This window comes from Pseudophryne corroboree, chromosome 1 (genome assembly GCF_028390025.1).
Source record: "Pseudophryne corroboree isolate aPseCor3 chromosome 1, aPseCor3.hap2, whole genome shotgun sequence".
NCBI classification, from domain to species: Eukaryota; Metazoa; Chordata; class Amphibia; order Anura; family Myobatrachidae; genus Pseudophryne; species Pseudophryne corroboree.
In genome coordinates, this window is record NC_086444.1 from 437443399 (window position 1) to 437587392 (window position 143994).

At 44.9% G+C, this 143994-nt stretch overlaps 1 protein-coding gene across 1 annotated transcript; it reads right to left on the minus strand.

The window, feature by feature from the left end:
* Nucleotides 1-13563: 13563 nt before the first annotated feature.
* Nucleotides 13564-102692, minus strand: LOC134970883 (ovarian cancer G-protein coupled receptor 1-like). Its single transcript, XM_063946492.1, has 3 exons — nt 102357-102692; nt 81777-81825; nt 13564-14508 (listed from the first exon to the last, which is right to left on the minus strand). The coding sequence occupies exons 2-3, from the start codon at nt 81777-81779 to the stop codon at nt 13564-13566; spliced, it is 948 nt and encodes a 315-aa protein (XP_063802562.1). The 5' UTR covers nt 81780-81825; nt 102357-102692.
* Between the last annotated feature and the right edge of the window lie 41302 nt (nt 102693-143994).

Sequence of the window (143994 nt, forward strand, 5' to 3'; positions counted from 1 at the left end):
GTGGGAGGGAGGGGAGAGACAGGGGGGGAGAGATATATTCACCTGCAACAAGCCAGCATATGTTTTCTCTGTCCTCTTCCTGCCCTGCACTGCGCTCTGCTGGCTTCTGTTCCCCTACTTGAGGCGCTGTGGGGGGTGGACATGGGAAGCACACTCTCTCCGTGCAGGGAGGTGACAGAGCCAGAGCCTGCGGACGTGCAGCTGCAGGCTCTGCGCTGCCCAGTGTCATGTAGATAACTACATGATGTGCGCCACGGGAAGCGCTCAGCGGGACATGAGGTAGTGAGTGGGCCTAGCTTTGGCTGCCCACTCACACTAACAAGAGCTACAGCCAGAGAGGGGGACCAGGGAGGGAGCAGAGCCTACAGACACTCTGGAAGCGGGGGTATTATAGTTGCCAGCTTCTGTTTCCCTCCTGGAGGTGCCATGATTGGGGGGCACGGGAAGCACATTCTCTCAGTGCAGGGAGGTGGGGGAGCCAGAGCGTGCAGACGGGAAGCTGCAGCGCTGCCCGGTGTCAAAGTAGGACTGCAGCAAAGAAGGCTAATAAGATATTAGCGTGCATAAAACGGGGTATTGATGCTAGGGACGAGAGTATTATACTCCCGTTATATAAATCACTAGTGAGGCCACACCTTGAATACTGTGTACAATTCTGGGCACCGTACTACAAAAAGGATATCCTGGAGCTTGAAAAGGTACAGAGGAGGGCGACCAAACTAATTAAGGGCATGGAGACGATCGAATACAAGGAAAGGCTTGAAAGACTAGGCATGTTTACATTGGAAAAGCGGAGACTAAGAGGGGATATGATCAACATCTACAAATATATAAGGAGACAATGGCCCTCATTCCGAGTTGTTCGCTCGCAAGGCGAATGTAGCAGAGTTACACACGCTAAGCCGCCGCCTACTGGGAGTGAATCTTAGCTTCTTAAAATTGCGACCGACGTACGCGCAATATTGCGATTACAAACGAGTTAGCAGTTTCAGAGTAGCTCCAGACTTACTCTGCCTGTGCGATCATTTCAGTGCTTGTCGTTCCTGGTTGTCGTCACAAACACACCCAGCGTTCGCCCAGGCACTCCCACCGTTTCCCCGGCCACTCCTGCGTTTTTTCCGGAAACGGTAGCGTTTTCAGCCACACGCCCCTGAAACGCTGTGTATCCGCCCAGTAACACCCATTTCCTGTCAATCACATTACGATCGCCGGAGCGAAGAAAAAGCCGTGAGTAAAAATACTTTCTTCATAGTAAAGTTACTTGGCGCAGTCGCAGTGCGAACATTGCGCATGCGTACTAAGCGGATTTTCACTGCGATGCGATGAAAAATACCGAGCGAACAACTCGGAATGAGGGCCAATATACAGATCTTGCACAGGACCTGTTTTTGGTTAGATCAACACAGAGAACTCGTGGACAGTCGCTCAGGTTAGAGGAGAGGAGATTCCGCACAATATGGCGTAAAGGCTTTTTTACGGTAAGGACGATACGTGTTTGGAATTCCCTGCCTGAGGGAGTTGTAATGGCCGACTCAGTCAACACCTTTAAGAATGGGTTAGATAAATTCCTAATGGATAAGGATATCCAGGGTCACACACTATGGTTATTATAAAAAAGAGGGATAAAACGTAACGGCAGTCATCAACTTCAGTCAAAATTTGATACAAAATAATCTTGCATAGGAGACCACAAATAGGTTGAACTCGATGGACAATTGTCTTTTTTCAACCTTAGATACTATGTTACTATGTAGATAACTACATGATGTGCGCTACAGGAAACGCTCAGCTAGCGGCAGAAGTTTTGGAGCTGCCTTAGATAGTAGCGGCCCTGCGGGTTGTGCCGGCGGTCCTGCGCTCACAGTGCACATGCGCTGTGTGCCAGGCACTGCTGGCACACACCTAGTTAGGGCACTGTTATAAGCACTGGTGACATTGGGCCTGGGCAAGAAAGGTTAAATCCCACATGTTGCTTTGCCTGACAGGAAATATTGCTAAACTAAAAAGTGAACCCACAGTTTTTTAGCAGGATAAGTAGGAACTGTTTCACAATTCCAATTTATAGGTTAATGCTATTTTATCTATAAACACTTTGTAAGTGTACATTTCAATATTGGCGGCAACCCTCAATTAAACCCACTAATTAGCAGTGCTATGACCAATATTTTGTATATGTTTACAGTATTTTTCTTCAGCAAATTACATGTGTGCAGCAACAGGCACACATGTGTGAAAGAAAGAGCTCTGTCAGTTCTTTTGGATTCCACCTCTGATTATAAAAGAAACATATCGGAAAATGGATTGCAGTGATTTTATGAGTATACCCAAGTATCTAAATCATTGGTTCTCAAACTGTGTACCGTGGCACCCTGAGGTGCCATGGGACACGTATAGGGGTTCCTTGAATTGGTGGTCCAGGACCAATTAAAATTATTTGTTGTCAATGTAATAGGCAAAACTAGTGCTTACGGTTTCAATGATAAAATATGTGGACAAACAGAAGAAAACAAATGCAAAGAACCAATCTGTGCGCAAAAGGATCACAATTAACATATAATTTATTAAATTAATAATCCAATATTGGAAGAATTAAAGATAATAAAATCTTTAGGAGTGACCACATAAATATAATAGTATACTAAATCTCACTATTACATTAAGAGACCATCTAGATCTCATAAATTAAAACAAAAAGAAGTATCACAATCTTTCAAAGATGTACCTATCCCAAACTGATAATATTGTAACAATACAGAATGTATTCTCAGATCGTAGTCTCACTTCAGTGCACCGACTCAGTACTTTTATATAAAGTCCACTCTGGCTGGCCAGCCTGTATTTAAATGAGATGTATATTAGCTCACTGGAATTCATCCAAAGAATGCGTTAATTGGTATGTGGAGTGTCTGTGACACAATTCCAGAGCTTAGATATTGAAAGGAAAGTCACCCTGCAGTTAGAACCGCTTATATACCGTCCCAGCCAGGGAGCGTAGATGATTGGAAAGTGTCCCGTCCAGCTAAGCGGCACCTGACCTCCCGTGCCGCTGAAGTAGATAGCTGTTCACTGGAGGGTATTGGTATCAGTCGACCGTTGCTGTCTGAGCAGCGCTCTGGGCTCGTGCTGGGATGCGGCTCCGTCTCTCGCCTTCTCCCTCTGTGGTGTGGAGGTTGTTTGACTGCCACTCCGGTTCCCGCTCCCGGCACCTTCAGCTGGCAGGGTCTCGCCCAAACTACACTTGCCGCCGGGTCCTCTCTTGACCTGGTGCGGCACCCGCTGCCTCAGTTCTCACAGCAGCGCATTTCTTTCCGGGCACAGCCGCGAGTCTATTGCCGCCTGGAGCTCTCCCTCTCCACTGCTGTACACTGCTCCGTCTGTCGCCTGAGAGGAGATGTGCGCTGTATTCAAGCAGACACAGCTGCCGGAGCTGCTCAATTAAAAAAGAAAAAGCTAATATAGGTCAGCTTCACTGATATATCGGTGGGCAGGGGGGGTTTCTGGGTCTTCGGAAACCCCCCCTGCGTGCGCGTATGCACACGCGCGCACACACACACACACACACACATGCCTTTCACTTACACACATGCCTATTTCAATTACGTACAAACACACACCTCTTTCAATTACACACAGTTACACACCCACAATTACACACACACACATGCCTCTTTCACTTAAACAGACACACACATGCCTCTTTCAACTACACACACAATTACACACACACACACCACGCCTCATTTAATTACACACACAAATTACACACACAATTACACACACAAATTGCACACACAATTACACACACACACACACATCTCTTTCACTTAAACACACAACTTTCGTTAAAAAACAGACACACACACCTCCCTTAAAAACATCAACACACATAAACACAGTCAGTGCTGCCAATATTTATTAAAGATATCCCCAGTAATCACCCCCCATACACACACATACACCACACACACCACACATACACAGTCCAGCAGCATGAGGCAGGTGGTGCCAGTGCCTACCTGCGGCTAGCAGCAGGACGGGGGAAGAGAGATCTTCATCCGGCCAGCTCTATTTGAAGTGCTGGAAGCAGCTGTGTGCTGGAGCTCCCCCTAGCTGCAGCCAGCTGCCAGCACGTATCTGTGGATACGAGGAGGCAGCTGCTGCAGCCGTGTCACTCACGACACTGACACCGCTCCTCCATCCACATTCGGCGCAGCGGCGATGGACTGTCGGGCAGTGGGAGGCAATGGAGGACAGGAGCCCCCTTGAGGTCTGACTCCACTGCCTCCCACAGTTCCGCCACTGTTTTGCGCACAGATTGGTTGTTTGCATTTGTTTCTGTTTTTAGGGGTTAGCAACTCCCCTCTTTCTTTCTGAATTGTGCAGCATTAGGAAGTTCTCATAGGTTATAGGGCTACGGGCGCCCTTCTTGTTGTGTGGTTATAAACAGAAGAAAATCCTATCCCTCACCACGTAATTGAACCTAAGGATGACATAGAAGCATAATTTACTTAATTTCATTTTTTTTTCTCTCTAAATTTCTGAATAAGAAACATTTGGCCTAGGGGTGCCGTTACTCTAGGGTGCCGTGATTCAAACAAATTTGGGAACCACTGATCTAAATGATTCATATGCATTGAATTTAATTTGTCACATTATTTTCCCATTGTACATCTTCGAATCGTACTTGCCTACTTTTACTACATTGTGTTCAGGGTATCTGGAGGTGAGATGGGTCATTACAGATTTTACACCTAATATTTTCCTGATTCACATTCAGTAGGTGATCATTAAGCTCCACCCAAAAACACAGAATGATCATGTGGTTCTGCCATCATTCCACAGGCTTGCTGAGGTGGCACTATTTAATGCCTGACCCCGCTCAGGTAGTAGTATCTCACTACTTTCTGGGACAGGGCTGGCTCCAGGTCTACTAGCACCCTGAGCGAGAAAATTTCGAAGTGCCCCCCCCCCCCCCCCCCCCCCCATGCGCGCGCTCCTGGAAAAGTGGGCATGGCCTTGCAACTTCGTATTATCAAACTATAAATTAATATATTTTCACCCCCCCTCTACACACACACACACACACACACACACACACACACAATTAGCAGCCTTACACAAAACATATACACATAATGACCCCAGTCCAGCAGTGCCAGATACACATGATATGTCCCCCAGCAGTGCCAGATACACATGATATGCCCCCCAGCAGTGCCAGATACACATGATATGCCCCCAGCAGTGCCAGATACACATGATATGTCCCCCAGCAGTGCCAGATACACATGATATGCCCCCAGCAGTGCCAGATACACATGATATGTCCCCCAGCAGTGCCAGATACACATGATATGCCTCGCAGCAGTGCCAGATACACATGATATGCCTCGCAGCAGTGCCAGATACACATCACAGCATTATGGATTTCAGATTTCAAAAGTATCATAATACATTGAATTATACAGCAAATGTCCTATATTTGGCTAAAATAAAGGTAGATAACAGTAAAGTGTAAGATGACAATATACAGCCAGCTGTATAGTAAGTTTCTGTATTCCACTATGGTGACTTTATTCACTTACAATTCCCTGGCTGCCTGGAATTCTGCTGTGCTAGTGCTAATGTTGCTACACTCCATTCTGACTCCGCTGATCACAAAGTTTGCAGGTGTCTGTGCACTCTGGATACAGGATCACTATTATCAGTGCGGTAACGCTCCCCTGTCCACTATCTGCTGCTGTTACTTTCTCCCCTTTCTGCTCTCTTCTGCTATCAGTGCTGTCACTCTCTCCCCTTTCTGCTCTATTCTGTTATCAGTGCTGTCCCTTTTTCTACATTTTAATCTCTGCTGCTGTCATTACTGTCACCTACTCCTGTCAACTCACTGCCGTCAAAGTTGTCACTTTCCCCTGTGCATTCTGCTACGGTCACTTTGGGGGTCATTCCGAGTTGATCGCTCGCTAGCTAGTTATAGCAGCCGTGCAAACGCTATGCCGCCGCCCACTGGGAGTGTATTGTAGCTTAGCAGGTTGTATCGCAGAGCGCCTGCAAAAACATTTTGTGTAGTTTCAGAGTAGCTCAAAACCTACTCAGCACTTGCGATAACTTCAGACTATTCAGTTCCGGATTTGACGTCACACACCCGCCCAGCGTTTGGCCAGCCACGCCTGCATTTTTCATGGCACGCCTGCGTTTTTCCGCACACTCCCTGAAAACATGCCAGTTGCCACCAAGAAAAGCTCACTTCATGTCAATCACTCTGCGGCAAGCAGTGCGACTGAAATGCATCGCTAGACCCTGTGCAAAACTTCATCGTTCGTTGTGCCCGTACGTCATGCGTGTGCATTGCACCGCATATGCATGCGCAGAACTGACATTTTTTAGCCTGATCACAGACTTGCAGCCGGGAGGTCACAGCAGCGGCACCTGATGCCCACTATAGGACTAAAGCTAAACTACTCTGTGCGCGCTGTGCAGCTCCGGCATCTGACATCAGATGCCGGCACAGCACAGTGTGAACTGAGTAGATTAGCTTTGTCCAGAGGCCCTCCCACAGCACTTCCCCTCCCTTGTTGTCACACACAGACACTGACACTGCTAGGAGGCGAGCCGGGATGGACGCTGCTGACTGTGCTGCTGCAGCCTGCAGGACCTGGCTCCAATATGGCAGCACCAGCGTGTGGCGTCCACTAAGGGTGGCGCTCTGCGCGCCCGCTGTATTGGAACATGCCTGCAGCCAGCCCTGCCATCCACATGGACTACGATTAGGAATAGTAACCTTGCCCGAAGCATGGCGAGCGAAGCGAGCCATGCGAGGGGACACGGTGCACTAATTGGGGTTCTCCGTCATTTTCCAAAGAAAACAACACCAAAAAAAGTAAAAACAAAAACAAAAAACTTGTCGACCTTATTCCATGTCGACCTTGTTCATGTCAATCTAATGACTATGTCAACCTAGTGACCATGTCGACCTAATGCATGTCGACCAACAGTGGTCGACCTAATGACTGTCGACCTAAGTGTGGTCGACCTAATGACCCATACCTGGAGCAATACGGGGAAGAATAGAGGAGACTGTAGGAATAGAGGAAAATGGGAGTAAAAAGTGGAAGATGGGAGGAATACAGGGAAGAATAGGGAGAGGTGTGAGGAAAGGTGGAAGAATAGGGGGTGATGGGAGAATATGGGGAGATGGGAGGAATAGAGGAAAAGAGATAGGAATGTAGAGGAAGAGAGAGAGAGAAAACCTGCACAATAACTAGTAATAATATTATAATCCAAAGAACAACCAATACACCATTTGGTAGGGGCAAATCTAAATAACGTGTTTATGAATTGGTTACCTGTGCATCTCTATGGTTTCTCTCATAGATGTAAATTATCCCACATTTTTATCCTACCTCATTACTCGTTCTGTAATCAATGCAGCTGCAACATAGGCATCCCTTCCACAGTCCCCAGCTCCCAATTCATCTACTTCTTTCACATCCTGCTATAGAGCTGCTACCAGGAAGGAGTTGCAGAATCTCCATCAGAGTATGGCCTCCAATGTATGCTGTTAAGCATCTGAGTCCACAACCTCTCCTGCCACATGCCTGTGAGGGTTCACTACGATATGCTGGCGGTCGGGCTCCCGGCGACCAGCATACCGGCGCCGGGAGCCCGACCGCCAGCTTACCGACAGTGTGGCGAGCGCAAATGAGCCCCTTGTGGGCTCGCTGCGCTCGCCACGCTACGCGTGCCACACTATTTTATTCTCCCTCCAGGGGGGTCGTGGACCCCCACGAGGGAGAATAATTGTCGGTATGCCGGCTGTCGGGATCCCGGCGCCGGTATACTGTGCGCCGGGATCCCGTCAGTCGGCATACTGAAGACCACCCGCCTGTGACACTTCCATACATGCCCATAAGTTGGAATATATTTGTGCATCTGCAAAGTCATTTCCCAGTGACCGCCCAGGAATGTCCAATACATCCCAGAGTCCAAGAGCTATGTAGGTACTTTGGCCCTCATTCTGAGTTGATCGCATGAAGCAACTTTTTGCTGCTCGTGTGGTCAACTAGACGCTGCCTATGGGGGAGTGTATTTTAGCATAGCAGGGCTGCAATAGCTTGTGCAGCCCTGCTATGCTAAAAAAGTTTCCTGCAAAACAAGACCAGGGACTTATTTACCCTGTGCGACGGATACAGCGATGAAGGTCCCGGGATTGACGTCAGACATCCGCCCTCCAAACGCCTAGACATGCCTGCATTCAGATCTCCACACCCGCAAAACGGTAATTATCCGCCCCGGAATGCCTCCCCGCTGTCAATCCTATTGCAATCGCGCTAGCGATCGCTTTCTTCTCTCTTTTGGTCATTGCCCGGCAACGGCTGTCGCTGGGCAATGACGCACATGCGCATTGTGGGTGCCGCGCATGCACAGACCCCTTAGACGCATGCACAGACCCAAACACATCACCAATTTACTTGAACATCAGAATTGCAGCCACTTATATTTATACCATATATCGAACAAATAAACATGTCCAAAAAAACGAAACTGTTTCGCCATCATGCTAGTTTTTATTTATTTTCTAACTGTAATGCAAAACATAGGTTTCTGCATTATTAGGGGTTGTCCAATTTGAAATAAACCCCTCAATGTAATTGGTCAACCACCTCCTCCACCAGGTAGCAAATACAGTAGGGTATGCAAAAACCCTGGGGCACAAAATTCCTTTTCTGCCCCCACAGGATTGAGTCAATTATGCAACTTCTGGTCTCATGTGAAAGGGGAGATTCTGGGGTGGTCATTCGCTACATGGAGGAGAGTAGTAGATTCTATTATGGAAGGGCATTCATATATTTCTATGTAAATATCATGCAAGAAAATAATTACACACACAAATGCAACTTTATTTCATATGTCCCCAGTGTTTTATATTGCCACGGACTGATTTATGATAGAAAACGGGGGTGATAGAGATCAGGGGGAAACCATGGAGTCAACATGAAAGTTCAAAATACAAGATCAGAGTACATAAGATAATTCTGGCTATATTGGTGCTGAAAATGCACTTTGCTCTGCTATACAAAAGCAGCCAGTATGTTATCTTCACTCTCAGCATCTAATATGTATTGATTACCTTATTTTCTTTGTAAATTCTGCTCCCTATTTCAACATGAACAGAATCTCCAGTCGATAGCAGTAGTTTTATCCAATCTTTACTGCCCATGGCTACGCCCCACAGATGATTTAACAATAATGTAATAAAACCTCAAATAGGGGGTGATTCAGATCTCATCGCTGGGCTGCATTCAGATAGTCACCGCCTCAGGGGAAGTGTATATTCGCCGTGCAAGTGTGCGTTCCTATGTGTATGCCGAGCTGCTAAAATTCACTTTTTGCAGTCTGTGCACAGCCCAGGGCTTCCTCCTACAGTGCAATAGAATCAGCTGATCGGGGCCGACGCCCCCCTAAAAATGCTTCAGCACGCCTGCGTTTTTCCGGACACTCCCTGTAAACGGTCAGTTGCCACCCACAAACAGCCTCTTCCTGTCAATCACTGCGCAGTTAGGACCTGATCACCCGCTGTGGGAAGATGCACAGTAGTGATCAGATCTGAATGACCTCCATAGTCAACTCTTGAAACCTGACATTACTGGTAAGGCCTCAGTCATGCACACGCTGGCTCTACTTTCAATAACAGGCAGTACAGGACCACACATTTTACAAATCTAGCAGTGGAAATGTAATATTTATTTCACTGAATTGTATACAGGTGTTGGCACATTCAGTACAAATTCTTTATACAAATAAGCAAAAAGTCTGTGTGAGTGTGTGCAATTGTTCCTGGTGAGTCACCAGCAAAATCAGACTACTGTAGGTCTGGGTCTCATGTGCCACGATCACATTGCGCATGCGCCAAGGCACTCTTGCAATGCCACTCACAATCAGGAATGAAAATATAGTTGTATGGATTGTTTGAGGGAGGTGGGCACCAAACCGATATCTTGCCTAGGCGCCCATGAGGTCATAAAATCCAGCTCTGACTGTGCACCTTGTTTTGGCTACATTAACGTTGGACTCTTTGGAGTTATTGGATTGGCAATAAATATACAGTACTTTTATATCTGCACAAACCTTGCAGGTGCACACTTTACATTTGGACTTTGTACTTTGTTTTTAAAGGGATCTCTATGCATTTTCCATGTACCAATTTTGCTAGATTTATATATATATATATATATATATATATATGTTGCCCCACTCCCAGGAGTAATTTATTAATTGTATTATTGGACTTACTTTGTGTTTAATTTGATGAATATCTAGTATTATTTTACTATTCTTTTTTGTGTGCAATTTTGGGAGAGAGTTGGCATATCTCTATAGGTGAGGTACTGTCTATTAAGATCTTTGTAGAGTGAGTGTCTCCCTTTGGTTATAGGATTATTTCCAGGCTTAACATATGCTGTAGGGTAGCATAACAATATCACTGGTCCAGGAGAACTGGCCGTGATCCTGGACAAGAATAGCAATCCCCAACCTTAGCTCATGAAGTTGAGTGAATTTATTTGCTATTGCACAAGTGTGAAAAACCCTAAACCTTCATATGGTTCATGTATTACACTGGCTTGTTATGGGAGTGCCGTGGGTGTGACCCTGAAGTGGCTGCATACACAGACGCTTAATGGCTCACATTGGAGGCCATACTCAGATGGAATACAGTATCTGCACCTGTCATAGGGCTGGTGAAAATTTTAGCGGTATGATCAATTGTGGCGTCTAAAGACTCACCAAGTGGTATTGCAACAGGAAACAGGTTGGGCACAGTGAACACAGTAAGTATTTACTTGGAAGATGGATACCAGGGGGCATACTAATCATTGCTGATCCCAGTATACCTTATTTGATACAAGTGCCACTAGAAAGTTATTAAGTAAATGTCACATTTTGGCATTGATTCTAAGTGGCTGGTTTTGCGAGAAGCCAAGGAAGCCTGATTTACTACCCAATACTAAAATGAGTTGCCAAAGGGCTAATGCGAGGATCGGTGTGGCTTCAAGACACAGCAGCTGTCATCTTCATTAGTACTGGCATGTGCACCAGCCACATATTAGGTGCAGCAAATCTTTGTGACACAGGCTACTTTTCCCTAAATACTGTAGCATGGAACTCAAGCTACATGCCCATGAAACGCCCATGACATGCCCACAAGAAACAACAGCTCCTGTGCACTCGCATTGTCCCCATCTAGATCCCACCCCAAGTGCCCAGTTCATAGAAAGACTTCCTCCCAAGTTCCACCTAATTCCACTGCAAGTTCTATCTGTAACTTTGCATCTGCAAATGCGTTGTGTGATAAAACTCACTATCTACATCCATAACAGTAACAGAATTAAGGGGGGTACACACGGAGAGATCCGTGCTTAAAATCTAAGCAACCTGACTAGACTGCTTAGAAATTAAGCACGGATCTCTCGTGTGTATGCCCCGCGCATCGCTATCGCCGGTGCTAGATTGAGCCTGCATGCAGGCTCAATCTAGCAGGTCGCTCACTTCAGCGCTGGGTGAAGTGAGCGCCCCCCCTTGCTCAGCACACATCACGCTGACTGCTGAGCTGGGGGAGAGATGTGTGCTGAGCGGTCTGTGATAGATCGCTCAGCGCACATCTCTAGCTGTGTACCCCCCTTTAGGCTTATTTTCAGTAAAGGACTTTGCTAGTTAAGGCCCTCATTCCGAGTTGTTCGCTCGCAAGCGGATTTTAGCAGATTTGCTCATGCTAAGCCGCCGCCTACTGGGAGTGAATCTTAGCATCTTAAAATTGCGAACGATGTATTCGCAATATTGCGATTACACACCTCATAGCAGTTTCTGAGTAGCTTCAGACTTACTCGGCATCTGCGATCATTTCACTGCTTGTCGTTCCTAGTTTGACGTCACAAACACACCCAGCGTTCGCCCAGACACTCCTCCGTTTCTCCGGCCACTCCTGCGTTTTTTCCGGAAACTGTAGCGTTTTTTCCCACACGCCCATAAAACGGCCTGTTTCCGCCCAGTAACACCCATTTCCTGTCAATCACATTACGATCGCCAGAACGATGAAAAAGCCGTGAGTAAAATTACTAAGTGCATAGCAAATTTACTTGGCGCAGTCGCAGTGCGAACATTGCGCATGCGCATTAAGCGGAAAATCGCTGCGATGCGAAGATTTTTACCGAGCGAACAACTCGGAATGAGGGCCTAAGTGATTTTGAGCTAGATGCATCATCGCTTGGAGAGTGATAAAATGGGAAGTGATAAACTACCAGCCAACCAGCTCCTAACTGTAATTTTTCAAACAGAACCTGTGTCATGTTGTCTGCAGAAATATTAAGTATTGATTTTCTCTTCACATTTATTCTGGAATCATATTTCCCTAAATGCAATATGAAAATAATTCATCTTAAATTGAGCAATTTAGCAGAAGAGAAATGCAGATAGTGTGCGTGCCTGCAGAAAGGAAGTGGGGCCACAGGAAACACAACATGGCTGTCATTTCTCTCTTCATCTGCTCACACACCACAATGACTCATGCCGTGGTGAGTGGTAGGAAATGCATTAATGATATGTAACTTGTCTGACCGAACCTAGTTCTAATGTATTTCAGTTACAGTACAGCTTCATTATTGTAGATATTAGGCTCTAACTGCCTTGTATAGGTATTTCCAGGACGTAACAATTAACATTAGAAAGGAGTTCTAATATACCTTAGTTTGTACATGTTCTGTACATACAGTACCTTACAGTAAGCTGTTTTTTCAGCTCTCCATCTAGCTGTTAGTTAGCACATGCATAAGGAGGTTCTCACTGCACAGCAGAAACACAGAGGAGTTACTCTCTGAATGCAGTTAGACCATCATGGCTGCTCTTCTCCATAAACTGCTTTCCACACTGTTACTCAACTTTCTGATAGCCAAGACGCAACTGTGGCAATGGGGGTCATTCCGAGTTGATCGTAGCTTTGCAAAATTTAGTACAGCTACGATCATTCACACTGACATGCGGGAGGACGTCCAGCACAGGGCTAGTCCGCCCCGCATGTCAGTGCCCCCCCCCCCCCCTTCCCCACAGAAGTGCAAAGGCATTGCACAGCGGCGATGCCTTTGCACTTCAAGAGTAGCTCCCGACCAGCGCAGCTTTAGCATGCTGGCCGGGAGCTACTCGTCACTCCCCAGCCTGCAGCGGCAGCAGCAGCCACGGCCTGCACCCCCAACAGTCCGGCCACGCCTGCATTGTCCGGACCGCACCCCCTAAACAGCGGCTTAACGCCGCTGTCCAGCCCCCTCCCACCCAGCGACCGCCTCTGCCTCAGAGGCGATCGCTAGGCAACGACGGCTGGTATGCGCCGGCGCACTGTGACACCGGTGCATGCTCATTTCCGACCCAATCGCTGCACTGCGAGAAACTGCTGCGAGCAATCGGGTCGGAATGACCCCCAATAATCCAATCTGACAGTCACGGGGCGCCAAAACCAGGGTATGTGTCCCTTATGTCCTTATCAGAATATGAGTCTTTGGTAATTATCTAGGCTTTTTATCTATGCTTGAAAAGTCCCTTAAGTCTCTTCTTAATTGCACTAGAACTGAAGACATAGAAAAAAGGGACAATCACCACACTAAGACTATTAAGAGCAAACATTAGATGATAATGAAAAATGAATGTTTGTTTTGCCTGCCATATGGATTGGCCAAGTAAGACGAGAATACTTTGATATTCTAGAACTATATGCATTGGGCAAAATAGAATCCCAAACATAACCACAGCTAGAAAAAGTAGCCTGCTGATCCTTTTATGTTGTTTCCTGGGAACAGATGGAGAGTTCTTCAAGGTACAGGAGATAAGGTATCCACAAGTACAAAGATGGATCAAAGGTACGTGGCTAAATAGTACTGACAAGATCAAATCAATCAAAGCCCATTCTAGTATAATTCTGTAACCTGGAAAACATATATTAGAATTGTCAATGGCAAGTGCTTGTTCAGTGACTGAAATGGCTGTTACTGTCAACCACAGAGAAATACTGACTGATGCACATACCCTGCCAGAACAAAATGTTGCATACTTTAATGGGTGAGTCACTGCTACGTATCTCAAAACAAAAATCCACATCACAAACGTTGTTGCCGTCCTTTGGGCAATTTTGGGCATGAGACTAAGAACATGGCAGCCCAAGGAACCCACTTCCAAGCTGTCTGAAAGGTAGGCCACTCCAAATGGTAATGTCAGGCATTCCAAAAGTGCAGCACAAAGGAGACTGATAACGTACGTGGGTAGCCCATGGGACCTCTTGACTTCTGGCCATATTGCCCACAGAACCAATATGTTGAGTGTCAGTCCCAGCATAGTGTTCATGGTGTAGAGACAGGAAAGAAAAGTCACTGTATAGTGTGAGATATTGCTGCATGACAATACATCCCCAGAGTCCTGTGTGAGAAAGGGACAGCGACTGGAGTTCATATCCATCTTATCTTCAGGTGTCTGTAAGAAGAAAATGTAATTATATTTTATCCTGCAATGTTTTATACCAAAATAAGATAAGTATTATAATAGAATGCTTCTTAAACTTAATGCCATATCAATAATATCAATCATATGGATGATGTATAATATATTTGCCTTCAACTTAGTGCTAAGGTGATGAAGCTCTAGTGACTGCATTTTACTTACCAGACAACGTTCTACTGTCCACTTTATGACTGCTTTATATTATGTACTGCCTGTCACCGTAACTGTAAAGTAGGGGTATTACCTGGGCACTTCAGTGGGGTGGTCTTCAGTATGCCGGCGGTCGGGCTCCCGGCGACCAGCATACCGGCGCCGGGAGCCCGACAGCCGGCATACCGACACTTATTCTCACTCGTGGGGATCCACGACCCCCCTGGAGGGAGAATAAAATAGTGTGGCGCACATAGCGCGCCACCGTGCCCGTAGCGTGGCGAGCACAGCGAGCCCGCAAGGGGCTCATTTGCGCTCGCCACACTGTTGGTAAGCCGGCGGTCGGGCTCCCGGCGCCGGTATGCTGGTTGCCGGGAGCCCGACCGCCGGCATATCGTAGTGAACCCCTTCAGTGTTATGCCTCTGGGAGACACTTAAAGAAATCAGTCATCCACCCGGAATGACCCAATGAGCAGAGTTGGCCAATGAAGAAAAGAGGGTGGATGACCAGTTGCACCTTTCCCAGATTATGCCTTCTAATTACTTTAAATCACAAACAATAACACTTTTTCATTCACACCTATAATCCACATAAATCACATCCTGATCTGGTAGCACAAAGAGGGCTACGTTTTTTTCACGTTTTTTCATTGACCACAACATCTTTCCATTGTACCAGGTGGTACTAACTAAAATTTTCAGAAGGTAGAGTATACTTCACATTTTAATCTTTAATCCCATGTGCTGCTTCTATAGTGGTGGCCCCAGCTCATACAGTACAATGTGTTTATGAAATAAATTCACTCAGGAAATATACGGTGTATCACAGGGCTAAGGTGAGTTCTATCCCTAACTATATGAGTGAAGTTTGTATGTTCTTCCTGTGTTTGAGTGAGTTTTCTCTGTGTACTCTATTTTTCTCTCACAAAAAACATACTGGTATTTTAATTTGATGCTGCATGTGTGTGTGTATTAGGTCATTCGTACTGTAAATTCTTATGGGACAGAGATTGATGTGAATGACAAATATTCTCTGCTCAAGGTTGTGCAAATGTGTGGTGCTGCATAAATGAATTATAATAACAACAAATGATGTAAAACCCCACTGTGTTAGTTATTATGCTGACATTGTTCTTCATGCTACAGCACATATATACTGTATGTAATTTCAGACAGCCCACAATTCCTAGCAGCTTCTGAAGCTGCTCAGGAGGACAGGTGCACATCACATGACCGGTGCCAGGTGGTACAGTGTGACAGTTGATAGTGTGCGGCAGTTGGAGCGGACATCTAGGGTGAGAGGATGGAGAGGGGATGCAGCTCCTCCCTTAGAGATGGGTAGTGAGCAGCCCACAGAGAAGCAGGCTCTCCCCTCCACAATGAGAAGTTATCCGGCAGCCTCCACAGGGGACAGAAAAACAGAGGTAACCTCAGGAGCAGCAATTTCTACAGGACAGCTGAGCAGTGCACAGGAAGAGCACTGTAGAATATCAACAAGCATAACCCTGCATCACACTCATGCATTACAGCTGCAGCAATAATTAACTCCTCAGCCTTAGAGGACAGTGAGAACTATAATTAATAGGTACAGAGATGTTGGCTGACCCATGCACATAGGGTGAGATACAGTACTTCTGCATTGCCTTACAGATTGGATGCTGCAGCCTGGAGCAGCTTAGACATTTTCAGCAGCCTAAATACTATATAACAGTAGTTTAAATTAGCAGCCACTTTCTCCAAATAGACAACTCATCCAAGGGCATGCAGCTTCTAAATGAAAGGAGCGGAGCTTACATCGTACAGGATAACCTTTAGCTGGCTATTGTTAGACATCCCACTGAACTGTGACATTATTTTGATATTAATCGGAAAAGATACAAAGTTACTAAAGATTATTGATGATATACAGCCAAGGAAATACTGATATACTGTAAAGTTACCAAAAGGAGAGAATTACAAAAACCTAGACAGGACAAGCTACAGTGTTAGTTAATAGCCCCCCAGCAGTTAAGTTCACCTTAGATTGAATGACTGTTTCAGGAGATAAACTTTAAAGTAGAGATATCTTTTTGGGGTTTGTGTTTTGGTTTGGATCTGGATCTCCATTCGTGTTTTACATTTGGATTGGTTTTGCCAAAACCACCCGTTCAGGGTTTTATACATGAAAACCTAACTGATGAGTACAATTTTTTTTAAATACTTACAGATGAAATAGTTAGCAATAAGCATAGCTCTAATCTGCCTGCTCCCTATTTATTGCATAATCTGTTGGGGAGTGGTTTACTTAATGCACGATTATGCAATAAATGACAGCAGAACACAATATCGAACACATTTCTCAAATGATATAATAATATGTCTTCCAAATAATGATTTTTAAATAAACCAAAGGTGCATTCTGTCATGGGTTGGGTGGCTACGTGACTCTTTATACTTATGCTCAGCAGGAGTTTGTGCGTTTGACAATGGAGTCAGAAGCCAGGAGCAACAGCCATAGCCTAAAAAACCTTTTTTGGAGGAAGGGGAACAAATTAAAACAATATAGTAACAATTACTATTAGCTGCTTTATTAGTACATACTGGTATCTTACACAACAACCATCCCTCTGGCATTTATCCCACAAGAATTTTTACAGACAGGGATGAATTGCTGAGGATGTAGGCATCATGGGAAAAACCAGGATAGCCAGTTACAAGACTCATGAATTTAAAATTCATTATATCATCCAGCCAAATTGCCCAATATTGTGCCCTGGTGCTATCTATTGCACATTCATAGAATAAGTATGACGTCTATAAGTATAAATATGTGCACTATTCAACTCATGAAGCTGCTGATGGTGGTCTGATTGATCCTCCAAGGTTATCTCAGTCAGGTGATGATTTGCACTGTACAGGTAGGTGTACAATACACCGTAACCATGGACATCCATTATTACTACTTTCACACTGCCCTACATGCTTTTGGGTACTTAAAAAGTCATCACTATCACCATTAGAATGGTGTTTAGAAGCCAAAATCAAATGCCTAACATCATTCTAAATGTCTAACATCATAATAAACATTTGGGGATTGAAAGGAGGCAATAATGTTGTGCCTTTGGGTGGCTTGACCCCTAATTCTGCCTCTGCATAGAATGTGTAATTCATTTTTATGAACAGCAAGTTTTCCAATTTATATGGAAGTAGCCTCCTACGGCAATCGCTCACAAGGTTCCCAGCTGTGTTAAATACTCTTCCCGTGTACACACTTGAGTGTGGGCAGCTTATGTATAACAAATCAAGTTTGTACAAGGGGCTCTTTTCTTCATCACAGTATTCAAAGGGACTGTTTGGCATGATAATTTGTACATTTGTCTTAAAAATAATTCTCCATCATTCTAGTGAGGCTTAATTTTATCAGATTGAGTCATAGTAGAGGTATAAATAATTTTGGGTAATTCTATTAAGCCTGACTAGATGTCATAATGTTGTTTCACTGTGGCGCTCTGAGTTAACTGGTCATCAACATTGGGTCTCTTGAAAAAAGTCAGCAGCATTTGCAGGAGAAGCTGAAGAAGACTTTGTCATGTCATATGCCACTTGGGATGATAACTTGCTATCAAGGAGCTCTTGACACCTCTTAAAATCTGTGTCATTTGGAAATAAAGATGTTGCATAGGGCTAAAACCTAGGATCTAGCATGGTTGCCAAAATGTATTTATTTAATGTCAAGATGATGCAAACCCTTATATCCTGGAAAAGAGAAAGAAAAACTTTAGCTACAAGTCAAACATACTTAGCGGAACAACAAAAACCAGGTTGCGCTTGACAATCAAAAAAATATGAATATTTATTGTAATAAAAGTATTTACAACAATTCTCCCGGGAGTATGATAAAAACAATTCAATATGACATAATGATCTGCTCAAATAGAATACCCCTGAGCTTTGATAATTAATTAATTAAAAGGTACTTTCTATGCAAAGAATGCCTAATGCTGTTTGATGCGAACTACAAATGGTTAAAAAAGAATTTGTAACATTGATGGTGAACTAAAAAATAAACTGCAGATCTGTATACAGAAAAATGAAACTCACTTAATCCGTGAAAACAAAGTCCCAAGAAAAGTCTTACATCTATAGCAGCACGTGACAGTTTCAATGATCTTTAAATGATGTGGAATCTTAAATGAATAAACAATGTCCGAGTGATATAGAAATAAACTGTGCAGATACACAATTACCCACTGTGATGATGGCAGCAGAGAGAGCCCGGAGTGATGTCGTCTCGGTCAGCCGCTATGCCCCTACATGGGGACGGGAGAGCAGGGTCCGCACTGAGCCGCCGGGCCAAGATGGAATGCAGCCCTGCACGCTGGCGGCTGATGCTGGTACTTCCCGGGCGGCTAAGCTGTTACCTGTGCAGCCCGATGCCAGCGGGCTCTCACCAATAGCGGCACGACGGGACTCCCACGGGCAGCTCAGAAGGAGCCTCTCTGTTGTTCACCTATGCAAAGGTGAGATGATGATGGAGTCAGAGGGTGTCTGCAGTGTTTGTAGACTGCAGTCAAACACACTGGTAGTGATGGTGTGGTAACTGAATTATCACACAGAGCTCCAGGTGGGCTTGCTGAGAAGCACAGCTGCCGTGATGAAATGACTCCAATAGCCGGTGTCTGGCTGTAAGCTGAATAATGAACAGCCGCCGTGGCCGTGCTCGTGCTGCAGCTAATCCTTTGTGATAGAATAGTCTCAGGGGTATACAGGAATGAGGGAGAATAACCTGTATCCTTAACGCGTTTCAACGCCAGCAGGGCGTCTTTTTCCAAAAGGCAGGAACTTAGCGGAACACTTGGTTTCATCTCTTCATTCAGCTTCTCTAGCTGCTTTTCCAGTGGTTTAATTACGGGAATTACCTGACTCAGGTTGGCAATATATGAACTCACTTCATTGATTACAAGTTCAAATGGTTTCAGTAGCTTGTGAAAAGCTGAGAGTATTCTCCATTGTACTGGATTAAGGAAACATGGCCCACTTTTCTCTATCTCATGCCCTAATATGTACACCTGTGTGGCTTGTTGTGGTTTCTCCAGTTGCTGAATCATATAAAAGTAGAAATTTCACCTGGTTCCTAACTCTTGCTTCAGTTGGTGGCATGGCAAATGGAACTATTCTTGCAGCCGCTGCAATCTTCAACATGTGGGTGATAAATGCTGAAAATATCCAGAAATTTTTCAGCCCACAGTCAGCATGTCCTGCAAGCAATGGTCATTATTTAGGAAACTATGAACCACCAAGTTTATTGTCTGTGCAAAACATGGTATGTGTTGAAATTCACCCACTCATAATTATTGTACAATGTTACTTGCATTATCAGAAATAACAAGTCCTGAGGAGAGTCTTAGCAGGGTCAGCCATTTGCTATCATATCCCTGATATTTGTCCAAGAGTGGTATGCCACTTAGTGAAGTCAGTGATACAGCAAGTAACCTACCTGTAAATGAGCTAGCATTGAGTATTATGTACTGCGATTTGTCTAAGAGTGGTATGCCACTTAGTGAAGTCAGAGATACAGAAAGTAACCTACCTGTAAATGAGCTAGCATTGAGTATTATGTATTGCTGAAGGTGATACACCCACTCAGTGGGCTGTTATAGTCATACAATTTTGAGTTTGACCACTACCACTTGTCCACATACAGTATCTGTAGTTAAATAGACAGTTGGTACAATAGCATTTTGTAGGCAATGAATAACTTTTTGTTTAACTTCCAGGCAAAGGCAATTGCTGTTCTGGTAAAATGTAATCAAATTAGAATTTGATAGCGGGAACAAATTACCTCATCTAATTGTCTAAAACCAGATGAATTGATGGTATATATTGGATGCAGATCTAATGCTGACATAGCAATCCTGGCTTCAGTGATCCACTGTGCAACAGGATGGTGGCTGTCATATTTGGCTCCTCTTGCAAATGCTTGTTTCACAGTCAATTAATGTTTGAAACCACAGATGGAGCCATCTTTATCTTGGCTTTTAATTGGATTAATTGAGCCAGGGCAATCGGACTTAATCCCCTGCTGTAATGACTTAATCCCCTGATGTATTGTTCTCTGTATTGTATTGCAGCTGAGAACAATAGATGAAGGGTTTATGCTAATAAACCATGGTGTGCCTAGGTGCAGCAGAGAAGCCAAGATGATCGTGGCTCTGTCTGTACTATTCTTCTTGGTCTCCTTCTGTAACCCCAGTAGCAGCCCTATATGCAAGGATTCTCCTAGGGAATCTTGAATAGGGAAGGAGTCAGTTAGCCTTTGAAAATTGGATGCAGGAGGACTACCTCTGATCATTAATGAGGAGGTTGATGATGAAGGTGCTGGCGGTGGAGACTGCATATGCTGGGATCTATCCATGCTGCTGGTAACTGATGATGCACTGCTTGTTATTATTTTACAGGACATTTGACATTTTTATATATATTACTTGCATGAACTCACTGCAAATGAAATGACAGGGAGGATGTGCCTAGATACTAAATGGCTCTACCGCTACTTACATTGGCTCCACAAATGGTTCAGATCCCTTGACAAATGTTGTCAGTATTTGGGAAAATGATTCCACATTGAAAGAGGTGGATTTTTTTTGGTCCTACTTATGGGCGTAGCAGAGAGTGCAGCTGCTATGGAGCCCAGAGCTAAGAGAGACCTACCTTCCCTGTCAAATTTACATGTGTTATATACATTTTTCACAATTGGATGGTTCATACTGTAGTACGAACTGGGGCACTGTAAAGTGGCACAATATGAAGTGGAGGCACTATAGTGGGGCATTATTTGAACTGGGGGCATTGTTATGTGACTTAAGAAGTGGGGATACTATATGTCATAATGTGAATTTGGGGTTTGTTGCACAGTGTGTACTCCTAACCCTACAGTGTGACATAACATGAACTAGAGAACTATAATGGTTTATAAAATAAACTAGGGCACTACTATGGAGCATAACATTGACTTAGGCACTATTATGGTTCAGAAAATTAACTAGGGCACTATTATAGTGAACAATTATACATAAAGGTGTCTCGCTAGAAGAATCGGGACAAAGGCCTCTTTAAAAAGTTGCTAAGGGGCCCACAAAGTTCTGTCTACACCTATGGTCCTACTGCATGTCCAGGCATGATAATAACCTTCTTATCAATGGTAATAATTTCTTATCCAACACAAACAAAAACCAAATTGCGCTCAACAGTCAAAATATATGTATTTATTATAAAATATATAAAATACAGCAATTCTCCCGGGAGTGCAATAATTATAAATGAATAATCATAAAATGTATACGGTACAGAATCACTGTGTCCTGATATGTTACTAATTAGCAGATATTATGAAATAATTGCAACAATATGGCCACAAACAATATGATGTATTGAGCAGTGATGGTAATAATAATACTCTTTTATACACCATATAGGTCTGTATGCTGGTAACAACTAACTTGTTGTATAAAGGTCCCCAGACAGTCCTTGTTCCGTGCAAGCATCTATTGGTTTGCAAAAAGGTTACCTTGTAAAGGATTATTATGGATGGGCACTCAAGTGCATGTAACGGTGAAAGGATGAATTGTGTCCACTGAACAAAGTTCGCTGTGGCGGTGTTTTGGCAGGGAGAGCCCGGAGTAATGTTTCTATAGCCAGCCGTTTTACCCCCGCACGGGGGAGGGGAGAACGGTGTCTGAGAAAGCCGTCGGGTTTGGAATGGAATGTAGCCGTGCACAGGCTGTGAAACCCAGATGGCTAGATGTACTCTGTGACACGGTGTACTTGCGTTCTCACCCACAAAAGGCTGTGCTTACCTCCCACGGGCAGCTCCGACTGAGCCTCCCTCCGATTCACCTGATGTAGACACGGGACTGTTGGAGCCACAGATATGTTCCCCTGGCCGTATGTGCGAAGTTGCCACACTCTAGATGGTGTTATCGGAGTTGCGTCTCCTGGCTCAGCTTCAATACGGACTCGCTTAGGTAATCCACCGGCTGTGTCAGAAAGGCACCGGAGCCCCGGCGCTTGATCGTCAGTACGGTGATGTAGCTGTGCAGTGTAGCGGCCGTCAGGAACCAAACTCCTGTGTGGGCTGATATTGTCTGGACTTCAATGAATGAAGGGTACTTGCATGAACTCACTGCAAATGAAATGACAGGGAGGATGTGCCTAGATACTAAATGGCTCTACCGCTACTTACATTGGCTCCACAAATGGTTCAGATCCCTTGACAAATGTTGTCAGTATTTGGGAAAATGATTCCACATTGAAAGAGGTGGATTTTTTTTGGTCCTACTTATGGGCGTAGCAGAGAGTGCAGCTGCTATGGAGCCCAGAGCTAAGAGAGACCTACCTTCCCTGTCAAATTTACATGTGTTATATAAATTTTTCACAATTGGATGGTTCATACTGTAGTACGAACTGGGGCACTGTAAAGTGGCACAATATGAAGTGGAGGCACTATAGTGGGGCATTATTTGAACTGGGGGCATTGTTATGTGACTTAAGAAGTGGGGATACTGTATGTCATAATGTGAATTTGGGGTTTGTTGCACAGTGTGTACTCCTAACCCTACAGTGTGACATAACATGAACTAGAGAACTATAATGGTTTATAAAATAAACTAGGGCACTACTATGGAGCATAACATTGACTTAGGCACTATTATGGTTCAGAAAATTAACTAGGGCACTATTATAGTGAACAATTATACATAAAGGTGTCTCGCTAGAAGAATCGGGACAAAGGCCTCTTTAAAAAGTTGCTAAGGGGCCCACAAAGTTCTGTCTACACCTATGGTCCTACTGCATGTCCAGGCATGATAATAACCTTCTTATCAATGGTAATAATTTCTTATCCAACACATTCATCATCAATCTTCTCATTAGGTGATACAAAAATATCCAGTCATCCTTTTCCACTTCCACAGTAGTATCCTCAATTTCCAGGTCTAAATCATCGCCATTCAAAATTGTACTGCTACTCATCCTCACATGTGAAGATGGTTCAGAAATGGTGGAATGAGGCTTCTCAAGGATTACACTGTCCGAATCAGAAATATCAGACTCAGACATACTGTAGCACTCATGGACACCCTTATACTATCCTTAGGGATTTGTAAAGATTGTGCATATTTTTTTTGCACACTTATTTGCCTGTTTTAAAGGAGACATGTCTAGAATCAGAGCAAGATGGTGACTTTTGCAATAGGTATTCTAATGCATGAAGTAGCAAGACCACAGTAGCAAACAAAGGCCACTGTGTGTGCTGTTGGCATGTTGGCAATTTTTGTTTTTTTGCCAGCAAATTTTCCTTTCATAGTAAGAGGTTATGTTTTCTTTACCATTGTCAAATACTGTTTAGATTGAGGTGCCCATTTCCTACTCTGGCTTTCCCTTTGACAATCTTTAGTAGATGTTGGAGAAGTACTACAACTGGCAGTAGCTGTAGCAATTGTACTGGGTTGTTCCTGCTCTTCTATTGACTGATCCATGATTGGTTTAATTTTTAAAACCAGACAGGAGTAAAGCTACTGTCGTTGAACTTAACTGTCACAACACCAAGTGAACGCGCAATGACATAGGAAAAGGAGAGATGACTGTTACCTTTACCATGCAGTTTTATTAAAAGACTGGAGAATTTCCACTTAATACTTTATTTGGGTGCAGATGATGGCTACCACTGCACATAGTTCATGATACTGGTCAGCGATGGAACTAGCGGCGATACAGTTGGTGCATTGCAACAGGGCCCACTGCAGTGAAGGGGCCCTCAGCCACTGGCATTACAATGAGTTACAATGACTCATTATATGCCGCTGCCCAAAACTGCTCCGCACTATGGACTGCCAGTAAAATACAGTGAGTGAGCAGCAGCCAGTGCAGTAGGCTGATTCTCCAGAAAGTGAACATGAAGTCCCATGCATCACATGCTTTTAATTTTTTCTTTCCTTTAAACTGGTCTAAGAAATTGTTGTTATATGAAAACTTAATTGCTTAGTAGCAATGCCTTACACTATAACTTAAGATCCACTAAAATCTTGTATTTTGGAGAAGTATGTGGTTTGAATGAGTTTGGTTCAGGTGACCAGCGTTTGGGATCCCGTCGGTCAGCATACCAACGCTGGGATCCTGGCTGTCAGGTTGCCGGTGGGTAGGGCGAGCGCAATGAAGCCCCTTGCAGGCTCAGGGGCTCGCCACAGTTTTTTTCCAACTCTGTGGGTGTCATAGATACCAACAAGTGGGAATAGTCCCTGTTAGTTGGCATGCTGACTGTCAGAATTTCCAGTGGTTGGGATTCCGGTATCGGTATACTGACTGACGGGATCCCGTCTGCCAGTAACATGATTACATCTGGTTTGAGTTTGTGTAGCTGTCCCGTGCATCACAGAGAATCGCCCAGTACGGTCCAGCTAGAGGAAGAGGAGGAGTCAAAATCCCCTCTCCTTCCAGCTCCTCCCCTCTCCTCTCAATGCTCCGACCACAGCTTCCTTCAGCTCCTCTCTACTGGCCTGAGGCTGTCCTTGCTGCCAGTGCCAGGGATCATGTTACTATCCCCCGCGTAATAACCCATGGAGGAGTTGTCTTCCACAATTTGTAGTTCTAGGTCCGGGTAAGTAAAATGTTATGTATTTGCCACTTGTCTCTGTCACCCACTATTGGCCTTTGTAACCCTCTCCCTGTCATCCACTTCTGGTCTGTCACCCTCTCCATGGTGTCACCCACTGTCTCTCTTTGGCACCCGCTTCCTGTCACCCACTACTTGTCTCCATCACCCTCTCCCTGTCACCCTTTACCTGGTGTCACCTACTATTTGTCTCTGTCACCCTTTCTCTATTACCCTCTCCCTGTCACCCACTACTTGTCTCTGTCACTCTCTTTCTGTCACCCTCTCCCTGTCGTCTCCCAAAATTTGTCTCCATCACCCTCTCCCTGTCATCCTCTCCCCATCACCCACTGCCTCTCCCTGTCATCCTCTCCTGTCACCCACTGCCTCTCCCTGTCAACCTCTCCTTGTCACCCACTGCCTCTCCCTGTCACCCACTGTCACCCACTGCCTCTTCCTGGCATCACCCACTGTCTGTCTATGTCACCTACTGCCTCTCTCTGTCACCCTCTGCTGTTGGGCATGTTATGAATTTACAGTGGAGGGGGGAGCAGAGAATATTTTTGCACCTGGGCACACCACTCACAAGTTCCGCCACTGGCCCATAGCAACCAATAAGATTACACTTATCAATTATCTAGCAATTTCTAGAAAATAGCAGCTGGAGTCTGATTGGTTGCTATGGGCAAAATCTCCACTTTTGTAAACCCACACAGAGTAAATATAACCCTAGATGCCTGCTTCAGTCATATTAACATTGTCTCTAAGATCACAACTATAGAGTTACCAGCATAGCAGAGCCAGGCAGGCTTGGACTGGCCCATAGGGGTACAAGGGAACCCCTCGGTGGGCCTCACTGCCTGAGGGCCCGCCCTCTCAATTATACATTATGCATATGTTACATTACACTGCACAGGACTATGTTGTATTTTCTACAGTGTATTGCTGTTATTAATCTAGTACTTTATCATGCAGGCACTAGCAGTATTTACTATATATATTATTTATCAAGGGGCCCTTAATGGTTAGCAAAGACTCTTAGAATGGGCCCCTACCACTGCAATTCCCCGGTGGGCCTTTCATGCCCCAGTCCGATACTGGAGCCGGGATACCGACAACTATTCTCCCTCTTCGGGAGTCCATGACACCCCTGGCGGGAGAATAAATAGCGTGGAACACGTAGTGCGCCACCGTGCCCGCAAGGTGCTCTTTTGCACTCGCCCCATTGCTGGCATTCCGGTGGTTGGGATCCCGGCGCCGGGATCCCGACAGCCGTGATATCGACACCAACCCCTATGGATTCCCTCTAGTGGTTACAAACATTTTAACTATGTAAAAAAAAATTAAAATGCACCAAAAGGTACATGTTTCTGGGATGGATCCAAAACCAATTCAGTGTTGTCCAAATTATAATATTTATTTGAGTTAAATAATTTGTTCAAAACTTCTGTATTCATAGCACAAATTATTCAACAGCATCCCAGAGGTTAATTGTAAATATTTCCACTTACTTACAAAGAGGGAAAGAATGAGCAATGGTAGTTTCACATACGTCTCAGAACTGGGGATGAGGAAGTAACTTCATGGAAGAAGTGTTGCGGCACAGGATGGGAGGTGAACAATTTGTAAGAAAGGAGAAGAGATTATTTTATTTCATGATTGGACTATAGGGATACATACTGTAATAACAAAACAAAATGAGAAAGGCATAATTTGGTTCCAGCCAGTGGCATATCTATAATGGGTGCAGGGTGTGTGGTGTGGTCATTAACTCTACCTACCTCTCCAGAGCATTCTTGCCTACTGTCCCGAAATGGCCAGGAGGCTCCCAAAAATTGGGTGACCCTCCCGGCCCCCCAGAAGAGCAGGCAAGTCTCCCGATTTCAGGGGACCCCCCTGCCCGGCCGCCCACTTAGCGAGTAAAGTGGGTGGTCCGGGCAGACGATAACCCGATTTTTGTTGAATCGCGTCATCATAGCTATGCCCCCTGCTGTATAATGCCGGTAATAGCAGCATTACACAGCGGGGGCATGGCTTACATGACGCAATCCCACAGCCACGCCCCGTTCCACCTCTGATCCTCCCCCCTCTGCATGGCACGTCGCAGCCCACCCCCCTGCTGAGCCGACCTGGCTGCTCTCTCCCGGAGAGAGCAGCCAAAACGTCGGCAAGTATGCTCCAGAGTCCTGCATTGGCACTGCACAAGTCAGGGCCCAAATGTTCCCAGAGATTTGTGCATGTGCAATACAGAAATTCCAGGGAACATGGTGGGGGCGCCATGTTCCCAGTGACCCGCAAATGAGCAGTAGACTCTGGCATACCTCCCAACTGTCCCAATTTTCACAGGACAGTCACGTTTTTTGGGACTGTCCCGCTGTCCAACCCACGGCAGCAGTGAATAGATGCTGTTTGCATGCGCACTGCGTCTATTCAGTGGATAGAAAAGAAGAGGGGGCATGCCAGCAGCTCATAGTGATGAAAATGGGGGCGTGGCTCGTAATTGTGGGCCCTGCCACGAAGCCACGCCCCATTTCCATAGGCCACACCCCTTTTGGACGGGCGCGCACAGATGTCCCTTCTTGCCCGGCCATAAAGTTGGGAGGTATGTTCTGGCACAATACCACAGAGATTAGAGGGTCCACGTGGAGGCTGCACATGGCCCCTTCTTCTCTTAATATGCGCTTAAGTCCAGAGATGTCATTGTAGCCTCCCATGCCCCTGGTCTGCTGTCTCTCTACTAAGCATGCACGGTGTGGCACTGATTATAAATGGTTTAATTCTTTTTTTCTTGGGAGGCAGGTAGAGAATGCTGCTTGATGCTCTGAATGGGAATTACAAACAGAGTGGCCAGGCAACATTCTCTACCTGCCTCCCAGCCGGCAGCTAGATACTAAATGGCTGTGAGCATGCTGATTTGTGAATGGCTGGAGCTATCCACTAATCAGAGTGCTGACAGCCATTTATTGTATGGAAGCATGTGACAGATAGCGCGGGACCGCAGGAGGGGTACGCATTCTGCAGGAGACTCCCGTTTCACTGTGGGGTCTCCCGCTGCCCCGGAAAATGAAATAACCCCTCCGGATTCCGCACTTCCCAGTTGGGTATTCGAACTGTGCATGCGCAAGTCCCGGGGGCGGGGCATGTATGAGGGGACGCCAAGTGACGTTGTGATACTTGCAGGTCACCGGCACGGAGTTCTTGTGTGACTTGCCTTCCTGCCTTCCCGGCCTCTTTCCAGCCACAATTTCAGAGAGGTGGAGAAGCAGAGGGGCCGGAGGTGGACTCCAGTACTAAGGCACAGCCTCACACTCTTTCACACTATGCGAGATACGACTGACACAGCCTACAGTGAGACTCCAGCCCACACGCAGCAAGCTGACAGCAGTGACTCTCTCGCATTCAGAACGTCCATGACCTGCATTCTACAGAATGTAGATCTCCCGTTATTGGGTTCCGGTATGAATGGTCGACCATGTTATGGTCGACAGTCATTAGGTCGACCACTATTGGTCGACATTGACATGGTCGACAACATGGTCGACCATGTGAACGGATACCCCGTTATTGCCGGTGTCCCACTCCCCTCTCCCTCCAACTTTCTCTCATGGACTTGTCCCTGACTGTTTATCCTCCCTCACCCCTATCCTTTTATCTGGTGCAAAGTCTCATGTCATTGTTACACACCCTAGCTGGGTGTCATTTAGATTTAGTGCAGCTGCAGGCTTGTCCTGCTGGAGAAAGAATTGATGTAAAATTTGATGAACTGAGACAGACACTTAACCCCCTGATGCACATCACAATGGACTAGCTGATTTCCTAACAGGTTCATACTTATTACAGGTGAAAAAGTATTGATCTGTAATAAGTTTTTCAGGCACTTTAATGCAGGGGCGTCACTTACCTTGTCAACACCCGGTGCGTCACCGGCAAAAAGGGGTGTGGCTTCCGGAAGTGGGCGTGGTTTCATGCAAGGGGAGGGGCTTCACGTTCCGACTCCGTTTTCCGTCACTTGGGGGGTTCGGAAGGTGCGGTCTGCCTCCCACAAAGTGCTGTTTTGGCAGTGGCGACTCCTACATAGTGACAGGAGCCGAGTGCTGCACATAATGTAACAGTGCAGCACTCAGCTCCTGTCACTGAGCAGAAGCCGGCATTTTGGTGACACCCGGATGCGGGCTGCAAACCCCCGCACCTCCCTTGTGACGCCACTGCTTTAATGTAAGCTCCTCTATAAAACTGGCAAATGCACCACAGCGAGGGCTATGTAACAGAAGCATAATGCAATTGCGACCATGTCCAACAGAGGGGTCCAGACTGCAACCCAAAATGTAAGCTGCCCACCTGTGACTGCACCTGTCACCTCCACTGTAGCATACTGCAGCACCTCTACCCAGGACCCTTTCCTCTACTTTGTCTTCTGTCACTGTAAAGTCCCATACACACTGGGTGATATTGAGCTGAAAGCAGGTCACTTTTGGAGTTTTGAGCTGCTTTCAGCTAAAAACCGCCCAGTGTGTATGCCCGGCGATGAGCGCTGATGTGTGCTCCCGCTTCATCGCTGGCAGCCGCCGTTCATCTATTGGTATTACCAGCAGATGAACATCAGGGTGGACAGTTTCCATAGCGTCCTGCTATAGAAAGCCGCTCACCCCTGACATCGCTTGCCAACCCTCCCGCCGCTCCCATGTTGTTAACCAGTCTCTTGCAGCCTCGCAAACTTTATTAAATATCCCAGATTCTCCTAGCGTCCTCTTATATTTGGAATAAGCATGTACAAATCCGCTGTACACGGGGGCTGACAGGGAAGGGTACAGCCGCTGTCAACCTGGCCCCACAGTGTCTGCATTGTTCTGTCTCCCCTCTGTCCGTGACTCTGCAGCCTCTCTGCTGTCTGCTCCATTCTGCTCCCTAGTCTGCCCTGCCTCCCCTCTGTCTAGGGCCCTGCTGTGCAGGGTGGTAAGGGTGCATATATGTGCCCATCATATTTTACCATGTTTTTGTGTGGCCGGACAGTGATATTCAGTGCAGAGATGATGTGCCCAGCGGCCAGCCCCTCCCCATGTCATTGCTGTATCTCGTACAATGGAGGAGAGCTGCAGAGTGATATAATAGGTATATAGTAAGGCGGGTACGCAGGGTAATATAATAGGTATATAGTGCGTAGGGTATGCAGGGTGATATCATAGGTATATAGTATGTAGGCTACAGAGAGTATATACAATATATACATATTATAACACCCTCTGTACCCTACTCACTATATACATATTTTATAACCCTTTGTGGTATGTTGCTCTTTGTACTATAATTTTCACATGCCACTGCCGGACACACTCCTTAGTAGAAATAGATATGCCCATGGGTGGGGCTAGACACACCCCTTTGGCTGGAACATGACACGCCCCCTCAACGACACTCCTACAATCTCCCTGAAACTACTTTTCAAAAGTAGCCAAGTATGGGTAAACTATGTTGTTTTTTTTATTTATTCCCAGTGCATTGCTTTGCCCAGGACCTACAATGCTGTTAAGATGGCCCTGGTTGTGTGCAAGAGCATAGAACAGAGTGCATGGACCAGGGCACACTGGGTATAGACCTTATCAGGAAGATTCTTGGGTGCCAACATGAATGTGAGGCCTGTTTTGTTAGTTGACAATACATGTGGCCCCACCCTGACACATGACAGACAGCCTGCCAACGCTCTTTATACTCACACACGACATTGATTCTGTTATTCTATGTCTATGTATTGTCTGCAGTACAACCATTCATCATCTCACATCACATCAGTGTATATACAACATCAATATGCCTCACATTAGTGTATATACAGCAACTATATGCCTCACAACAGTGTATATACAGCATCTATATGCCTCACATCAGTGTTTATATAGCATCTATAGAGTATAGAGTGTATAAACAGCATCTGTATGCCTCACATTAGTGTATATACAGAAACTTTATGCCTCACATCAGTGTATATACAGCATCTATATGCCTCACATCAGTGTTTATATAGCATCTATAGAGTATAGAGTGTATAAACAGCATCTGTATGCTTCACATTAGTGTATATACAGAAACTTTATGCCTCACATCAGTGTATATACAGCATCTATATGCCTCACATCAGTGTTTATATAGCATCTATAGAGTGTATAAACAGCATATGTATGCCTCACATCAGTGTTTATATAGCATCTATAGAGTGTATAAACAGCATCTGTATGCCTCACATTAGTGTATATACAGAAACTTTATGCCTCACATCAGTGTATATACAGCATCTGTATGCCTCACATCAGTGTATATACAGCACCTGTCAGTACTTTCCCTCACTACAAGTTTACCCACTCACTGCAAGAACGTTACTACTATGGTTATGATTATGGCAAATATATATTTCAAACATATATGTTCTTCTGATTTATAATGCTTGCTGTGTGCTGGGCACTGTGGCAAATTACTTTGCCACTTAGACTTTGTGATTATGGATGATCTACTATTTTGTGCAGTCTTCTCTTGTGTTATCTGTAAAACTAAAGTTATTGCCTTTCCCACTGCCGAAGTCCTCTCTCCTCCACTCCTCTCCATAGACCCTGTCACACTGTTTGATTGTAACTAGAAGTAAGCTGTTTTATTCTATTTTAGTATGCATATTTTTTTGCCTATGATTGATGGAAAATACAATGGGCCTAATTCAGACTTGATCGTAGCCGTGCAAAATTTTGCACGGCTACTATCAGTTACTCAGACATGCAGGGGGATGCCCAGCACAAGGCTAGGCCGCCCCTCATGTCTGGCTCTGCCCCGCCACACAAGTACAAAAGCATCGCACAGCGGTGATGCTTTTGTACTTGACGAGTAGCTCCCTACCAGCGCAGCTCCTGCGCACTGGCAGTGAGCTACTCATTGCTGTCCGGGTTGCAGTGGCTGCGTGTGATGTCACGCAGCCGCTGCGGCCCACCCCCAGCACTGTCCGGGCATGCATGTGTTGCCTGGACCGTTCCTCTAAAACGGCGGCCAAATGCCGCTGGCCTGCCCCTTCCTACCCAGCGACCGCCTCTGACTGTCAATCAGGAAGAGGCGATCCCAGGGCTGAGTTGGCCGTCGGCGCCGGCGCATGCACGGTTTAGACCTGATTGGCTGCTGTGTGAAAACGCACAGCGGCGATCAGGTTTCAGTTAAGGCCATTGTCCGGGATGTACTGGGAGCTGAGTTTGAGCCAAGTTTGTGAAATGTCTGATTTTGCAGCCAAAGTCAGACATTTTGCAAACTCAGCCAATGTAACAGCATCCGAGTACATGAAAAGTTGGATGTTTTCTGCTCTGAACAAGAGCACCCGGTAAAAAGTCGGATCCAGATGTTTTCCCCTTGTTAAACATACAACGCGATGTAGTTTGAAAATTTCACACAATACAGCTCTATAAAGTCGGACATAAATAGAGCTGTTCTTTTGGGTGAGTTGTATTTGTCAATGTTAAAAAATAAATTCCAAATACACAATTACAGCACATTTACAACAAATAAACATTTTTTATTTTATTTCTAATTAGTGATGAGCGGGTTCGGTTCCTCGGGATCCGAACCCCTCCCCGAACTTCACCCATTAAACATGGTTACGAGGCAGACTCGAATCTTCCCGCCTTGCTCGGTTAACTCGAGCGCGCCCGAACGGCATCATCCCGCTGTCAGATTCTCGCGAGATTCATATTCTATATAAGGAGCCGCGCGTCGCCGCGCGTCGCCGCCATTTTCACTTGTGCTTTGGAGATGATAGCGAATGGACGTGGCTGCGTTCTCTCAGTTTCTGTGTTCAGTGTGCTGCCAATATCTGTGCTCAGTGTGCTGCAAATATCTGTGCTCAGTGTGCAGCAAATATCTGTGCTCAGTGTGCTGAAAATATCTCTGCTTAGTGTGCTGAAAATATCTACGTTCTCTGCCTGAAAAACACTCCATATCTGTGCTGCATTGTAGTATATAGTAGGAGGACAGTGCAGAATTTTGCTGTGACCACCAGTATATATATAGCAGTACGGTACAGTAGTCCATTGCTCTACCTCTGTGTCGTCAAGTATACTATGCATCCATACCTGTGCTACATTTTAGTTGTGCGCAGTATATAGTAGGATGACAGTGCAGAATTTTGCTGACCATCAATATATATACAGCAGTACGGTACAGTAGTCCACTGCTCTACCTCTGTGTCGTCAAGTATACTATGCATCCATACCTGTGCTGCATTTTAGTTGTGTGCAGTATATAGTAGGAGGACAGTGCAGAATTTTGCTGACCACCAGTATATATATAGCAGTACGGTACAGTAGTCCACTGCTCTACCTCTGTGTCATCAAGTAAACTACAAAAGTTCAGTAAAATGACCCAAAAATCTAAATTAAAAGCGTCTGATGAGAAGCGTAAACTTGCCAATATGCCATTTACGACACGGAGTGGCAATGAACGGCTGAGGCACTGGCCTATGTTCATGGCTAGTGGTTTAGATTCACATGAGGATGGAAGCAATCATCCTCTCGCTAGAAAACTGCAGTGCCACTCCTAGATGAGCCAGGTGTTTGTGTCGGCCACTTGGGTCGCTTAGCTTAGTCACACAGCTACCTCATTGCACCTCTTTTTTTCTTTGCATCATGTGCTGTTTGGGGAATATTTTTTAAATCTGCCATCTTGTCTGACGCTGCAGTGCCACTCCTAGATGGGCCAGGTGTTTGTGTCGGCCACTTGGGTCGCTTAGCTTAGCCATCTAGCGACCTTGGTGCACCTCTTTTTTTCTTTGCATCATGGGCTGTTTGGGGACTCTTTTTTAAATCTGCCATCCTGTCTGACACTGCAGTGCCACTCCTAGATGAGCTAGGTGTTTGTGTCGGCCACTTGGGTCGCTTAGCTTAGTCACACAGCTACCTCTTTGCACCTCTTTTTTTCTTTGCATCATGTGCTGTTTCGGGACTATTTTTTAAATCTGCTATCCTGTCTGACACTGCAGTGCCACTCCTAGATGGGCCAGGTGTTTGTGTCGGCCACTTGGGTCGCTTAGCTTAGTCACACAGCTACCTCATTGCACCTCTTTTTTTCTTTGCATCATGGGCTGTTTGGGGACTATTTTTTAAATCTGCCATCCTGTCTGACACTGCAGTGCCACTCCTAGATGGGCCAGGTGTTTGTGTCGGCCACTTGGGTCGCTTAGTTTAGCCATCCAGCGACCTTGGTGCACCTCTTTTTTTCTTTGCATCATGTGCTGTTTGGGGACTATTTTTTTAAATCTGCCATCCTGTCTGACACTGCAGCGCCACTCCTAGATGGGCCAGGGCCAGGTGTTTGTGTCGGGCACTTGGGTCGCTTAGTTTAGCCATCCAGCGACTTTGGTGCACCTCTTTTTTTCTTTGCATCATGTGCTGTTTGGGGACTATTTTTTAAATCTGCCATCCTGTCTGACAATGCAGTGCCACTCCTAGATGGGCCAGGTGTTTGTGTCGCCCACTTGGGTCGCTTAGCTTAGACATCCAGCGACCTTGTTGCAACTCTTTTTTTCTTTGCATCATGTGCTGTTTGGGGACTATTTTTTAAATCTGCCATCCTGTCTGACACTGCAGTGCCACTCCTAGATGGGCCAGGTGTTTGTGTCAGCCACTTGGGTCGCTTAGCTTAGTCACACAGCTACCTCATTGCACCTCTTTTTTTCTTTGCATCATGTGCTGTTTGGGGACTATTTTTTAAATCTGCCATCCTGTCTGACACTGCAGTGCCACTCCTAGATGGGCCAGGTGTTTGTGTCGGCCAATTGGGTTGCTAGCTTAGTCACACAGATACCTCATTGCACCTCTTTTTTTCTTTGCATCATGAGCTGTTTGGGGACTATTTTTTAAATCTGCCATCCTGTCTGACGCTGCAGTGCCACTCCTAGATGGGCCAGGTGTTTGTGTCGGCCACTTGGGTCGCTTAGCTTAGCCATCTAGCAACCTTGGTGCACCTCTTTTTTTCTTTGCATCATGGGCTGTTTGGGGACTATTTTTTAAATCTGCCATCCTGTCTGACACTGCAGTGCCACTCCTAGATGAGCTAGGTGTTTGTGTCGGCCACTTGGGTCGCTTAGCTTAGTCACACAGCTCATCTTTGCACCTCTTTTTTTCTTTGCATCATGTGCTGTTTCGGGACTATTTTTTAAATCTGCTATCCTGTCTGACACTGCAGTGCCACTCCTAGATGGGCCAGGGCCAGGTGTTTGTGTCGGCCACTTGGGTCGCTTAGTTTAGCCATCCAGCGACCTTGGTGCACCTCTTTTTTCTTTGCATCATGTGCTGTTTGGGGACTATTTTTTAAATCTGCCATCCTGTCTGACAATGCAGTGCCACTCCTAGATGGGCCAGGTGTTTGTGTCGGCCAATTGGGTCGCTTAGCTTAGTCACACAGATACCTCATTGCACCTCTTTTTTTCTTTGCATCATGAGCTGTTTGGGGACTATTTTTTAAATCTGCCATCCTGTCTGACGCTGCAGTGCCACTCCTAGATGGGCCAGGTGTTTGTGTCGGCCACTTGGGTCGCTTAGCTTAGCCATCTAGCGACCTTGGTGCACCTCTTTTTTTTTTGCATCATGGGCTGTTTGGGGACTATTTTTTAAATCTGCCATCCTGTCTGACACTGCAGTGCCACTCCTAGATGAGCTAGGTGTTTGTGTCGGCCACTTGGGTCGCTTAGCTTAGTCACACAGCTCATCTTTGCACCTCTTTTTTTCTTTGCATCATGTGCTGTTTCGGGACTATTTTTTAAATCTGCCATCCTGTCTGACACTGCAGTGCCACTCCTAGATGGGCCAGGGCCAGGTGTTTGTGTCGGCCACTTGGGTCGCTTAGTTTAGCCATCCAGCGACCTTGGTGCACCTCTTTTTTTCTTTGCATCATGGGCTGTTTGGGGACTATTTTTTAAATCTGCCATCCTGTCTGACACTGCAGTGCCACTCCTAGATGAGCTAGGTGTTTGTGTCGGCCACTTGGGTCGCTTAGCTTAGTCACACAGCTCATCTTTGCACCTCTTTTTTTCTTTGCATCATGTGCTGTTTCGGGACTATTTTTAAATCTGCTATCCTGTCTGACACTGCAGTGCCACTCCTAGATGGGCCAGGTGTTTGTGTCGGCCACTTGGGTCGCTTAGCTTAGTCACACAGCTACCTCATTGCACCTCTTTTTTTCTTTGCATCATGTGCTGTTTGGGGACTATTTATTAAATCTGCCATCCTGTCTGACACTGCAGTGCCACTCCTAGATGGGCCAGGTGTTTGTGTCGGCCACTTGGGTCGCTTAGCTTAGCCATCCAGCGACCTTGGTGCACCTCTTTTTTTCTTTGCATCATGTGCTGTTTGGGGACTATTTTTTTAAATCTGCCATCCTGTCTGACACTGCAGCGCCACTCCTAGATGGGCCAGGGCCAGGTGTTTGTGTCGGCCACTTGGGTCGCTTAGTTTAGCCATCCAGCGACTTTGGTGCACCTCTTTTTTTCTTTGCATCATGTGCTGTTTGGGGACTATTTTTTAAATCTGCCATCCTGTCTGACAATGCAGTGCCACTCCTAGATGGGCCAGGTGTTTGTGTCGCCCACTTGGGTCGCTTAGCTTAGACATCCAGCGACCTTGTTGCAACTCTTTTTTTCTTTGCATCATGTGCTGTTTGGGGACTATTTTTTAAATCTGCCATCCTGTCTGACACTGCAGTGCCACTCCTAGATGGGCCAGGTGTTTGTGTCGCCCACTTGGGTCGCTTAGCTTAGTCACACAGCTACCTCATTGCACCTCTTTTTTTCTTTGCATCATGTGCTGTTTGGGGACTATTTTTTAAATCTGCCATCCTGTCTGACACTGCAGTGCCACTCCTAGATGGGCCAGGTGTTTGTGTCGGCCAATTGGGTTGCTAGCTTAGTCACACAGATACCTCATTGCACCTCTTTTTTTCTTTGCATCATGAGCTGTTTGGGGACTATTTTTTAAATCTGCCATCCTGTCTGACGCTGCAGTGCCACTCCTAGATGGGCCAGGTGTTTGTGTCGGCCACTTGGGTCGCTTAGCTTAGCCATCTAGCAACCTTGGTGCACCTCTTTTTTTCTTTGCATCATGGGCTGTTTGGGGACTATTTTTTAAATCTGCCATCCTGTCTGACACTGCAGTGCCACTCCTAGATGAGCTAGGTGTTTGTGTCGGCCACTTGGGTCGCTTAGCTTAGTCACACAGCTCATCTTTGCACCTCTTTTTTTCTTTGCATCATGTGCTGTTTCGGGACTATTTTTTAAATCTGCTATCCTGTCTGACACTGCAGTGCCACTCCTAGATGGGCCAGGGCCAGGTGTTTGTGTCGGCCACTTGGGTCGCTTAGTTTAGCCATCCAGCGACCTTGGTGCACCTCTTTTTTCTTTGCATCATGTGCTGTTTGGGGACTATTTTTTAAATCTGCCATCCTGTCTGACAATGCAGTGCCACTCCTAGATGGGCCAGGTGTTTGTGTCGGCCAATTGGGTTGCTAGCTTAGTCACACAGATACCTCATTGCACCTCTTTTTTTCTTTGCATCATGAGCTGTTTGGGGACTATTTTTTAAATCTGCCATCCTGTCTGACGCTGCAGTGCCACTCCTAGATGGGCCAGGTGTTTGTGTCGGCCACTTGGGTCGCTTAGCTTAGCCATCTAGCGACCTTGGTGCACCTCTTTTTTTTTTTGCATCATGGGCTGTTTGGGGACTATTTTTTAAATCTGCCATCCTGTCTGACACTGCAGTGCCACTCCTAGATGAGCTAGGTGTTTGTGTCTGCCACTTGGGTCGCTTAGCTTAGTCACACAGCTCATCTTTGCACCTCTTTTTTTCTTTGCATCATGTGCTGTTTCGGGACTATTTTTTAAATCTGCTATCCTGTCTGACACTGCAGTGCCACTCCTAGATGGGCCAGGGCCAGGTGTTTGTGTCGGCCACTTGGGTCGCTTAGTTTAGCCATCCAGCGACCTTGGTGCACCTCTTTTTTTCTTTGCATCATGGGCTGTTTGGGGACTATTTTTTAAATCTGCCATCCTGTCTGACACTGCAGTGCCACTCCTAGATGAGCTAGGTGTTTGTGTCGGCCACTTGGGTCGCTTAGCTTAGTCACACAGCTCATCTTTGCACCTCTTTTTTTCTTTGCATCATGTGCTGTTTCGGGACTATTTTTTAAATCTGCTATCCTGTCTGACACTGCAGTGCCACTCCTAGATGGGCCAGGGCCAGGTGTTTGTGTTGGCCACTTGGGTCGCTTAGTTTAGCCATCCAGCTACCTTGGTGCACCTCTTTTTTTCTTTGCATCATGTGCTGTTTGGGGACTATTTTTTAAATCTGCCATCCTGTCTGACAATGCAGTGCCACTCCTAGATGGGCCAGGTGTTTGTGTCGGCCAATTGGGTTGCTAGCTTAGTCACACAGATACCTCATTGCACCTCTTTTTTTCTTTGCATCATGAGCTGTTTGGGGACTATTTTTTAAATCTGCCATCCTGTCTGATGCTGCAGTGCCACTCCTAGATGGGCCAGGTGTTTGTGTCGGCCACTTGGGTCGCTTAGCTTAGCCATCTAGCGACCTTGGTGCACCTCTTTTTTCTTTGCATCATGGGCTGTTTGGGGACTATTTTTTAAATCTGCCATCCTGTCTGACACTGCAGTGCCACTCCTAGATGAGCTAGGTGTTTGTGTCGGCCACTTGGGTCGCTTAGCTTAGTCACACAGCTCATCTTTGCACCTCTTTTTTTTCTTTGCATCATGTGCTGTTTCGGGACTATTTTTTAAATCTGCTATCCTGTCTGACACTGCAGTGCCACTCCTAGATGGGCCAGGGCCAGGTGTTTGTGTCGGCCACTTGGGTCGCTTAGTTTAGCCATCCAGCGACTTTGGTGCACCTCTTTTTTTCTTTGCATCATGTGCTGTTTGGGGACTATTTTTTAAATCTGCCATCCTGTCTGACAATGCAGTGCCACTCCTAGATGGGCCAGGTGTTTATGTCGCCCACTTGGGTCGCTTAGCTTAGACATCCAGCGACCTTGTTGCAACTCTTTTTTTCTTTGCATCATGTGCTGTTTGGGGACTATTTTTTAAATCTGCCATCCTGTCTGACACTGCAGTGCCACTCCTAGATGGGCCAGGTGTTTGTGTCAGCCACTTGGGTCGCTTAGCTTAGTCACACAGCTACCTCATTGCACCTCTTTTTTTCTTTGCATCATGTGCTGTTTGGGGACTATTTTTTAAATCTGCCATCCTGTCTGACACTGCAGTGCCACTCCTAGATGGGCCAGGTGTTTGTGTCGGCCAATTGGGTTGCTAGCTTAGTCACACAGATACCTCATTGCACCTCTTTTTTTCTTTGCATCATGAGCTGTTTGGGGACTATTTTTTAAATCTGCCATCCTGTCTGACACTGCAGTGCCTCTCCTAGATGCAGAGGTGTATCTAGGGTTCCTGGCGCCCCTGGCAAAGTAAGGTACTTGCGCCCCCCTCATATTCTAAATAGGGATGGCTCATGTGCAAAAAAGGGGCATGATGTTGTGGGAAAGGGACATGGTCGCACAATATTACTCCCAATTATGTTACACAGTAGTTACCCCTTATACACATTATGTCACACACTAGTGCCCCTTACACATCATGCCCATAGAGTAATCCTTGTCACAGTGTGGAGAAATAAGCAGTGCCTGGCGCATCAAAGGTAGGGCACCACCCGGCGATGCCATCCGCGACCAGGGGTATAATGAAATATTAATGGCAGTGAAAAGGTATTTATGTGCACTACAAATTTCTAAACAAAAATGGAGCCTCACCACTGCGCAAAAAATGGCTGCTAATGTGTAAAATGGAAGGAGTGTCACCCACACCCCAAACAGATAAATACAATATGGAAAAAAGATACCACCACACAAAAAGCGCACAAATTCTTCTGTATATATATCGACAGGGACTGTGTCTTTTTCTTTCAAGAGTCACATGAATCCGTAGTCCTCAATACCTCAAAATAGAAACACATGTGGACATAGTGTAATATTGTATGAATACAGTCAATAAATGTATTTTTAGGTGATTATCCGTACCCCTTCCGATGGTCTACTTTACGTAGACAAATCAAGCTTTTAGGGAGCGGATGGCACCGTCCGGACAAATCAAATCTCCTTTCAAACAGACTCCTTTTAACAATGGTTTCTCTTCCACAAACATAAAATCAAGAAGAAAAAACCTCCATAGTGTAAAACCTTTAGGATAATTTATTAAAAATGCAAGTGGGACAATTACTTGAACCCACACGATAGATATCAGTAAAACATAAGCCAAATACAGAAGCTGGGCCTCCTACCAGATGGTAATGTCCACTTGAAATAGTAGACAATAAAGCATGGATGGGGAGAATAGGCAGGCGTCCCTGGATCTTAATCTCCGAATCCTTAGGTAGGGGGTCCCTCTGTCTGGTACACCTTCCTTGCCAACGCGTTTCGATACCAAGTATCTTCCTCAGAGCATAAGGATGGTGTATAACTGGTGGGCAATTTATACCCCCAGGATGTTGGTATAACTATTCCCTAAAGCTAGACATGGATCAACTAACACTGGATTCCTATATACATTCAACCAAGAAAATTCCCCCAATCCAATCCATTGCATGTATTATCAAAGTCCCATTCAGATAACGAGTCCGCCACAATCAGTATGTGTCATTATAGAGCGCCTTACGCGCGGCCGTATTCGTCATCTCCGTCTGTCATCCCGGAAATGGTAATCGCCGTGTCATCGTGGTTTACGTCGCGACCGGAAGTTTCGTCATCCTCCTCTCCATCGTAACCGGAAGTTCCGTCCTTCATATCAGTTCTCCTCATTCGTTCTTAGACGTACCAAGTTTCATGGAAAACATGAACTGGAGTTCGCGGAACTGAAATTTCATTCATAGGTGACCTGATTCATATATAGCGGTGGATTGGGAGGATTTACAAACGGATCATATAAAGTTCCCCATCAAGAGTACCTTAATAAAAACACATATGTTAGTTTCCTCATAAACATATTATAAAAACCATTTTAACTCAAAGTCTTTATTGATACCTTCCGGTGTTAATGTTTTAAAAGAGTAGATCATATTCATTTCAGTTTTAGCCAACCTCTTGCTAATATCATTATGTCTTGTGTCTCCACATATCTTTTTTAAACCATAAAAGTTAATAACATGTTTTACATCACAACTATGTTTTTCTTTAAAATGTGCAGATAGTGATGGGTTTCAACACCTTTTTTAATGTTACGTAGGTGTTCACTAATGCAAATTTTTAGTGGCCTACTTTTCCTTCCAATGTAGAATAATTGACAAGAACATTCTACACCGTAGACAACATTGTTCGTATTACAGGTTATAAATTCTTGGATCTTACATATCCGACCATTTATATCTACATTCTCTTTCTTGTTTCCGAATATATTTTTCACATTTTTACACCCCACACAGTCTCCGCACCTATAAAAGCCTTTAGATGTTATCATGGGAATACTTGAGGGTGTCGGACATAAACTTTTCACCAACTGCGATCTAAGGTTTGGTGCTCTCCTGAAAATACATATTGGCTTTTCAGGAATCTCATCTCCGATAACAGGGTCCCTTTTTAATAGGCTCCAATGTTTTTTCAATACACCCTCTACTTGTTTGTGCTGCGAGGTAAACTGAGTAGTGAATGCCCATTTAAACCTTTCATCATCCTTCTTTGTTTCTCGTTCTTTGCATATTAAATCTTTCCTATTAATGTTTAGGGCAATTTCAAATGAGTTACACACTGTTTTTTTATCATATCCACAGGTTAAAAAGTTTTCTTTCATCTCACTCGCCTGTTCATTAAATATATATGTCTCCGTACAGTTACGTCGTAACCTTTTAAACTGCCCTATTGGCACAGACTTTAACCAATTATCATGGTGACAGCTGTCCCTTTGGATGTATGCCCTTGAGTCGGTGGCTTTGATAAAGTTTTTTGTTTTTAAAACCCCCTCCTCTATATGTATGCTTAAATCCAAAAAATCTACCTGGTGTTTGTCAATTTTGAAAGTTAATTCTATATTTCTATCATTAGAATTAAGATATAGACAGAAGGAGTTTAATTCTTCTCTGCTTCCCTTCCAGACGAAGATAATATCGTCTATATATCTTCGCCAGGACACCAGGTTCGCCCCATGTGGGTTGTTTTTCCACACTACCTCATCCTCCCATACGCCCATGAAAATATTGGCGTAACTAGGGGCGAACCTGGTGCCCATGGTATAAATTGCCCACCAGTTATACACCATCCTTATGCTCTGAGGAAGATACTTGGTATCGAAACGCGTTGGCAAGGAAGGTGTACCAGACAGAGGGACCCCCTACCTAAGGATTCGGAGGTTAAGATCCAGGGACGCCTGCCTATTCTCCCCATCCATGCTTTATTGTCTACTATTTCAAGTGGACATTACCATCTGGTAGGAGGCCCAGCTTCTGTATTTGGCTTATGTTTTACTGATATCTATCGTGTGGGTTCAAGTAATTGTCCCACTTGCATTTTTAATAAATTATCCTAAAGGTTTTACACTATGGAGGTTTTTTCTTCTTGATTTTATGTTTGTGGAAGAGAAACCATTGTTAAAAGGAGTCTGTTTGAAAGGAGATTTGATTTGTCCGGACGGTGCCATCCGCTCCCTAAAAGCTTGATTTGTCTACGTAAAGTAGACCATCGGAAGGGGTACGGATAATCACCTAAAAATACATTTATTGACTGTATTCATACAATATTACACTATGTCCACATGTGTTTCTATTTTGAGGTATTGAGGACTACGGATTCATGTGACTCTTGAAAGAAAAAGACACAGTCCCTGTCGATATATATACAGAAGAATTTGTGCGCTTTTTGTGTGGTGGTATCTTTTTTTTCCATATTGTATTTATGTGCACTACCTAGTAGTGGTGATGTAGTGATATATTTAGAAAAGCATTCTAGTAGTTTATTTTGAGTTTCTTCACTGTGGGGCATTGCGGTGCCAAACACCAGCGCCAACTCCTGGCTGCTGTGCGACCCACCAGCCCATGCACTGCCACTACTAAGTGATTCCAGTCAGTACTTTGCAGAGCCACCTTTTGCAGCAATTACAGCTGCAAGTCGCTTTGGGTAAGTCTCTATGAGCTTGCCACATCTTGCCACTGGGATTTTTGCCCATTCCTCAAGGCAAAACTGCTCCAGCTCCTTCATGTTGGATGGTTTTCGCTTGTGAATAGCAATCTTCAAGTCTGACCACAGATTCTCAATTGGATTGAGATATGGGCTTTGACAAGGCCATTCCAACACATTTAAATGTTTCCCCTTAAACCACTCGAGTGTTGCTTTAGCAGTATGTCATTGTCCTGCTGGAAGGTGAACCTCGCTCCCAGTCTCAAATCACAAGCAGACTGAAACAGGTTTTGCTCAAGAATATCCCTGTATTTAGCACCATCCAGTGGCGTAACTACTGCCCCCACAGCCCTCACGGTGGCTTGGAGGCACAGGGCTGCGGGGGGCGCCGCCACTGATTTAGCACAAAGCAGATTGACATGCGGACGAGCCGTCCGCATGTCAATATGCTGTCTCACTGCTTCCCTCCGCTTGCGCCCTAGCCGCTGCTGTGAAGGAGGGACACGGAGGGCACAGCGCGCGCCTCTCCTGTGTCCCTCCTGCGTCTCCGGCGGGTCTATTAAATGAAGTGCCTGTTCGTGAGCTCTGATTGGCTCACGAACTGACACTTCATTTAACAGACACGCCGGAGACGCAGGAGGGACACTGGAGAGGCGCGCACTGTGCCCTCCGTGTCCCTCCTTCACAAAACAGTGGGGGAGCGGGGGGGAATTGTAACTGGCACTGGGGGAGCATATTTGGCACTGGGGGAGGGGGAGCATATTTGGCACTTGAGGGGGCATATGTGGCACTGGGGGGTATATGTATACCTGGCACTTGGGGGGGGGGGCATCTTTACATTGGGGGCATGTGTGTACCTGGCAATGTGGGGGAATATCTGACACTGGGGGCATATGTGGCACTGGGAGCACAGCCCTAGCAACAAGCATTACCCCCTAGCAACGAGCATGACACTCAGTGCATGAAACCCCTGGCAACGAGCATGACACCCAGTGCATGAAACCCCTGGCAATGAGCACGACACCCTGAGCATGAAAACCCCTGGCACCGTGCATGGAACCAAGAGCATGAAACCCCTGGCAACGAGCATGACACCCAGTGCATGAAACCCCTGGTAACGAGCATGACACCCTGAGCATGAAAACTCCTGTCACCGTGCATGGAACCAAGAGCATGAAACCCCTGGCAACGAGCAGGTAATTTAAAAGTAATTAGAAGCCTTACTGTAGAACTTAATGTGTAATGGGTCTTGCGGTGTGTGGCATAATGTATCACGGACATTGCGGTGTGTGTCATAATGTGTCACAGGCATTACGGTGTGTGGCATACTATATAACGGGCATTGTGGTATGTGGTATAATGTCTCAGGGGCATTTCAGTGTGGCATAATGTATAACGGACATTGCGGTGTGTGGCATAGTGTATAACGGGCATTGTGGTATGTGTCACAGGAATTACGGTGTGTGGTATACTATATCACGGGCATTGTGGTATGTGGTATAATGTCTAAGGGTCACTGCAGTGTGTGGCATAATGTATCACGGACATTGCGGTGTGTGTCATAATGTGTCAGGCATTACGGTGTGTGGTATACTATATCACGGGCATTGTGGTATGTGGTATAATGTCTCAGGGTCATTGCAGTGTGTGTCATAATGTGTCACAGGCATTGTTGTGTCGGGGGCATTATGGTGTGTGCATATTGTGTCATGTGCATTATTGTGTGTGGCATAATGTCTAAGGGCCATTGCAGTATGTGGCATAATGTATACTGGGCATTACTATAAGGAGGAAAAATGACAAATAATGTAAGGGGCATGAATCAGGATTATTTTTCTTCCCTGTGGTGGCCAACGTCTGGGCATGCAGGTTGCAAAACTGGGGTATAAGGTAGTCTTTTCCTGCAATACCACGCCCCTTTATGCAAAGCCATGGCCATTTCTATAAAGCCACGCCCCTTTTTCGGCACGCGCAATTCATCGCTTTACTAGTGCCAATTATGGGGGGGGGGGGCAGAGAATTTTTTGGCTTGGGGGAGAAAAATTTCTAGTTATGCCACTGGCACCAGCGTAGGGTTTCTTATAAAACCTGGTCGGTTCCCCTCCGGTAAGCCACCGGTACACCTGGTTATCCTCATAATCCTGGATCACTTTTACTCGTTTTAATTTTTTAACCAATAATAATGGGAATTTAATTACATCAGTGTTTAACAAAAGCACTGATTGCAATGCGCTGTTGAAATATTCAAGTCATCATCCAGTTGCATTAAAAACGGGCTTACCATACTCGCAGATGTTGTGAGTGGCGAGGATTAACATTGATAGGCAATTACTTGACATACAACTTGATGACATGATAAGCAAATTCATTCAGTGTGGATACCCGGAGAAGCTTTTGTTACAACACAAGCGTAGGGTCCTAAGTATCCCTCGGGAACAACTACTCATCAGCAAAGATAGAAAACGTGATAAAGCAGACCGAATTATCTGGACGACTAATTACACCACAAGCAGTAACATTGTACAAAAAGCCACTAAGGCATTATGGCCAATTGTCAGCACGGACACGGACTTAAAGGCATTTAAAAACAAAACACCTATGGCGAGTTATAAACGTGGAAGAAACATTAAAAATTTTGTGATGCGAACGGACATTACGAACTTTAAGGATAGACCTGAAAGAAGTGTCACACAACAACGCAAAGGGTGCTATAGGTGCATCCACTATGCTACGTGTAATCATATGGATATGGGTAAAGTGTTTCGACACCCACATAGTGGAAAATACATTACCATTAGACATCCAGTAACATGCACCACACCATATGTTATTTATATTATATGGTGCCCATGCGGACACTATTACGTGGGCAAGACAATACGCCCATTCAAAGAGAGAGCAACGCAGCATCGATCAGCCATTAGAGCGGCCATAACCAGTGGTACAAGCGATCAACCTGTGGCAAAGCACTTTGCGGAATGTGGGCACCCATTGGCCAGTTTGAAATATATGATCATTGATCATCTACCGTTGAATAGGCGAGGAGGTGATAGAAAGTTAGAATCAAACAGCTTTTGATATTGGAAGCGAAGTGGATTTCCAGACTGGACACTGTGGCACCACGTGGCCTCAATGAAAAAATATGTTGGAATAGCCTTATTTAGTGCAATTCTAGTATGATGTTCCACGGGGCATTTGTGATTTAAGTACAGTATAGAGGTGTTTTACAACATAGCTATTTTTGTTAATAGCAGTAATTGAGTAATAGTTATTAATTCTTAGTGTTGTAGTAATATGGAATTAACACATTGTTTAGTAATATGTGGGCCCATCTCCAGTGAAATATATGTAATTTTAATACTTTGTTTTTTAATAGACACAAGCTGCTGGCGACTGCGGGGGTACACACGGACATACACAGTACTGGGAGTGTGAGCAGGAGGGCCTTAGTGACGCACCAGCGTCCATGGTAACCGAGACCCCGCGCCAGTAAACAGTGTGGCTACGGGAAGCGCTACTTGAGGGCGCTGCCGGCTGTTGTGGACATCACCATGGCAACGGGATGACGTCACTGATGTGCGCCCCGTACAGCAATCCGGAGTCCCGCGCAACGCACAGCTGTAGGATGTAATGGTGAATGTGAAGGGCACATAAGGAGGGTAAGTTGTTGGTGATTTTGATATATGTGTTATTTTGTTTTTCTGCATGATTACATGTCTTGACGACGGTGCATGCTGGCACCGAAACGTTGACAGAAGTATGTAACTTTTCCCTGCATGTTTTAATACAATTTTTTCAAGTTTGAAAAGACCTCTGAGTGCCGTCCCATACTTTTCCTTATATCTGGCGGACACACCGCATTGGACCAGGACACCGGGGCAATTGGTTTATGTACATTGAGTGCCGGAATTATTGCTTATATATATATATATATATATATATATATAGATATAGATATATATATATATATATATATATAGATATAGATATACACATATATATGGGAGCAGCTTTGTTTCAGAGAAATTCAACAGAACCAAATTATGGGGTACCGAGTCAAATCAATGCATTGCTTGCTTCCTCCTGCCTAAATGTGATTTTCCTGGAAATCTCAGATTTCATGTGTTTTGGATTGCATATAAGTCCTTGCCTTGTGATTTCTGGCATCATTTTAGATGAGAGTGCATGGAGATGGCTCTTGCCTGTTGCTGAGCTGCAATAGAGGCCACTGGAGAAATATCTAGATGGTTGGAGTGGGTGGAAAAGAAGATATCTTTAATCTGTGTGTCTGTGAGGATCAGACACTATAGCAAACAATTTGCAATACAGGCTCCTCCAGTGTATGTTTGAAAGTGAACTGCACTTACAATTGTTTTCATAAGGGTATCTATCTACAGTATACCGTATATGTTGTATGAGTGCAGAGACAGTACTACTGTAGCTATTGATAATTAGCTCATGTAATTATGATATGTGGCCAGAAAGAAGGGATTTTGTATTTGAGAGGCAATGTATATCTGCCCAGGAAGGGTTAAATTATTCCTACTGATTGTTGTGACTCCATCAGCAGTACCCAGGGGCGTAACTATGCCAACTGGGGCCACACAGCAAAATTTCCATTCCCACCCACCCCCCTTTCCGCCAGCACACTATGAAAAGATCCCTACCACAACTACTTAAAGACCCCCCCTCCTCCAGTGGACTACCCACAGAGGGTGGGCACTCACCATTTTGGCCCCATTTGCAGCTTTTTTTACCTGTTAGTAGTGTGCTGCTGCACTTCAGTCACATCTGCTGCCCCGGCCGGCTCTGTCTAATCTCTCCTCACAGAAACTGGGAGGAGACATAGCCGTGCTCTGGGGATGTCCCTGCAGACTCAGCTATGCCTTCTGCCAGCATTAGTTAGGAATCAGGAGAGGCGGAACAAGCCGGGTGATCAGGTGTGACTGCAGTGCAGCAGCACACTTCTAAGGGGTAAAAGCAGCCAGCGGGGCTCAGCAACTAAATGCAGGGGAAGGTCCAGGCTCCAAAGACAGCCCGAGCCCCATTGCAGCTGTATCCCCTGCACCTATTGTAGCCAGAGCAGCCATCGGGGGGGGGGGGGACAGTGGGGACTAGTGTCCCGGGCCCTTACAGAGAGGGGGGCCCACCCCTTGGCTGCTACCGCCAATACCTGTAGAGCTGCACCACTCCATGAATCAACAGCAGGCTGATGCGCAAGGAAGACTTCTTAAATCAAGCCTTCCCTGTGCATCAGCTCTCTGCAATCTGTTCCTGTAGGTCCGCAACACTCCACCTACATGTAACGTTACAATGTATGACATCACATAGGGGTGAAGCAGTGTGGCAGAATATTTTTTGGGGGGAGGGGCCCCGTCTATTTTGACAGGGTCGGGCCCCATCATTTCTGATGACAACCCTGATTTTAGCTATACCCTTGGCAGCACCTCCAAATAATAAGGGCTGGAACAATACATATTTTTGTGGTATAAAAGCAACCTTAAGTCTCTTAATTCAAATTAGATATTTTGAGAAAATATTGGATGTGTATTTGAGAGGCATTGTACACTACTGTACTTGCTGGATGTTTTGGCTCCTTCAGCTGCAACATCATAAAACCATAAAGAATACATTTTTTCTGGTTTAACATAATTCTGAGGTCTATTCATTAAACTTTATAATATATATTTTCAGGGAAGATTGTGTGTGTCTGAGTGACGGTGGATATCTGCCAGCGAGCTATGTAATACTGTACTTACTGGATTTTGTGGCTCCGTCAGCCACACCCTAAAAAAATTAGAGCTGAAAGAAGACTTTTTTTTCAGGTTCAAGAGAAATGTTAAAATATTTCAATAAAACTTCATGGTAAAGGTAACAGTCATTGTACATTCACTTGGTGTGGGGTCAATTACAAGTTTAAATACAGTAGCTATACTCCTGTCCTGTTTAATTTAAATCAATCATGAATTTGTCTATAGAAGAACAGGAGCATCCCAGTACTAGTGCATTGTAGTACTTCTTCATATACTTTTAAAAAGGTCAAGGGGTAAGAAGAAGGTGTAAGAAAGAGCACTCCAAATCTAAAAAGTGTTAGACATTCTTTAAGAAAATGTCAACGTAATGAAGGGAAAAGTTACTATTGAAAAATGTATGTATGATGCCATACACCACATGCAGGGCAAGAATAGGCCTGGAGCATGGATTTATTTACAAGTTGTGTTCCTGCTACTACTCTTTCATAAACTAGAATGCCTATCATGAAAGCCAGGATCCAATACAATCGAGCATCTTCTGTAATCTCACCTGCACCACCTTCTCACTGTCTAGATATGTCAATTCTAAAATAGGCAAATCAGTGCACATATAGGCTGAAGACTATGTCTTCAGGCTGTGTGTGCCCAAACATCAGCACAAAAATCCCTGTGGAGAGCCTAAGGGTGTCCATGAGTGCTATGTCTAAGTCTGACATTTCTGATCCTGACACTGTAATCCTAGAGAAGCCTTCTTCCACCATTTCTAAGCCCTCTGTAAATGTGAGTAAAAGTAAGAATTGGGATGGATTAGACATGGAAATTGATGAGACTAGTTTGTAAGTTGTATATGAGGGGAATAATTGTTAGACGGTATCCAGATGATAGATCAAAAACATAATGTACAGTACACTCAATAGGTCAACACCATATGGTAGACATGCGTTAGGTCAACATGTACAAAAGGTCGACATGACAATGGTTGACACACAAATAGCAACGCATGTTTTGGAAGGTTTTCACGTTTCTCCAGAACTGCAATGCCTCACCTGTACAAGGATAGTAAACAAAAAGCCTAGAAGGTGTACTGAGTATCCAATTAACTACAGATATGTGGACAAGCAGTACTGGTAAAACTATAGATTACATTACATGATTGTACAGTCCACTGGGTTGGTGCATCGCCATCAGCAGCAGTATCTAACACATAATGATCACTACTTACTTCAACTAATCAAGAAACCAACTAGGTACAATGCAATCTTAGACTTGGTATTAACAAACAATATGGAATTGATATCAAATATTATAGTAGGGGAGCCCATGGGAAACAGTGACCGCGATATGGTCACATTCAATATCATTTTTCACAAGCAGCCCTATACAGGCTCAACTAAGACTCTAAACTTTAGCAATGTCAACTTTGACATGATGAGGGAAGTTCTAATTGACATTGACTGGGGAATTATGTTTCAAGGCAAGAATACTACAGAGAAATGGGATGTATTAAAAACGTTGCTCGCTAGTTATACTCGTAAATTCATTCCCATGGGTAGCAAGCGAAGGAGTAATAATTCCAAACAAATGTGGCTTAACAAAAAGATTAAGGAACTAATGGCCAAAAAGAGGTGTGCATTCAAAAAGTATAAATCAGGCGGGAAGGCAGAGTCATTCCAGTACTATAAGGATTGTAACAAAATATGCAAAAAAGAAATCAGAGCATCTAAAATAGAAACCGAAAAGATAATAGCAAAGGAAAGTAAATTAAACCCCCAAAAGTTTTTTTAAACACATCAACAGCAAAAGATTAAAGAAGGAGAGTATAGGCCCTTTAAAAGGCAAGTTGGGTGTCCTAATCAAAGACGAAAATGACATAGCGGAAAAATGAAACAAGTTTTTCTCATCTGTATTCACAAGAGAGGACCAGATGGCAGGATTAATGCATAACCTCAGTGTCAAAGTCAAAAATATTACATAGAGAGACCATATAAACTGCACACATATAAGCCGCTATACTTGCAAATATGCGCAGCGAGCACAGCAAACACCAGACATCATGGAGATATAGAATTGGCTGATGAATTAATGTCATGGATGTGTATCATTCGAACCGAACCAGATAAACACATCATGTTTGGTATTGAAGCAAGCAGAATGAGGTGTGGGTTAGTTTGAGGCCTGTTGTGTTGTTGTGGGACATTGCAGCAGATAGATATGATTATATGTATAAAAGCTAAGATCATATTGTTAGAACAATGGATGCTCAAGACAACCTTTTACTAAGTTTTCAGGGCTGAACCTGATTAGCATATACAAAGAGAATAGTGACTCAATACAAAGGAGAAAGAAAGACCCCTCCCCCAGGTTACCTACTGGTCAAACAGGAAGGTAGTGGTCAGGTGTGGCCTCAGAGAACAGATGTAATGTAGCTACACTCACACACACACACACACACACACACAGCTACCTGGCACCCAGCAGCATGGCGGCTAAATCCCCAGGACATCCTCCAAACTAAAGGCTAAGTATTGAATTTCACATGGCTAGATAAGGAAACAGACAGATTGCTTTCTGGTTTAAATAGGATATTGTAACTTGGTTGTGTGATTGTTGGGTGTTTGTGGATACTCTGTGAAGTCTGTGATAAATTGGAACAGTATACCATCTGTAGCATAGTATTTGTGGTATTTGTTTGCCTATGGAGATTTAAAATAGATTGTGCTGGTTAGTTATAATATATATATCCTGTTAATCATAAATACCACCATGCAGTTACGTTTGTGTTAATTACATTGTGATCTGGTCTTGTGATGAATATGCTCTGGTTATTGAGATACTGAAGTTGTTTGGGATGTGAAATTATGAGATGGTTCTAGGAAGTTGGATTACATTGTGAAAGGTGATTTAGATGGTTTGGAATTGTAAAATCAGAACATATGCATTGTTTTGAGGCTTGGACATTTTGGAATAACATGGAGTCTTGTGTCTCCTGCTATGTGATTGTGGTGTAGTTGAGAGTGCCATGTGTTTGGACCTGCAAATCTAAAATGGCTGCTGCTGGATGTTTTCCCCTCCCCCTTTCAGCCATGTGGTGCAGTCTTTGGAATTATGGGAGTTTTCTCAAAATGGAGTCTAGCTTCCATCCCATGCTGTATTCAGCATTGACTAACTGCGCAGCGATTGTCTCTCACATGTGTAGTTTTATCTGCAATCATGTTGTCTTACTGTGAGCCATTTCTCTCATATCTCTCTCTCTCTCTCTCTCTCTCCCTTCTCTTTTCTCCCATATCTCCCCTTTGACTAGTATTGTATTGTATTGTATTAGATTGGTATTGTATTGTATTTCTAGTGTAGCTATTTTGGTTAGGAAGTATCTGTTATATTGTAGTGTATCATTTGTACTGTTATTCCCTTTTACAAGTATATTAGATATAATACAGTTAATAGGCTTTGGACCCTAAACCAGTATCTGTGTATTTTCTATAGTTTTAAGTGTTCACTTGAGCGTCGGTAACGCTCAAGCAGCTTTGTAGCTAGTCAGGTTACACAAGGTTGCACTTACACCCTGTATTCACATTAATGTATTCTGTGTATTTCATTTGATAAGGTTTAGACATAAAGGTATAGCGTTGTGAGCGCCTGCGCCGCTGGTGATCTCCTCGTGGTCTCGAGCGTCCGCTACGCCATAGCGAATCATTACTCTAGTCATAGCCAATAACGTGCTGTCCTGTGATCTCTGGGCCGTGAGCGAATGTGACGCTTGAGCGTCTCGCCTACGGCTGAGCGATCGTTACGCAACTAGTGTACCCATACGGTACTTCTTAAGTAAACAGCGTACAGTGTTCTTAGACTTCATAAAGGGTTGTTTATACGACAAAAGAATTTAGCATTGTCAATTGGGGGACTCGTCCTGTCCCTCACATGTCTCTGCTAGGTAATATCAGCAGACATTATCCATCAGCAAAGGGCGGGATCATATTCCTTGCAGTGCTGATTGGATAAGCGTCTGTTTCGCTTAGTAAAGGGTGCTGAGGGAATCCGGGACCGGAGGTAAGAACAGTACGCTATTGTCTTTGAAAATCTGGTTTTTATTTCAATTTGGTGCCAACTACACACTCAGGCCTAGAATAACTTTAGGAGTTTTGAATGATGACTTTCTTTGTGACAAGAGGCCGCATGGTCTGTCCACCATTTTGTGTGACCCTCATGGAGGTGGAAGGGGGAGGAGCAGCGGCCATTTTGGGAAGGTCAAATTTTTATTTTTTTTTCTGAGCGGCTGGTTTTCAGTTGACTCAGGAAACAATCAGCCATCCACTGTCAAAAAGAAATCATCATTTAATGAGTTTTTTTTTATGCATTTATTTAATCTATATCATAGTCAATCATAAGTAATAGTGATTGGTACTTATATGTAATATCTATATGCGTGTGCTTACATCAATGTATGTTATTAGATTAAATTTAGAATTGCATTTTCATCTGTGTAAGTTTCACATCTCACCTTCCTGTTTGCCATTAGCATTGATAACGTGCTGAGAAAATTTGCTGCTATAAAAAAAAAAAAAAGGTAAGGGAGTAACTGGAAAAAAAAAAAAACAAGCACACAGCATAGAAGATACTGTGTGGTGTTTGGTAAGCGTTTATATAGTGAAATATCGCTTATAGTAAGGCGATACAGAAGCCACAAGACAATAGCACACATTTGTTCAGTTTCCAAAATTTAGTTTAAATACCTTACTTTACTGTAACGCCTCTGGGGAGAGCTATCAGACTACGGGAAATGATTTTTCTGATCAGAAAACTATAAGAATGATAGTGGGTTGAAAACGGTATGAGTGTATTGAATCCCGCTTTGTGGACTTTGTGATCTATGTGATAAAACGGTATTGAATTCCGCTTTGTGGACTTTGTGATCTGTGTGATCTATGTGGAACGTGATGAGCACGATCTGAGTGAAAACGTGCAACAGAGTGTGATAAAGTTTTCGTTGTATTACGCTCTGGCTGTTTTGGAGCACAGTAGGGAGACTCCAATGATCCTACCATTTATGGGCAACAAGTGTCTATAAGTGGTACGATTGGACCGCACGGTTGTATGTGTGACCAATAACGCAACGTGATATGAGGTCGTATATCCATGCGTAAATCTTGCCCTCATACGTGTTGTAGGGAGCACATGCAAGCGTGATTTGTGTAAAAGAAAAAGGAAGGGAATTTTCTCAGGAAAATCTCTAGAGATAGGGCCTGCAACGGCTACACGTGTCTGCTAGAAGGCGGAACGGGGATACCCGGAGCAGAAGAAGTTCAGTGGAAGAGCTTTAAGGATTTCCAGCGAAGTTCTGTGTTTGGTGCATTTTAGGAAGTTTTTCTGTGTTAAAAAGGTCCACAATGGCAGCCAAGTGCACAACACAGAGACGGTCGGAGGTCAGGATTCAGACTCCAGAGGCTTGTAGACCCCGAGGGTCTGCTCGGTTAGTAATGTGGAGGAGGTATGGTCCCCACACTGAGACCTTTTGTGATGAATGGACACGAATGACTGCAGGGGATAAGGCACCATTTCCCGGGATAGGTAGTTTTGACTTAGAGGTGTTGCATAATTTAAGGCAAAGGATCAGTCTCATAAAATCCTGGAAACAACGAGTTAAACATGATGATTGTTTGCAGTTATGGCAACAGGAAAGTGAAATGCAAAGAAATGTAACTTACATATCTAACTTTCATCTTGAGAGGAGAGACATGGCATTGAAGAGGATTATGGTTGCAGAGAAATGGCACAATGTTGTACGATAAAAATGCACTTAGTAACTGTATTAAGAATGAAAGTGTTAAATGTAATAATGTTTATGAAAATGAAAGTGTAAAAATTACAAATGTTAACCTGTGCAAGTCGCACCCCATGTTAAACTTCCCTCAGGATTACCAACAAGAAAGTGAGCCCAGAACGATGTCGGCACCTCTTCCAGAAGCCATCCTACAAGACATCCAGGTGGACGCGACCAAATTGGTAAAGGCAATAATCAAACCCCCTAACGGAGGGTCAGGTGAGGTCGTGTCCACAGGTACGTACAATGTTTTATATCACGCACAAACAAATGTACCCCATATTATAAGACCAAAACAAGGTGATGTAATTGAGTTTAGTCCTGTCAGGGTGATCACAGTCCCCAATGGGAAGACTGATGATCAGGGAACCATTCCCGTCAAGGACAGTGCAATGCGCCATCCCTGGTCCCGGACAGAATTGAGATCAATCATATCTGATTACCCAGATCCTAGGAAAGATCTAACTGTATGATCAAAGATTCACAGAAGGTATATCAACTCCCTAGACAACGACATAATCATGGTATCCAAGGAATCAGGTAGGTACAGGGAAAGCGGTTGATGGTGATGAGCATCCAAGCGTTTGAGGAGGCATCAAATCAACCAAAACCCCAGGCCATTGGCACATGGAGGAACTTAAGGATTTGTGATCTGTGCAAAAGAGCATTATGCCAGTAACTGCAACAGCCCACATAAAATCAGACCCCCTAGACATGAAAATGAGCAAAAGTTATGACACACCAAATTATAATCAGGGATCATATAGGAAGAATTTTGGGCCACACGCATAATATATAGTCAGGAAAGGTGATCATTAGGACTGATGGTAAGCCTGAGGTAACGGTTAATAAATTGGGAGGTCATTCCCTGAAGACACAGGAATGACCAGGTGAAACGTTGTAAATGTATCAGTGAAATGTTTTTTTTTCTCTCTCTCTCGCTATCCCCATCTCTGACGATTATTGGTAAGAATTCAAACATTGCATATCCACTTGGTCCTTGCAGAAGTCTACCAAACCCCAGCATGACCTCCGCCACAATGTATTTCTGGCCAGATACAGACAGTGGAGTAATGCAGGTGCTGGTGGGGAGGGACTGCTCAAGGAGACCATTAGACACGTAGATATGACAGCCTGATAATCTGACAATGTTTTTCTAATGCTAACAATGTTTTCTTAATGTTGACAATGTTTTAAAAATGCTTTGTTTCTCTTTTCCTATTGATGGTTAATGTCGAGTTATGTAATATATATATGCATATGAATTGTTCTCTATCTCTTGTTTTTTTTTTTGTTTTCTCTCTCTTCTCACTCATGTTTTCATGGTTTAAAGATGGTATGTCACCCCTCAGTTGGACCAATGGTAATGCCAGATTTTTTCTCCTTACAGAAAGATCGCCGGTTAGGAAGGAATATTGCATCACCAGAATGTTCGTTTGGAAGACTGAGAGACAGCACCTTTGAGAGGACAGCAGAACAAGAAGAACAACAAGACGAGAGAACTTATTATCGTAACAAGTTCTCTCCCCCTCAAACTGTTTTCTTATGCCCCCTTTACAAATTTCTTCTTTTCTCCTCCTGTAAGATGGACTTGCCCCAAGAGACTGTGATATGGATTTTCCCGTTAACCATGATGTTGACCAGAGCAGTCTGTTTCGGTGAGAGTACCAGTGAGGTCGAGAAAGGATCCAGAAAGGTCCTGATGACTGAGACGGAGGTGTAAATTTCCAATAGCAACCCAATCACCAAGCAAAGGCGAGTACCGGGCACGATCTAACAACCATGTTATCTGAAAACATTTTCTTTGAAGGATTGTTAGTTCAAAAAGAAAAACTGTATCTGTAGGCTCTGTGACAATGGTTGAAGATGGATGCATAAAGAAATGCCAATCCAGTCTTAATATCCATATGGACCAGCATCCATTGAGTGACCATCACTCCTTAGTGGGTAACGTGTTAAATAAAACAGATTGTTGGGTATGCTCTCAAGTACCTCAGGGTCATAGTAAATCAGGGCTAGTACCATTTCCTTTAACGGTAGGGGAGGTACTTGAGCTAAAGGGTGGGAGACCGGTGGACCGGAGGTTTAATATCTCCAGCCCTCCTAGTTTGAAGCTCCACCAATACCATGTGGATAGGTCCCTATTATGTTTTAACATCTCCAATCCCCGAAAGCCGGGAAATTGGGAAGTGTCATGGAGCAACCTTACCATGACCTTTTCACACAGAGCAGATAGAATGCCTACAGATACAGAGCTTGTACGCCACATAGCCAGTAGAGGAAAATCTTTCCGGTATCGATATACCTTAGGAAATAGGATTACTAGAGTTGGAGAAGTATCACCAGGATACTGTGCACATATCGTACAAACTGATACGTGCCTTAAACAGATGGAAGAATTAGGGTCAGGAGATTTCACCTGGAAGGTCTGTAACATGGTCATGTCCTTCTCCGTCCCATATGTTCTCCCCGATGACGCATATTTCATATGCGGGAGAAAGGCGTACAAGTGGCTTGCCCCAAACTCTGAAGGATTGTGTTATATTGGAAAAGTATTGCCTGAAGTGATGACTGTTACACATGACAAAATGAAGGACATACACCGTGGTGCCCAAGCTCCTTATACTCACACTCATTACGAGCACCGAGTTAAAAGACAACTGTCAGAAAGGTTAGAGCATCCGGCCTCTGATCTTATCCATGAATCCACCGGGATTCAGGTTCTGGTAGCGTTAGATTTCACTCGCACCGCTCGAGGAGTGATGAATTATAGATACATTTCCGCACTCGCCAATTTGTTAGATAATATCACTGAAATGTATGATGACACGTTTAGATACACTGGAAGAGAACTTCAAGCTTATAAAACAGAACTAGTTCAGCATAGGATGGTTCTTAATTATCTTACAGCAGTAACAGGCGGATATTGTGTTACATTGGCAACACAGTACGGCATAAAGTGTTGCACGTATATCACAAATAGCACCGAGGATCCGGTAGAGGTCATAGACCAAAAGATGGACGACATTCTCCAATTGAAGTGGGAATTTCGCCGAAAACACAATCTCACCCTTGCTGCTGTAGGTAATGAGCTGACTGGTTGGGTGTCATGGTTGAACCCGCGAAATTGGTTCTCCGGTTTAGGAGACTGGGCTCAAGGAGTCATAATGGATGTTGGAAAGTTTCTACTATGTATCTTGGGTGTCGTTATATCGATTGGATTGATATTTAGATGCGGGCAGGCTTTAATGAAGTGCAAACAAAGTACAAGAGTGATGAGTTTGAGGAGCGAGGAAACTGTAATTAACCTGGATTTGGTATATGACCCAATGATAGAAACCATGATGTGATGAAAATGCGATTATACGGTCCGTTTCTTTCACCTGTTTTTCTGCTTTTCTCCAAGATACAAAGACCCCTTGGACGAGGAAGTTGACGAGACGCTATACAGACAACAGACAAGCACCAAAGATGAAGTTTTGACAACCTATGATATGGACACTTGATGAACTTTGCCATGGATCCCCAGTTTCCCTAGTATTTTTAAACTCACGCTAGCCCAACATTTTTTGTAAATCTGATGGCACTGACAAAGCTTGTTGCTCATGCCTAAGGAGCAAAACAGCGCAAAGAAGACGACTTTCAACTGATACCGAACAAAACTTCGACGACAGATGTACATTTACCTGACATAGAATATCATTGCATTTTCCATAAGTGTTCTTCATCTTCATCTCTACAACCCTCAGGTAATAACACACATAGTATAGGGAATACAGGCACAGATATCAGCAATCACATATTCCCCCATTCATGTATCATCAACTAAAATGTGCTCCCCATTTTGTTCAAAAAAAAATCCGAAAAGAGCTCGGTAAAGTTTGACAGCCCATCCACAGACCTGTACCACAGGATAAGAAGGAATTCAAATGTATACTTCGCAATACCTCGAAGCTTGATGTACAACACGTACGGCACGATGATACATGACCCCCCAAACATGGATTCATACACACATGCTTCTGCTATCTCACTAGGTCATACCCTCTTCACACCTTCTCCTCTCTCCTCCCTTACCCAACCATGGAAATGTATTAACCCCTGACATATATTTTTCTCTTTTTGAAATGTTTTAGGAAGTGGCAGTTATTGGTGACTGCCAAAGGGTGGACTGTCAAAGTCAAAAATATTACATAGAGAGACCATATAAACTGCACACATATAAGCCGCTATACTTGCAAATATGCGCAGCGAGCACAGCAAACACCAGACATCATGGAGATATAGAATTGGCTGATGAATTAATGTCATGGATGTGTATCATTCGAACCGAACCAGATAAACACATCATGTTTGGTATTGAAGCAAGCAGAATGAGGTGTGGGTTAGTTTGAGGCCTGTTGTGTTGTTGTGGGACATTGCAGCAGATAGATATGATTATATGTATAAAAGCTAAGATCATATTGTTAGAACAATGGATGCTCAAGACAACCTTTTACTAAGTTTTCAGGGCTGAACCTGATTAGCATATACAAAGAGAATAGTGACTCAATACAAAGGAGAAAGAAAGACCCCTCCCCCAGGTACTGGTCAAACAGGAAGGTAGTGGTCAGGTGTGGCCTCAGAGAACAGATGTAATGTAGCTACACTCACACACACACACACACAGCTACCTGGCACCCAGCAGCATGGCGGCTAAATCCCCAGGACATCCTCCAAACTAAAGGCTAAGTATTGAATTTCACATGGCTAGATAAGGAAACAGACAGATTGCTTTCTGGTTTAAATAGGATATTGTAACTTGGTTGTGTGATTGTTGGGTGTTTGTGGATACTCTGTGAAGTCTGTGATAAATTGGAACAGTATACCATCTGTAGCATAGTATTTGTGGTATTTGTTTGCCTATGGAGATTTAAAATAGATTGTGCTGGTTAGTTATAATATATATATCCTGTTAATCATAAATACCACCATGCAGTTACGTTTGTGTTAATTACATTGTGATCTGGTCTTGTGATGAATATGCTCTGGTTATTGAGATACTGAAGTTGTTTGGGATGTGAAATTATGAGATGGTTCTAGGAAGTTGGATTACATTGTGAAAGGTGATTTAGATGGTTTGGAATTGTAAAATCAGAACATATGCATTGTTTTGAGGCTTGGACATTTTGGAATAACATGGAGTCTTGTGTCTCCTGCTATGTGATTGTGGTGTAGTTGAGAGTGCCATGTGTTTGGACCTGCAAATCTAAAATGGCTGCTGCTGGATGTTTTCCCCTCCCCCTTTCAGCCATGTGGTGCAGTCTTTGGAATTATGGGAGTTTTCTCAAAATGGAGTCTAGCTTCCATCCCATGCTGTATTCAGCATTGACTAACTGCGCAGCGATTGTCTCTCACATGTGTAGTTTTATCTGCAATCATGTTGTCTTACTGTGAGCCATTTCTCTCATATCTCTCTCTCTCTCTCTCTCTCTCTCTCCCTTCTCTTTTCTCCCATATCTCCCCTTTGACTAGTATTGTATTGTATTGTATTAGATTGGTATTGTATTGTATTTCTAGTGTAGCTATTTTGGTTAGGAAGTATCTGTTATATTGTAGTGTATCATTTGTACTGTTATTCCCTTTTACAAGTATATTAGATATAATACAGTTAATAGGCTTTGGACCCTAAACCAGTATCTGTGTATTTTCTATAGTTTTAAGTGTTCACTTGAGCGTCGGTAACGCTCAAGCAGCTTTGTAGCTAGTCAGGTTACACAAGGTTGCACTTACACCCTGTATTCACATTAATGTATTCTGTGTATTTCATTTGATAAGGTTTAGACATAAAGGTATAGCGTTGTGAGCGCCTGCGCCGCTGGTGATCTCCTCGTGGTCTCGAGCGTCCGCTACGCCATAGCGAATCATTACTCTAGTCATAGCCAATAACGTGCTGTCCTGTGATCTCTGGGCCGTGAGCGAATGTGACGCTTGAGCGTCTCGCCTACGGCTGAGCGATCGTTACGCAACTAGTGTACCCATACGGTACTTCTTAAGTAAACAGCGTACAGTGTTCTTAGACTTCATAAAGGGTTGTTTATACGACAAAAGAATTTAGCATTGTCATCAGCAATAATAATGTCCCACTGCTAAATGCTTATTTAAGTGAGGAAGTAGTCAGTGACCAATTAAAAAAAATTAACAGTAATAAATCACCTGGTCCTGACGGAATTCATCCAAGGGTTCTCATGGAGCTACACTCCGAACTAGCAAGACCCCTATATTTGATTTTCAATGACTCACTTACATCAGGCATGGTTCCGGCAGACTGGTGTATTACGTAAGTAGTGCTGATATTTAGAAAGGGAAGTAAATCTGAACCGGGTAATTATAGACCAATAAGTCTTACATCTATAGTGGGGAAAGTACTGGAAGGTATTCTAAGGGATGGAGTACAGGAGTTCCTTGAAGCCAAAAAGGTTTTTAATAGGAACCAACATGGACTTGTCATGTCAAACTAACTTAAGTTGCTTTTATGAAATAGTTAGTGTGGACCTAGATCAGGGTAAAGAAGTGGATGTAATCTTTTTAGACTTTGATAAAGCTTTCGATACAGTACCTCACATTATACTTATCTACAAATTAAGAGAACTTGGGTTACGGACCACAATATGCACTTGGGTTAGAATTTGGTTGGATAATAGGGAGCAGCGAGTGGTGGTAAATTGAACTTTTTCAAAATGGACTAGTTCTAGGTGGTGTGCCACAAGGGTCTGTACTTGGACCACTACTATCCAACATTTTCATAAATAATCTAGAAGTAAGTCTAGAGAGCATGGTGTCAATTTTTGCAGATGATACCAAACTGTGTAGGGTTATAAATTCGGAGGGGGATGCAGAGTCACTTCAGAATGACTTATTTAAACTGGAAGCATGGACAGCATAATGGAGAATGAGGTTCAATATAGACAAATGTAAAGTAATGCACTTTGGTAGCAAGAACAAATATACTAGCTACATATTAAATGGGGAAAAACTAGGGGATTCGGTACTGGAATAAGATTTAGGTGTTCACATACTGTAGATAACAAATTTAGCAGTAGTACCCAAAGTAGGAATGCAGCAAATAAGGCAAACAAGGTATTAGCATGCATTAAGTGGGGAATTGATGCAAGGGATGAGAGTGTTATACTTTCATTATATAAATCACTAGTGAGGCCACATCTTGTATACTGTGTAAAATTATGGGCACAATACTAAAAAAAGGATATCCTGGAACTAGAAAAGGTTCAGAGACGGTGACCAAATTGATTAAGGGCATGGAGATGGTAGAATATGAAGAAAGGCTTGCTGGGCTTGGCATGTTTAAACCGGAAAAAAGGAGATTAAGAGGGAACATGATTAACATTTACAAATATATAAGGGGACAATACACAGAGCTAGCGGGCGATTTGTTTTTGGTAAGATCATCATAAAGGACATGCGGACCCCAGCTCAGGTTAGAGGAGAGGAGATTTCGCATACAGAGACGTAATGGTTTCTTCACAGTAAGGATAATACGTATTTTGAATTCCCTGCCTGAGAGAGTAGTAATGGCGGACTCAGTCATTACTTTTAAGAATGGGCTAGATAAATTCCTAATGGATAATGATATACAGGGTTATGGTGCATAAACCATGCACTATAGCAATAATAAAGAAAAAAAAAAAGAGGGATTGACATAACGGCTAAACATTCACCACAGTTAAAATTAGTTTTAAAAATATTACAGTGTAGGAGATCACTAACAGGTTGAACTCGATGGACAACTGTCTTTTTTCAACTTCAGAAACTATGTAACTATGTTACAATGACGGATCATTTACAGACTGGCTATTTTCTATATTACAGGCATCTCTAAGAAGCATGCATATATAGTGGCAGATGCTCAATTAGCTTAGTGATATCATTCAGGTGCTTGAAAGGGAGGGGTTTTTCTAAGCAGGAAAAAAAAACACATTTTGTTTCCCCCAGCACCCTGAATAATAGCAGTAACCAGATTTAAATCCCATACAATATCTTAGAATTCAGAGATCTTGGTTACATATATCTGCGCAAATGTGTGTATAAGCCCCCAAGCCGCATCAAGGCCTCACTGTATATATTGGGGGTCCCTAGCGCTATATCTAGGTGCAGGGCATGGCACCCCAAAAATCAGCATAAGTCAGACAGCCCAGGGCAGCATACCAGTAAAAAAACTATAATGTTAATAGATTAGTGTTAAGAATCCGAAGCTATAGAGAAAGTGATACAAAAATGAGATGTAATTAAAATAAGAAATAGTGTTAAAGAAATTAGTATGTGATAAGTGTTAATAAAGTGTATGGGTATGCCACACTAAAGCCAGGTAGGCAGCTCTACCTTGGAGCAACCCCATAATGCTCTATACGGCATATCAGGACCTGCATCTCCTCCTAATGAAAGGCCCTTTCTGCCTCTCACAACAAGCATATATAGTGGCAGATGCTCAATTAGCTTAGTGATAGCATTCAGGTGCTTGAAAGGGAGGGGATTTTCTAAGCAGGAAAAAAAAACACATTGTTTCACCAAGACACATCTGTACTGTTTTTTGCACATAATAGACTTGGTGGTTCAGAATATCTTAAACAATGACAGGTCCATGGAGGAGATGCTGGCTGTGGCCTGTGCAACTTCTGGGATTTTTGTAATTCAGCAACAACAATTGCAGCAGTTGCAAGAACACTACAGTTTGCCATGCCACCATCTAGAGCAATCAGGTGGAATTTCACCCTTTAAATGTTTCAGTGACTGTAGGAACAGCAACAAGCTATCCAAACATATACATCAAGCCCTGAAATTGGGATATGGGAGCATGTTACTTTAGTTCAGCACACTGCATAATACTCTCGGGTTTATGCAAGCTACTAAAACCATTTGAAATTGTAACCTATGAATTAAGTTCAGAGGCTGCCAGCCTTAGTCAGGTCATACCCTTCAAACTAATAAATAACCTGCTAGCGATCCTGTTAAGTATATTAGCCTTGTAGATAAAGTCCTTTATTCACTTTGCCAGGACCAAAGGGTTTGTAACATCTTGTAATTGGCTCACTACATTTTGGCAACCATGCTTCATCCTACGTTTAAGAACAATGTAATGTTTTTCTTTCCAAATGGAAAGAGATACAAAGAACTGCTTGTGAACAAGCTGTCACCTGAAGTGACACATGAGATGTCTTCTGCTTCAGTTCATGCAAATGCTACTGCCAGGAAAAAACTGACCTTTTCCAAGAGACCCACTAATAAATGATGCTCACCATAGTCAAACATTATGACATCTGGTCAGGCTTAACAGATATGCCCACATATATTGACATCTCTATCATAACACTTATACTTCTTATATATCTTATACAGTAACTTAATGACAGAGAACAGCCGGGAACCTTGTGAGTGATGTAGGAGGCTAGACTGATGTTCATCAAAATTAACTAAAAATTATGTGACAAATACCTTTTCTGCCCATTATGACAGAGACTGTAACCGTGGATTCCTGTGGTAATGACCTAATATTGTGTGATGATTATATTAACAACAATGATGAGGGTGATGATGAGGATGATCAAATGACCATAATGTTTTCTTTTTTGAGGACCTGAACAAAACTAAGCACTGCCTATTGCTGAAGTGCTTGGTTTGTTAAACTGCATACCCTTTTTAATATACAACATTAGGTGGATGGGAGGGTCCAAGGACAATATTCACTACTTTTTATTATGGGCTTTGACAACCTTTCTGTATTGTTGTAAAGACTGTTACTCCATCTCCATTAACCTGTACTGGGCTGAGGCCTGTGATTTGCTGTTTGGATTTAGTTTCCATTTGAAAACTCATGTTTGGAAGCTTGGCTTTTAATAATTTCTTTACATGTTTCAGATTTCATTTTCTTATAGTAATAAATGCTTTACCTTCTAACACCTCCACCTTCCACCTCCAATCACCTGTACTAGCCTTGGGATTATGGTTTGCTGTTTGGAGTAAGTTTGATGGTAATCTAGCTTTCTGCTTGACTTTACACCAACAGCAATCACCTGAGGCCAGTTATTTGCTTTTTGAAGAAGTGTGTTGGTAATAACATATTATATTTTGTACTAGGCTTTTACTTTTAGGATATTAGTTTTTAATTAATGAACACATTCTATAGGTTTGTATAGTTTATGCAAAGTGTGATCCTGTCTGCCTCTGCTGTGCCACTAAGTTTCATAGCTATTGTTGGCTATTATCTTTTAGACTGCCAAGTGTTTGTGCCGCTGCTCTGTTGCTTAGTTTAGCTAGCCAGCTCACAGCAGACTTTAGTCAATATTGGTGAATACAATATTGTGAGCTGATGGGTGGTAAAAAATTGACTGAAAATGACTGGAAAGAATGTTGTTATGTTGATTGAGCTTAATAATACAGTATGATCAAAAAGCGCTCCAAATTACATTGTTTTAGTTGTTTTTCCAATTTTTAACCACTTGCCTGGCATGATCGCATCAGATGTGACAACACCAGCTAGTGCTTTATCTGACCTGGTCGTACAGGATGCGACCAGTGAGACAGTGTGTGCAGCTGCAGGGAAGGTCCCTCTAACTCCCTGCATCCTTCCCCACTGTTTACCGTTCTGCCGATCACTGCCTATCACTGCTGATCAGGCAGGACCACCCACCCAGTGGTTGCAGACAATAGCAGCTACTGGGGAAGTGTAAATTAACCTCACCAAGCCCACTCCCCCCCCCCCACCCCCGTGTGCCTGATCATTGTCCCATCTTTTAAAATGAAAGTCGCAATGGTCGCAATGTTTTTGGTGTTCGCAATGTTCCGATGGTGATGACAATAACATTATTATTTTTTTCAAATATAAAAAAAATATAAATTTCTTTTAAATAAAATCACTTTGGATAAGTTTAAATACATGTTCTTCATCTAATTCACTCACGAAAAAACCCTGACAATTTGTGACCAGTTTTTTTTGGGGGAAAAATGTTAGTTAAGTGGTTAAAGAAATCCACAACCAAAACAATTGAGGTTAGTTTTGCCAAAGCCAGAACATGATGATGAGTTACAAGCAAAACCAAAACACAGGGGTCTGCGCTATGTATATGCTTACATACATATATGTACAGTATGTTCTACCCTTCCTATTGTTTTTAACACATGAAACTACGGAAGAGTATACAAGGTATTATGCTCTGCCCCATAACTCATGCTGAGTTGACTCGACAGGATGCATGTTCAAATAACAGGCAAACAAATATATACATACCACTCAGACAGTTATGATTTATATGCATTCTATAATCCAAATATAAAACAAAAAACAACTGGTTTAGGATTAGCTTGTCATGTTGGCACACCTGGCCTGATTCAAAAATAGAAAAAGGAGCAAAGACCAGCAATTTTCTGGAGCATTTCTGTAAAAAAAAAATGTATTCAACTATCTGCTTTTGCATGTAGCAAACAAATAATGGGCAGCTTTATGCTTGCACTGAAATCTAGATTTAATCTGGGACAAAATGCCTCCCAACTATAAATCTCTCTGCACATTTTAAATATGCCCCACCTCCAATGCAACATGTTTTTTTGCACACATTTTAATTGCTTCTAATTCTGAATCTGACCCATGACGTGTCTTTGATAGTATATGTGTATAATTATTTCGGTAACTCAATTTACAGTCATATTAGTTTAGTTTTATTGTTGTTTTTTTAAATAGACAGTTGTCAACAAATTTCTAAACACATTTACTTTACATAGTTTAGAAATAGATATTAGAGTTTTGTTTAGTGGATGATTGCATCAAAGAAAAAATAATATATTGTTATCAAACCTGTATTCACAATTTATAAAGCAACAAAAAAATGAAAAATAGTAAGAAACACAAAACATCTCCTATATATTTGCCCAACTCTGGGGGTCATTCCGAGTTGTTCGCTCGTTATTTTTTTCTCGCATCGGAGCGATTAGTCGCTAATGCGCATGCGCAATGTCCGCAGTGCGACTGCGCCAAGTAAATTTACTATGCAGTTAGGTTTTTTACTCACGGCATTACAAGGTTTTTTTCTTCGTTCTGGTGATCGTAATGTGATTGACAGGAAGTGGGTGTTTCTGGGCGGAAACTGGCCGTTTTATGGGAGTGTGTGAAAAAACGCTACCGTTTCTGGGAAAAACGCGAGAGTGGCTGGAGAAACGGAGGAGTGTCTGGGCGAACGCTGGGTGTGTTTGTGACGTCAAACCAGGAACGACAAGCACTGAACTGATCGCACTGGCAGAGTAAGTTTCGAGCTACTCAGAAACTGCTAAGAAGTGTCTATTCGCAATTCTGCTAATCTTTCGTTCGCAATTTTGATAAGCTAAGATTCACTCCCAGTAGGCGGCGGCTTAGCGTGTGCAAAGCTGCTAAAAGCAGCTTGCGAGCAAACAACTCGGAATGACCACCTCTGTGATTCTGTGCCTGGCCGTAACGCTGGGCGGAGTCACAGGCACAGATCTGGCCAGGAACAGTCCCCTCCCCATCTCCGCCCAGTCCCCTCCCTATTTCCGCCCAGTCCCCTGTCTTTCTTCTCCCCGTACACTCTCTGGTGACAGAGCAGCCGCTGACTGTGAGCGGAACTCACACTACCCGCCTCACAGACTAGCGGCTGCTGCAGAGTTCAGGGGGACATGCTGACACTGACAGCCGCACTCGCTCCCCCTCCCACCCGCGGCAACCACCCGCATCTGCCCCCCACCCGCGGCACTCCCGCCCTCTCCCCCTCCCGCAGCACTAACATCCGCGGCACTCCCGCTCAGAGGCGTCACTTACTGTTATAACACCCGGTGCGGTCGCGGGTGAAAAGGGGGGCGTGGCTTCGCGGAAGGGGGCGTGGTTTCGCATCCCGACCCCCGTTTTCGGCACATTGTGGGTCGGGGGATACGGCCTTCACCCGGACACTGCTGAATCTGCAGTGCTGGCTTCTGCGCTGTGACAGGAGCCGGGTTGCAGCATCCAGCTCCTGTCACTGAGCAGGAGCCGGCACTTTGGTGTCACCCCTCAGAGGGTAACACCCGGGTGCGGCCCGCACCCCCCGCACCCACGTTGTGGTGCCACTGCTCCTGCCCCCTCCCCCACCCGTAGCACAAACACCCGCCGCATCCACCCACCACCCGAGGCACTCCCGCCCCCTCCCCCGCCCAGAGCACCAACACCCGCGGCAACCAACCGCATTCGCCCCCCACCCGCGGCACTCCCACCACTCCCCCACCCGCAGCACCAATACCCGCGCCACCTACCCGCGGCACCCACCGCATCCACCCACCACCCGTGGCACTCCACCCCCTCCCCCACCCGCAGCACCAACCCCCGCACCACCCGTGGCACTCTGCCCCCTCTCCACCCACAACACCAACACCCGCTGCCCCCCCCTGCGGCACCCAATGCATCCCCCACATCCGCTCCCACCCGCGGCACTCCCGCACCCACCCGTAGCTCCCACACCTGCAGCACCCCCCGCCCCTCCCCCACCCGCTGCAACCCTGCCCCTCCCCCATACCCACCCTCTCCCCCACCCGCAGCACCAACACCCGTGCCACCTACCCGCGGCACCCACCGCATCCACCCACCACCCGTGGCACTCCACCCCCTCCCCCACCCGCAGCACCAACACCCGCACCACCCGTGGCACTCTGCCCCCTCCCCCACCCACAGCACCAACACCCGCTGCCCCCCCTGCGGCACCCAACGCATCCCCCACATCCGCTCCCACCCGCGGCACTCCCGCACCCACCCGTAGCTCCCACACCTGCAGCACCCCCCGCACCTCCCCCACCCGCTGCAACCCTGCCCCTCCCCCATACCCACCTCTCCCCCCCGCTGCACCCTTCACCCTTCACCCAACCCGCACCACCACCGCATCTGCCCCTCCTGCACCCACCCCTCCCCCCCCCCAACCCTTGGAATCCCAGCAGCTGCCTCCCACCACCCAACTGCACCACCACTGCTCCAGCCCCTGCCCCCCCTCCGCACTTGTCCCCCCACCCATGGCACCACGCCCCCACTCCCATCACCCCCCCTCCCCCATCCACGGCACTCACACACCAGCTTCTCCCACACCCACATCACCCCTGCTCCCAACCCCCCACCCATGGCACCCCCGCCCCTCTCCTACGCACAGCACTCCTGCTCCCGCACCCCCACCCCTCCCCTACCTGTAGCACCCGCACCTGCAACCGTGGCACACTCAAACCCACCACCCCCCCAAATGCACCACACCGGCAAACCGCCCCCTCCCCCACCCTTGGCACCCCCCCCCCCACTCCACCCCCATACCCATTTCTCCCCCCGCTACACCCCTGCATCCTCCACTCCATCCGCACCACCAACGCATCTGCCCCTCCTGCACCCACCCCTCCCCCATCCGCAACACCCCTGCTTTTGCACCCCCTCCCCCACCCACGCCAAACCCCCAAGCCTCGGAACCCCAGCAGCCGCCTTCCACCCCCCATCCGCACCACCACTGCCCCCCCCACACCTGTCCCCCACCCATGGCACAACGCCCCCATGCCCAGAACCCCCCCCTCCCCTACCCACGGCACTCCCACACCAGCTTCTCCCACAGTCCCCCCAACCCTTCCAAACCCACATCACCCCTGCTCCCAACTCCCCACCCATGGCACCCCGACCCTCCACTACGCACAGCACCCCTGCTCCCGCACCCCCACCCCTCCCCTACCTGCAGCAACCCCCACCCGCCCCTGCAACCATAGCACCCTCAACCCACCCACCCCCAACCGCACCACCCCGGCTAACTGCCCCTGCCCCCTCCCCCACCCGCGGCACCCCGCCCCTCCCCCACTCCACCCCCATACCCACCTCTCCCCCGCTACACCCCTCCACCCCACCCGCACCACCACCACCGCATTTGCCCCTCCTGCACCCACCCCTCCCCCATTCGCAACACCCCTGCTCCCGCACCCCCTCCCCCACCCGCGCCAACCCTCGGAAACCCCCGCAGCCGCCTCCCACACCCCAACCGCAGCACTACTGCACCCGTCCCTGCCCCCCGCACCTGTCCCCACACCCATGGCACCACACTCCCACCCGCAGCCCCCCACTCCCCCACCCACGGCACTCCCACACCAGCTTCTTCCACAACCCCTCCCACACCCATATCACCCCTGCTCCCAATCCTCCACCCATGGCACCCCGCCCATCCCCTACGCACAGGACCCCTGCTCCCCCACCCCCATCCCTCCCCTTCCTGTAGCACCACCCGCCCCCGCAACCGTGGCACCCTCACACCCACCCAACCGCACCACCCCACCAAATAGCCCCCTCCCCCACCCACAGCACCCCTGCACCCGCCCCTCCCCCCCCCCCAACACCCACGCACCTGCCCCTCCACCACCCGCAACACCACCACAGCCGGCCCTCCCCAACTGCGTTAACCCCGCACCAGCCCATTGTGTATAAGTGGCGCTGCTACCTGTGCACACTGTGTGTATAAGCGGCTCTGCTACCTGTGGGCACTGTGTGTATAAGCGGCTTTGCTACCTGTGGGTATTGTGTGTATACGCCGCTCTGCTACCTGTGGGTATTATGTGTACACGTGGCTCTGCTACCTGTGCCCATTGTGTGTATAAGCACCTCTGCTACCTGTGAGCACTGTGTATAAGCGCCTCTGCTACCTGGGGGTATTGTGTGTATAAGCGGCTCTGCTAGCTGTGGGCACTGTGTGTATAAGCGGCTCTGCCCCCTGTGGGTATTGTGTGTATAAGCGGTTCTGCTACCTGTGGGTCATGTGTGTACATGTGGCTCTGCTACCTGTGCCCATTGTGTGTATAAGCGCCTCTGCTACCTGTGGGCACTGTGTGTATAAGCGCCTCTGCTACCTGGGGGTATTGTGTGTATAAGCGGCTCTGCTACCTGTGGGCACTGTGTGTATAAGCGCTTCTGCCCCCTGTGGGTATTGTGTGTATAAACGGTTCTGCTACCTGTGGGTAATGTGTGTATAAGCGGCTCTGCTACCTGTGGGTATTGTGTGTATAAGCGGTTCTGCTACCTGTGGGTATTGTGTGTATAAGCGGCTCTGCTACCTGTGGCCACTGTGTGTATAAGCGCCTCTGCCCCCTGTGGGTATTGTGTGTATAAGCGGCTCTGCTACCTGTGGCCACTGTGTGTATAAACGGCTCTGCTACCTGTGGGTATTGAGTGTATAAGCGGCTCTGCTACCTGTGGCCATTGTGTGTATAAGCGGCTCTGCTACCTGTGGGTATTGTGTGTATAAGCGGCTCTGCTACCTGTGGCCACTGTGTGTATAAGCGGCTCTGCTACCTGTGGGTATTGAGTGTATAAGCGGCTCTGCTACCAGTGGCCATTGTGTGTATAAGCGGCTCTGCTACCTGTGGCCATTGTGTGTATAAGCGGCTCTGCTACTTGTGGGCACTGTGTGTATAAGTGGCTCTGCTACCTGTGGGTATTGTGTGTATAAGCGCCTCTGCTACCTGTGGGCACTGTGTGTATAAGCGCCTCTGCTACCTGGGGGTATTGTGTGTATAAGCGGCTCTGCTACCTGTGGGCACTGTGTGTATAAGCGCCTCTGCCCCCTGTGGGTATTGTGTGTATAAGCGGTTCTGCTACCTGTGGGTAATGTGTGTATAAGCGTCTCTGCTACCTGTGGGTATTGTGTGTATAAGCGGTTCTGCTACCTGTGGGTATTGTGTGTATAAGCGGCTCTGCTACCTGTGGCCATAGTGTGTATAAGTGGCTCTGCTACCTGTAGCCACTGTGTGTATAAGCGCCTCTGCTACCTGTGGGTATTGTGTGTATAAGCGGCTCTGCTACCTGTGGGTATTGTGTGTATAAGCGGCTCTGCTACCTGTGGCCATTGTGTGTATAAGCGATTCTGCTACCTGTGGCCACAGCACCTTGGTATCTTATCTACAGTGCATTGCTGTTACTCATCTGGTACTTCATAATGCAGACACTAGCAGTATATACTACACTATGTTATTCATTGTGCCCTGCGGCCACTCTGCACACCCTCACAAAGGCCTACGCCCCCTTGACAATCGCACGCCCTCCCCCCTTACAATATTTACCCACTGCCATAAAAAAAAATCAGGTAATACTCCATGTAATAACAATTATAGCACAGCTGAAGCCCGTGCAGGGGATAATGGGTCGTAGCCTTTTGCAACGGTATTTTCTCTCTAACCCCTTGCCTCTCTTTATCCTCTCCCTACCACCCTGACTCTCCCTATCCTTTACCGATCACACAGCATTTCTGTACATTCCCTTTCTCCCCCCCTACGCCTCTCTATCTTATCTCAACCGGACCCCATTTCTTTATGCCCTCTATACTGCCCTGCGTTTCTGATTCTGTTATCTACCGCCCTGCGTATGTTCAAAGCCGTGCAGAGGTTAACGGGGCATAGCCCCTAACGACGGTGTGAAGAGCGCCCGTAGGGCGCGATGAATCACCTAGTATCACAAATATACACTAATTTTCATGTCCTGATAATTTTCAATATCATATAGGTATTAAATGCATCAGTATCCCGCCACTCCATGGGATACCTGAAATACGTGCTTATGATTCAATATAGCAGGGTATAGAAGCCACCGCTCAGCAGACTGTCATTAGTTAAAATTGTTGTCCGGTCCTATGTTTCAAGGTACCTCTGCTCATTGTCAGGTACACACTTGCCCTGATGATGGGGAGAGGTCCCCCGAAATGTAGGACCGGATAAAGGACAACATTTTTAACTAATGAAAGTCTTCTACGCCTTCGATACCCTCATGTATATATATATATTGCATGAAATATATTTCATGCAAATTTTTTGGGCAAAAATTAAAGTCCGGTTAGTGTACTTTTTATCGGAATATATTCTATGGTGTAGTTGTTCAGGTGGGGGAGGGGGAGAGTTTAATTACAAATATTTGTAAAGCTTTATTGTTAAATGTGCAGATATTTATAATTACTTTTTAGTTTTGGTCATATTGTGGCAGGAAGCTTGATTGATCACCATGCACATTGACACACACTAAGGTTATTTGCACCTAAAAGCGTTCCATGTAAATTGCTGGTAGATCTATGTTATTGTGGATCTAAAAGTAGAAGTAGCAAGCAATAGAGAGTCAATCAGGACTTACCCTATACTACTACAGAGTAAAATTCCACTCAGTTTCTTTGTACAAAGGTGGAAATAGTTATGATTTCAGTATCAATCCCATAACATTCATAGATCCACTGAAAAGATCCATTGCAATGTCTCCATAGTTTATGATGAAATATCGCACTTTTGAGTATTAATTAAACTGTTTCTGTGCAGGAAGGCTTATATATGTTCAAGCAAGACAAGTAATCAGATTTCTTCAAACAGATATTCCTCCCTTCTTTATTCAGATGACTGCTGTACTAAATGAGAACTAAGAAAATAATAAAATTGCATATATGTGAAATCCCTGAATTCTTACTTTTATTAATTTGTCAAATACATTACTTACGTGATTGTTTCAGAAAACAGGTGTCTTTGAAATGCAACCCATATACATTACAGTACACTGCATTTTAGTGAATGTTGAAAAAATTAAAAAAAATAATTCCTTACAGTTTAACTGTTTTGTTTTGCGGACACACTTGCGAAATGATGGATTTGCATAGCTTTCCACTGTCAATGCTAATTAACAGTCTTATGCAGCCTATAAATGCGTCTTAAGCTGGTTATAACCTCCTTGTTCCTCAAGCTATAGATAAATGGATGTAAAAATGGACCTAAAATACTATTGAAGATAGCCATGATCTTCTGAGGACCGAGAGAGGTAGTCCTTACAGGGCGCACATAAATAAAAATACAACTACCATAAGCAATTATAACAGCAATGAAGTGTGAGGAGCAAGTGGAAAATGTTTTGCTCCTGCCAGCAGATGATGATATCTTGAAGATGGAAGAAATTATAAAATAGTAGGAAGATAAAGTGGGAATGAATGAACTTAAAATAGCAAAGGAAGCAAAGCCAAAAAATAGATTCTCAACCACATGTGTATCAGAGCAGGACAAACGTAAGAGTGCTGAACCATCACAGAAGAAGTGATCAATAACTCCATATTTACTGCACCACTCCAATTGAGACATGAGAAGAACAGATGGGATAAACTCCAAGAACCCAAATATCCATGAGCCAACAGCAAGCCTCCAGCAGAGCTGGTTGGTCATGATGGTGCTGTATCGTAGAGGATGGCAAATAGCAATGTATCGATCAATTGATAGTAACCCCAGGGTATAGAACTCTGTGCCACCTGAAGAGACATAAAAGTATAATTGTATAAGGCAGCCACTGAAGGTAATGGCTTTGTTACCACTGACCTGAATTGCCAAGAGCTTGGGAACTGTGGAAGAGATAAAAAAAGATATCCAAAGTCCCCAAGCTTGTTAGAAAGAAATACATTGGCGTTTGAAGATGCTGATCTAAACATGTGGCCATGATGGTCAATAGGTTTCCCAAAACAGATAGAGCATAAACAATACTCAGGGCAGACGTTACATATATTTTCCAGACAGGACTGAATGTAAAGCCTGCTAGAGTGAACAAAGTCTGGTTGTGAGAAATCATCTTCACATCAGAATTCCATTGAACATCTCACGCAATAAAAGATGCTGTGAAAAAACAAATAATCTGCATGTTACATGAGGCAGAGAATATGTACATACAACATGGGACATGATGAAACCATGAAAAAAGAAAGGAAGATAGTCATGCTGGAACCTGCACAAGAAGGACTGTAGACACTTTGGCAGTATAAAAAACTTTCCAGACATAAAACAAAGCATTACTTGCGTGTACTGGTCTGGAAGATGAGATAGAGGAGAAGCACAGTATTTATTTCTACCTTATGATTCTGACGTATCTAAAGTTCCTAAAGAGTATGCCCTGGAGGCTGATGGCAGCTGAGTTATCAGATCCCAAAAGGATTAATTAAAAAGTGAAGACTGAAATAAGACTGAAATAAGTTTTACTAAAAAAACATGATGCATAATGCTATATGAATGCATCTATTTTCATTATGTTGTTGTTACTTAAAGATACTGTAGTTTAAGTATACTATTAATGGCATACATACTGTACATTTAATATAAAGTACTACTTTTAAAATATACTGGCTGACATTCAGTGGTAAACACAGTCATAACATGAAAAAGAGAAAGCAGCAAAATGGTTTAATCTTGCTTATATTGGGCCCAATTCAGAGGTGGACACAGAAGCATCCACAGATTCATCCTTTGGTGGTCACCCATCTGGAACTTTATGCAAAGCTTTTCCCTTGTGTACATCCATGCATCTGAATGTACAAAGACTGAGATACCAACTTTCAATGTTTGTACACATTTTAACCCTTTCATGCATGAATTATGATAACCTTATGCGAGATTTTTTTTAAAAATGTTTTAATAGTATTCAGGTCTTATAAAAAAGCAAGTTTTTTTTGAGCTATAAAACTAAAGAAGTTATACACATATCCATTTCAGTGAACATCGGGCATCTGCAACATAATAAAATTGGCTTATTATCATGGAACAGTATTTTAACCATGAAAGTTATCTTTTTTTATATATATATATATATATATATATATATATATATATATATATATATCCAGGTCAACTTCTGTATTTTAACTTCCTGTTTTCAATTTAGAATAATAAAGTTATTTGAAAAGGTATACTAAATAAAGAGCCTTATCACCTGGTATTAACATCCTTGACAAAGTGTCCAACTGAGGCACTTTGCCTGGTTTTGCTATGTAAATGATTGCCACTTTTAAAAAAAAACTGGAGAACTCTCACAAAATCTCTCACTTCCTAATTCTAATGTCCAATTACATTCCCCTCTTTATCTTTAGTATGCCCTTTTCTGTGGGAGCGCCATTGTGGACAATTTTCTTTAAATTTTCGTATATGTGTGGAGTGAATGGTGAAGGCTCCTTTTTTTGTTTCACAAGTTGCCCTCACAGTAGTTTGCACATTTTAGATCAATTTATGTTATACAAAGAGGAGTCAATGATAGCAATAATGCCAGGAGTTTCTAAGCGCTTCACTTGCTTTGGTTGCTGCCCCTTAACTTCACTATTGTGTTAGGTTCCTGGTGCTCAGAACAAGGGAGATGTTATGAAGTGAGTCCAGAGCACCAGGACGGAATACTGGATTTGGAGAAATGGAACGGGAATAGCCCCTGGCACCCTAACCTCCGTTGTTTTACCCGTGTTGTCAATTCACGCTTGCAGGACTATGGTTTCTTGAGCCCATGGCAGCCACGTTTGAAGGGCGGATTAGGTCTGCCCAACTCCGATGCCCCCTCAGGTCTTAAAGAGAGACAAAGCGTGAACTGAGACAGGGTAATAACAAGGGGCCCTCTAACTGAAACAACCAAAGCCAGGGGCTACTAACTAGCCTAAAACTAAATGTATGTGCGGCTTGCCGCCAAAGGAAAAGAACAACAAAGGAAATGCTGACCACACGCCGACACAATACTTTTGTGTACCGGCGGTGACAGCATAAGCAGAACCCTCTGCAAAACACCAGTGACAGATACAACCAAGGAATACAGCGGCCTAGGCCGACGAACGCAACCGGTACAAATACTGGCAAACGGACAGGAACCCCCAATGCTGCCGACACAGACTCTCAGAACTGGAGGACAGGCAGAATCCCAAATGACAGACCGGTGGACACCAAGAAGCCAGAAACTCGACCAGGCATAGGCAAAGCCACAGGACTTCAGGACAGGAACGCTTCACGGCAGGACACGGGATCAGACACAGGAATCGACACAGGGACTGAGACAGGAATCGACACAGGAAGCAGCTAGACAGACACTGCTAGACAGGAGCTCAGGAACTGGCAGGAACAAGCTCAGAACTCAAGCACTCTGGAAGACTGGAAACCTAGAAATATCACCAGCGTCTGTGAATTGCACTCAGCCAGCATATAACAGAGAGGCCTAATTAATTATGTCATGCAGCTGCCCTGTTGCATGACTCCAAACTGACAAGATGCAATTAGCAGCCAGGTGAGGCTGAACACATGGGAACAGACTGCAATTACACAGACTCACCACTGACAGCAAACTATAATCTTCTAAACCAGAGCAAAGGGAAATCCTGGCCTGCAAGAGAACTATAAACATAAAATAGGAATGAACCACTACCTGTGGTTCATAACATATTGGATCTATCCCAATGAGGTTCAATAAATAGAAATAGAAAAAAGGGGGTGTGAAGAAGATGGCGCTACCGTATTCTAAAGATGGGCGAAAGAAGTATTCAGTAATCTGGAAATACTTATCCTAGAGAACTAGATAATGGTCCTTGGTCCTAGTATGCTTTTCCTTAACCTTATTTTATCATTGTAACTTGGTTCTTGTACATACAGTATATGAAAGAGATAACATAAAAAGGAATACTGAGTAGTGATTCCCAATGCAATGGGTCTCCTGCGGATAGTATGGTTAGTGATCCCAAAAATAAATTCTGTTGTTCTTCTATCAGGCCAAATTAATGGTTTACTAGAGGATGTGTACCTAACTTACACAATCAGAAGTATAAATAAGCCCATCAGGTTTTCTTTAGCTGTCTGATAGAAGTAGCATACCTCAATTACATGAAAAATTGTATATCAAAAGCCCATCAAGGTATCTTTTACCTTTCATTTGGGGATGGCGAATGGGTTCTTAATACTTTATATATGATGCTTAATGAGAGGGAGGTGGGGGTCAATTGTATTAACACACCTCACTTAAACTCTCAAGAGTAAGAAAATAAACATCAAGTTTTTTTTCCATTGATTTCTACATGGTGCACACCATTACTCACAATAAAAATGATGTAATTCCTCATATCGCGGTTTCTTTGTTTTCATAAAGGCAACTAGGCTAACTACATGCTAGCTTGAAGGCTTAAATCCTATAAGGCCTCTCTTGTTATCTTATCTAATAGGTACTCTGATGATACCTTGCAATATAATCCATTGAAGATTAATGTCATTTATGTATCCTACTATGTGGAGATTTATAATCTTCGCTCTACCTATCTCACTGAACTTGATCCCATGCCCACAATTTGACAGAATCTCTCTATCTGTGACAATCTACGTATTGCCTCATCTACGTGTGTGATCTTCAACAGTCCCACAACTGAGCAAGAGATGTGTGACTTTATTAAGGTGTAAACATAATTTAAGGCACCCTGTATGGACAGCTAGCCCATAGCCTACTACAAAACCTGTACCAGTAGTTTTCATTCATACATATGAAACAATCATTTAATAAGGTTTCGGTGGTGCCTTTTTTTTTCCCTGCCACCACTACCACCAAGTTTAGGGTGAAGTATGTTATGCCGGCGGTCGGGCTCCACCCCCAAGTTTACAGTGATTGCGAAACCAGATAAGGACTCTCTTCCTTAATTATATAACTTATAACTAATTATATAACTTTTAAAAACCAATATGAAGGTTTTCATTTAAAGTTTAGCATCCCAGATGAATCTGTTACTCCCATGGTAGTGACACACCCTGACCAGGTGGACTTTGTCCCATCCAGACAAGTATTAGACAACTCGTCATACTATTGACTTTATCCATCATGTCAGTATTCATAAACTCTCCTATCTAGTGCTTGAGCAGGATGCAAAGAAAGTCTTCAATTAAATCTCCTAGCAATTTATGCTCAAGCCGCTCCATTATCTTGGGTTTCATGGCAGATTTCTCCAAGCTAACCAATCTTTCTACTATAAGCCTTCCACAGCTGTCTTGGCTGGGGCCTTATGTCTGACACATCTGCAGCTCATAATGGTTAGGGTTGCCCGCTATCCTAGCTTATCTTGGGCCTTGTTATCGAGTTCCTAGCATTAAGGATCAGATCCAAACCAGATAATTCAGGCAGTCAGTTGGGAGACTTACAATATGAATTCTCCCTTTTTTGCAGACAACATTCTCCTTACTCTAACCAAACTACTCACATGCCTTCCAAATCTATTTGCTGAGGTATCCAACTTTGGTACCTTATTCTGATATAAAATCCAAAACCCTCTCTCTCCACCTCCCAGGACCCTTACAGAAACTTTTCATATGCCCTTTTTGCACTACTCAGGTATTAAATTGTCCAGATTGTACCACAATCTTTATAAAGCTAACTACACCCCCTAATTGGGTAATTTGAACTAGACATGACTCAATGGCGTAAATTTTATATTGCCTGGATTGGGCATATTAAAGCATTTAAGATGAATATATTCCCATGCTTTACTTGTTTCATAACTATTTGGTAGCTGATCTGCTTACTTATGCTGTAAATTTATCTAAAACAAAAATAAATCATGTATTCCCAGTGACATGATCTCCAGAGGTTCAGAGGAGACTTGTGTATGTCTATGCTCTGAAAGAGGCTGGATAAATACTTTTTCACAATATATTGAATAATGATGGTATTTCATTTCTAGTAGGGAAATAAGAGTGTATCCTACAGCACATCAGAATGACACCTGAGAGATAGCTGGAGCCCACACATGGAATAAAACCATAGCTAATATGCATCTCCCGTTACTCCCCAAAAGCTGAGTACAAATAATGGTGGTATAGGAGTGTATTGTACAAAAGAAGCAAGCCCACTGTGGGAATGATCACTCATTCAATTTCAGAGACATAATACAGAATAAGTAGAAACAACTTCAAGTGGCATAGGCACATGTAGTAAAAAGGACTTGAACCATGGAAGAAATTCCAAGCCAGTAAAAAAAAAAATATCTCGGAGGGCAAACAGATACATGATATAAAGACATACAGAGCCAAAATTACCACAATAGGAATAAACAATAGGACACAATCGGATAGGATTTTTGACAAATGGCACCTTAAACACTCTACTGCCAAAGAATAAACTCATTACTCAGTACCATATCGGGCCTAATTCTGAGTTGATCCCAGCAGCAAATATGTTAGCAGTTGGGCAAAACCATGTGCACTGCAGGGCGGACAGATATAACATGTGCAGAGAGAGTTAGATTTTGGTAGTGTTTGGTAGAGTGGCCAGACGGAAACCACTCCTTAGTAAAAAGCACATGGCAGCCTGCCTGGAGTTTGCCAAAATGCACCTGAAGGACTATCAGACCATGAGAAACAAAATTCTCTGGCCTGATGAGACAAATATTGAACTCTTTGGCATGTCATGTTTGGAGGAAACCAGGCACCGCTCATCACCAAGCCAATACCATCCCTACAGTGAAGCATGGTGATGGCAGCATCATGCTGTGGGGATGTTTTTCAGCAGGAGGAACTGGGAGACTAGTCAGGATAGAGGGAAAGATGAATGCAGCAATGTACAGAGACATCGTGGATGAAAACCTACTCCAGAGCGCTCTTGACCTCAGACTGGGGTGACGGTCATCTTTCAGCAGGACCAATGACCCTAAGCACACAGCCAAGATATCAAAGGAGTGGCTTCAGGACAACTCTGTGAATGTCCTTGAGTGGCCAAGACAGCCCAGACTTGAATCCGATTGAACATCTCTGGAAAGATCTGAAAATGGCTTTGCACCGACGCTTCCCATCCAACCTGATAGAGCTTGAGAGGTGCTACAAAGAGGAATTGGCGAAACTGCCCAAAGATAGGTGTGTCAAGCTTGTGGCATCATATTCAAAAATATTTGAGGCTGTAATTGCTACCAAAGGTGCATCAACAAAGTATTGAGCAAAGGCTGTGAGATGACTCGGTCACCATTGGGCGGCTTGCAACCATATACACCCTCTTCCCTCCCCCTAAACATCAACATACATCCATTTTGGGAAACTGAGGCCATTGCCACCCACTCCCCACCCCCCTTAATCACTGACAGTCTAATCGGTACTTCGTGCACAGGACAGAATAACAACTGGACTTGGGTGAGAGCCACTATGTACTACTAACACTAACTAATCTGAATTTGTCTATTTCACACTTGCTCCAAGAGATCGTCTCTTATAGCTGTAACTCCGGATATAAGATTAACCCATTAAAAACCGAGGGTCTTAATTTCTACCTCTCAGATGCCATAAAATAAACTTTAGATGAATACTTTCAATTTCAATGGCACCATAAAAATACTGACTACAGTACAGTACATGAGGATATGCATTGCTAAATCTCTCCACAACCTATTCCAGGCTAATTCTCCCCATCTCTTCCCTATGATAAACAATAATGTAAATAAAGGGAAGTCCCTCTACAACTCCTAGCTAGGTTGGGTTACAGCTATGAAGATGATCATCCCCTGCATCTGCATTACATGTTTCAGACCCTTCCGATCTGCATACCCCCTATGTTTTAAAAACTTGCACCATTCTATTTTTTTTTTTTAAATCTGCCAAAATAAATGGCCCAGGGTTGGTTCTCATGTTCTTCTTTGTTCAGCTCTGGGGTTTGGGCTAGGTATTCCCAATTTTAAACACTATTACTGTGCAACTTGCCCAATGTGTGCTCTGGAACAGCCCTCATCATACAAGGATATGGTCACTGATTGAAGCGGAATGTATTGGAGTGGAATTGGTCTACTCCCTGTTCTTGCTCCCCAGGTTGAGGCGCCTTATTCATCACACTCATTATTTCCCTTTCACTTAGAATTTCAGGCAGGGCGAATGCTAGATTTAAACTATGCCCAGACCTCTGTTCAATACTAAAGATAAGATTTGTTACCATAATGATCTTTCCAAGGGCTTCTTCCAAATTCGTAACTTCAACTCCTCTATGAAATAATAAATAAAATAGCAGTGCTGGTGAGCATGGCATAAAAAGTAACACTTTTAAACTCTATGTTAAGCAAAATCTATTTATTTAAAATGTATCAAGATTTAAAACAATTGACACATGTAATGAAATAGACTCTCCTAGATAAGTTAAACCTTTAACTGACTATGTAACAGATAAATAAAATGATGATAAACGTTAGTTAGAGTGATAGATGAGAGGAAAGGGTAAATCACCACGTTTATCCAAATATTAAGATAATCTATATGGGTTTCAGATGTATTAGTCCCCTGGACACTGGTGGTAAATAGAACTTCTGAAACGTAAGGGGCGGTATTCAAATGATATATCACACCCAATCTCCTTTCTAAAATGATCCCGTTATCGCACATATTGCTCCCATAGTAATCAGGTTTAGCTGTGTAATGGGTCGCGTGCATCGCTACCCTGGGAATAGCGAGCTGAAATTATGATACCACGCCCCCGAGGGCAGAAACAGAATGGGTTTGGAAGGGGGTGAAAAGAATTGAACACCGCCAAAGTCTCAGTTCCTTTTCCAGGGGTAAGTATGAAGCAGTGAAAAGTATAGAGAATTTGTCCATGACAACCAATCAGCTGCTACAGGTATGTATAATTTTATAGAATGCATTTTATAAATGTTACCTCAACACTGATTGCCATGGGCAACTTCTCCACTGGCTCACTTCTCCACATTTTTCACTGCTTCATGAATAAACTGCTAAATTCCCTGCTGGCAAGCATATTCAGCTCAACCCTTCCACTTAAGTGGGGAGCATAGCCAATGCTACTGAAGACATAACATGTCAAAAGTGGTGAGGTGTCTAGAGAGCCAAGTCTGTATTTCATAGAGGCGTAAACACAGCAAATAAACCACTAAATGAATGAACTAGAGATGTGTGGGTTTGGATTAACTTGGTTCTTTACGCCAAAATTAAAGTGAGTGCCGATTTATCCATATTGGCTATTCAAAACATGTGACATCAGAGAGCCAATAAGATGATGTTTTAGCATCTGGGTAAATCCAGATGAGAATGTAATATTTAATGTCATATTGTATGTATAGGTACATAAACTGCAAAACTTTATATTTTTATGGCACACCATGCAGTTTTTGATTGTCTTTTAATGACAAATGTACAACAATGATATCTAGTTCAACATTTTTGTACAATGAAAAAAAAATAGTTATATTTTCAACACATACTTGTATTACTTTCCTGTTCAATAATAAATACAATATTTGTCTTTCTCTAATAATAACACAGCCTCCCTCCCCCCCAAAAAAACAAAACAAGATCTGTTGCCAATAATATTTGAACAAATTTAGGGTGGTTTAGGGTTGCTGAATTCAGAAATGAAAGTTGTTGTTTTTTAAGTGAATCTAGCTCTTGAGATAATGGATAGCCACATTTTGTAGAAAAACAAGGAAACCGGGAATTTGACAGCCATTAAGAACCACATGGTCCATCCAGTCTTTCCTTTAGGGTTAAAGTATTAGGGTTGGAGTATTAGGTTTAGTTCAGGGGTATGGGTTAGGGTATTAGGGTTGGTTTAGTGGTTTAGGTTAGGGTATTAGGGTAAGTTTTGCAGGTTTGGTTTGGGGTATTAGGGATAAGATATTAATAATAATAATAATAATAAAATATTATATTATTATTATTATTTTATTTATATAGCGCTCTTTCTATCATAGGACTCAAGGCGCTTTACAGACAACAAAAAAATAGCACATGGTACAAAGGATTTAGCATTACAGAAAGTTGAAAAACCACACAGAAATAAAAAGGGAGAACCGAGAGAACATAATGCTTGCATATAAGAATGTACCAGATCATTCTAGAAGGTTGTCCTCCATATATAAGTGATCGGCCACTGTCAGTTGACAGTTGGCAGTTGGCAGTTGATCGGTTTGCATTGTCTGTTGTGTTTTTCTTGTTTTTCATAAATGTATTTTTAAAAATAGAACCAATATAGTAAAACCAATGTCATTTCCGAAATTAGCAACATAAAGTTACCCCAAAATCATTCTCATATGATTGGCAATAAAATGAGTGTAGATCAGTGTAATTGGTAATCTAAATTTCTTATTTAAAATTATTATTGACTTATAATTAGGATTATTATATGTATTATAAATCATATTTACTATTGTCAGCATTATTAGTTGGCTTTTTACCAAACATTGATAGACATACACTATATTTTTGCACCTCCATGTAGTCTTTAAAGCTGTAAATCTAGACAGTCTCATTTAAAAAAAAAAAAAAAACATTGAAGCTTTCAGGTTTTTTTATTGAATTTTAGATTTTTCCCAAATATTTGACTCAGTTGATAGGGATGTTGTTTTTTAAACTGAAATGGCCGAGTGACTGAGAATCTGAGCAACTTTGACAAGGGCCAAATTGTTATGCTAGATGACTGGGTCATCTCCAAAACAGCAGGCCTTGTGGGGTGTCTCCTGTATACACTAGTTAGCACCTGCAAAAACTGGTCCAAGGAAGGAAAATCAATGAACTGGCAATAGACAAATACTGTAGGTGCCCAAGGCTCATTTATGCTTGTGGGGAATGAAGGCTAGCCCATATGATCCTATTCCATAGAAAAGTTACTGTAGCACAAATTGCTGAAAAAAAGTTAATGCTGGCTATGATAGGAATGTTGCAGAACAAACAGTGCATCATAGCTTGCAATGTATGTCAGTTTGCCCATACTGACCCCTGTCCACCGCTGAAAGCACCTAGAACTGGACCACACAGCAACAGAAGAAAGTTTCCTAGTTGGTGAATTGTGTTTTCTTTTACATTGTCCGGATGAGTGTGCATCATTTACCTGGGGAAGAGATGACACCTAGATGCACTATGGGAGGAAGGCAAGCTGGGGGAGGAAGTGTGATGTTGGAAAGCCTTGGACCCTGGCATTCATGTGGATGTTACACTGGCACACACTATGTAACTAACTAACCATTGTTGCAGACCAAGTACACCTCTTCATGGCAGCTGTATTCCCTGATAGCAGAGGCTTCTGTCTGCAAGATAATGCACACTGACACGCTGTAAAAATTGTTCAGGAATGGTTAAGGAACATGACAAAGAGTTCAAGGTGTAGACTTGGCCTCCAAATTCCCCATATCTCAATCTGATTGAGCATCTGTGGGATGTGCTGGAAAAACAAGTGGAGACCCCAACTTGCAATCTACAGGATTTAAAGGATCTGCTGCTAACATCTCGGTGTCAGATACCACAGAACACCTTCAGATGTCTTCTCTAATCCATGCCTTGATGGATCAGAGCTGTTTTGGCAGCAAAAGGGGGTCCTACATAATATTAGGCAGGTGATTTTAATGTTATTTCTGATTGCTGTATTTATAATTGTGACACTTATGTTTTAAGCTGTTTATAACCAATTGGTTTCTCAAGCAACTGTATAGATAAATGTATGTAAAAATGGACTTAAAATACTGTTGAAGATGGCCACTTCTGAGATAGTCCCTGCAGGGTGTACATGAATAAAAATATAACTTCCATAACCAATCATAACAGCCACTAAGTGTGAGGAACAAGTAGAGAAACTTTTGCTTCTGCCAGTGAAAGATACTAAAGATGGATGAAATGATAAAATAATAGGACGATAATGTAGAAATAAATGAACATAAAATTGTAAAGGAAATTTGCTCAACCACACGAGTATCAGAGCAGGACAAAAAAAAATTGCTAAACTATTACAGAAGAAGTGATCAATAACATGATATTTGTTGCACCATTGAGACATGAGAAGAACAGATGGGATAAACTGCAAGAACCCAAATATCCATGAGCCAACAGCAAGCCTCAAGCAGAGCTGGTTGGTCATGATGGTGCTGTATCGTACAGGATGCCAAATAGCAATGTATCTATCAATTGACATTAATCCCATTGTATAGAACTCTGTACCACCTGGGGAGACATAAAAGTTAAACTGTAGAAAGCCGCCATGGAAGGTAATGGCTTTGTTACCACTCGCCAGCATTGCCAAGAGTTTGGGCACTGTGGAAGACATAAAGAAGATATCCGAAGTTCCCAAACTTGCTAGAAAGAAATACATTGGCATTTGCAGATGTTGATCTACACTTGTGGCTGTGATCATCAATAGATTCACTCTGAATTAGGTAATATAAAAAAAACATGCAGGTCATACTAGGTAAAGAGGCAGAGATATCAAAGAAGATAGCAGTTTGGTAACATTATATACAACAGGGATCCATTGGTGGTCAGCTAGGAGTATAGAAAATGCTAGCAAGATCAACGGTCAGTGGTAGGATCAGAGTTTAGAACGAAGAATACAATATACTCATGTGTGGAGCATGTATGCTGAGAGAATATAGAGGTTTACTATAGAGGTTTACTATAGAGGTCTCATTATAGTAAATCCAGCCATCCGTAGTTGAGTCCCAGGGCAGGGGGGCCATTACTGTTGTGCCTAGGGGCGCCCTCCACCTCTGCTCATTAGAAATAATCCACTGAGTAGAACACTGATACTCAAAGTGCTGTCATGGGACAGGCTAACCAGATTTACAAGGAGAAGGGAAGTTAGAGCCAAGAGTAGCTGAAGAGTACAGGGCTCATTTAGAGAGTGACATAAGTTTATTTGCATAATATATGCATTCCCATAAAGCTCAGGCACACCACATCAAAGGATACATATGTCCACATGCAGATTTGTTGCATATTACACTTGTGACACTGACTCCCTGTGAGTGGAGAGGTGGAAAAGTAGAGAGAAAGAGCAGGCAATAATAGGCCAAGTGCAGTAACGGCACATGTATATAATGGTGACTGTGGTAGACCTGGCAGATGCAGATACACCAGTCATGAGGTATATATCTTGCAGATGGTGGAAGGCTGGCATAACAAGACATAATAATGATGATGATGATGATGATGATGATGATGATGACAATCTGTGGCACTAGCTAGCCTCTTCTGGTTTACAACAACAACACATACACACAACAGGGGCTGGTCTAATTGGTGGCAACGAAAATCACTAATGATAATAATTAGTTGTGCTACAGCTTCCAATTTTGGGGTTAATTGCAAACCTCACTTATTACAATGACACCATATAATATAGAGGATTAGATCCACCAAAAAGGAAGCGCTGCTCAACCAATTAAAAGGTGTTTTTTTTTTAATAAAGTTTAATTATACATAAAATACAAAACACATGAAGTATCAATAGTTATGCAAATAGTAGTATACTTGTTCTAGGCTACCACTAAATATTAATCTACTACTAGGGTTAGTCCACATTTATCCAGACTTATTATTAAAAGCACATAAATTGCAACATGGTAAGTCCTTAAGTGGTTAGTAGTAATTGATTAATTATTTATTTGTATGCAATTTGTTAAATAGTTGTGATAGTTCTGTCTTTTAAAATGAATTTGTGTTAGTATATTTTAGAAATAGAATAAATTTATCCTAGTCACATTCTTAATAGGGAGCAAATTGTCCAGCTGTAGAAAGACCTCTTAATATATACTCACAGCAGGTCAGAATTAGGGTTAAGAATGTCCCTCCACTCTGCTGCGGTTGGTGTTACCACAAATGCAGCTTTGGAATTTATTGTCTCCTATGCAGACCTCATATTAGAGAAATGACCATCCAGATATAGGCATACAAGTCCTTTCTCTCCACTGCTGCTGGTGTTCCCCATGTTTACAGCTTAGTGAGATGCAGGTTGCCAGCCAGGCCACGTACCTCATGCATAGAGGTGTTTGCATATTATGTGGTTGACTCATCTAGCTGATAGCACTTCATTCATTAGAGTAGCTGTAATATGATGTTGAGACCATTTATTCACATTACTTCCACTTGGACTTTGGCAGGAAAAAATATTCCTATTTAATTTTTAAAGGGGAAAACATATTTGTATTGAATTCATTTATATTCTTTACTGATGTTTGTAATTAGTTATTTTTCATATGGTAAATGTGGCTTTACTATTTCTTTATTTCTTTATTTATTTATAATGCTATGAAGATACAGAGGACCGGGTGTGGTATACAAGTTAGATATTTAAAAGATAGGCAGTCATTAGGTCAACACCATATGGTAGACATTCAAAAGTCCAACAGGGTCAAAAGTCCGACAGCCAAAAGGTCAACAGGGTCGATACACAAAAAAGGAGCGTTATGGTAGACTTACCATTGTTAACTCTCTTTCTGCGACGTACATTGGGTTCCACAGGGAAACATCAGGGTGTAGAGTGGATCTGGATCCAGAGGCACCAACAGGCAAAGCTTTAGCTGTCTCAGGATGCATAAGGACCTCCTCTATAACAGCGCCTCCAGGCACTGAGAGCTTAGGTTTGTTAACCAATCCAATGCAGGAGCAGACAAGAGAGAAAGCAGATGTTAGTCACACAAGAACACATTCTCACGACAGGAGAAGGTACCAGTGGCTAATGCCAAAGAAGCTAGGTGCGTCATGGTGGGCGTTCCGTGGAACTCAATGTACATCGCAGAAACAATGGTAAGTCTACCATAACTCTCCTTTTCTGCAGCAGGTTACATTGATCTCCACAGAGAAACACTGGGGATGTCCTAAAGCAGTTCTTCAAAGGGAGGGGACGCGCCTTAGAGGATGTTAGAATCCAGTGTGCAAAGGAAGCATCCTGGGAGGCGAAGGTATCAAAGGCATAGGACCTAAGAAACGTTGTCACAGTGGACCACAATTGCTCTGGGGATGTGCCACGGCGGGCCACCCAAGAAGGTCCAACAGACTGGGTAGAATGGGCCTTAATCGCAGCAGGAGCTGGAAGTCCAGCCAGCGCATAAGCATGGGCAATCACCATTCTACTCCATCTGGCCAAGGTTTGCTTATTCACAGGCAAGCCACGTTTGAGGAATCCAAACAGGACAAATAGGGCATCAGAATGTCTAATAGAGGCTGCCCTGTCCATATAGACACAGAGAGCCCTAACCACATCTAAAGACCATTCTTTAGCCGACAAATCCAAAGAGATAAAGGCCGGGACCACAATTTCTTGGTTCAGGTAAAAAGATTACACCACCTTAGGCAAGTAACCAGGCCTGGTTCAGAGAACCGCCCTGTCATGGTGGAAAATCAGAAATGGCGGATGACGGGACAAAGCGCCTAAGTCCGAGACCGTTCTTGAGGAGGCAATAGCCAGCAAGAACAGGACCTTGGCTATGAGCCATTTGAGGTCCACCAATTCAAGAGGTTCGAACGGAGACTAGTGAAGGGCTTTCAATACAATAGACAGGTCCCATGGAGCCACTGGAGGGACACAGGGAGGTTGAATATGTAGAACACCCTGAGTAAATGTATGAACATCAGGTATAGAGGCAATCTTGCGCTGAAACCATACCGACAAGGCAGAAATGTGAACCTTGAGGGAGGCCAGACGCAGACCTAAGTCTAAGCCTCTTTGTAGAAAAGACAGATTTCTGGACATTCTGAATCTATAAGCATCATAATTCTTATCAGCACAGCAGGTGAAGTAAGAATGCCAAACCCTGTAATAAATCCGGGCAGAGGCCGGTTTGCGGGCCTTCAACATAGTGTGAATGATCGCCTCAGTAAATCCTTTGGCCCTTAGGTGTGATGCTTCTGTGATGCAGGTCTGAGAACCAGTGCCATCAGGGCCACGCTGGAGCAACTAGAATTAGCATTCCTCCTTCTTGCTTGAACTTCCGCAGTACTCTGGGCAGGAGTGACACCGGAGGGAATATGTAAGGCAGCTGAAAGTTCCACGGAACTGCCAGTGCGTCTACGAACCCTGCGGAGGACTTCGTGTGAGCTTGCCAGAATCAGTAAGTCATCCAGGTACGGGAGGATTTTGATTCCCTGGCAATGGAGGTGGGCCGTCATAATGTCCATGACCTTGGTGAAGATCCGAGGAGCTGTAGCAAGTCCAAATGGTAGAGCCTGGAATTGGTAGTGAAGGTCGCCAATAGTAAACTGCAGGAAATGCTGATGCCACATGGCAATTGGAATATGCAGATATGCATCCTGTATATCCAGGGACACCATATAGTCTCTGGGTTCCAAAAGCAGCACTATTGAGCACAGTGTTTCCATACTGAAACTTGGACACTTTCACAAACTTGTTCAAAGATTTGAGGTTGAGTATAGGCCGGTAGGATCCATTGGGTTTCGGGACCAGAAACAGGGTCGAGTAATAACCTCTGCCCCTCTGGGGGAGAGGAACCGGCGCAACCACTCCTGTGCTCAGGAGGGAACTTACAACTGTTTGTAGAGCCTGTGCTTTCAACGGATCCAACGGGAGAGCCATTGTGTAAAAATGGTGAGGGGGATGTCTTTTGAATGAGACAGCATACCCGTGAGAGACAACTTCCAGTACCCAAGCATTGCAGTGGTTGTGTGCCAGACCTGGGCGAACTGTAGAAGTTGGCCTCCCATCCAGAGGTCCTCCAGGGGGAGGTCCGCCCCATCATGCAGCAGGTTTGTCATGTTTGACAACAGGCTGCCTTGGGATTGGAGGTTTCGGAAACGCGGGATTGTCTAGGGTATGTCTGACCTTTTGCTTTCCCTTGAGGCCGAAAGGAATGAAAAGTGGTACTTTTTGCCTTCTGAGAAGAATTAGCGGTGGGGAGAAAAGCAGTCTTAGCAGCTGCCAGTTCAGACACTATTTTATTTAGGTCTTCCCCAAACAAAATGTCCCCAGTGAAGGGGAGGACCTCCAAAGTCTTCTTGGAGTCCAAGTCCACTTTCCACGACATCAACCACAGTATGTGGCGCGCCAGGACAGATGTAGCCGACGCATTGGCTGCCAATACTCCCACCTCAGAGGAAGCTTCTTGAATGTAATAAGAAGTGGTAAAATGAGACAGGTATTGTCTGGCATTTTCAGAGATATCCTCAGGCAGCTCTTCCTCTAATGCCTGTACCCACACTTCAGTACCTTTTGCAGCCCAAGAGGCAGCTATAGTGGTTCTATGAATAGCCACTGTAAGGGAATATACAGATTTCAGGCACCCTTCAACACACTTATCTGTTGGCTCTCTCAGTGACGTGACAGTGGTGACAGGCAGAGTGGATAACACCACTAGGCGGGTGACATGAGAACCCACCGGTGGTGGAGTCTCCCATTTATTACACAACTCTGCAGGGAGAGGGTAGCAAACTAATGCCCATTTGGGAATAGGGAATTTCTTCCCTGGATTAGACCAGGGTTCCCGTCTGATGTCCACTAGATGATCAGAAGGGGGTAATATAGTTTTAACCACCTTCTGCTATTTAAACTTATCAGTTTTCTTTGCCACAGTAGTGGAATCCTCCTCATCTGTAATTTGCAGGATATGCTTAAGAGCAACCACCAGGGCAGGGACATCTATCAATAGGGGAGATTCCTCGTCAGTAACACAGGATTCAGTGTCCGACAGGACCGTATGCTCCCCCTCCTCTTCAGATGAGACATCAGAGAGGTTTGTAGACTGCGAGAAGGAAGCAGCCCACTTAGAGGGACCAGGGGCATGGGAGTGACCCAAGGTAGATTTGTCTAACCAGGGACTGGGTTAGTTGTTGCAGTTGGTTAGACAAATTTTCTGCCCAAGGTGGATTAACCATGGGTACAATTTGTGTGGGGAATTGCACAGGTGACCCCATAGGGGGCACAAGGCGCTCCACTAGAGTACCCAGCAGAGTAGTGAATGCTGCACATGGAGGCTCCTGACTAATTCCCCCTTATCAGAGGGGGAATTATTGCATGAGGGTCTCTGTACTGTGTGCCATGCACCTCCCAGTCTGCGTGCCATGCACCTCCCGTGCATGGCACGCAGACTGGGAGGTGCATGGCACGCAGTACAGAGACCCTCATGCAATAATTCCCCCTCTGATAAATCCACATAGCATGCTCTGCATGGTGCAGGAGCATCCGCAGATTTGCTGCCCTTTTTGTTAGACATTGTACATTGTAAACAATTGGATTTACACAGTACAATTAAAAAGCCAGACAAATACAATAACTTGCGGAATAAAACGACAGGGTATAATGTGACTGTAACACAGGAGTAATATATAGGTATATAGATAAACACTGTGCACAACTACAGTATGTTGTTTGACCCAAATGCACCTAGCCCAGGGTACAGAGTATAGTGACAGTAATATCTGGGAAACACTGAAAGTGAAACCACACAGCAGATACAGGCACACAGTCACAGCGCGGTCTCAGAGGATATGGCAGATTACTCGTACATTATACTCTGCAATGTACACCTTTTCTCAACTAACGCTGTCTCTAAGACATGTAGAATACTCAAGTGAATGTAAAGACACAGCGCTGTACACAGAAGGCTTTACATGGGAGACCTTGCCCAACAATCCCGGTGACCTGCTGCTGCTATTCTGTTTAGATGGCGCCCAGATTCTCTGTGAGGGAGTGAGGGAGAGTGAGGCAGCTCCAAGGCGGGAAATCTGCAGTAGATGGCACCCTGGGCCGGGGGAGGGGCTACAGGTCAAGCGCCGCCTCCCCTATGCTGGTCTTCCACCCCAGGTACTATGGAGCCCCATTAAAGTGGTGTTAATACACCTAACCTGTGCTCCGATACCCTGGTGGTCTAGTGGGGTCCCTGCCCAAAGACAGTTTCTATACCAGCACCGTGGTCCGTCTCCCCATACCATGGACGGATCACGGTTTAATGGCAGTTCCCGCCTAGGAGACCCTCTTACCTCCTCCCCGTAGCTGCCACGCAATAAAGGAGAGCAGTCTGCGACCGTGACTAAGTCGGGATGCCTCCGCTGCAGGTACCCGAGAACCAGGCCAACGGGAGTGTGTGGCACCGCTTGGGAGGTGATGGAGCTGCAGCACTAAATGTCACACTGACATATGGTGCTGCCAGCTCAAATAGCAAAGACAATTTCTGTCAGATGAATAGCTTTCAGGGCTGCACAGTGCAGCCACCCTGTTCAGTGACCTGCTGCCGCTGGAACCAACTCAAAACTGAGATCTCAGTGCCTGGAGGCGCTGTTATAGAGGCAGGGGTGCTTTACGAGAGGAGGAGGCCCGGGTGCTGCCTCCTCCGTTTGGGCCCCCTCCTCTCTGCCGGCAGCGCTGAGAGTCTGAGCATTAGAGCGCTCAGACTTTACTGCGCATGTGCTGATCTCCGGGAAAATGGTGCAGCGGCCATTTTCCCTGAGATTTCTCTACTGCGCATGTGCAGAACTCCGTGAAGATGGGCGCTGGGCCATTTTCACAGAGTTTTAATACCGCCGTGGATGTCGCCGAGGGACTCCGGAGGGGTGAGTATTTAGAAAAATAAGATTTTACTTACCGATAAATCTATTTCTCGTAGTCCGTAGTGGATGCTGGGGACTCCGTCAGGACCATGGGGATATAGCGGCTCCGCAGGAGACAGGGCACAATAATAAAAGCTTTAGGATCAGGTGGTGTGCACTGGCTCCTCCCCCTATGACCCTCCTCCAAGCCTCAGTTAGGATACTGTGCCCGGACGAGCGTGCATAATAAGGAAGGATATTGAATCCCGGGTAAGACTCATACCAGCCACACCAATCACACCGTACAACCTGTGATCTGAACCCAGTTAACAGTATGATAACAACGAAGGAGCCTCTGAAAAGATGGCTCACAACAAGAATAACCCGATTTTTGTAACAATAACTATGTACAAGTATTGCAGACAATCCGCACTTGGGATGGGCGCCCAGCATCCACTACGGACTACGAGAAATAGATTTATCGGTAAGTAAAATCTTATTTTCTCTGACGTCCTAGTGGATGCTGGGGACTCCGTCAGGACCATGGGGATTATACCAAAGCTCCCAAACGGGCGGGAGAGTGCGGATGACCCTGCAGCACCGAATGAGAGAACTCCATGTCCTCCTCAGCCAGGGTATCAAATTTGTAGAATTTAGCAAACGTGTTTTCCCCTGACCAAGTAACTGCTCGGCAAAGTTGTAAAGCCGAGACCCCTCGGGCAGTCGCCCAAGATGAGCCCCCTTCCTTTTGGAATGGGCTTTTACCGATTTTGGCTGTGGCAGGCCTGCCACAGAATGTGTAAACTGAATTGTATTACAAATCCAGCGAGCAATCGTCTGCTTAGAAGCAGGAGCACCCATCTTGTTGGGTGCATACAGGCTAAACAGCGAGTCAGATTTTCTGACTCCAGCCTTCCTGGAAACATATTTTTCAGGGCCCTGACAACGTCAAGTAACTTGGAGTCCTCCAAGTCCCTAGTACCCGCAGGTACCACAATAGGTTGGTTCATGTGAAAAACAGAAAACACCTTAAGGAGAAATTGAGGACGAGTCCTCAATTCTGCCCTGTCAGAATGAAAAATTAAGTAAGGGCTTTATATATGATAAAGCCGCCAATTCTGACACACGCCTGGCTGAAGCCAGGGCTAATAGCATCGTCACCTTCCATGTGAGATATTTTAAGTCCACAGTGGTGAGTGGTTCAAACCAATGTGACTTTAGGAAACTCAAAACAACATTGAGATCCCAAGGTGCCACTGGGGCACAAAAGGAGGCTGTATATGCAGTACCCCTTTTACAAACATCTGAACGTCAGGCACTAAAGCCAGTTCTTTCTGGAAGAAATTCGACAGGGACGAAATTTGAACCTTAATGGACCCTAATTTTAGGCCCATAGACAGTCCTGTTTTCAGGAAATGTAGGAAACGACCCAGTTGGAATTCCTCTGTAGGGGCCTTCTTGGCCTCACACCACGCAACATATCTTCGCCAAATGCGGTGAAAATGTTTTGCGGTTACATCCTTCCTGTCTTCGACCAGGGTAGGGATGACTTCATCTGGAATGCCCTTTCAGGATCCGGCGTTCAACCGCCATGCCGTCAAACGCGGCCGCGGTAAGTCTTGGAACAGACAAGGCCCCTGCTGGAGCAGGTCCTTTCTTAAAGGTAGAGGCCACGGGTCTTCCGTGAACCTCTCTTGAAGTTTCGGGTACCAAGTCCTTCTTGGCCAATCCGGAACCACGAGTATCATTCTTACTCATCTCCCTCTTATGATTCTCAGTACTTTTTGTATGAGAGGCATAGGAGGGAACACATACTCTGACTGGTACATCCACAGTGTTACCAGAGCGTCCACCGCTATTGCCTGAGGGTCCCTTGACCTGGCGCAATATCTAGTTTTTTGTTCAGGCGGGACGCCATCATGTCCACCTTTGGTTTTTCACAACGGTTTACAATCATGTGGAAGACTTCCCGATGAAGTCCCCACTCTCCCGGGTGGAGGTCATGCCTGCTGAGGAAGTCTGCTTCCCAGTTTTCCACTCCCGGAATGAACACTGCTGAGAGTGTTATCACATGATTTTTCGCCCAGCGAAGAATCCTTGCAGTTTCTGCCATTTCCCTCCTGCTTCTTGTGCCGCCCTGTCTGTTTACGTGGGCGACTGCCGTGATGTTGTCCCACTGGATCAATACCGGCTGACCTTGAAGCAGAGGTCTTGCTAAGCTTAGAGCATTGTAAATTGCCCTTAGCTCCAGTATATTTATGTGGAGAGAAGTCTCCAGACTCGATCACACTCTCTGGAAATTTTTTCCTTGTGTGACTGCTCCCCAGCCACTCAGGCTGGCATCCGTGGTCACCAGGACCCAGTCCTGAATGCCGAATCTGCGGCCCTTTCATAGATGAGCACTCTGCAGCCACCGCAGAAGAAACACCCTTGTCCTTGGAGACAGGGTTATCCGCTGATGCATCTGAAGATGCGATCCGGACCATTTTTCCAGCAGATCCCACGTAAAGGTTCTTGCGTGAAATCTACCGAATGGGATCGCTTTGTAAGAAACCACCATTTTTCACAGGATCCTTGTGCAATGATGCACTGATACTTTTCCTGGTTTTAGGAGGTTCCTGACTAGCTCGGATAACTCCCTGGCTTTCTTCTCCGGGAGAAAACATCCTTTTCTGGACTGTGTCCAGAATCATCCCTAGGAACAGTAGACGTGTCGTCGGAAAAAACTGCGATTTTGGAATATTTAGAATCCACTCGTGCTGTCGTAGAACTACTTAAGATAGTGCTACTCCGACCTCCAACTGTTCTCTGGACCTTGCCCTTATCAGGAAAGCGTCCATATTTCTTTTAAGAAGAATCATCATTTCGGCCATTACCTTGGTAAAGACCCGGGGTGCCGTGGACAATCCAAACGGCAGCGTCTGAACTGATAGTGACAGTTCTGTACCACGAACCTGAGGTACCCTTGGTGAGAAGGGCAAATTTGGACATGTAGGTAAGCGTCCCTGATATCCAGTGACACCATATCGTCCCCTTCTTCCTGGTTCGCTATCACTGCTCTGAGTGACTCCATCTTGATTTGAACGCTTGTATGTAAGTGTTCAAATATTTCAGATCTCACCTAGCCGTCTGGCTTCAGTACCACAATATAGTGTGGAATAATACCCCTTCCCTTGTTGTAGAAGGGGTACTTTGATTATCACCTGCTGGGAATACAGCCTGTGAATTGTTCCCAATACTGCCTCCCTGTCGGAGGGAGACGTTGGTAAAGCAGACTTCAGGAACTTGTGAGGGGGAGACGTCTCGAATTTCCAATGTACACCTGGGATACTACGTGTAGGATCCAGGAGTCCACTTGTGAGTGAGCCCACTGCGTGCTGAAACTCTTGAGATGACCCCCTACCGCACCTGAGTCCGCTTGTACGGCCCCAGCGTCATGCTGCGGACTTGGCAGAAGCTGTGGAGGGCTTCTGTTCCTGGGAATGGGCTGCCTGCTGCAGTCTTCTTCCCTTTCCTCTACCCCTGGGCAGATATGACTGGCCCTTTTGCCCGCCTGCCCTTATGGGGACGAAAGGACTGAGACTGAAAAGACTGTGTCCTTTTCTGCTGAGATGTGACTTGGGGTAACAAAAGGTGGATTTTTCAGCTGTTGCCATGGCCACCAGGTCCGATGGACCGCCCCTTTATACGGCAATACTTCCATGTGCCGTCTGGAATCTGCATCACCTGACCACTGTCGTCTGGCAGATATGGACATCACATTTACTCTTGATGCCAGAATGCAAATATCCCTCTGCGCATCTCGCATATATAGAAATGCATCCTTAAAATGCTCTATAGTCAATAAAATCTTGTCCCTGTCAAGGGTATCAATATTTTCAGTCAGGAAATCCGACCAAGCCCCCTCAGCGCTGCACATCCAGGCTGAGGCGATTGCTGGTCGTAGTATAACACCAGTATATGTGTATATACTTTTAGGATATTTTTTCAGCTTCCTATCAGCTGGCTCCTTGAGGGCTGCCGTATCTGGAGACGGTAACGCCACTTGTTTTTATAAGCGTGTGAGCGCCTTATTCACCCTAAGGTGTGTTTCCCAACTCGCCCTAACTTCTGGCGGGAAAGGGTATACCGCCAATAATTTTCTATCGGAGGAAACCCACGTATCATCACACACTTCATTTAATTTATCTGAATTAGGAAAAACTATAAGTAGTTTATTCACACCCTACATAATACCCTTATTTGTGGTACTTGTAGTATCAGAAATATGTAACACCTCCTTCATTGCCCTTAACATGAAACGTGTGGCCCTAAAGGAAAATACGTTTGTTTCTTCACCGTCGACACTGGAGTTAGTGTCCGTGTCTGTGTCGACCGACTGAGGTAAATGGGCGTTTTTACAAGCCCCTGACGGTGTCTGAGACGCCTGGACAGGTACTAATTTGTTTGCCGGCCGTCTCATGTCGTCAACCGACCTTACAGCGTGTTGACATTATCACGTAATTCCTAAATAAGCCATCCATTCCAGTGTCGACTCCCTAGAGAGTGACATCACCAATACAGGCAATTTGCTCCGCCTCCTCACCAACATCGTCCTCCTACATGTCGACACACACGTACCGACACACAGCACACACACAGGGAATGCTCTGACAGAGGACAGGACCCCACTAGCCCTTTGGGGAGACAGAGGGAGAGTTTGCCAGCACACACCAAAAACGCTATAATTATACAGGGACAACCCCTTATACAAGTGTTTTCCCTTATAGCATTTTTATATATGTAATCATATCGCCAAATAAGTGCCCCCCCTCTCTGTTTTAACCCTGTTTCTGTAGTGCAGTGCAGGGGAGAGCCTGGGAGCCTTCCTCACAGCAGAGCTGAGCAGGAAAATGGCGCCGTGTGCTGAGGAGAATAGGCCCCGCCCCCTTTTCGGCGGGCTCTTCTCCCGGAGTTTGTGAGATCTGGCAGGGGTTAAATACATCCATATAGCCTCAAGGGCTATATGTGATGTATTTTAGCCATAAAAAGGTATTATACATTGCTGCCCAGGGCGCCCCCCCCAGCGCCCTGCACCCTCAGTGACAGTTGGTGACTGTTGGTGAAGTGTGCTGACAACAATGGCGCACAGCTGCAGTGCTGTGCGCTACCTTATGAAGACTGAAAGTCTTCTGCCGCCTGTTTCTGGACCTCTTCAACTTCGGCATCTGCAAGGGGGGTCGGCGGCACGGCTCCGGGACGAACCCCAGGGTGAGACCTGTGTTCCGACTCCCTCTGGAGCTAATGGTGTCCAGTAGCCTAAGAAGCAAATCCATCCTGCACGCAGGTGAGTTTTCTTCTCTCCCCTAAGTCCCTCGTAGCAGTGAGCCTGTTGCCAGCAGGACTCACTGAAAATAAAAAACCTAACTTAAACTTTTATTCTAAGCAGCTCAGGAGAGCCACCTAGATTGCACCCTTCTCGTCGGGCACAAAAATCTAACTGAGGCTTGGAGGAGGGTCATAGGGGGAGGAGCCAGTGCACACCACCTGATCCTAAAGCTTTTATTATTGTGCCCTGTCTCCTGCGGAGCCGCTATATCCCCATGGTCCTGACGGAGTCCCCAGCATCCACTAGGACGTCAGAGAAATGGGTGTAGCATGTGCGGTGGGGGCCCCCTCTGGACTCAGGGGCCCGTGTGCACCGCACACACTGCACCCATTATAGAAACGCCAGTGGATAGAGGAGAGCCCTATGCATCCTGGGGCAGCTAAAGCTTTGCCTGTTGGTGCCTCTGGATCCAGATCCACTCTACACCCTCATGTTTCCCTGTGGAACCCAATGTACCTCGCAGAAAGAGAGTTAACAATGGTAAGTCTACCATAACTCTCCTTTTTTGTGAATCGACCTTTGACCCTGTTGAACTTTTGACTGTCGGACTTTTGACTCTGTCGGACTTTTGAATGTCGACCATATGGTGTTGACCTAATGACTTTCTATCTTTTAAATATCTAATTTGTATACCACACCCGGTCCTCTATATCTTCATAACATTATAAATAAATAAATAGTAAAGCCACATTTACCATATGAAAAATAACTAATTACAAACATCAGTAAAGAATATAAATTAATTCAATACAAATATGTTTTCCCCTTTAAAAATAAAATAGGAATATTCTTTCCTGCCAAAGTCCAAGTGGAAGTAATGTGAATAAATGGTCTCAACATCATATTGCTGCAGGTACCAACTCAAAACTGAGCTCTCAGTGCCTGGAGGCAGGGTTATAGAGGAGGCCCCTATGCATCCTGGGACAGCTAAAGCTTTGCCTGTTGGTGCCTCTGGATCCAGATCCACTCTACACCCCGATGTTTCCCTGTGGAAACCAATGTCACCTGCTGCAGAAATTTAAAAAAATGTGTTATTTGGTGTTTTACTTTTTTTTCCCAGATTGTTGAAATATGTCCCCTAGCTGGCTCGCTTCACTCACCACAAGGTTACTAAAGGTAATAGTTTGTGACATGGATAGTAAATGGGAAAAAAAGTTATAAAAGCGTGAAAAAAACCTAAAAATAAAAAAGTCGACTTTTTGACCCTGTCGACTTTTTGACTTTCGGACTTTTGACCCTGTCGGATTTTTGACCATGTCAACCTTTTGAGTGTTGGACTTTTAAGCCTGTCAGATTGTTGACCCTGTTGGACTTTTGACCCTGCTGACATTTTGAGTGTCAAACTTTTAACCCTGTCGGACTTTTGACCCTTTCAGACTTTTGACTGTCGGCCATATGGTGTCCACATAATGACTGTCTATCTTTTAAACGTCTATCTATCAATTGCCTCCCCAAAGGACCAGTTCGACCATTATACATCTATGCTGGCGTCATGTGTAGAGCACCAGCCATTAGAGGGCACTGCTAGAAACACAGACCCCTAGAGCACTGAGTAAAATGGGGTTTGGGGAGGGGGGGGGGGTAATAAAGCAGCCTCACCTGCCAGTATTTTGGCCATTACCTTGTGCCTGACTTCCAGCCATCCTGATTGGGGCGTGCTTCCCTTATTACCCAGCTAGCCCTGCAGTCCAGCGTCGGTGATAGAAGTTTGTTGTTGTACCTGTATGTTCCAGTTCTTGGTTAGCTTCCTGCAAGCTTGTTACTGGTCCCTGTCAGCAGCTTCCTGTGGAGCCTGTCTTCCTGCCTCTGGTGTGTTCCTGCGTCCAGCTTGTGTACTCCAGTGTCCTGTGTCCAGTTTCCTGTCTGAGGGATCGTTTCCCCACTGTTCTCCGAGATTCCTACCAGTAAAGTGGTTTGGTATCCGAAGCTTCTGGCTTCCGGTCATTTCCTGCGCACACCTGTCGTGGTGTCATGAGTAGCGGCTCTGCCGCACTTCATGGCTGAAGCCGTATTGTCTTTATCTATTTTTGGTTGTGTCATTTTTGTAGAGGTTTCTGCATCGCTGTCCTCGCCTTATTACGACGGGTTCGTATTTGGCAGTTAGGTTGCATTACTTGATTTGCTGTTGTTCCTGGCGACCGTGCCGCACATAAACTACTTAGTAATTTTTTTGTATCCTCCTCTGTTTAGTCGTTTCAGTCTTAGTTAGTTTTCTCCTTGTTCTTCTCTGTCTTGGTTAAAGCCTTGTCACCTATTAAGACCGGGGGGCATCGGAGTCTGGGCGGACCTAATTCGCCCATTCAAACGCGGCTGCTGTGGGCACAAGAAACCATAGTCTTGCAGGCGTTAATCGACCACTGGGAAGGACAACGGAGTCAGGGATTTTGTTAGGGGTAGCTGCGTATCCCAGTCCTACCGCAGTTCCACGCATCTGTACTTGGAACTCTTCTGTTGCCACCCACTCTCCAGGGTTCCAAGTACGTAGAACATAATGGGGGGGTCAGATGTAACATAAGTAGAGGAAGTTAGATTTGGGTGGGGTGTGTTCAAACTGAAATCTAAATTGCAGTGTAAAAATAAAGCAGCCAGTATTTACCCTGCACAGAAACAATATAACCCGCCCAAGTCTAACTTTCTGCACATGTTATATCTGCACCCCCTGCAGTGCACATGGGGGGTCATTCCGAGTTGTTCGCTCGTTATTTTTTTCTCGCAACGGAGCGATTAGTCGCTAATGCGCATGCGCAATGTCCGCAGTGCGACTGCGCCAAGTAAATTTGCTATGCAGTTAGGTATTTTACTCACGGCATTACGAGGTTTTTTCTTCGTTCTGGTGATCGTAATGTGATTGACAGGAAGTGGGTGTTTCTGGGTGGAAACAGGCCGTTTTATGGGAGGGTGTGTAAAAAACGCTACCGTTTCTGGGAAAAACGCGGGAGTGGCTGGAGAAACGGAGGAGTGTCTGTGCGAACGCTGGGTGTGTTTGTGACGTCAAACCAGGAACGACAAGCACTGAACTGATCGCACTGGAAGAGTAAGTCTCGAGCTACTCAGAAACTGCACAGAGAAGTCTTTTCGCAATTTTGAGAACCTTTCGTTCGCAATTTTGATAAGCTAAGATTCATTCCCAGTAGGCGGCGGCTTAGCGTGTGCAAAGCTGCTAAAAGCAGCTTGCGAGCGAACAACTCGGAATGAGGGCCATGGTTTTGTCCATTTGCTAACAAATTTGAAGCTGCAATCAGGTCTGAATTAGGCCCCTTGTCTACAGCGGTGTGGATTATTAGATCCTCACTAAAAAGGTCTACAGTCAATAGACCTACCACTAATAGTAGACATGCATTGGGTCGACAGTTGGAAAGTTCGACAGCGATCAAAAAGTCAATGTGGAAATGGTTTACACAAGAAAGGTAGACACATATTTTTTTGGGGGGGTGTTTTGTAACTTTTCTGCCACAAACAAGCCCATTAGTGTACCATATCCCCTTCCATGGCTCGCCTCACTCACATTGCTTCGGGAAAGGTGCCTCGGCACAGGTTCCTATTCCCAATCGCAGTTAATGTGGATGATAAAGTATAAAAAATAAAAAAACATTTTTTTAAAACTTGTGTCTAAAATATGTGAGTTGACCATTGTCATGTCGACCTTTTGACCCTGACGACCATTTTACCCTGTTGAACGGTCTACCTTTCACAGGCCGACCTTTTGACCCAATGCATGTCTACCATTAGTGGTAGACCTATTGACTGTAGACCTTTTTAGTGTAGATCTATAATCAGGATACCGTCTACAGCATACAGTCTATGACACAGTGTGGTCAGCTAAAGTGTCTCTGTTAATACTATTGGGACTCTCCTGGTGTATGGGTTACTGCTGGGTGTCTATGTACAGCTACTGACCTGCAGAGTAGCAATTAATATGACTCTCACCAGACTCTGCATACTGACGCGCTGTCTGTCACCTTCCTTCTGAAAGTGCAGCCTTTACTTCTGCATGGCGGGGGACCGCCTGCTGTCCTCCCAGCGCAGTCAGCTCTGGCTGGGAGCCACCTCCAGTGTCTGGTGATGATAGGAGCTCTCTTATGCCCTGGTCCTTACAGTCAGCCACAGCTGATCTGTCTCCCCGCTGCTGATCATGTTATCAGGACTGGGGAAGCGCACTTCCCCACAGTGCAGCTCACTCCAAATTGGCACCTTTCAACAGCTCCCTCCGGAGACTCCCTGCAACTGCCCTAACTGTCTACCTCAGCCAGCTGCAGCTGGTTCCAGCAGCTTCTAAGTTATGTGACCTGCTGCTCACAACAGTATATATCAGTAATATACATTAAATAGAATAAATGTCTTTACAAGCTGTGATGGAGTGCCACACATGCCATAGTGGTGGTACAAGTTTCTACGGGTGTGAACAGTCTTGGCGCCTAAAGACACTCCAGGCAGCAAGGGTATAGCTACCATAAGTGCAGGTAGTGCAGCTGCTATGGGGCTTAGAGCTGAGAGGGGCCACCTTCTCCGTCACAGTTACACATGTTATATAATTTTTTCACCATTGGGGGAACATAGGAGCCCTAACAAACCCTTTGCCTTGGGGCCTACAATATATCTAGTTATACCCCTGGAACTGCTCATTGTAATATGTTATTAAATTATTTGGTGGACATTATAATGTTACATAATGTGAACAGGGGCACTGTAATATGGAGTGGAGGCAATATACTATAGCAGGCATTCCCAACCTCAGCCCTCAAGGCACACTAAAGGCCCATATAGACGGGCCGATGCAGGAGAGATGTGTGCTCAGTGAACCGCTCAGCACACATCTCTCCCACCGCTCAGCACAGCGCGATCTGTGCTGAGCGTACGGGGGGGCCGTTCACTTCACCCAGCGTGTGAAGTGAGTGACCCGCTAGATTGGCCTGCATGCAGGCCAATCTAGCAGCAGGGATAGCGATGCGAGGGGCTGCGCATCGCTATCGCTTTTAGGGCTACACATGGAGCGATCTTGCTGAAAATCTAAGCAATCTAGTCAGATTGCTTAGATTATCGCTCCGTGTGTACCCCCCTTAACAGTGCAGGTTTTAGTGAGATCCATGCTTGAGCACAGATGGTTAAATTAAAATTACTGAGGTACTAATATATGTGTGCGCTATATAAAAAACTGTTAATAAAATAATAATGATTTCAACAAATCAGCATATTCTCATATACATGTGCCTGCCTAGAACCAATTTATGTATTGTAAGCTATTAAAACTGAGGTACGTCCAACATCAGAACCACAATGTCACAATGTTTAAATATTATGCAGTTTATGGTTAGATGCCTAGATAAGTACATAATTCTATACTGTAGGGTATGATGACAATAGCCTTTAAAATTAACATTTTGAATTATGGCGAAAACACATTAATTATGTTTTAAAGTACTACTTTAATATGTTACAAATAGCAGACATATCTAAAAAGAAAAGAGCGTGCATTAATAACCGTCCAAACTGCCTGTGGTTGTAAAGCTCACGTACCTTTCTCCACAGTATGGTTTCAGAATGAAGCTTATGCTGGTCTGCAGCCTGTTCTCATTGCTCCGCTCTGTAATTGCAGTCCATGGTCTGCAGTCTGTTCTCACTGCATCACTCCAATTGCAGTACATCACACAGCTTCCTCTTACTTCACAAAACTCTCACAATTGGTGAAACGTTATTTCCACACAATGGGCCTGATTCATGTTTGTAAGTAAAACTAAAATGCAAGTAACTTTGGCCCTCATTCTGAGTTGATCGCACCTAGCAACTTTTTGCCGCTGGTGCGATCAACTAATCTCCGTCTATGGGGGAGTGTATTTTAGCATAGCAGGGCTGCGATCGCTTGTGCAGCCCTGCTAAGCTAAAAAAGTTTCAAGCAAAACAAGACTAGCCCTAGACCTACTTACCCTGTGTGATGGATCCAGCGATGATGGGCCTGGCTTTGACGTCACTCCTCTGCCCTCCGTTTGCCTGGACACGCCTGCGTTTTGCTTACCACTCCCCGAAAAGGGCAGTAGGTTGACGCCCTGGAATGCCCTCTTGCTGTCCATCTTCTTTGCGGTAGCCACTGTAACAGCTTTCTTCTCTGTAAGCGTTCTTGCCCGGCGACCTCTGTCACCGGGCAATGTCACGCATGCGCATTCCAGACCCATTCGCACTGCTGCGTGCGAATGGGTCAGAATGACCCCCTTTGTGTCTGGGACAGGAATGCATACGATTTACCAGCGGGCGGGATGCCGGCTGTCCATATCCCAACAACGGCATCCCACCCCCAGAATGCCGGCAGTGGGGCGAGCGGAGAGTCCCCTTGCGGGCTCACTGTGCTCACCACATTGCGGGCTCGGTGGCTCGCTGGGCTCACCATAGAATCTATTCCCACTCTATGGGTGTTGTGGACACCCATAAGTGGAAATAGTCCTGTTTTGGCGGGATTCCGGCTGGCAGCATTGCTGGCTGTCAGGATTCTGGCGTCGGCATCCTGACAGCCGGGATCCTGACTGCCGGCAAATTGAACAGATCCCCTTGAACAAACCATGTTGATATGCAAGGGGTGAAAATACATTTATATTTTTTCTGTGCAGGGTAAATACTGGCTGCTTCTGCATGTAGCCTACAAATGTTAGACAGCTTTATTTTTACACAGCAATTTAGATTACAGTTTGAATACACCCCACCCAAATCTATATCTCTCTGCAAATGTTACATCTGGCCCCCCTGCAATACAACATGGTTTTGCCCAGTTGCGTGCTTCTTTGCTTTACTTACAAACATTAATCAAGCCCAATGTTAGATGAATACAGAAACAAATAACACATATATCATTGATAATTCTTACTGTATATTGATGTTTCCTCATTGAAATATGGTATATAGTTATGGCAATGCAGCTACTGAACCTCTGAACAGCAATATTATTTTTGCTAACTGAATGGTAAGCTGTATACACATGGGTGGTCATTCCGAGTTGTTCGCTCGCTAGCTGCTTTTAGCAGCATTGCACACGCTAAGCCGCCGCCCCCTGGGAGTGTATCTTAGCTTAGCAGAAGTGCGAACGAAAGGTTAGCAAAACTGCTACTAAATAATTCTTTGCAGTTTCTGAGTAGCTCCAGACCTATTCCTAGACTGCGATCACCTCAGTCCGTTTAGTTCCTGGTTTGACGTCACAAACACGCCCTGCGTTCGGCCAGCCACTCCTGCGTTTCTCCAGCCACTCCTGCGGTTTTACCTGGAACGCCTGCGTTTTTTAGCACACTCCCTGAAAATGGACAGTTTCCTCCCAGAAAAACCCACTTTCTGTCAATCACACTACGATCACTCGAGCGAGGAAAAAACGTTGCTCGAGCTTGTGTAAATCTACTAAGTTTTTAGTTAAATAACTAAGCGCATGCGTGCTGCGTACCATGCGCATTTAGCAACAAATCGCAGCATAGCAAAAATCGGCAACGAGCGAACAACTCAGAATGACCACCATGGTGTGATTTTTCTTATGATTTTGACTATACCTTCAAAATCGTAAGAAAATATAGTGCATATCGCACCGTGTGTATAGTCCTTGTGATGCCGATGCGCGGTCCCGCAGGATCGGCATCACAAGGAAAAATAGACTGTGCAGGCAGCCCAACATTGGCTATATTGGCCCCATTGAATAGTCAATGTCGGGCTGTGCGGTGCATCACGCCGTGTGTACACACCATTACTGTGTTTTCAAGAACACTATACACAGAATGCTAACATAAAATTACTGATTCAAAGTACTAACTGTAAATTATACAGTCTTCTACAATGCAGTAACAAGGGTGGCAGTGTGCCCTGTGTCAGCCCCCTAAACCAGTGATGCCATGATGTCATGCCTAAGGGGCGAGTCTGACAACTCTGGGAAGTAGAGCTGGGGCAATGCACAGACAGCTCCACAGACTGCAGGGGTCTGCGCGGAGTGCCCTCTGCAGCAGCACTACTGGCCATTCCAGGCACACTGCAAGCCACATGCAGGTGCCATGGAGCAGTGACAGTGCTACCTCCAAGTCCCTATGCCCTGTGTAATGGCACCACTCGCACATCCCTAGTTACGACCCTGGTGTAGTGTGCAGCATACATTGTATTGGCAATATCTGTTTTTGGGAAGTACCTCTGAGCAAACATTTTGCACAGTTATTTGCATGATTGCCAGAACAGTTGTAAATATAGACTAGAATCTACTGAGGTGTAGTTCAAAGCACAATATAATTCTATAACTCTTAAGCCCTCTGATTTCAAAATCTATTAATTTTTTTATAAGATCAGTTCTATTTTAAGATGGCAGAGTAGCCCAGACTGTTGCTAGCCATAGGATAGTAGCCTATTGGCTGTAATGTTGCAAAGTTGCCCAGAGAGGGATCCGAAGGACCTCGCCCCATATAGTGCTTACTAGCGCTTGCGCAGCCAGATGGCCACACTTGGGCATTACATCTGCGGGATCATAAACCCTAAAATGATCACTTTGCTTACACATCTGGGTATCACAGAGATGTCACGGCAAGTTTTTGCTGAAAAATTCCGATGGAAGGAAAAGTAGGCGATGATGTATATTAATGATGGCATTATAAGTGGGATCATTAATATATCTGACCAACATTACTTCCTGCACAATTCATCTTCTATTTTGTTTTAGACGTTCCAAACCCTGACTACAACACAAACACCCTAAATACAGCAAAACACAATTGTTTTAGATACATAGAAATATGATCTAGGTTGATAATGCTGATTTGATTACCTTATAACCTTCACAATAATGGGTAAGAGACACAGTACGCGATTGGCGTATGGGGTACCGTAAGGGTACGCACTTAGCGTAGCATACGCTCGGCCGTGATCGAGACGCACATGCGGCACGCTCGCTCACAGCTTACGCTTGGTGTCGAGCACGCTATAGGCGAGCGACTACCGTAATGCTACGCTACCAGCGTAGCGGACGCTCGAGACCACGAGGAGATCACGAGCGGCGCAGACGCTCACAAGATGATAATCAGTAAACCTTGAATGTAACACACAGAAAGGATACTCTTATGCTGTAAACCTTGTTCTGAAACACTGTAGCGATATAACGCTGCTTAACCTGATTAACACTAAAGCTGTTTGAGCGATCGAGACGCTCCTATTACCCTCTGCAATGTAATGAACACACAATACCGTGCTAAGGTTCCAACACCTTTACTAACAAGCTATTAGTTATATTGAAAAGGGGAAACAGTTACAAGTCATACACTACAAGCTAACATATAATTCTAACAGAATATCTAGACAGAAATATACAATAGCGTCACAATCCTATACTATAACAGAGAGAGGGAATGGCCAATACAAACAGAGAATAAGTTGTTTTGCAGAGAATTACTTACACACACTGAGAATGATCGCTGCGCAGCTTTCTGGTACCAGGTCCGAGTTAGTCAAGATGAAAACCGTTTGTGGAGAGTGAGAGAGCTGCCCAGGCTGGCTGATCTTATATACACTGAGTACAGTATACTACAAAGGGACCTATAATCTCATTGTTCATTGGACACAGGAATGTCTCCTCGTATCATAATAAAAGGTCATAGGTTAGTTTGAACAGGTGGGCTGTGACTATATCAAACTGCTCAGGTGGGAGGGAATCTGAAGATTCCCGCCGCATGGGTAATGAATCGCAAATATATGAAATGTCCAGAATCTACTAATGGCCATAACTATACGCAGGAGCGATTAATCTTTACCTAACCAATACCGGATTGTTGCTATTAAAATGTTCTTTAGTTAGGTACCAGACACAGCTGTTCAAACCCTGTCTGACCCTTCGTACCATACAAAGAGGAATTCCTCTGTCCAGCGACCATTTACATTAAACAAACTTACAGTCATTATTAAGGGGAACATTATCTATAAAACATACTATTTGGTTTTATTATTTAACGATTGAGTCGCCCGCTAGACGCACACAAACTCTACCGTAAATGCACATACCACGCGCTCGAGCGCATGGCCGAGGCGCCATCACGCGGCTGCGAGTATCCGCACGCACGGGAGAGAATGTGCACGTGCAGCAGGCACGCGCATGAGGTGAATATATGGCAACATGTAGCATGATATTTTTCTGACTTTGACAGTCCACCCTTTGGCAGTCATCAATAACTGCCACTTCCTAAAACTGTTCAAAAAGAGAAAAATATATGTCATGTATAAATACATTTCTATGATTGGGTAAGGGTGAAGAGAGGAAGGTGGGAAAAAGGTATGACCTAGTGAGATAGTAGAAGCATGTGTGTATGAATCCATGTTTGAGGGGTCATGTATCATCGTGCCGTACGTGTTTTAAATTAAGCTTCGAGGTATTGCGAAGTATACATTTGAATTCCTTCTTATCCCGTATTACGGGTCTGTGGATGGGCTGTCAAACTTTACCGAGCTCTTTTCGGCTTTTTGTTGTAACAAAAATGGGGGAGCACATTTTAGTTGATGATACATGAATGGGGGGATATGTGAGTGCTGATATCTGTGCCTATATACCCTATCGACTATGTGTGTCATTACCTGAAGGTTGTAGAAATGAAGATAAGAAGCAATTATGGTAAATGCAGTCATAAACTATGTGAGTTTAATATACATTTGCTGATTGAGGTCTTGTCTGATGTCTTGTCTCGATGTACATGTTGACTGTAGTCTCTTTGGGCTTTTGCTATAATGCGAGCAAAGCCGTTTCAATGTCCATAAAATTTTAAATCACTAAAGTTCTGGGCTAGCGTTTTCATTAAAGTCACTAGGGATATTGGGGGCCGGCAACATAGTCCATAAAAAAATCTTTGTATAAATGTCGTCTTCAAATCCTTTTTCCAAGCGAGTCTTTGTACCTTGGAGGAAAACAAAGGAGAAACGGGTGAAAGAAACGGACCGTGGAATCACATTTTCATCACAACATTGTCTCTATCGTTGGGTCATACATCAAATTAGTTGTTGTTAGTACAGTGTCCTCGCTCCTTAGACTCATCACCCTGGTATTACTTTTACGCTTCGCTAAAACCCGAACGCATCTAAATATCAGGCCAACCAATATGGCGACTCCCAGAATACACAAAAGAAATTTCCCTACATCCATAATAATACCTTGGGCCCATTCTCCTAAGCCCGAGAACCAATTTCGTGGGTTCAACCATGACACCCAACTGGTCAGCTCATTACCCACAGCAGCGAATGTGAGATTGTGTTTCCTTCGAAACTCCCACTTTAATTGTAAAATGTCATCCATCTTTTGGTCTATGACCTCGGCTGGGTCCTCCGTGCTGTTTGTAATGTATGTGCAGCACTTTATTCCATATTGAGTTGCCAGGGTAACACAATACCCACCTGTCACTGCTGTGAGGTAATTGAGAATCATCCTATGCTGAACCAGTTCTGTTTTGTAGGCTTGTAACTCTTTCTCAGTGTACCTGAATGTGTCGTCATATATTTCGGTGATATTGTCTAATAAATTTGCAAGCGCAGATATATATTTGTAATTTATCACTCCTCTGGCAGTGCGAGTGATATCTAACGCGATTAGGAATTGAATCCCGGTGGATTCATGGATCAGGTCAGAGGCCGGATGCTCTGTTCTCTCTATCAGGTGCCGTTTAACGATGTGCTCGAAATGAGTGTGAGTATAAGGAGCTTGGGCACTGCGGTGAATATCTATCATTTTAGTGTGGGATACAGTCATTACCTCAGGCAGTACTTTTCCAATATAACATAACCCTTCTGAGTTTGGGGCAAGCCACTTATACGCCTTCCTCCCGCATATGAAATATGCATCATCGGGGAGAACATATGGGACGGAGTGTGACATAACCATATTACAAATTTTCCATGTGAACTCTCCTAACCCTAATTCTCCCATCTGTTTAGTACACGTATCAGTTTGTACGATCTGTGCACAGTATCCTGGTGATACTTCTCCAACTCGCATGATCCTACTTCCTAAGGTGTACCTATACCGAAAGAATTTCCTATGGTCGGCTATCTGGCGTATAAGTTCTGTGTCTATGGGCAATCTGTCGGCTCTATGTGAGAATGTCATGGTTTGATTACTCCATGACACTTCCCAATTTCCCAGCTTTCGGGGATTGGAAATGTTAAAGCACACTAAGGACCTATCCACATGATATTGGTGGAGCTTCAAACTAGGAGGACTAGAGATATTAAACCTCTTGTCCACCGGTCTCCCACCACTTAGCTCAAGTACCTCTCCTACAGTTAAAGGGAATGGTACTAGTCCTGATTTGCTATGGCCTTGAGGTACTTGAGAGCATACCCAACAGTCTGTTTGATTTAACACTTTACCCACTAAGGAGTGATAGTCACTCAATGGATGCCGGTCCATGTGGACATTAAAACTGGACTGACATTTCTTTATGCACCCATCCTCAACTATATTGTCACAATGCCTACAGATGCAGTTCTCTTCAGCTAACAATCCTTCACAATTCCTTCTATTGTCAATGCTACCAGATCGTTTTCTGATACTCGCCTTTACTCGGAGATTATGTTGTTCTTGGAAATCTACGCCTGCATCCTGGTCATCAGAACCCATTCCTGATCCTTTCTCGACCTCCATGGTACTCTCACCGAAACAGACTGCTCTGGTCAACATCATGGTCAACAGGAAAATCCGGATCACAGTCTCTTGGGGCAAGTCCATCTTAGAGGAGTAAAAGGAGAAAAATAAGAAGGGGGAAAGGAAATAGGAGGGAGGTGGGAACTGGAGAAAATAACAAATGGGAAAAAGACATCTGGCTCAACAAGCTTCCGGTCTTGTTATTCTCAGCGCTCAGGTGTCGTCTCAATCCTCCCTGAACAGACACTCTAGTGATACAACCTCTACCGTCTGTTCTTTATCACGGGACCTTTCTGGGTCAGTGACCTTTTTACAATGAGACGAATGGACCCAAGTTTCTCTCTCGGCAACCTTCAAAGCAGTTGTGCTGGTCAATAAGACTTGATATGGTCCTTCCCATCTGTCAATAAGGCAACCTGAGCGTAGAAAATTCCGTATCATTACATAATCCCCAGGTTCAATGTCATGACAATTACTGTCTGGCAAATCAGGAATCACCAACTTTAGATTATCATTCTGATTCCTCAATTGCTTACTCATCTTAACCAAGTACTTTACGGTTACTTCATTGTTACATTTCAAATCATCCTGGGGGTTAATCATAACATGGGGTTGTCGACCAAACAGAATTTCAAAGGGAGACAGATTAAGAGGGGACCTGGGGGTGGTTCTGATGCTGTATAATACAATTGGTAAAGCTTCCGGCCATAACAGTCCTGTTTCAGTCATTACCTTGCTCAATTTATTTTTAATAGTGCTGTTTACTCTTTCCACCTTCGCGCTCGCCTGGGGACGGTACGGAGTATGCAGCTTACTATTAATTCCCATCAACTTTCACATTGTTTGAAAGACTTCACCTGTGAAATGGGTACCCCTATCACTTTCAATTATTCTAGGGATACCGTACCTACACACAAATACCTGCACAATTTTCTTTGCAGTAAATACAGCGGTATTTGTGGCCGCAGGAAATGCTTCAACCCAATTTGAGAACACATCAATATAGACCAAAACATACTTTAAATTTCTACAAGGTGGCAATTGTATGAAATCAATCTGTATTACCTGGAAAGGACCATCTGTCGGAGGGATATGGGATGGCTCTGTCGGTATTGCCTTTCTGATATTCTTCTTCAAGCAGGTGAGACATGTCATCGCTCTTTTACCCGCGTGGGAAGAAAATCCTGGGGCGCACCAATAAGCTCTTACTAGCTTACACATTCCTTCTTTGCCCAGATGAGTCAGCCCGTGTGCTGCTTCCGCTAGACTTGGAAGGTATGCTCTGGGTGCTACTGGTTTACCCTGTCCATCTGTCCAGAGTCCTGTGGACTCCTGGTCATATCCTTTTGACCTCCAAACTGCCTTTTTCTGTGGGGAACACAAATTTTGCATTTCACACAATTTCTGTGTGTTTACAGTATTAAATACCATCAGTCGTGTACTATCTGTTTGTATGGGGTTACTAGCTGCTGATTTAGCAGCTTCGTCTGCTCGGCTGTTACCAAGTGATACCGGGTCTTGGCTATACGTGTGAGCTTTACACTTGATAACAGCCACTCTGTCGGGTTCCTGTATCGCTGTTAGAAGTCTTTTGATATGGGCTGCATGCGCTACGGGTGTGCCAGCTGCCGTCATGAAATTTCTGAGGCGCCATAGGGCTCCGAAATCATGGACTACTCCGAAGGCGTACCTAGAATCTGTGTAGATATTGGCTGACTTGCCCTTAGCCAATTCACATGCTCTGGTTAGGGCAACCAGTTCAGCAACTTGTGCTGAGTGAGGTGGGCCTAGCGGTTCTGCTTCTATGGTACCTTGGTCATCTACGACTGCGTATCCAGTACACAAGTCTCCCGAGTCCGTCTGTCTGTGACAACTACCATCAGTGTAGAAAGTAAAATCCACATCTTCCAGTGGGTTGTCACTGATGTCAGGCCTTGCCGTGAAATTTTGGGTCAAATATTCCATACAATCATGCGTGTCATCCCCTGTATTAAATCCTCCTTCACCATCACTCTCATCCTCCACCCTTTGTGCCTGTCCAGGCACACCTGGGAGATACGTTGCAGGATTTAATGCGCTGCATCTCCTTATGGTGATGTTTACGGGGGCCATCAATGCCAATTCCCATCTTGTAAACCGCGCTGATGAGACGTGTCTGGTTTGGGCAGAATTCAGTAAGGCTGACACTGCATGTGGTGTATGAATTGTGAGGTTGTGTCCTAGCACTACATCTTCGCTTTTTGTGACTAGCAATGCTATTGCTGCAACACTTCGCAAGCATGTGGGGAGGGATCGCGCTACCGTATCTAGCTGAGCGCTATAGTAGGCTACCGGCCTGCTGGCATCACCATGCTTCTGGGTTAAGACACCTGCTGCGCACCCAGCACTCTCTGTTCCATACAGCTCAAAGGGTTTCCCATAGTCTGGCATACCTAATGCTGGTGCCTGCGTTAGGCACTGTTTAAGTCTCTCAAATGCCATCTCAGATTCGTCTGTGTGCGAAATCCGATCAGGTTTACTTGATGAGACCATCTCCTGCAAAGGTAAGGCCAGTATGGAAAAACCTGGGATCCAGTTACGGCAATACCCACACATTCCTAAAAACGTTCTAATCTGTTGCCGGGTTTGTGGCAGGGTCATGTCACGAATTGCTTGAATTCTATCAGCGGTAAGGTGTCTCAGTCCTTGTGTTAGACAGTGTCCCAAATACTTCACACGGGTCTGGCATAATTGTAACTTGTCTTTGGAAACCTTGTGTCCTGTGTCTGAAAGATGAAACAGGAGCTGTTTCGTATCTCTCAGGGATGCTTCCAGTGAATCTGAACACAGTAGTAAATCGTCCACGTACTGTATCAATATTGATCCACTCTCTGGTTGGAAAGACTGTAAACAATCATGCAGAGCTTGTGAGAAAATACTTGGACTGTCTATGAAACCTTGTGGTAAGCGAGTCCATGTATATTGAACTCCTCTGTATGTAAATGCAAATAAGTATTGACTGTCAGGGTGCAGAGGTACCGAGAAGAAAGCGGAGCAGAGGTCAATCACAGTGAAAAATTTGGCAGTGGGAGGGATTTGCATAAGGATGACAGCTGGATTTGGCACTACGGGGAATTGACTCTCAACTATTTTGTTGATCCCTCTTAGATCCTGCACTAATCTGTAACCCCTCCCCCCACTCTTTTTAACAGGGAAGATGGGGCTATTTGCAGTGCTGGACGTCCTTACCAGAATGCCCTGTTGTAGCAAGCGCTCTATTACAGGGAAAACTCCTAACTCCACCTCTGGCTTCAGAGGCTATTGTGGGATTTTTGGAGCTATCCTACCATCTTTTACTTGCACAACTACTGGGGCTACGTTTGCCATCAATCCAGTGTCTTGTCCATCCTTGGTCCAAAGTGATTCCGGTATCTGGGAAATCATTTCCTCTACCTTGGACGGACACCTATTTACAACAACAGTGTGTGACATTAATCTTGTTGGGGAGTCTAGCATATCCTGCGCTTCCTGAGCGTGGTTTTCGGGTATATCCAAGAACACACCTTCAGGAGTACAGTATATGACGCATTCCATTTTGCACAGTAAATCTCTCCCTAAGAGATTAGTCGGAGCCGATGCAGCCAGCAGGAAAGAATGCTTGGTATGCAAAGGCCCTATCGTAATCTCTGCAGGTTTGCTTAAAGGGTAGTGCTGTACTACTCCTGTTACTCCCATGGCTGGAATTGTTTTACCAGTGGTTCTCATGCCCACGGTCGAATTTATCACTGACTTGGCCGCCCCTGTATCTACAAGGAAATTTAGAGATTTACCAGCTACATCAATTGTGACCTCGGGTTCACTTCCAAGGTTCGCAATTAATTTCACTGGCTGCAGATTACAGGTGTGGCCTCGCCCCTATGGTGCGTGGTGGCCTCCCTGCATTGCGCTGGCAGCTATTACCGGTGAAGGGGGTAAATGGAATCTATCAGTGACTTGCCAGTCTCTTTTTGGGGGATACCTTTTTGTTTCCCCTGCGCGTGGCTCATAACTCCATCTCTGCGGTCCTTGATCCCAATTTCGTGTGTCATGTCGTTGTCTAGGGGGTTGATATGATTTTTGTGCATTCTTTGATCTACAGTCTCGTGCATAGTGTCCCTCTCTATGACAGTAATAACAAGTTACCACATTTGACTTACCCACAGGAGTCGGAGATTTATACAGAGGTTGCCTGGTGGTCAGGGCCTGTATACTTACGGCCATTAACTTATCACTCTGCAACTCCCTGTGTTTGGTGATATTTCGATCATGATCAATAGCGGCCTCTCTCAAAGTAGCCACCGACAGACCTCGCCAACATGGTTGGGTGGTCTGTACCCTCGTCTTAAATACTTCCTTTAAACCATCCATTAACACAGATACTGCTACTTCTCTATGATTCACATTTGTCTTAATGTCTTCTATGCCTGTATACTTAGCCATATCCTGTAGTGCCCGATGAAAATAATCAGCTGCTGTTTCTCCCTCTTTCTGTTTGATGGAGAAAATTTTGCTCCATTTGACAACAGCTGGAAAATACTCTTTTAACTGTAAATTTGTTCTCTTTACATTATCTTGGTTGTACACATCCGTAAGGGGTACATCCTCATCTAATTTACAGTCAGCTAAAAATTTCACTGAGTCGACATTGGAGGGTAAACATGCCCTCAGCAATATCTGCCAGTCTTTGTTATTGGGCTCCACAGTATTTCCTAGCTCTCTAATGTATTCCTGGCTTGCAACTAGATCTTTCCTAGGATCAGGGAATTCAGACACCATTGATCTTAATTCCATTCGGGAAAAGGGGCAGTGCATGGCAATGTGTCTGAGAGGAGTGACTCCTGAAGTGTCAGTTTTCCCATTTGGCACTGCAATTACCCTAACGGGATTAAGTCCAATAACATCATTCTGAGTAGATTCTACAGCATGTGGTGAAATGGTTTCAGTATATTGTATGGTGCCGTACTTACCAGTTGATACGACCTCACCTGTCCCTCCGCTAGGGGGCTTTGATACTAATCTTACGGGTTGGGCCGTGCCCACTGTTGTTTCTGCTATGGTGGCTGCTAGAGAGAGTGACGATATTGTTGTTGGCTCATCCTCTTGATCACAATCCTGGGGAAAGTTTAAAACAGGGTACAGCTTGCACGGGTTAACATTAGCATCAACAATCTTGGTTACATTAGGCTTAACATTTATACAGTTACTAAGTGCATGTTTATCATTCACCAGTGTGCCATTCTCTGCAACCACCTTCTCTCCCGTTATGTATGGTGGTGGTGGCGCGGTGGCTATCAGTTTTCTGATAGGGTTAGATCCACCCGCTTGAGCCAATCCTCTTTGTATTTCACCTTCCTGTTGCCATAACTGTAAATAATCATAATGTTTGATCCGTCTCTTTGCAGATTTAATAAAACATATCCTTCTCCTTAGATTCTGTAACACCTCGGGACTAAAACTGCCTACCCGTGGGAACTTTTCCCCATCGTGCACAGTCATTCTTTCCCATTCATCGCACAAAACTTCTGTGTGTGAACCGTATTTCTCACACATTACATACCTTGCCGACCCGATTGGTCGGTTAATTAAATCAACCCGAATTGAGGTTGATCGCCCCCTACCTGAACAACTGGCCCCCATCTTTGCAGGTGTTGCTTTCACTACCTCTGACCTTCAAATCAGGGTCTTCAGTGAACCCTTACAAAAACCAAGATGTCTGGGGTAGGCCGGCGGTGGCAGTTTACCGAGTACTCCACTCACTCGCCCACGTCGACCAATACTCCCACACACTGCTCTAGCGCTGGCGTACTCGACCTAGGGCCCCTGCGACCTGAACCTCTATTTACTGGAACATGTGGGTGTGATCCGAAGAGCACTTAACCCTTTCCAGTAACTATTGGTTGTTGGATAGTTCCCAAGTGACTAGCGAACTTCCCTTAAAATAAAAAAATTACACAAATCACGTTAGAATGTACAAATAGCGTTTATGACCCCTCTAGTGTACGCAAATGGTACTGGGTCAAGTTACTAACTAATGCACACAATTACGTGCGGTACAATCGTTCTGCACATAAGCAACTAATCTTATGTGCGGAGCGACCAGTGGAATCGAAAATTGTGGCTGCGAATTCCTTCAGCCTGAGCTTAATGGCCTATATGGGTACCGCACCAACCCTTCCTGGTGTTGTGCTCCTTTACTCTTTCTATAGCGGACTTCCTAGTCTGCTGTACCTAGACCTCCTGGTCTGTCTGGACCTCCTGGTCTGTGCTAAAGTAGACCTCCTGGTCTGCTATACTCTAATGCTCTTATTTTAAATGTTTAACAAGGGATGCCTCCCAAGCCACCATGCAGTCACTTACACGTATGTACCTTCACGAGAACTCGATGATTTCCTTGGTTCAACCCCAAAAATTAGAAACTTATATATATGTATACACACTCTTTCACCTCATATACTCTTTACTTTCGTTTCTGCGCAGAAATCCCTTTCATTCAGTATCGCAGGCTAATCCCGAGGAGTTACAACTAGAGAAGGATCTATTAGCTTAAAATTTTTGCGTTGCCTCCTTATCGCCTAATTAAAACAATACTATCGTGTGATTTGTATTATGTGGGCGTACCCAGACGCTCCGTTGCGTAATATACGCTCCGTGCGTCGGCCCTTGCGTCGCGTACACTAGTCCCGCCCTTTGTTAGAGACACGTGTACGCCAGCCAGGTATATCCACAGAATTACAATTTAACACGTTTATATCAATGTAGATGATCTTTAACTGTAATCATCTACTGAACACCACACCAAACTTCCTTGTATTTTAGGCAAGCCGTGCGCGTGTATTACAAATTACTCCTTAACGTATTATTTTTACTCTTTAACTACCAATAGCAACAAATCTTTCTCAGCACGTTATCAATTGTGAAATGGCAACCAGGAAAGTGATATGTGAAAATACACAAGTGAAAAGAAATACAGGTGTGTGCGTGCGTGTGTACGCAAAACAGAAATAAACAGTTTTTTAAAAGACACTAGCGTATTGTTCTTACCTCCGGTTCCGGATTCCACCAGCACTCCTTCAACGTAGCGAAACAGACGCTTATCTAGCCAGCACTACTGTATCCCGATATGAAGGGATACTGCCTTCCCGCTCTTGCTGACAGATAACGTTTGTTTTCGCTAGTGCGGATATGTGGAGGACGGACGAGCCGCCAATTGATAATGCTGATTTGATTACCTTATAACCTTCACAATAATGGGTAAGAGGCACAGTACGCGATTGGCGTATGGGGTACCGTAAGGGTACGCACTTAGCGTAGCATACGCTCGGCCGTGATCGAGACGCACATGCGGCACGCTCGCTCACAGCTTACACTTGGTGTCGAGCACGCTATAGGCGAGCGACTACCGTAATGCTACGCTACCAGCGTAGCGGACGCTCGAGACCACGAGGAGATCACGAGCTGCGCAGACGCTCACAAGATGATAATCAGTAAACCTTGAATGTAACACTCAGAAAGGATACTCTTATGCTGTAAACCTTATTCTGAAACACTGTAGCGATATAACGCTGCTTAACCTGATTAACACTAAAGCTGTTTGAGCGATCGAGACGCTCCTATTACCCTCTGCAATGTAATGAACACACAATACCGTGCTAAGGTTCCAACACCTTTACTAACAAGCTATTAGTTATATTGAAAAGGGTAAACAGTTACAAGTCATACACTACAAGCTAACATATAATTCTAACAGAATATCTAGACAGAAATATACAATAGCGTCACAATCCTATACTATAACAGAGAGAGGGAATGGCCAATACAAACAGAGAATAAGTTGGTTTGCAGAGAATTACTTACACACACTGAGAATGATCGCTGCGCAGCTTTCTGGTACCAGCTCCGAGTTAGTCAAGATGAAAACCGTTTGTGGAGAGTGAGAGAGCTGCCCAGGCTGGCTGATCTTATATACACTGAGTACAGTATACTACAAAGGGACCTATAATCTCATTGTTCATTGGACACAGGAATGTCTCCTCGTATCATAACAAAAGGTCATAGGTTAGTTTGAACAGGTGGGCTGTGACTATATCAAACTGCTCAGGTGGGAGGGAATCTGAAGATTCCCGCCGCATGGGTAATGAATCGCAAATATATGAAATGTCCAGAATCTACTAATGGCCATAACTATACGCAGGAGCGATTAATCTTTACCTAACCAATACCGGATTGTTGCTATTAAAATGTTCTTTAGTTAGGTACCAGACACAGCTGTTCAAACCCTGTCTGACCCTTCGTACCATACAAAAAGGAATTCCTCTGTCCAGCGACCATTTACATTAAACAAACTTACAGTCATTATTAAGGGGAACATTATCTATAAAACATACTATTTGGTTTTATTATTTAACGATTGAGTCGCCCGCTAGACGCACACAAACTCTACCGTAAATGCACATACCACGCTCTCGAGCGCATGGCCGAGGCGCCATCATGCGGCTGCGAGTATCCGCACGCATGGGAGAGAATGTGCACGTGCAGCAGGCACGCGCATGAGGTGAATATATGGCAACGTGTAGCATGATATTTTTCTGACTTTGACAGTGTGTAGAAAAAAAGGAGATTTATGGTAAGAACTTACCCTTGTTAAATCTCTTTCTGCGAGGTACACTGGATTCCACAGGGAATAACATCGGGGTGTAGAGTAGGATCTTGATCCGAGGCACCAACAGGCTAAAAGCTTTGACTGTACCCAGGATGCCTAGCAAGGAATCCTCTTTATCCCCACCTCCAGGCACTGGAGCTCAGTTTTGTTAACCAGTCCAATGCAGTAGCAGGTAAAAGAGACAACAACAGTTAGTAGCCACAGACATCACATTCTCACGACAGGAGCGGCTAATGCCATACCAACCCAAAGAAGCTAAGTGCGTCAGGGCGGGCGCCCTGTGGAATCCTGTGTACCTCGAAGAAAGAGATATAACAAGGATAAGTTCTTACCATAAATCTCCTTTTCTGCAGCGGGGTACACTGGTATTCCACAGGGAATAACATCGGGGATGTCCTAAAGCAGTTCCTCATGGGAGGGGACGCACTGTAGTGGGCACAAGAACCCGGCGTCCAAAGGAAGCATCCTGGGAGGCGGAAGTATCAAAGGAATAGAACCTTATGAATGTGTTCACTGAGGACCACGTAGCCGCCTTGCACAATTGCTCAAGGGTCGCACTACGGCAGGCCGCCCAAGAAGGTCCAACCTACCAAGTAGAATGGGCTTTGATGGTAGCAGGAGCTGGAAGTCCAGCCTGTACATAAGCTTGTGCAATCACGATTCTAATCCGTCTGGCCAGGGTCTGCTTATTCGCAGGCCAGCCACGTTTGTGAAAACCAAAAAGTACAAAGAGAGAATCAGACTTCCTAATGGAGGCTGTCATCTTCACATAGATATGGAGAGCCCGTACCACATCCAAAGACCGCTCTTTGGAGGACAAATCAGGAGAGATAAGGGCCGGAACCGCAATCTCTTGGTTAAGGTGGAAAGAAGACACCACCTTAGGTAGATAACCAGAGCGCATTCTAAGAACTGCACAGTCATGGTGAAAAATTCTTCAAGGGAGACCTACAGGATAAGGCACCCAAGTCTAAAACCTGTCTAGCAGAGGCAATAGCCAGTAAAAACAAGACCTTAAGCATAAGCTATTTGAGGTCCACAGACTCAAGAGGTTCAAACGGAGACTCTTGTTGGGCATTCAGAACAACCGACAAATCCCAAGGAGCCACAGGAGGAATATAGGGAGGTTGAATCCGAAGAACACCCTGAGTGAATGTGTGAACATCAGGAAGAGTCGCAATTTTTCTCTGGAACCAAACCGACAAGGCAGAAACATGAACCTTGAGGGAGGTCAGACGAAAGCCTAAATCCAGGCCCTGTTGCAGAAAAGCCAAAAGATTGGCAGTACTGAACTTGAAAGCATCACAATTCTTAGCGGCACACCAGGTGAAATAAGAATTCCAGACCCTATGATAAATCCGGGCAGAAGCCGGCTTACGAGCCTTCAACATAGTTTGAATGACCGCCTCAGAAAAACCATTGTCTCTCAGGACTGAAGCTTCAAGAGCCACGCCGTCAAAGCCAGCCAGGCCAAATCCTGGAAGACACAAAGGCCCTGAACAAGGATGTCTGGTCGTTGCGGAAGCAGAAGGGGATGCTCTAACGAAAGACCCTGTAGGTCTGAGAACCAATGCCATCTGGGCCACACTGGAGTGATCAGAAGTTGGATTCCTCCTCCTTGCTTGAACTTCCTTAATACTCTGGGCAGGAGTGACACCGGAGGGAACACGTACGGCAGCCGAAAGTTCCATGGAATTACCAGTGAATCCACGAACACTGCTTGAGGATCCCTTGTCCTTGCTCCGAAGACCGGAACCTTGTGATTGTGTTGAGACGCCATCAGGTCTACATCTGCCCCACTTGTCCATTAGGAGTTGAAATACTTTCGGATGAAGGCTCCACTCTCCAGCATTTATGTCCTGATGACTGAGGAAGTCCACTTCCCAGTTGAGGACTCCCGGAATGAACACTGCCGATATGGCTGGCAGATGGCATTCCGCCCAGCGATGAATCTTAGACACTTCCAACATTGCCATGCGGCTTCGAGTGCCGCCTTGATGATTTATGTACGCCACTGTGGAGATGTTGTCTGATTGTACTTGAACAGGCCTATTCTGTACCAGAGGCAGGGCTAGTGTCAGCACATTGAACACTGCCCGTAATTCCAGAACGTTTATCGGGAGGCGAGACTCCTCCCAGATCCACTGACCCAGAAGAGAGTGTTGCTCCAACACTGCTCCCTAACCCCTCAGACTGGCATCCGTCGTCAGAAGGACCCAGTTGGAGATCCAGAAGGGACGGCCCCTGCTCATCTGCCGGTCCTGAAGCCACCACGTTAGCGACAGATGGACCTCCGGAGACAATGAGATCATGTGAGACCTGATCCGGTGAGGCAGGCCATCCCACTTGGCCAGAATCAGCTTCTGGAGAGGGTGGGAATGAAAGTGAGCGTACTCTACCATGTCGAAAGCCGACACCATGAGGCCTAGTACTTGCATTGCCGAGTGTATCGACACACTCGGGCGAGACAGGAAGCATCTTATGCTGTCCTGAATGTTCAGGACCTTCTCCTAGGACAAGAACAACCGCTGGTTGTGAGTGTCCAACAGTGCCCCCAGGTGCACCATGCTCTGAGCAGGGACTAGGGATGATTTCTTCTAGTTGATGAGCCACCCGTGGACTTGCAGAAACTGGACCATCAGATCCAGATGACGGAGGAGAACTTCTTGTGAATTGGCCAGGATCAGCAAGTTGTCCAGATACGGCAGGATTCTGATACCCTGATGGCAGAGTAGAGCCGTCATCACCGCCATGACTTTGGTGAAGATTCGCGGAGCTGTTGTCAGTCCAAAAGGCAAGGCCCGGAATTGATAATGTAGGTTGCCAATAGCAAACCGCAGGTACTGCTGGTGCGACATGGCAATAGGAATAAGTAGGTAAGCATCCTGTATGTCCAGGGATACCATATAGTCCCCGGGCTCCAGAGCCAGAACAATAGAGCGAAGAGTCTCCATATGGAACTTGGATACTCACACAAATTTGTTCAAAGACTTGAGGTTGAGAATGGGCCGTGAGGACCCATTTGGTTTCGGGACTAGGAACAGCGTTGAATAGTACCCCCTGCCTCTCTAAGTCAGAGGCACCGGCACTACCACTCCTGTGTCCAGGAGGGATTGTACCACCACCTGTAGAGCATTTGCTTTCACCGGATCCGAAGGGATGTTTGTTGAGCAAAACTGACGAGGGGGACGCTTCTGGAAGGAGATGGTGTATCCGTGAGTGACGACTTCCCATACCCAGGCGTCCGAAGTGGTCTGTAACCATGTCTGAGTAAACGCTAGAAGTCGGCCTCCCACCCTGGGATACCCCCGAGGGAGGCCCGCCCCATCATGCAGCAGGCTTGTCAGATTTGGAAGCAGGCTGACGGGCGGCCTAGGCTCTTTTAGGCTTGGGCTTACTGGACTTGGAAGTGCGTGACTGTTTCGGGTATGCCTGACCCTTTGCTTTACCTGGAGGTTGAAAGGAATGAAAGGAAGTACTCTTAGCCTTCGGAGCTGAAGGAGAAGTACTAGGCAGACATGCAGTCTTAGCAGAGGCAAGATCAGCAACAATTTTGTTGAGGTCTTCCCCAAAAAGTATATTCCCCTTAAAATGGGAGAACTTCCAGAGTTTTCTTAGAGTCCAGATCCACAGACCAGGACCGTAACCACAGGATCCGGCGAGCCAGAATGGACGTAGTAGCCGCTAGAACACCAGCTATGGCCGCCAGAACACCAGCATCAGAAGCTGCCTGTTGAATGTATTGAGAAGCCGTAACAATATACGAGAGACATTGTTTATAAGTATCAGGAAAGTTAGACGACAGTTCCGCTTCCACCTCCTGAACCCAAGCCGTGATGGCTTCAGCAGCCCAAGAGGCCGCAATAGTAGGTCTATGCACAGCTCCAGCGAGAGTATAAATAGACTTCAAGCAACCCTCCCCATGCTTATCCATCGGTTCTTTCAGAGAAGTGACGGTAGTAACAGGCAGAGCAGAAGAAACCACCAGCCGTGCAACTTGTGAGTCCAGTGGAGGCAGTGTTTCCCAATTTTTACTTAGCTCTGTGGCAAAAGGATAGCGAGCTAGCATCTTCTTATGAGGTGTAAACATTTTCCCAGGACACTCTCAGGGTTCCTGACGTATGTCAACCAAATGGTCAGAATGAGGTAAAACAAGTTTAGCGACCTTCTGACGTTTGAACCTATCAGGTTTCTTAGAGGCCTCTTGATGTTCTGTGTCATCATCGATTTGGAGAATCCGCCTGATAGCCTCCAAGAGATCAGGAACATCTACCTGTGAAACAGATTCCCCATCAAAAGCATCTGTATCAGTGTCTGAGGGGTCAGTATACAAACCCTCTTCATCAGAAGAGGTATCCGGAACATGAGTGGATTGCGAGGAAGTAAGGGCCCGCTTAGAGGGCCCCTTTGCCTTAGGCGGGCGAGGGCCAGGTATCTGCTTAGCCATTGTCTGATGGAATTGCTGTAACTGAGTGGACAGAGTATCTGCCCATGGCGGATTAACCGCAGGGACAAATTGTGGCTGTAAAGACACAGGTGGTCCCATAGGGGGTGTGAGTCTAGTTACAATTGTATTCAGCAATGTAGAGAAAAGAGCCCAAGGTGGGTCTGAATGTGCCCCCGTTGCTACAACCTGACTGGAGGGTAAAGAGCCCCCAGCACTTGAGCCCTTAGCTGCAATGCTATCCTCTAAGGCAGTGTTTCCCAACCTCGGTCCTCAAGGCACACTAACAGTGCAGGTTTTAGGGATATCCAGGCTTGAACACAGGTGACTTAATTAGTACCTCAGTTATTTTGATTTAACCATCTGTGCTGAAGCCTGGATATCACTAAAACCTGCACTGTTGGTGTGCCTTGAGGACCGCGGTTGGGAATGCCTGCTCTAAGGGGTCCATGACGTCACCACCACGACTGACGAGATCAGCCACGGAACCATCGCCCCTTGTAGCCAACATGATAGGAAGGCTAATCCAAGGGCAATGCAGTACCATAAATGCAGAAAATTTACCCAAACAAGAACCCCCTGTACAGTGTAATGCACAAACAAAGGATTCAAGTGGCAAATGGTGACTGAAAAGCACAGGGAAAAATACTATACAAGTATAATCTGGGAAAAACACCTATATTAACCAAAAGCCCTGACGCAATGAGCCCCCCTCAGGGTAGAGAATATAGGGTTAGCACTTATGAGATAGATACATGGAGTAGATATCACACAGCAGCTATATGCACACACATAGTCACATATACTGTTATGCACACCAGTGCCTGCAGGAAAGTACTGGTGTCAGAACTGTTATGCACTCCAGTGTCTGCAGGAATGTACTGGTGTTTGAACTGTTATGCAAAACAAATGGACTCACAGACAAACTGGGGAATATGACATAACGTACACAGAAGGTAATAGGGTAACAAAATACACACAAAGTGAACAGAGAAGCCCAGAGGCTAAGGAACTGGGTATCTCCCTTGTATTAGAACTGCACAGATGGAAAAAGCAAGATGTTGTGTTTTAATACATAGAGAACCCGAAATGCTGTTGCTAAGGGCAACAGCAAAACCCTAAAGGGTTACCAACGGGTGTGGCAGTAAACTCCTTGGTCAGAGATGGAATGATAGACACAAGGAGAGTCTCCACAATCCTATTTCTCACTTGCAGTGCACAGGTTTTAGCTTACTGCCACTAAACTGACCCCTGACACCTAGCACAGTGAGACAGGATTAGACAGGCAAGTCTTAGAATACAGCCGCAAACTTGCTAAGTTCACAGAGTAGTAACAGAACCCCAGCAAGCTAAACGACTGACTCCAGTCTTACTGCTAGGTCTGGATTGGCAGAGTGTAATACCAAATCCCCAGGCCTATTTGCAGTAAGCAACAAACAAATACAAAGCTACACAGTACTGGCTAACTTTCATGAACTGACTAACCAACAAAGATTCAGCAGCATCTGCTTACCCTGAAAAGAGGCCTTATCTGCCACTAGCACTTGTCTCCCGGTTGCCATGACGACGTGGCAGCACAGGGCAGGAGACCCTAACATATACAATGCAGAAGTTATGTATGACAAGCAATTAAACTGCACTGGACTAGCAATACTAAGTAATACTGAGTAAAGCTATATATGTCACTAGATATAACAATGCACAGTAAAGACTGGATGTATATCACAGGGAACTTGTACCAGATTACCCTGTCACAATGCACTATTTCTTAACTAACACTGCCAAAAGACATGTAGAATACTTCAGTCTCCTGCAAATGCACAGCACTGACTACAGAGGTGGCTTTGCCCATGCAGTCCCAGAGCAGTGTGATGGCGCCAAACACTGCCACAGGGAATGAGGGAGAAGATATATGCAGCTCCAGGTTGGGAACATTTATATAAAATGGCGCCTGGGGCTGGGGGAGGGGCTACAGGCCGGAGCCATATCCCCTAGCTGGACTTCCTCACTGGGTGCTGCGAGCCCTTGTAAACCGGGTTAAAACCCGACCTGTGCCCTTGCCCTGGTGGTGTGTGTGTGAGAGAGGGATAGAGAGTAGTGTGTGACTAAGGGGCTGAGATTACTGTGTGTGTGTGAGGGGTTGCAACTAGTGTGTGAGCAAGGGGGTGAGTTTTGAGAGTGTGTGAGGCGCAGAGTTTTTTGGTGTGTAGGGTGCCTGTTCTGTTTTGTTTCTGTGTTTTTGTGTGTGTACTAGAAATCTTCAGCTGCATATTGTATTTCACCACAACCTGCCTGTGGGGTCAGAACCCTCTACTGAGCTGCACAAGGGGACGAGGAAGTCGGCTGCTGCAGTCATCAGAGGAGAGGACAGAAGGGGACGGAGACTGCTGCCATTAATTACAACTGCTGCCACTCGAGGAACTGCCGACTACGGCTGCATAAAAGTGAAGGATCAAGGAACGCACAAAGATAGATAAGTATAAGCCCAACTTAATTATTGTATAAGTAAGTGTTTTCTCGCAGATTGTTTTGCTTCTTCTTTATTCTTTTTTTGCTTCTTTTCTGTTGAGGGAGTTAGACCTTACAAACACTATGGGTGGGGCTGTGATTGGGGACCTCACTCAGTGCATGTCGTGCAAGATGTACGCACACCTGGAACAACCGTCCAAGTGTGATTTCATCTGCACGAGATGTGTGCGAACGGTTGCCCTGGAAGCCCAGTTAACGGATCTAGAGCAAACCGTTACGCGACTGAGGGAGATTCACAATCTCGAGCAAGAATTAGAACGGTGAAGGAGCTGCGGGAAGGGTCACTGGTAGAAGAGGAAAATCAGGGAGCCAGCTGGGTCACAGTTAGAAGGAAGAAAAAGAGGGGGAGGCTCAACATCTCCGGACTATCAAACCCGAATAAATTTGCACGACTGGACGAGGATTCGGAGGATGATAGTGAGGAAATGACGGTGCCGGAGGGGACTGTTTCCTCTAGCATCCAGAGGAGCGGTCCCTCTGGCGCAGTTGGGACAAAAGATAGTGAGGTACCTAGTCACATTGTGGTGGTAGGGGATTCTATCATCAGGTATGCAGATAGGGCAATCTGCTACCGGGACCGTGATCGCCGTACAGTCTGTTGTCTCCCGGGTGCAGCACATCGCGGACCGGGTAGATAGATTGTTGGGAGGGGCTGGGAAAGACCCGGCGGTCTTGGTGCACGTTGGCACCAATGACAAAGTTAGCGGAAGGTGGGATATCCTTAAGAAAGACTATAGGGAATTAGGCAAGAAACTTAAGGCAAGGACATCTAAGGTAATATTCTCTGAAATATTACCCGTGCTACGCGCTAGTCAAGGGAGGCAGAGGGAGATTAGGGAGGTAAATGTGTGGCTTAGAGACTGATGTAGGAAAGAGGGGTTCGTGTTCCTGGAACACTGGGCGGACTTCTCAGTCAGGCGCCATCTTTTTTGTCGTGATGGATTGCACCTGAATGAGTAGGGTGCAGCGGTGCTGGGGGGAAGGATGGTTAGAAGGTTGGAGGAGTTTTTAAACTAGGTGCCTGGGGGAAGGGTTTAGCTAGAAACTACGATGCGTGTAGTGAGAATAGTGGGGATGGCGGTAGTAAACGAAATGGGGGAGATGTTGGGGGGAGGGTAAGAGCAGCTGGTAAAGGTATTAACATGGGTACTAAAACAGGTTTCACCAAAGCACTACCTAATAACTATTACAGGTCATCGTTGCTACATAAGGTGAAAGATGTCCCTAACGCAAAGGGAAATACTTATCTTAGTTGTATGTATGTGAAAGCTAGAAGCCTTACTGGTAAAAAGGGCGAACTAGAAATACTAGCAGCAAGCAAACAGTATGATATTATAGGCATTACTGAAACTTGATGGGACGAATCTCATGACTGGACAGTCAATCTAGAAGGCTATACGCTGTTTAGCAGAGACAGACTACATAAAACGGGTGGAGGGGTGTGTGTTTACGTAAAACCATTTTTAAAACCTGAGGATTTGCAGGAGGGGACTGTAGATATGGTTGAGATGCTATGGGTAGAAATTGCATGTGGCGAAAAGGGAATAAAAAAGTTAGTATTGGGGGTATGCTACAGGCCGCCTGGTATTAATGTATCTGACGAGGAATTGTTACTGAGGCAAATTGAAAGAGCAGCAGGAGTAGGAGACATAGTAGTGATGGGAGATTTTAACAATCCAGAGATAAACTGGAAAAATGATTCATGTGATACTGCTAGGGGTAATAAGTTTTTAAACACACTTAATGATAACTACTTAGTTCAACTAATTGAGGAACCCACCAGGTACAATGCAATCTTAGACCTGGTATTAATAAACAATTGGGAATTGGTATCAGATATTAAAGTGGGGGAGCCCATAGGAAACAGCGACCACAATAAGGTCACATTCAATATAAGTTTTCATAAACAGTCCTATACTGGCTCAACTAGGACTCTAAACGTTAGCAAAGCCAACTTTGAAATGATGAGGGAAACTTTAAGGGATATTGATTGGGAAGGTTTGTTTCTAGGAAAAAATACTACAGAGAAATGGGATGTATTAAAATCACTACTAGCTAAAAACACTCTCAAATGTATTCCTACGAGCAGCAAAAAAAAGATTAAAAATAATAAACCGATGTGGGTTAATAAAAAAATAAAGGAACTTATGGGCAAGAAAAGGCGAGCATTTAAAAAATACAAATCTGATGGGAATGCAGAATCATTTCAGCAATATAAGGACTGTAACAAAAAAGCAAAAAAGAAATAAGAGCGACTAAAGTAGAAACAGAAAAACTAGTAGCAAAGGAAAGCAAATCAAATCCCAAAAAATTATTTAAATACATTAATAGCAAGAGATTAAAGAAGGAGAGTATAGGCCCTGTAAAAGACAAGTTGGGAGTCTTAATCAAAATGATAATGACATAGCGGACATACTTAATAAAAAAAATTTAACAGTATTTACTAGAGAGGACCCAATTCAGGGACTAACACACAATCTCAATAATGAGAATATCCCACTGATAGGTACTTATTTAAGTGAGGAGGTAGTCTGTGACCGATTAAAACACTTAAAGATTAAAAAGTCACCGGGGCCCGATGGAATTCACCCAAGGGTTCTAATGGAGCTTCACTCTGAACTTGCAAAACCCCTATTTTTGATCTTTAAGGATTCAGTTATATCTGGTATGGTTCCCAAAGACTATCGTATAGCAGAAGCAGTGCCAATATTCAAAAACGGAAGTAAAGCTGAACCGGGTAATTATAGACCAGTTAGTCTTACATCTATAGTGTGGAAAGTACTGGAAGGTATTCTAAGGGATAGTATTCAGAAGTTCCTTGAAGCCAATAAAAACATTAAAAGGAATCAACATGGATTCGTGAAGGACAGATCCAGTCAAACCAATTTACTTGGTTTTTATGAAACAGTAAGTGTAAACCTCGACCAGGGTAAAGAGGTGGATGTAATCTTTTTAGACTTTGCCAAAGCTTTAGACACAGTACCACACAAGCAACTTATCTACAAGCTACAAGAAATAGGACTAGGAAGCACTATATGCACTTGGGTCAAGAATTGGTTAGATAATAGAGAGCAGCGCGTTGTTGTGGTTAATGGATCTCTTTCAAATTGGACTGAAGTGCTAAGTGGTGTGCCACAAGGCTCGGTATTAGGACCGCTATTGTTCAACATTTTCATTAACGACCTAACAGACGGTCTAGAAAGCATGGTGTCAACTTTTGCAGATGATACCAAATTGTGTAGGGCTATAAATACAGAGGAGGATGCCGAGTCTCTACAGAACGACTTAGTTAAATTAGAAGCATGGGCAGCCAAATGGAGAATGTGCTTCATTCACAGACAAGTGTAAGGTAATGCACTGTGGTAGCAAGAACAAAAATAACACCTACATACTGAATGGGGTAAAATTAGGGAATACTGTGCTGGAAAAAGACTTAGGTGTTCTCATAGATAGCAGACTAAGCAGCAGTTCCCAAAGTAAGATGGCAGCAAAGAAGGCTAATAAGATACTAGCATGCATAAAACGGGGAATTGATGCAAGGGACGAGGGTGTTATACTCCCGTTATATAAATCACTAGTGAGGCCACACCTTGAATACTGTGTACAATTCTGGGCACCGTACTACAAAAAGGATATCCTGGAGCTAGAAAAGGTTCAGAGGAAGGCGACCAAACTAATTAAGGGCATGGAGACGATGGAATACAAGGAAAGGCTTGAAAGACTAGGCATGTTTACATTGGGAAAGCGGAGACTAAGAGGGGATATGATCAACATCTACAAATATATAAGGGGACAATACACAGAGCTTGTGCGGGACCTGTTTTTGGCCAGATCAACACATAGGACTTGTGGACACTCGCTCAGGTTAGAGGAGAGGAGATTCCGCACAATACATCGTAAAGGCTTTTTCACGGTAAGGACAATACATGTTTGGAATTCCCTGCCTGAGGGAGTTGTAATGGCAGACTCTGTCAACACCTTTAAGAATGGGTTAGATAAATTCCTCATGGATAAGGATATCCAGGGTTATGGTGCATAGTCACGCACTATAGTTACTATAAAAAGGGATAAAATGCACCAGCTGACATCAGCATCAGTCAAAATTTTAGACAAATCATCATGCATAGGAGACCACAAATAGGTTGAACTCGATTTTCAACCTCAGATACTATGTTACTATGTTACTATGTTACTATGTCTAGTGGGGTCCCTGTACCAACACAGTGTCCACGCCAGCGCGCGTGGCCTGTCTCCCACAGGCCGCGCTGGATCGCGGTTTGCAGCGGGTCCCGCCTGTGGGACTCTCTTACCTCCTCCCCGATGCAGCCACACGATCCTGGAGAGCAGTGGTGGATGTGTGTGCTATGCGCTGGGAACCGGAGCCCTCCGCTGTAAGTACTCGGCAACCAGGGACACGGGAGTATACAGCGCAGCCAGGGGAGGTGATGGAGCGGCAGCATTTAATGTCAGACTGACATCCAGCACCTGTCAGTGCTATGCTGCGGCCCTTGAAGTCTTCAATCTTCAGAAAAAAAGCTCTTTTCAGGGCTGCTTGGAGCAGCCCACCTGTTAGTGATCCTGTCTACAGGGTACCAGCTTACAAACTGAGCTCCAGTGCCTGGAGGCGGGATATACAGGAGGCGGCGCTAGGCATCCTGGAAACAGTAAAGATTTTATCCTGTTGGTGCCTCGGATCAAGATCCTACTCTACACCCCAATGTTATTCCCTGTGGAATACCAGTGTACCCCGCTGCAGAAACATTCACATTTCTGCACAACCTATCATTGTTAGTTACTGTATACTGTATAGGTGTACAAATACCCAGACAATACATAGTGATACCAATAACTATATTTTGTTAAATGTACTAACCTAAATTGTTCCACCTTTCTCTTGAGATATTTTCCACCATTATCAGATCTCAAGGTCTTGAGCCTGTGATCAGATTTGTACAAGTCTCTGGTAATCTGCAACTTTCTTTGCTACTTCAGATTTCTCTCTGATGAAGTACACATGCAATTCTTGTGAAGTCATCTATGAACGACACAAAGTTTCAGTATCGATTTACTGACTTTATTTCCATTGAATCACACATGTCTGAATGTACTATCTCAAGTGTTTTTTTAGCTTTACTTGCTGACCTGGGAAATGCATAACGACTTTATATCCAAAATATGCAGTTCTCACATACGGGGTTTCTCTATGTTAGTACCTGACATTCCCGTAACCATTCTGTTCTATAGCTTTGAACACTTCATATAAGGTGATCAAATTTTATATGCCAGAGTTGCAGTGACTGTGAACCAGTTGTCATTATTGCGTAGCAGTGCCGTGTGTCAAGGATGTAGAAATGCTGAAACCTTGAGCTATCACAGGTTGAGTATGAAATCCTGGCAGTCAGTATCCCATCAGTCAGGATGCCAAAAGCAGGAACTGAGACAGTCAAAATACAGATGGAATGCAGTAAGTATTTAAACGGCCCTACACCTTCCGACCGCATCCTTCCAGGCCGCAAGGTGATTGACAGCGGTGGCCTTTGGGTGGCGTCATGGCATTTTGTGGGCATGGTCCATACAATAAAGAACGTGTCTGGACCGTTTTCGGGGCAGCTGTGTGACACCCACATGTGTCAACCTTAAATCGATGGGTCTGCAATTGAATTGCAGATACATCATGGGGTGGTGCCACACACATGCTGGGCGGCATTGCCCTGTGCTCGGCGGTCCCCAGCATGTGAGTAGATGGACGCAGATCTTGCTGCGGGAAGCAAGATCTGTGTCCACTCTGAATAACCCCTAATGTCTGTATTTAACTTTGCTATGTTTGTTTCCAACACCACAACTAGGAAGTCAAACTCTTCAAGTTCTGTAGCATTGTTGTAGCAATCTCTTCATCATCAATTTGCTTTCCAACAGTTGCTGAGAAACAGACCTCCTTTTCTCACTGTAGTCACTCATACTGCTGCACTCACATAACTCGTACAATACACGTCTTAAATTCATCCTTCTCGTGGAACCTCCATTCTGGTACGCTGCCTACTGTGCTGTCCACATGTCATGTTCCCATATATTATAGAGTATACTTGTTGCTGTACCCAAGTACCTGCATCATCTGGGTTTTGACTGTCACCGTGATCTACTGTCACTTTCCACAATCTCTCATGCACACCCTAATTTTAATTATAATAAAGAGGTTTGTATACACAATAAGTATGTGTGTGTGTGTGTGTATATATATATAATATATATTACGATTAATAATAATGTTATTTACATAGCATTTTTCTCCCAATAGAACTCAAAGTTCTAATTTTTAAAGAACAAGCAAAAAAAAAACAAAGAAAGAGAGAGAGTACTGTCTCATGGGCACACAATGGAAAATAAATGATAACATAAAAACCTACCTTTTAATGTGTTATTCAATAAAATATGCTTTTATAAATATTGTATATTACAGTGGAACATAGAGGTTAAGAACACTGGTGCAATGTGTAGAAGGTACTTCCTGGCACAATGTGTATAAGAGGCTCTACCTGGCGCAATGTGTATAAGAGGCTCTACCTGGTAAAATGTGTATAAGAGGCTCTACCTGGTAAAATGTGTATAAGAGAATCTACCTGTCGCAATGTGTATAAGTGACTACCTGGCGCAATGTGTATAAGAGGATCTACCTGGTGCAATGTGTATAAGGGGCTATCTGGTGCAATGTGTATAAGGGACTACCTGGCACAATGTGTATAAGAGGCTCTACCTGGTGCAATTTGTATAAGGGGCTACCTGGCGCAATGTGTATAAGGGACTACCTGGCACAATGTGTATAAGAGGGGATACCTGGCGCAATCTGTATAAGAGGCTCTACCTGGTGCAATGTGTATAAGAGGCTCTACTTGGTGCAATGGGATCTGTGTCTGTTCACCTATAGTGCTGCATCCCCAGGATTCAGATCCCAGAACAAAATCTCATGGCCAGTGCCTCAGAGCCATGACAGAGGCACAAGTGCCCAGCCTCAGTGCATAGCCCCAGACTTCGGTCAGCACCTGAGCTCAGCTAGGTCTCACACATTCTGATTACATCAGGGTATCTGGTAGTAATCTGGTTTCTTCATTAGGAACACATTGGATGTAGTTCCAGGACTTTCTACAAGATGCATCTTCCTTAATCTCTACCTGGTGCAATGTGTATAAGTGGCTTCCTGGTGCAATGTGTATAAGAGGCTCTACCTGGTGCAGTGTGCATAATGGGCTTCCTGTTGCAATGTGTATAACAGGCTCTACCTGGTGCAGTGTGTACAAGGGGCTTCCTGGTGTAATGTGTATAACAGGCTCTACCTGGTGCAATGTGAAGGGGCTACCTGGCATGATGTGTATAAGAGGCTGAACCTGGTGCAATGTGTATAAAGGGATACCTGGTGCAATGTGTATAAGAGGCTCTACCTGGCGCAATCTGTATAAGAGGCTCTACCTGTGAAATCTGTATAAGGGGCTACCCAGTGAATTGTGAATTAGAGGCTCTACCTGGCACAATCTGTATAAGAGGCTCTACCTGGCGCAATCTGTATAACAGGCTCTACCTGGTGAAATCTGTACAAGGGGCTACCCGGTGAAATGTGAATTAGAGGATCTACCTGGTGCAATATGTATAAGAGGCTCTACCTTGTGCAGTGTGTATAAGGGGCTAACTGGTGCAATGTGTATAAGAGGCTCTACCTGGTGCAATGTGTATAAGGGACTATCTGACACAATGTGTATAAGAGGTTCTACCTGGTGCAATGTGTATAAGGGGCTACCTGGTGCAATGTGTATTAGAGGCTCTACCTGGCACAATGCATATAAGGGGTACCTGGTGCAATGTGTATAAGGGACTACCTGGTGCAATGTGTATGAGTATAAGAGGAGCTACCTGGCGCAATGCATATAAGAGGCTCTACCTGGCATAGCACAATGTGTATAAGAGGCTCTACCTGGCACAATGCATATAAGGGACTACCTGGCACAATGTGTATAAAAGGCTCTACTTGGTGCAATGTGTATAAGGGGCTACCTGGTGCAATGGGTATAAAGGGCTACCTGGCGCAATTTTTATAAGAGGATCTACAAGGCGCAATGTGTATAAGAGGCTCTACCTAGCACAATGTGTATAAGTGGCTCTACATGGTGCAATGTGTTTAAGGGTCTACCTGGCAAAATGTTTATAAGAGGCTCTACCGGTTGCAATGTGTAGAAGGGGCTACCTGGCATGATGTGTATGAGGCTCTACTGTATGCAATGTGTATAAGGTGTTACCTAGTGCAATGTGTATAAGAGGCTCTACCTGCTGAAATGTGCATACGGGACTACCTGGTGCAATGTGTATTAGAAGCTCTACCTGGTGCAATGTGTAAAAGGGACTACCTGGTGCAGTGTGTATAAAAGGCTCTACCTGGTGCAATGGGTATAAGAGGCTCTACCTTGTGCAATTTGTATAAGGGACTAACTGGTGCAATGTGTATAAGGGACTACCTGGCACAATGTGTATAAGAGGCTCTACCTCTTGCAATGTGTGTAAGGGGCTACATGGTGCAATGTGTATTAGAGGCTCTACCTGGCACAATGCATATACGGGACTACCTGGTACGATGTGTATAAGAGGCTCTGCCGGGTGCAATATTTATAAGGGTCTTCTTGGTGCAATGTGTATAAGGGACAACCTAGTGCAATGTGTAGAAGAGGGGCTTCCTAGCACAATGTATATAAAAGGCTCTACCTGGTGCAGCACAATGTGTATAAGAGGTTCTACCTGGTGCACTGTGTATAAGGGTCTACCTGGTGCAATGTGTATAAGGGACAACCTGGTGCAATGTGCAGAAGAGGGGCTTCCTAGCACAATGTATATAAAAGGCTCTACCTGGTGCAGCCCAATGTGTATAAGAGGTTCTACCTGGTGCAATGTGTATAAGGGTCTACCTGGTGCAATGTGTATAAGAGGCTCTACCTGGTGCAATGTGTAAAAGAGGCTCTACTTGGTGCATTTTGATCTGTGTCTTTCCACCTGTAGTGCCCCATCCCCAGGATTCAGATCCCAGACCAAATCCTCATGGCCAGTGCCTCAGAGCCATGATGGAGGCACAAGTGCCCAGCCTCAGTGCATAGCCCCAGACTTCGGTCAGCCCTGAGCTCAGCTAGGTCTTACCCATTCTCATTACATCAGAGTATCTGGTAGTAATCTGGTTTCTTCAATAGAAACACTTGGATGTGGTTCCAGGACTTGCTACAAGATACATTTTCCTGAAGCCCTACTTGGTAAAATGTGTATATGGGGCTTCCTTGTGCAATATGTACAAGAGGCTCTACCTGGAGAAATGTGTATAGGAGGCTCCACCTGGTGCAATGTGTATAAGGGGCAACCTGGCACAATGTGTATAAGGGGCTTTCTGGTGCAATGTGTACAAGAGGCTCTACCTGCTGCAATGTTTATAAGGGACTGTGTATAAGGGTCTACCTGGTGCAATTTGTATAAAAGGCTCTACCTGTCACAACATGTATAAGGGTCTTCCTGGCACAATGAGTATAAGATTCTCTGCCTGGTGCAATATGTATAAGGGACTACCTGGCGAAATGTGTTTAAGAGGCTTTACCTGGTGCAATATATATAAGAGTCTCTACCTGGTGCAATGTGTATAAGGGGCTACCTGGTGCAATTTGTATAAAAGGCATTACCTGTCACAATGTGTATAAGTGGCTCTACCTGGCTCAATGTGTATAAGAGGCTCTACCTGGTGCAATATGTGGGGCTATCTGGTGCAATGTGTATAAGAGGCTCTACCTGGCAAATGCATATAAGGGACTACCTGGCGCAATGTGTATAAGAGCCTTTACTTGGTGCAATGGGTATAAGGGGCTACCTGTTGCAATGGGTATAAGGGGCTACCTGATGCAATTGTGTGAGTATTAGGCAGGGGATTTCAAATAAGTGGAAGTTATATCTCTCCACCCCTAATAGACCCTTAATGAGGTAGAATAATTTCTCCTTTATGAGATATACTTGGTGTCAGACTTAGCATGTCTAGTAGTAATAACAGGACCCAATCATTAGGGTACAGACATTCGTAAAATTAAATATATTGTTGGATTTCTTCACTACATATTTGGACAAATCTGGGATCACTTTATAATTATATGTCTATCTAGCGACGAAGAATAAACATACCTCCCAACTTTACTGACGGGCAAAGAGGGACACCTGTAGCACGTGCCCGAAAGGGGGCATGGCCTACAGAAAAAGGGGCATGGATTCGCGGGAGGGCCCGTGATCGCGAGCCACACCCCGTTTCCGTCACTGAGGGGGCATGCCCAGCGCTCTGTGAGCTGCTGGCATGCCCCCTCTCCTTCTGTCTCCACTGATTAGACGCTGTGCACATGCACACAGCGTCTATTCACCACTGCTCTGCTAAGCAGAGCACCGAGTGCAGGAGCCTCCCAACTGCCCCCCCCCCCCCCACACACACACACACACACACACACACACACACACACCGCGGGACACTGCGGCCCAAGGGTGGTACAGCGGGACAGTCCTAAAAAATGGGATTGTCCCACCAAAATCGGGACAGTTGGGAGGTATGGTATAAATCATATATTGTAATTACATGTTCATCTAATGATTAGGGGCCTAATTCAGAGATGATCGCAGCAGCAAATTTGTTAGCAGTTGGGCAAAACCATGTGCACTGCAGGGGGGGGTAGATATAACGTGCAGAGAGAGTTAGATTTGGGTGGGGTGTGTTCAAACTGAAATATAAATTGCAGTGTAAAAATAAAGCAGCCAGTATTTACCCAGCACAGAAACAATGTAACCCACCCAAATCTAACTCCCTCTGCACACGTTACATCTGCCCCCCCTGCAGTGCACATGGTTTTGCCCACCTGCTAACAAAGTTGCTGCTACAATCAGGTATGAATTACCCCCATGTGCACTGCAGGGGGGGGCAGATATAGCATGTGCGGAGAGAGTTAGATTTGGGTGAGGTGTGTTCAAACTGAAATCTAAATTGCAGTGTAAAAATAAAGCAGCCAGTATTTACTCTGCGCAGAAATAAAATAACGCACCCAAATGTAACTCTGCCCCATCCCCCCCACCCCACCCCCGCTCTTGCAGTGAACATGGCTTTGCCCAACTGCTAACAAATTTGCTGCTATGATCAGGTCTGAATCACCCCCAGTGTTTCTAAAATGGAGGCCTCTCAGTGTTTCTAGAATGGAGGCCTCTCAGTGTTTCTAGAAAGGAATCCCCTCAAACAGTGTTTCTAGAATGGAGGCCTCTCAAACAGTTTCTAGAATGGAGGACCCTCAAACAGTGTTTCTAGAATGGAGGACTCTCAAATCAGGGACGTGCAGTGAGCTAAATGGCTGGAGCGGCACTGGCTAGTACCAGAACCAGATTTGCACACAAAATATGAGCCAAAGGGTTCATGAGGCCACAGAGCCGACCATAGGTATAGGCAAACTAGGTAATTGCCTAGGGCATTTGATATGCCTAGGGGCATCAGAAGCTTCTGCTGATTAAAATGATATGCGGCATGCCTATATTCTGTGTGTAGCATTTCATATGCAGATACAGCCACAGTCTCACACAGTATATAGGCATGCTGCATATCATTTTAATCAGCAGAAGCTGCTTGTGCATCCTAGCCACATAGCAATGCAAATAAGATGCATTTTCATAAAAAAAAAGGTGCCCGACGTTAGCATTGAGGCAAGATTTATGAGGACACATCTGTATCCAAGCAGAGGCAGAGGTCACAGTGTTAGTGGTAGTGTGAGTGCTGTGTGCATGTGAGTGGGTTGGTTGTGCATGCAGTAGTGTTCGGAATATATGTAAGGAGTATGTGTGTCATATAAAAATGCATTAATAATGTGCAACATATGTGTAGGGGGCACTATGTGTGTCATTATGTGTATAAGGGCATTAATAATGTGCGGCATATGTGTAACAGGGTACTACTGTATGTGTGTCATTATGTGTGTAGGGGCACTAATAATGTGCAGAAAATGTGTAGGGGGCACTATGTGTGTCATTATGTGTATAAGGGCATTAATAATGTGTGGCATATGTGTAAGGGACATTATGTGTAAAAGGGCATTAATAAAGGTTGTCATAATGTGTAAGGCGCATTATGTTTATAAGGACATTAATAATGTGTGTCATATGTGTAAGGTGCATTACTGTGTGGAATTAGGTGTATAAATGCATTACTAATGTGTGGCATTATGTGCATAAGGTGCTCTACTATGTGGCGTTGCGTATAGAAAGGGCACTACTGTGTCATCTAATGTGAATAAAGAGCAATATGGTGTGGTGTAATGTGAATAAGGAGCAATTCAGTGTGATGTAATGTGAATAAGGGGCTCTACTGTGAGGAGTAACGTTTAAGGTAAAGTGATACTACTGTGGGATGTAATATGAATTATGGACACTATCACATGATCAAATGTGAATAAAGGTGCAGTACTGTGTGGCGTAATTGGAATTGGGGTTACTATTGTGTGGCCATGCCTCTTGCCAGCAAAACCACACCCCTTTTTGGGCTGTGCGCCAAATGTGCAAACTGTTCCTATTTAAAATATAGGGGGTATAAACACCAAAATAAGGACTGCTATGGGTGAGGGGTGATGGTGCTGGGAAAGAGGTGCAAGGTCAGAGGCGGAACCAGCGGTGGTGCTAGGGGGCACCAGCCAAAATCTTGCCTAGGGCATCATATTGGTTAGGGCCGGCTCTGTGAGGCCATTATACACAGGTGCAGCAGTAAATACTGCTGGAAATTTAGTGAGTCTTTGATCAGAGATGTGCAGAAAATATAAGCAGAGAAGGCACTGGCTCTCCTGCCATAGACTTTTTACTCCAGAGTTTTGGCAATGAAAATGATTAGAATAATACAAAGAAGATATTTCTAATATATTCTACAGTATGTACTTTTCATATACTTTATATAGTCAAAACTCTGACGTACAGTATATGTTAGTATTACAGGAGAGCCTCTGCTTCTACTGCCTCACCTTACTGCACATCACTGTCTCTAATAGAGCTGGAGCTTAAAAGCTAAAAGTTCTGGGACAGAATGTCAGCATCCGGTCACATGATCGGGGCCGGCCAAGGCGCGGCCAATAATGGGTGGCCTGTGTTCCAAATACAGGAAACTGTCCCTAATGGTCACATGACTGCTGTTTATATAGTGTAAATAAATGCTTTCTCTTTTAAGAAGCACACATTAAAATTAGTTCATTTTAATATTAATATTTGTCTTCACTTGTTATTAGTAATTATAACTGGATATGGTATATTTATAAGTTATATTTATGCAATTTCAATTATTGTCACCTGTCAATCATGGGCAATTAGCACAGCTTTAAAAGGGCTTTCAGAGACTGAGCACACTCACCTTGACAAAGCTGTAGCTTACAGCGAAACTTGTTGGTGTAAAAGAGCTGGGCGCTATTGGAACACTTACAGCTACCTGGAGCAACGCCTAGAGGTCTGCTAAAGACCAGAGCTTTTAATAGGACTATCATCAGGTCTGGAATCAAGCCTAACAAAGGGTCTTCTGTCATCTTTACCAGTGGACTACAAAACACACTGCTGTGTGTATCCCAGGGACGTGCAGTCAGGGGAGGCAGGGGAGGCAGTGCCTCCCCTGTCATAATGATTAAAATAATACAAAGAAGATATTTATAACAGAGTCTGTTATCAATATCTTTTTTCCTTATTTTAATAATCCCCCCCTGTGGCTGCTTGTGAGGGTGGGAGGCAGCGGGAGAGGTGCCTCCCGCTGCTAACATTAAAACTCCGGGCAGCGGGGGGCGGGCAGGGGGCGGGGCGCAGCAATGGGCTGTGAAAGCCCATTGAAAATGAATGGACAAGCGGCACCTATACTGGTGCCGCAATGACAGGGGCGTGCGATTAATGCACGCCCCTGTCAGTGTCCAGATGTGATTGGCCCAGCGGATCCAGTGCTGGATCCGCTGTCCAATCACCCCCTTCCCGGCTGCAGCAGGCGCCGTGGGCTGTGTGGGCGCCCGCTGCAGTCAGCGCCGCTACTATGGGAGAGACGTCATGAGTCATGACGTCTCTCCCATAGTACAGAAGAGACGAGCCGGCGGCGGACGGACGGAGGACGGACGGAGGACGGACGGAGGACAGCGCTGCAGGAGCGGTAAGTATGTGTGTGTTATTTTTTTTTATGTGTTTGTGTTGGTGCACAGCAAGAGGGGCACAACAACTGGGGGGCACAGCAACTGGGGGGCACAGCAAGAGGGGCACAGCAACTGGGGGGCACAGCAACTGGGGGGCACAGCAACTGGGGGGCACTGCAACAGGGGCACAGCAACTGGGGGGCACAACAACAAGGGGCACAGCAAGAGGGACACAGCAACTGGGGGTCACAGCAACTGGGGGGCACAACAACAAGGGGCACAGCAACAGGGGCACAGCAACTGGGGGGCGCATCAACAAGGGGCACAGCAACAGGGGCACAGCAACTGGGGGGCACAACAACAAGGGGCACAGCAACAGGGGCACAGCAACTGGGGGGCACAACAACAAGGGGCACAGCAACAGGGGCACAGCAACTGGGGGGCACAACAACAAGGGGCACAGCTATAAGGGGCACAAGTACAAGGGGCACAGCAACTGGGGGGCACAATTACAAGGGGCACAGCAACTGGGGGCACAGCAACTGGGGGACACAACTACAAGGGGCACAGCAATTGGGGGGCTCAACTACAAGGGGCACAGCAACTGGGGGCACAATTACAGGGGTCACAGCTACTGGGGCAAAGCAACTGGGGGCACAGCGACAGGGGGCACAACTACTTCGGGCACAGCTAGGGGCAAAGCTACAAGGGGCACAGCGACTGGGGTCACAACTACTGGGGGCACAGCGACTGGGGGCACAACTGCAAGGGGCACAGCAACGGGCACAGCAACTGGGGGGCGCAACAACAAGGGGCACAGCAACAGGGGCACAGCAACTGGGGGGCACAACAACAAGGGGCACAGCAACAGGGGCACAGCAACTGGGGGGCGCAACAACAAGGGGCACAGCAACTGGGGGGCACATCAACAAGGGGCACAGCAACTGGGGGGCACAACAACAAGGGGCACAGCAACAGGGGCACAAGAACAAGGGGCATAGCTATAAGGGGCACAAGTACAAGGGGCACAGCAACTGGGGGGCACAGCCACAAGGGGCAAAGCTACAGGGGGCACAGCTACAAGGGGCACAGCGACTGGGGGCACAACTACAGGGGTCACAACTACTCGGGGCACTGCTACTGGGGGCACTGCTACAGGGGGCAAAGCTACTAGGGGTACAGCTACTAGGCTCACAACTATTGGGGGAGCCTGCTCCATCATCCCAGTTAGCAGCAGCACTCTCCCCTGTCTGTGCTAACGTCTTCCCGCGTCAGCGAGGGCATAATATTCATTAATTTCTCCCTCTCTCTCTCTCTCTCTCTCTCTCTCTCTCTCTCTCTCTCTCTCTCTCTCTCTCTCTCTCTCTCTCTCTCTCTCTCTCTCGCTCTCTCGCTCTCCTCCTATGGATTACTTTGTTTGTAAGTATAATTTTCATTTTTACAGGTACCCCTTTTGGATTCTACTGGACAAGTGGACGTGACCGGCGTGGGATGTAGGTAAGTGATCTCTGTCTCATTTTTACAGAAACCACCTATTGGATTCTACTGGACAAATGGACGTGACCGGCGTGGGATGTAGGTAAGTATGTGTGAGTGTGTAAGTGTGTTTTAATAAATTTTTACTTTCACGGTGTGTGTGTTGTGTTTTTATTTGGGTATTTTTTTTGTTGTAGAACTACAGGTACCAGCGGGTCCATTATTTCCCCGCATGCTGGCACTTGAGGTTCTCCAAGTACCAGCAAGCGGGGGAGGCTTGCTGGGCCTTGTAGTTCCACAACAAAAAACAATATTATTTTTTATACACACTTATGGCTATCAGCCCGGCACCCACCGCCCAGGGGTGCTGGGGACAGCCTCGGGCTTCACCCCTGGCCCTTGGGTGCCTGGAGGGGGGGGGGACCTCTTGATTTAAGGGGTCCCCACTCCTCCAGGGAACCCCGGCCAGGGGTGACTAGTTGGGGGGTTAATGCCACGGCCGCAGGGACCTACATAAATGTGTCCCCCGGCTGTGGCATTATGTCCCTGGCTAGTGGAGTCCGGTGCTGGTTTTAAAAATACGGGGGACCCCTACATCTTTTGTCCCCCATATTTTTGGAACCAGGACCGGTCTAAGAGCCCGGTGCTGGTTGTCTAAATACGGGGAACCCCTGTCCAATTTTTTCCCAGTATTTAAACAACCAGGACCGGCTCAAAGAGCCCAAGGCTGGTTATACTTAGGAAGGGGGACCTCACGCTTTTTTTTTTTTACATTTTTTAACCCATTCAGATCCTTCTCCATTAAGTTAATGGAAGCCCTGGACAACAAAATTGCATTCATGTCCTCCTCCCACTCCCTTCCCAAACACTAATTTTTATTTTTTTCTATAAAAATGTACAATATATCACAAGTATGATGAGCAGGCAGGCAGCGGGCATTGGCGGCATCGGACTGAGGTGCAAATTAGTGGCGGAGGGCTGGGTCAGTTGATGGTGGGCTAGTTTGTAAGCCATTGGCGGTGGCAGCAGGCATCGGCTAAGTGGCAGTAGTGGGCATTGGCTCGGCGGCGGTAGGGGTCATCGGCAGGATTCGGCGGACATTATGGCTGTAGTGCCTCACCAGCCTCTGACCTCTCCGCACGCCACTGGTGTATCCCCAGGACTGTGGCAATTCTCCATGGACGGTATTTATTTATTAATAGGACCCAGTCTCCTACACATGGTAATATCTGCATCTATTGTGCTGTGCTTGCCCTGATTTTCTTGTTTTTAATGTTGTAATTTTTATTGTTTTATCTGAACTTATTCCTGTTTAAATAAATGTTCATTCAATATATACCATATACAGGTATTAGCGCTGTTTTACATTTATTGTTTCTATTGCCTATAAGGGACTATCCCTCCAGTCAGCAGCTGCAGGTTAAGCACCTCTTTTCATAAGCGCCAGACCAATTACCTTGGTCATTTTTCTCGTTGCATCTGAACAGAATGCTGCATTTTCTGTATCAGTCTTGTTCTGTATTGCAATGGGTCTCAATGTTGATGTAGAGCAGGGTGACCAGATGCCTTCAGATTCATTAGGGGCCAGATGCATCATCACTTGAAAAGTGATAAAATGGAGAGTCAAA